Source organism: Phyllostomus hastatus, unplaced genomic scaffold, assembly GCF_019186645.2.
Source record: "Phyllostomus hastatus isolate PE091 unplaced genomic scaffold, TTU_PhHast_1.1 phas_contig_64, whole genome shotgun sequence".
Classification (NCBI taxonomy): domain Eukaryota; kingdom Metazoa; phylum Chordata; class Mammalia; order Chiroptera; family Phyllostomidae; genus Phyllostomus; species Phyllostomus hastatus.
In genome coordinates this window covers 9379776-9513843 of record NW_025333928.1, presented here as the reverse complement: position 1 = coordinate 9513843, position 134068 = coordinate 9379776, and the positions used below count along the sequence as shown (strand labels likewise).

General features: G+C 50.3%; 14 protein-coding genes across 36 annotated transcripts in view; 7 read left to right on the top strand and 7 right to left on the bottom strand.

Annotated features, from left to right (window-relative positions):
* MAPK3 (mitogen-activated protein kinase 3) overlaps positions 1–3686 on the top strand; it is a 7091-nt gene extending 3405 nt beyond the window's left edge. Inside the window, exons 3-9 of one of the 2 annotated variants that reach the window (XM_045848992.1) lie at positions 318–507; positions 692–808; positions 1095–1209; positions 1593–1724; positions 1882–1991; positions 2083–2237; positions 3096–3686. In XM_045848992.1, coding sequence (XP_045704948.1) covers positions 318–507; positions 692–808; positions 1095–1209; positions 1593–1724; positions 1882–1991; positions 2083–2205 — 787 coding nt within the window. In that variant the 3' untranslated portion in view covers positions 2206–2237; positions 3096–3686. Of the gene's footprint in view, positions 1–317; positions 508–691; positions 809–1094; positions 1210–1592; positions 1725–1881; positions 1992–2082 lie in introns of both variants that reach the window. The other variant, XM_045848991.1, reaches the window with a different exon arrangement.
* A 125-nt stretch (positions 3687–3811) lies between these two features.
* On the top strand, positions 3812–9498 carry GDPD3 (glycerophosphodiester phosphodiesterase domain containing 3). Its single transcript, XM_045848993.1, has 10 exons — positions 3812–4480; positions 4767–4809; positions 4966–5101; positions 5184–5229; positions 5354–5472; positions 5557–5646; positions 5929–6062; positions 7392–7451; positions 7555–7606; positions 9322–9498. Exons 1-10 carry the CDS (start codon positions 4342–4344, stop codon positions 9445–9447), a joined length of 945 nt encoding a protein of 314 aa, XP_045704949.1. The 5' UTR covers positions 3812–4341; the 3' UTR covers positions 9448–9498.
* An 8-nt stretch (positions 9499–9506) lies between these two features.
* Positions 9507–28264, bottom strand: PPP4C (protein phosphatase 4 catalytic subunit). 2 transcript variants are annotated; one of them, XR_006786922.1, is made up of 11 exons: positions 28125–28264; positions 27740–27906; positions 23349–23400; positions 22788–22838; positions 22470–22571; positions 21690–21863; positions 21466–21592; positions 20473–20662; positions 17941–20392; positions 17311–17510; positions 9507–10322 (listed from the first exon to the last, which is right to left on the bottom strand). XR_006786922.1 is itself a non-coding variant. In XM_045848994.1 (8 exons), the coding sequence occupies exons 1-8, from the start codon at positions 27835–27837 to the stop codon at positions 20263–20265; spliced, it is 924 nt and encodes a 307-aa protein (XP_045704950.1). In that variant the 5' UTR covers positions 27838–27923; the 3' UTR covers positions 20026–20262. The 2 variants fall into 2 exon arrangements, 1 of the variants encoding a protein (XP_045704950.1); XM_045848994.1 differs by lacking the exons at positions 9507–10322; positions 17311–17510; positions 28125–28264 and having other exon boundaries at positions 20026–20392; positions 27740–27923.
* On the top strand, positions 10712–14279 carry YPEL3 (yippee like 3). 4 transcript variants are annotated; one of them, XM_045848996.1, is made up of 6 exons: positions 10712–10871; positions 11011–11111; positions 11547–11729; positions 11833–11876; positions 12066–12174; positions 13785–14279. In XM_045848996.1, the coding sequence occupies exons 3-6, from the start codon at positions 11613–11615 to the stop codon at positions 13872–13874; spliced, it is 360 nt and encodes a 119-aa protein (XP_045704952.1). In that variant the 5' UTR covers positions 10712–10871; positions 11011–11111; positions 11547–11612; the 3' UTR covers positions 13875–14279. The 4 variants fall into 4 exon arrangements, with proteins under 4 accessions (XP_045704952.1, XP_045704954.1, XP_045704953.1 ...); XM_045848998.1 differs by lacking the exon at positions 11011–11111 and having other exon boundaries at positions 10712–10971; XM_045848997.1 differs by lacking the exon at positions 11011–11111 and having other exon boundaries at positions 10712–10990.
* Positions 15338–19127, top strand: TBX6 (T-box transcription factor 6). Its single transcript, XM_045848990.1, is given in 8 exon segments — positions 15338–15539; positions 15542–15833; positions 16715–16982; positions 17065–17211; positions 17449–17519; positions 18480–18553; positions 18634–18817; positions 18914–19127. Coding segments are annotated over 8 exon segments (1395 nt in total). The 5' UTR covers positions 15338–15394.
* A 2330-nt stretch (positions 28265–30594) lies between the features above and the next one.
* ALDOA (aldolase, fructose-bisphosphate A) lies at positions 30595–35876 on the bottom strand. Of its 2 annotated transcripts, none has more exons than XM_045849021.1 (9): positions 35738–35876; positions 33126–33252; positions 32829–33040; positions 32312–32366; positions 32024–32184; positions 31608–31691; positions 31338–31512; positions 30986–31185; positions 30595–30896 (listed from the first exon to the last, which is right to left on the bottom strand). In XM_045849021.1, the coding sequence occupies exons 2-9, from the start codon at positions 33235–33237 to the stop codon at positions 30801–30803; spliced, it is 1095 nt and encodes a 364-aa protein (XP_045704977.1). In that variant the 5' UTR covers positions 33238–33252; positions 35738–35876; the 3' UTR covers positions 30595–30800. The 2 variants fall into 2 exon arrangements, with proteins under 2 accessions (XP_045704977.1, XP_045704975.1); XM_045849019.1 differs by lacking the exon at positions 35738–35876 and adding an exon at positions 34577–34732.
* A 151-nt stretch (positions 35877–36027) lies between these two features.
* LOC123825620 (keratin-associated protein 10-10) lies at positions 36028–42274 on the bottom strand. 3 transcript variants are annotated; one of them, XR_006786927.1, is made up of 6 exons: positions 42195–42268; positions 41932–41967; positions 40959–41102; positions 40574–40729; positions 36611–37020; positions 36028–36105 (listed from the first exon to the last, which is right to left on the bottom strand). XR_006786927.1 is itself a non-coding variant. In XM_045849175.1 (5 exons), the coding sequence occupies exons 2-5, from the start codon at positions 41935–41937 to the stop codon at positions 36907–36909; spliced, it is 420 nt and encodes a 139-aa protein (XP_045705131.1). In that variant the 5' UTR covers positions 41938–41967; positions 42182–42274; the 3' UTR covers positions 36039–36906. The 3 variants fall into 3 exon arrangements, 2 of the variants coding, with proteins under 2 accessions (XP_045705131.1, XP_045705132.1); XM_045849175.1 differs by having other exon boundaries at positions 36039–37020; positions 42182–42274; XM_045849176.1 differs by having other exon boundaries at positions 36039–37020.
* Positions 42275–54422: 12148 nt separating this feature from the next.
* On the top strand, positions 54423–60545 carry TLCD3B (TLC domain containing 3B). Its single transcript, XM_045849105.1, has 5 exons — positions 54423–54865; positions 55731–55814; positions 58417–58651; positions 59052–59147; positions 59450–60545. The coding sequence occupies exons 1-5, from the start codon at positions 54741–54743 to the stop codon at positions 59735–59737; spliced, it is 828 nt and encodes a 275-aa protein (XP_045705061.1). The 5' UTR covers positions 54423–54740; the 3' UTR covers positions 59738–60545.
* Positions 60546–60770: 225 nt separating this feature from the next.
* CUNH16orf92 (chromosome unknown C16orf92 homolog) lies at positions 60771–61617 on the bottom strand. The gene is made up of 4 exons (XM_045849106.1): positions 61554–61617; positions 61075–61233; positions 60906–60993; positions 60771–60792 (listed from the first exon to the last, which is right to left on the bottom strand). The coding sequence occupies exons 1-4, from the start codon at positions 61615–61617 to the stop codon at positions 60771–60773; spliced, it is 333 nt and encodes a 110-aa protein (XP_045705062.1).
* A 5396-nt stretch (positions 61618–67013) lies between these two features.
* DOC2A (double C2 domain alpha) lies at positions 67014–72438 on the top strand. Of its 4 annotated transcripts, none has more exons than XM_045848909.1 (12): positions 67014–67074; positions 67382–67485; positions 68198–68471; positions 68865–68944; positions 69165–69239; positions 69359–69468; positions 71028–71154; positions 71236–71295; positions 71383–71537; positions 71669–71750; positions 71837–71933; positions 72022–72438. In XM_045848909.1, the coding sequence occupies exons 1-12, from the start codon at positions 67059–67061 to the stop codon at positions 72165–72167; spliced, it is 1326 nt and encodes a 441-aa protein (XP_045704865.1). In that variant the 5' UTR covers positions 67014–67058; the 3' UTR covers positions 72168–72438. The 4 variants fall into 4 exon arrangements, with proteins under 4 accessions (XP_045704865.1, XP_045704868.1, XP_045704866.1 ...); XM_045848910.1 differs by having other exon boundaries at positions 67058–67074; positions 68194–68471; XM_045848911.1 differs by lacking the exon at positions 67014–67074 and having other exon boundaries at positions 67346–67485; positions 68194–68471.
* A 141-nt stretch (positions 72439–72579) lies between these two features.
* INO80E (INO80 complex subunit E) lies at positions 72580–81021 on the bottom strand. Of its 3 annotated transcripts, none has more exons than XM_045848913.1 (7): positions 80799–81021; positions 80627–80697; positions 80349–80401; positions 77654–77732; positions 77448–77559; positions 76947–77063; positions 72580–73193 (listed from the first exon to the last, which is right to left on the bottom strand). In XM_045848913.1, exons 1-7 carry the CDS (start codon positions 80877–80879, stop codon positions 72972–72974), a joined length of 735 nt encoding a protein of 244 aa, XP_045704869.1. In that variant the 5' UTR covers positions 80880–81021; the 3' UTR covers positions 72580–72971. The 3 variants fall into 3 exon arrangements, with proteins under 3 accessions (XP_045704869.1, XP_045704870.1, XP_045704872.1); XM_045848914.1 differs by having other exon boundaries at positions 76947–77012; XM_045848916.1 differs by lacking the exon at positions 76947–77063.
* A 282-nt stretch (positions 81022–81303) lies between these two features.
* On the top strand, positions 81304–84683 carry HIRIP3 (HIRA interacting protein 3). The gene is made up of 7 exons (XM_045848908.1): positions 81304–81646; positions 81724–81844; positions 81966–82077; positions 82480–83771; positions 83871–84033; positions 84117–84215; positions 84294–84683. Exons 1-7 carry the CDS (start codon positions 81492–81494, stop codon positions 84452–84454), a joined length of 2103 nt encoding a protein of 700 aa, XP_045704864.1. The 5' UTR covers positions 81304–81491; the 3' UTR covers positions 84455–84683.
* Positions 84684–85441: 758 nt separating this feature from the next.
* On the bottom strand, positions 85442–102211 carry TAOK2 (TAO kinase 2). 3 transcript variants are annotated; one of them, XM_045848906.1, is made up of 19 exons: positions 101444–102211; positions 98139–98305; positions 97880–97951; positions 97685–97786; positions 97186–97231; positions 96959–97055; positions 96687–96800; positions 96484–96575; positions 95935–96028; positions 95755–95836; positions 94783–94950; positions 94348–94608; positions 94012–94173; positions 92122–92487; positions 91832–92035; positions 91254–91493; positions 87914–88126; positions 86773–86955; positions 85442–86686 (listed from the first exon to the last, which is right to left on the bottom strand). In XM_045848906.1, the coding sequence occupies exons 2-19, from the start codon at positions 98268–98270 to the stop codon at positions 86165–86167; spliced, it is 3150 nt and encodes a 1049-aa protein (XP_045704862.1). In that variant the 5' UTR covers positions 98271–98305; positions 101444–102211; the 3' UTR covers positions 85442–86164. The 3 variants fall into 3 exon arrangements, with proteins under 3 accessions (XP_045704862.1, XP_045704863.1, XP_045704861.1); XM_045848907.1 differs by lacking the exon at positions 85442–86686 and adding an exon at positions 87093–87200 and having other exon boundaries at positions 86814–86955; XM_045848905.1 differs by lacking the exons at positions 85442–86686; positions 86773–86955; positions 87914–88126 and having other exon boundaries at positions 89391–91493.
* Positions 102212–103001: 790 nt separating this feature from the next.
* On the bottom strand, positions 103002–133864 carry TMEM219 (transmembrane protein 219). Of its 8 annotated transcripts, none has more exons than XM_045849060.1 (7): positions 113455–113557; positions 112992–113204; positions 112272–112473; positions 111995–112184; positions 105782–106011; positions 104446–104615; positions 103025–103124 (listed from the first exon to the last, which is right to left on the bottom strand). In XM_045849060.1, exons 2-6 carry the CDS (start codon positions 112997–112999, stop codon positions 104478–104480), a joined length of 768 nt encoding a protein of 255 aa, XP_045705016.1. In that variant the 5' UTR covers positions 113000–113204; positions 113455–113557; the 3' UTR covers positions 103025–103124; positions 104446–104477. The 8 variants fall into 8 exon arrangements, with proteins under 8 accessions (XP_045705018.1, XP_045705016.1, XP_045705017.1 ...); XM_045849061.1 differs by having other exon boundaries at positions 112272–112470; XM_045849062.1 differs by lacking the exon at positions 104446–104615 and having other exon boundaries at positions 103002–103124; positions 113455–113594.
* Positions 133865–134068: the final 204 nt, after the last annotated feature.

Genomic DNA, 134068 nt, shown 5'->3' with positions numbered 1-134068 from the left:
TTAATGCCAGAGCTTCCGCTCTTAGCTATGAAGTTTTCCTGCCTTCTGCAGTTCACTGTCCCCATTTTACCCAGTAGGGAAACCGAGGCCCCAGAACTGAAATGCTTTTGCTCAGGGTCACCAGCTGAGATGCAGCAGAGGCCCTGAGCCCAACTGCTGAGTATGGGCCTTGCCCAGCTCACAGTATGGGTTGGCAGATCTGTTGAGTCCTAGGGGTGCCAGCTGGAGGAGCTGGGAAGCCTAGTCATCAGAGCCGTTCTTCTTAACCAAGTACCTCCTGCTGCCCCCACCTGCGGGGTCTCCGATACCATCCTCAGCTACATTGTGCAGGACCTGATGGAGACAGACCTGTACAAGTTGCTCAAAAGCCAGCAGCTGAGCAACGACCACGTCTGCTACTTCCTCTACCAGATCCTGCGGGGCCTCAAGTATATCCACTCAGCCAACGTGCTCCACCGGGATTTAAAGCCCTCCAACCTGCTCATCAATACCACCTGCGACCTTAAGGTCAGAGGACTGGGTGCCTGTTGCTTCCTCCCCGTGGGTCTAGGGCTTCCATTTGACTAATAGTCCCCTGGAGTAGGAGGGCATCACAAGCAAGGGGAACAGCATGGGCAGAGGCATGGTGATATGATTGTTTGGGCTGTGGAGACCTTGAGCACCAAGCTTAGCAATCTGGGTTGGATTCTAGATCTGTGATTTTGGCCTGGCCCGGATCGCTGATCCTGAACATGACCACACTGGCTTCCTGACAGAATACGTGGCCACACGCTGGTACCGGGCCCCAGAGATCATGCTTAACTCCAAGGTAGGGGGGTCACCCACCCTCAAAGGGAAGGGGTCAGGTCCCAGAAAGCCCTGGAGCCACCTCTGAGCCAGGCGGTGACCTCCATGATGCTGCAAGTCTGCCCGCTGGGCGGTGTCACGTAGCTCTGGTCCTTGGAATCTGGAAAGAAGCTAAGCATTAGCTCCGCCAGGCCTCTGCTCTGTACCTCCCTGAAGTACTGAGTCCAGGTTGGGGTGGTGGCTTGGCCCAGACACTAGGCACCTGTTGAGGCTGGCCCAGGAGCCCACCACTTTCTCCTCCTCCCCAGGGCTATACCAAGTCCATCGACATCTGGTCTGTGGGCTGCATTCTGGCTGAGATGCTCTCCAACCGGCCCATCTTCCCTGGCAAGCACTACCTGGACCAGCTCAACCACATTCTGGGTGAGGGGGGCCTGGCCAGCTGAGTGGAAGGGAGATTAACATATTGGAGGTGAGATTTCTTTAGGATCAGGGTCGGTGAGTCTGCAGGAGTCGGATTCACACTTGGAGCCCCTATAGCATTTCACAGTATTTCAGCGAGATATAGATTCTATCCCATTTGGTACATGGGAAAAACAAGGCTACACCCCACATTTAGGAAGTGCTGGTTTTGAGATTTGAACCTAGGGCTGCCTGAATCCAGACCCCTTGCTTCACCACCATAGTATTGGCTGGGAGATAACTGTCAGGGCCTACAATGGGTTGGTGGGAGCTCTTGTTCTTGGTTCCTTCAGTTCCCAGAAGGGAGAGAAGCTCTCTCACCAAGTCCTCTGCCCTACCCACAGGTATCCTGGGCTCCCCGTCCCAGGAGGACCTGAATTGTATCATCAACATGAAGGCCCGAAACTACCTACAGTCCCTGCCTTCCAAGACCAAGGTGGCCTGGGCCAAGCTTTTTCCCAAATCAGACTCCAAAGGTGAGAGAGACACGGGGGCTGATGCGGGATAACAGCTGGGGGCCTGAGCCCAGCAGCTACCTGACTACACAGGCCCCCTGAGTACAGAGGAGCAAAACAGTGCTTCTGGGAACTTCCTTAGCCTTCCTTTTGACCCCTGACTCTTGCACTTCCCTAGCCCTTGACCTGCTGGACCGGATGTTGACCTTTAACCCCAATAAGCGGATCACAGTGGAAGAAGCCTTGGCTCACCCCTACCTGGAGCAGTACTACGACCCAACAGATGAGGTGGGCCAGCCACCAGTAACAGGGTCTGGTGGTAAGTGGGGGTAGGCATACCTCAGTATCTGGCCTAAGCCTCACTTTTTTGCCACTCCAGCCGGTGGCTGAGGAACCTTTCACCTTTGACATGGAGCTGGATGATCTACCCAAGGAGCGGCTGAAGGAGCTCATATTCCAGGAGACAGCCCGCTTCCAGCCTGGGGTGCTGGAGGCCACCTAACCTGAACAGATGCCTCTGCTCCCTGGGGCCTAGTGAGTGCTCCCCACCGCCCACACACAAATTCACCCTGAGACCAGGGTACCCAGTGCACCATACAGTCAGAAGCTTGCTCGTGCTCATGATCCCTGTCTTTGGTGGCAACAGAAGGACCAGAGCCTGCTCAAGCCACAGATCTGTGGTCTACCAGTCTTCATGTCCCTCCACCTTTCCTGCAGCCCCAAATGTCTCCCACCTGTCAACACCCTGCATTCTCCAGCCCCAGTACCCATTCTGGGTCCTCAGAGGTCACGGAGGGCCCCTCTCCCCCATCCGAGGAATGGAGCCAGCTTTTGCCTCTTTCTGTGGGCAGAGAGGCAGGTGGGGCAGTAATTGCTTTGGGAGGAGCTAGCAGCACTCAGTCTGACCCAGATGCCAAGCTTTCTCACACCTGCTCCCCAAGTCAGCAGTTCACACACCTTTGGAGGACTCTCCAAGGCCTGGCCAGACCCACAGAGCAAGGGAAGACCCTGCTCTTCCTCCCTTCTCCAGGCTTCTTTCTGACTTCCTGCCAGCTGTAGACTGATAGAAGGAAGGCAGACACACCTGTAAGAGCTGCATGGTATTGTGCAAGACACCTCACCTCTGCACCTCGGTTTCCTGGGGCCAGTCCTGATAATGAGAGCAAACACGCAGCACTAAGTATAGTTCTAAGAGGTTTATGTTGCATGAACTCGTTTAATCCTGTGGCAGCGCCATGAGATGGGGGCTAATGTTATCCCCACGTACAGATAAGGACACCAAGACACATCCCGCTCAACTGTGAGGATAAAATGAGAGAAGTTGAGGCCAGGGCTCTGGCAGGTGCTCTCATGCGTGCTAATGGTCCCTCTCCTGCCTGCCTTTTTGTTTAGGCCCAGCCTCCTGCCTGCCCTCCCCTGCTGGACTGTTAGAGAACGGATACCGCCCAGCCCAGACCCGGCAGCCCAGCTCGGGCCAGAGGGTGGGCCTGGTCACCTTCCCTCCCTTTGCTCTAGCCTCCTGCTTTAAGGCAGGCCAAGGCTCCCTCTGTCCTACCCGCCGCCCCAGGACCTGCAGGGCACAGGTGACCCCAAAGCAAATCCCCCTAAACTGCTCTGCCTTCCTCTACCCCAGCTCTCCTAGTCTCTGATAGTTTTGGAATCAAAGGGCTCTGGCTGCCCTGTGACCTACTGAGGGGCAGTGGCGGATAGGGGTCACTGAGTAGGGACCCAGGGCATCCCTGCCACACTGGCCTCATTAAAACCTCACCCATTTTCCCTGAAGGAACATTCCTAAGGCTCAAGGGCTAGTATACCTGAGGAGCAGGGCCCTGCCTAAACTCCCTCCCCTAAGCTGCCACATGTAATGCACCTGCTGCTTCTGTGTGGGGGTGAACAGAAGGGGTGGGGGCACGTGGGGAGCCCGGTGCCCCTGCCCACCCCTGTGCCTGTGTCTAATATATAAATACAGAGATGTGTACATGACGGCCCTGGCTCTGTCTACGTTTACTGATGCTGTGTCCCTCGCCGTTGCTGTTTTGAAGACTGACACTCCAGCCCAGCTGCTTCCAGCTGTGGCTTTACCCTGGTGACCTTTGGCTCCCCAGCTGGCCGGGGTTGTGGGTGGGAGTGTAAGAAGCTCCAGATTCCTGGACAAGGTGGAATCACTTATCTCCTTAGTCACTGTCCTCTCCCCTCTCTAATGTCTTCCTAACTGGCAGGGGTGATTCAGGGGTGACTCGGGCATCCTTCACACCCCGGATTTTCTGGAAACAGCAAGGGGCAATGTGTTGCATCCCCTGGGCACACACACAAGTGGTAAGGGAGGGAGAAGGTTACAGGGGACCTGGCCGCGGAGGGACTTCACTCCCCCAGTCCAGCCAAGGAGAGAGAGGCCCTGGGGTCTGTGAAGGGTCTGGGAGTGTGAGGGCCGGAGCTGCCTGGCTCCTCCTCCTGCCTCTACTCCATCTCCAGCTGAGCTCTGCAGCCTGGCCCTGGGCCAGCAGCAGGCTCAGCAGGTCCCAGGGGCGTGGTGGTGACCAGTGGTGGAACCAGCGTACATCAGCCAGGCAATCAGGAAGGCAGCACAGTTCATGAGGACGGCTGAGCTTGCGGCAGTCAGAGCGCAGTCGGTGCGGCCATGAGCCCTCTGTTGTACTATGCCCTGCCCGCCCTGGGCAGCTATGTCATGGTCTCCATCTTCTTCCTGCGACGGCCTCGCCTGCTGCACACACCTTGGGCTCCTACCTTCTGCCCCCGCCTGGCGGCCCACCGCGGAGGTGAGCTAGGTGGGGGGAGGGGGAGTGTCAGCTACTGAGGGTGGAATAAGAATAGCAAGCCATGTGCCACAGTGGACAGCAGAGAGGAGTAGGTCTGAGGTGCCCAATGTTAGAAAGAAGGCGAAGACCGAGGTAGGAGGAGAGCAGGGTGGCTGTGTGTGGTGTGGAATTAGGAAGAAGAGGCTGTTCAACCTGGGCCTGGGCCGACTGTGGGTGATGAGGCAAAGAGTAAGGGGAGAAGGAGGGAGGCCAGGCCCCAGGGACCCACCGCTGCTGCCCCTCACAGGATCTGGAGAGAAGCTGGAGAACACCATGGAGGCCATGGAAAAGTACGTGCCCCTGCCCAGCCAAGCTGCCCAATGCCAAGGGGTGGCTGGAGCCCCCCCCCCGGAGGCATCGCACAGCCTGCACATCCCCCTGCCCTGACCCTCTCACTGCGGCCCACCTGTCCCGGGGCCCCCACCCTGCTGGCTTTGTTCCCGCAGCTCCATGGCCCAGCGGGCAGACCTCCTGGAGCTCGACTGCCAGCTGACTCGGGACGGCGTGGTGGTGGTGTCGCACGACGACAACCTGTACCTCCAGTCAGGAGTGAACAAGGATGTGCACAGCCTGGCCTTTGAGGTGGGCCTTGCCCCAGCCCCCTCTACAAAGCCAGAGAGCCTCCCCATGAGCCTCCTGCTCACATGCTCCTTGCTCTCTCCAGGAGCTGCCCCTCTACAAGGAGGAGCTGGAGGTGTACTTCTCACCAGGTAAGAGCGCGTCAGGGCCTCAACCTCTGCCCTCTCTCTTCCCCTAGGACTTGCCCCTGTTCCCCTGGGTTCTTACCCCCACCCAACCCATCCTTCTCTGGTCTCTCTTCCCACAACCTCCCAGGCCACTTTGCACATGGGTCAGACAGGCGCATGGTGAGTCTGGAGGACGTGTTCCGGAGGTTCCCTCGGACGCCCATGAGTGTGGAGGTCAAAGGGGAAAACGAGAAGCTCATTCACAAGGTGGTGCTGCAGGCAGGGTGGGCTTGGGGGGCCCCGGGCCTCAAAGGAGGCCTAACTCCCCTTCATCTCTTCTCCTCCTTCCAGATAGCCAGCCTGGTGAGGCACTTTGACCGCAATGAAATCACCATCTGGGCCTCAGAGAAGAGCTCAGTCATGAAGAAGTGCAAGGCTGCCGTGAGTCCCTTTTCCCTCCCTGCGCCGATGGCCCATCCTCCCAGGCTAGAAGGGTTTGAGGGGTTCTGCAGGGTTTGGAGAGGTGAGGTGGTAGAGAAATCGTGTGAGTAAAGTCATGCTGGAGGGCACGGGGAGGGTGCATCTAGGTCTGAGCCAAGATGTGGCTTTGACCCCGCAGGGAAGTGGGGCTTCCTGAACATCCAAAAGCTGTTCCCCTGCAGCCCAAGCCTCTCTGCTTCCCCGGGAGGAGACTGATGCCCTCTCCCCTCCCCTCCCTCCCAGAACCCCGAGATGCCATTCTCCTTCACAATAAGACGAGGATTCTGGTTGTTACTGCTGTATTACCTGGGGCTACTGCCCTTCATCCCTATCCCTGAGAAGTTCTTCATCTGCTTCCTGCCCACCATCATCAACAGGTACCCACAGGGTCCCCATCTCCCTTCATCCTCCCCAGGCTTCCCGCTGCTTCTGTCCTCAAAAAAACACCTCTCTACCTCAAACTCCATTTTGTAGGGTCCTCAGCTCTCAGGCTCCCCTCCGGATAACCCCAGGGTGCTTGGAAGACAGTGGTTCTCATCTAGCATTCATGAATACTAAGGGGACCATAAACTCCCTGGAATTCAGCGCAAATGTGTGTTGATGTGGATGGAGTTTTAGGACAAAGGGTTCATCTATTCATCCATTCATCCAACAAACATGTATTGAATGCCTACACTTCCAGGTGCAGTTACACTAGTGAAGACTAGCGTGGGTGGGGTAAGGCCTTCAGCTTATAGCCTGGCCAGGTGTGTACAGGTGCTAATGAATTACAGTATCACTCTCTGATTCTCAAAAGGAAAAGCAAGTGTTTTCCTGTTGGGAGATAAGGATTAACAAAGTAACATCTGGGTAAAGAGTCAGGAATTTGGATACTTCACCAGCTCTCAGGCCACGCCCCTCCCTTTGCTTTCAGAGAACTCTGTGGTGGCCTCAGTGCTTTCTGCTCCCTTATGTGGTCATGAGGGAAGCTCCCAGACAGGCCCCACAACCCTTTGCTACAAAGACATCATTATACTACAGAACGCTGTATACATAACTTTTTATACGAGATTTGCAAACTGTTTCCACTTCCTTTAGCGTAGTTGAGCTTTACTTCACAGCACCCCCAGAAGGTACAGGAATCCTGGCCCCACGGTGCCCATAGAGAGTCTGAGTCTCTGAGATATTCTGTAACTCGCTTGAGGTCATACAGCTAGATGACCTCGCTTGAGGTCATACAGCTCTGTACTCAGAGCCTGGTCTGCCCTGGCTCTGACTCCAAAGCCTTCCCTGGAACATTGTGAAGAGCCTCTAAAGTCACTCCTAAAGTGGAACAATTAGGGGCAAGTAGCCGACCCATTAAACACTGTCTGGTCTCAGGAAGCTGGTCAGACCCAACCAGGAGGATGTCCAGATTGCATGTCCAGCTTGGGAATCAAGCTGGGTTTCAGTCCTGGCCCCATCACAGACTTGCTATGTGACCTCGGGCAAGTTAAAATAGCACTCCAAGATTCAGTTTCCTCTTCCGTAAAACGGTGAGGCATGGGCACACCCTCAAAGCATGGAGTCAAGGATATAGGAGTAGGATCTCGGTGAACAATGGGTGAATTGTTCATCTGGGCAACTGGAAAGATTTTTCTAGAGGGAGTAGGTTTCACTAGTCAGGGATCACTACCCACCCCTGTGACAGAGACCCATGGAATGACCACGATATCACCTCTCCGCAGGACCTACTTCCCTTTCTCCAGCCCTGTGCTGAACCAGCTGGCAGCTGTGGTTTCTAAATGGTGAGGTGGGCGAGAAGGCTGGGTGGAGTGTCCTCACAGAGACCTGCCTCTGCCCTTCTCCTTAGTCCCTCATACTGGCCTTTGCTGTCTTCCTCCCCACCAGGCTCATCATGAGGAAAAGTCTGATCCAACACTTGGAGCAACGAGGAGTGCAGGTGAGGCTTGACCACCACCTCAGTTCAGAGTGTGCGCCCAGCACAGCATTCCAGTCACAGCTCTGCTACTGTGTAGCTGGGCACCTCGAGTCTTGGTTTCTTCATCTGTAAACGAGCATAATAATATATTTAACTCTTCTGGATATGTAACTGGTACTAAGTAAGGGCTTGATAAGAGCTCGCCATTCTGATGACACACTGACCTGTCCTGATCCCTGTTGAGGGGGACTGGGCAAAGAGCGGAGGGAGAAACCAGCCCAGCCCGCCTCCTTCTGCTCCCCTGAGCATCAGCTTTGACCAGGTCATTTAATTAGTAAAACTTTGTTGAGAATATATTCTAGGCACTATGGTACTGAGGACGGATGAGGGAGTTACCACAGGGGCAGAGGAAGGGAATGAAGCAGGCCATCACAGGGGCTAGTGGACAGAAAGGAAATAGGGCAGTGGTCTGTGGGGTCAGAAGCGGCCTTCTGGAAGAAATAAGAGGCTGGCCCAGGAGGAGGGACAAGGGAGAGCATCTCAGGCAGAAGGCTCAGCATGTGGGAAGGCCCAGAGGAGCAAGAGGCCTTGGCAGTCTGAGAAATGGGGAGGGTTTCCACCAGGCTGCAGTCTGGAGGAAGCAGCACAAGGCGAGCTAGAGGAGGTGGCAGAGGCTGAAGCAGGCACCCAAGGACCTCGGCAAGGAGCCTGCATTTCAGCCCAAAGGGAAAAGAAGCTTTTGAGGAAAAAGACCTGACCCAGTTGAGATCTGTTGAGTGAGAATCACCCTGGCCACCATGTGGAGAAGTGATTGTAGGGGCCATTGTGGAAGCAGTCTCATAATGAGACTGAGGTGGTAACAGTGGCGGTGGATAGAAGAGTTAATTCACAGACAAGCCGCTGATTAGATGTGGGGGTAAGTGAGGATGATGGGGCTCTTCCAGATCAGCCCTCTCAGTCCTCTGGGCTTCCCCACAACTCCAGGAGGCTGGACCATAACTCAGTTGTCACGTGAAAAAACTGAGAGGTCCAGTGACCTCTGGCACACAGTCCATGACTGGGACCATTCTCCAGGAGGGAAAAAGCACCCTGATTTGAACACTAGATCATTTCCCTGGAGCATACACTTCTGCCTCAGCCGATTTCAGGCCACCAACATGAAGTCACTGAACAGAGCGGGAAAGAGATGTGAGGTAGCACACGGTCATAGAGCATTTTCACCGTACACACTCAAGAGGCCTAACCTCCAGAGCACAGGGAATAGTAAATGTAGTGAAATTTTAGGCTGTGATGAGTTTTCAGTTTTTACCTTTGCTTTTAATATAGTTTATTGAATTGCAAGTTTATATACTTTTTTAAAAATATTTATTTATTTATTTTTAGAGAAGGAAGGGAGGGAGAGAGAGAGAGAGAAACATCAATATGTGGTTGGCTGCTGGGGGCCATGGCCTGCAACCCAGGCATGTGCCCTGGCTGGGAATTGAACCGGCAATGCTTTGGTTCGCAGCCCACGCTCAATCCACTGAGCTACACCAGCCAGGGCTGCAAGTTTATATAATTTAATGTTTAACAATGGCTGTATTCAAAACAATCTGCAAAATTTCTGAAAATTTAACAATCAGCTCCTCTGCATACCACTGCTGAGTGGTATCCACAGAGGAGAGAGCTGACCATCTGGATGCCAGGGGGAGTTCCAGGTGAAGCTGGAAACTAAAAGCCCCTCCCTCCCCACTCAGGTGATATTTTGGTGCCTTAATGAAGAGTCTGATTTTGAAGTGGCCTACAATCTGGGAGCCACTGGCGTCATGACCGATTATCCCACAGCCCTGAGGCGCTACCTGGACAACCGTGGGGCCCAGTGAGACCCTCGCCCTCCCTTCTGTTTCTCTTCCCCAATAAATGTTTTCTTTTCAGTCCTGCCTTTTTGGAGGGTGGGGATGGGAGATCCTATTGAACTGCAATCATGGCAACCTAGGACAGTCTAAGGCCAGAGTCTGGGGCCCTAACCAGCCTGACTCACTGGTTCCACTGCATTCCAGACCCAGAGTGATACTGCACCCCATGCCAGCCTGGCTTCCACTCTCATCAGGAATGTCCCTTCAGAGCCACAGATAATCATTCCATTTTGAGGCCATTAGAGTGCAGAGCACACAGCAAGGGGCTTAACTTGCCCTTGTGGACCTCCTCACTTGGCTGCAGAGGGTGGGCATGGCTGGGACAGCTGAATTCCCAGCAACACCCATCTGCTGCCTCAGCCTTCCAACCTGCCACTCCTGTTTCCTACTCCAGAAGCTCCCCAAATTCCTCAGCCCTCTGCGGCCCTAGTATGTCACTTAATAAAGCACGAATTTCACAAACTTGTATTGACTGAACTAGGCCAGGCTGGATCCCCGGGGCACTGCAAGAAACAAAACAAGTTTAGTGTGACAGACATGTTTAAGCACACTCAGAGATGAGAAAGGGAAAGGGGGAGCCCACAGCAGACACCAACTCGGCCTGGAGGGACAGGGGCATCAGAGGAGCCTAGCAGTGGGAGAAGGTGAGGCTCAACGGTAGGAACTGGCTTGTCCCCAGGCTCTGGCGCCCAGGGTCTAACACCGGTGGCCAGCTTTAGCTCATCCATTCCAAGAGTCTGTCCCTGGTATCATGGCCAAAGCGGTGGTGAGAATCCCAACTTCGCCTCTTATCATCTGGATAATCTCGAGCAAGCTGCTACACTTCCTTGGACCTCAGTTTCCTTGTAAAATGAGAACAATAAAGCGGAAGCTGCCTCAGGATTTGCTGCGGAGACTGAGGCACGAACGGTAGGTAACGCAGATAATTTTTATTACTGTGTCCCCCGGGGGAGTGCATCCGGACACGTCCCCCTCCTAACCCCACTCCGGTCAGGTACCTCAGATACGTGCCCCTTCCAGAACCGCCGGAGGCCAGAGGGGTAACCGGACTCCGGCCCTGCGGGCTGACCCGCCGGACTGCTGGCCACAGCCGCCGCATTTCCGGGCCGGCCGGAGCGGGGAGCAGGGGGAAGGGCAGCCCAGGCCTGCGCCGGCCGTGGTGTGACGCGCCCCCTCATTTGCATGCTGTGCGCTGATTGGCCACGGCGACCGCCGGGACCAGGGGCCGACCCCCTCCCCCTCCCGCCGCAGCGACGGCAGCAGCTGGTCTCGGTGTAAACAAGTCGCGGCGACTGGGAACCAGGGCCTGGGGGGGGACGGCGCCCACCAGGAGCGCCCCCTACTCCCAGGCCAGCCACCCCGGAGGACCGGCTCCCGCGCGCCCAGGCAAGGTGAGGCCCGCATCGTCAGGGCTGTGCGTCGCCCCGCGCCCCCGCCCGCCAGTGAGGACTGCCCCCTCCCCGGCGCCCGCTCCCCACACCCGCGCCCCAGGTGAGACCCGCGGTCTCAGGTAAGTTTCCGCGCATGCAGTTACGAGTCCCTCGGCATAGAAGGCCTCGGCGTCCCTAGGCAAGAGACCTTTCCCTCTTCGGTGACCCTCCAACTTCAGTGAGGCCTCCAGCCTTCTCCAGGTGAGGGACCATCTCTCCTGGTGAACTCCCTGTACCTTAAGTGAAGTCGCCCCCTAGCTCTGCACTCCACAGTTCAGATGAGGTCCTAAAAACCACCCAATTCCCAACCCTTCCAAGCTTCCTTAAACAGAGAACTGACAGCTCATCCACTCTAAAGCCCCTTCCTCCAGTTTCAATTGCCAGGTCACCAGGGGCGAGGCTGAAAGCAGGTGGGTGACTCATCATGGGCTCCTCCTAGCCTCAGTTTCCCCACTGATGCAACTTGAGGCCTCTTCAGTGAGTCAAAACTGAGCCAGCTCTGGCCCCTGGAGAGGCTGCTGGCTCTGGGGAGAGGAGACAGCAGCCAAGTGTGACAGAGAGAGTCCCCATGGCCCTGGGCGGGGCTTCATGTGTGTGGCTGGGGTCCTGACAGTTCACTTGCTCCCTCCTTGACAGGCACTGGGCTCTCTTTGCTCCCCGTGGGCTGCTCCCCGAGTGGGGCCATTGCCTGCAGCCCCCGCCATGGTGCGGATTTCAAAGCCCAAGACATTTCAGGCTTACTTGGATGATTGTCACCGGAGGTATAGCTGTGCCCACTGCCGTGCTCACCTGGCCAACCACGACGACCTCATCTCCAAGGTAACCAGGTCACAGCTGAGGCTGGAATGGGAGGCTAGAGGGTGTGCTTGGTAGTTCTCCACCAATAACCCTGACCCCCTCCTCTCTCCCTTCCATCCTTTAGTCCTTCCAAGGCAGTCAGGGGCGTGCCTACCTCTTCAATTCTGTGTGAGTATGCGGCCTCCCTTCTTTTCTTTCCCTGACCTCTGCTGTGACCTGTGACCCATGGCATCATGCTGAGATTCCCAAAATCCCCTGGTTCAAGCAAGAAGCTAAGGACAGACACTGTTGGAGACAAGCTAGAGAGGTGGGCTTTGTGATGGGACCCTCCCTGGGACTGCCCCCATATCCCCACAGGGTGAACGTGGGCTGCGGGCCAGCCGAGGAGCGGGTGCTGCTGACAGGCCTTCATGCTGTTGCTGACATCCACTGCGAGAACTGCAAGACCACTTTGGGCTGGAAATATGTGAGTCAGTGACCTCTGACCTGAGGCTAGCCTTTGACATGACCTCACATCACAAGCAGATCATCTGATCATCTTCAAGAGTGTATAGGCCCAGCTCACACAAGTCAAACAGTCTTTCATCCCCTGACCATATTTTCTTCTCTCACATCCTGCAAAGGCTTTTAGAATTTCTCTCTGAACCCATCCCTCTCCTTACAGGCACAAGCACCCCCATTTTAGAGATGATGATACAATCAGAGTTACCATTTAATGAAGGCTTATTGCTATACACTACTATGTGCTCAGCATATACCATTATCTCATTCAGTCTTTACAACAATCCTGTAGGTAGAGTCTGTTATTATCTTCACTTTACAGAAGAAAGGCCCAGAGATGTTAGGTAACTTGCCCAAGGTCACACATCCAGCAAGAAACAGAATAGGGACCAGAATTCTACCTAGTTTTGTTTTTAACTCTAAATCCTTGACCCTGACTTCTGTTACCATTCAGAGGATCAGAAACATGCCCAAGACCCCACAGCAACACAGAACTTGGGCCTCCTTTTCCACTGCCCTCATTGCCACTACTGCTGTCCAGGATCTGATTTCACTACTCTGAGTCTCATTTCCTTATCTGGCAGTGGAGGATAAAGCCACTACCTGGCACCCAAGATTGTTATGGGGATCAGATTAGATGCAACAAAAGAAGATGCTCTTGGGAAACTGCAGTTGCTTGGAGCTATGGTGCCTTGGTGATGTGGATGTCCCAGGCAGAGACAGGCAGACGGCCCTGACCTGAGTTCACCCCTGGTTTTGCCACAGATTTGCCTTGTGTCCCTGCACAGGTGACTTGGCTTCTCTGTACCTCTGTAAAATAAAGAGGTGGCCAGTTTAGAAGTCAGAAACCTAAATGCTTGCAGGGCCAGCACTTTTTTGCACTGTGGATCTGTAAAAGGGGTAACATAGATTGGGGAGGGGAGGGGCAGTCTGTGCCATGCTGGAGTGAGCATGGCCTGCCTATAGGCTAGTATTTCAAAGTTTTGGGGGGTTTTTTAAAAGATCTTATTTACTTCTAGATAGAGGGAAAGAAGGAAGGGAGAAAGAGAGGAAGAGAAACATTGATGTGCAAGAGAAATATCCACCAGTTGTCTCCCACATGCCCCCAACTGGGGACTTGGCCCATAACCCAGGCATGTGTCCTGACTGGGAATTGAACCAGTGACCTTTCACTTCACAGGCCTGCACTCAATCCACTGAGCCACATCAGCCAGGGCTCAAAGTTATTTTTATTAAACTCTCTGCTGGGCAAGCAAAACACACATGTAGGCCAATATTGGCCCTCAGGCTACCAGTTTGTAATCCTTGGATTTTGTAGAAATTTCTATGTCATCATTGTTGGAGCCAACATTAGTACTTAAAAAGTACCCATGATTCAAAGAGTTCTATCTGTCCTGTTAGTGAGAAACTCTGCCCTGGCACTTACCAGCTCTATGTCTGTGGGCAGGTGGTTTGGCTTCTCTGGGTGACAGTTTTCTCATATATGAATAGGGCTAGTCATTATCTATGCCCCAACCCCTATCCCTGTGGGTAAGGCCCTTCCTCTAGGGATGACAGCCTCTCCCCTCCTTTCAGGAACAGGCCTTCGAGAGCAGCCAGAAGTACAAAGAGGGGAAGTACATCATTGAACTCAACCACATGATCAAAGACAATGGCTGGGACTGACCCCTACTCTTTCCGCATGTGGCTCCAGCCCGGCTTGGCCGCCAGGGGGCGCCACTGGCTTCCCTTTGCTGCCAGAAGGGAGCTTTGGACCCTCAGAGCCCCTGCGGAGGACGGATCCAGCTCCTGTACTTATATTTTACTGCATGCACTGTGACCTTGGGGGGAGATCAGAAGGTGGAAGACCACCCCCGCCCCCTACCTCCCTGCGATCTGGCTGGCTTGGATCTCATTTTTTAACCTCTTCCTGCCCTGCCTATCCTATAGATACGGCCTGTGTACTGTTTTCAGAGCCCAGTGCACCATCTGCCCTGTGAACTCCTCCCACTGGGCCCCTCTTACCGCACGCGTGTCTGCTCCCCTTGTTCTGTAGCATTTGTATATAATAAAACAATGGAGTGGAGACAGCCCCAGGCTCCTGTGGAATCGAAAAGGGGGATCTCAAGTGCAGATTCCTGCCTCTATAGACCCGTTCCGTTCTGAGCCCCAGTGAGGCAGCCGGTAGGCACCTCGGGCAAAGGTGGCTGGCTGCGCTCCAGGGGCCTGGCTGCAGTCATCTGTAGGACACAGGAGAGGTCGTGATTCACACGCCTACTCTGGCTCAATAGACCTTGACCTCAGCTGATCTGCGTCTTAGCTTGAGCGTTTTGCTACCACCCAGGGGCAACTCTCCGACTACAACTTCCAGTGGCCCCAGCAGCATTTCTCGATCTTCTCCGCACCCGAATGGGCACTGGGCCTTCTGGGAAGTGTAGTTCCCAGGGTTCCCCAGCACAGGACCTTCTGTGAAGCTCAGGCGCCAGCCAGTCAGACTGTAGAGCTGTGGGCACATCTAAACTTTTGAGACTTGGATGAGGGTGAAGAATGAGAACCAAGAAGGACGTCAGCGTTCCGCTTTTGGCTGCGGACTCCAGTGTCCTGTGTACTAATATGCTCAGGCTGCGTGCCTCCAGCCCTGCTCTTGCCTTCTAGTCATGCTTGTCCCTCCACTCCCCCGTCCTCCAAGTGAATGAGAGGTGGGGAGAAGGAGGTGGGTCACCTGCCAGAAAAGTCTAAGGCGCCACGGTCTGCCCCAGGAACTCCAGGCTCCAACTCAGGATCCAGTAGCTTCCAGGCTCCAGGAACTCCAGGGAGTTCCAGGGAACTCCCGCCCCTTCAGTAGCTTGTTCCTAGCTGGGGCTCCCCCCGTGGGAACGGGGACCAGCTGGCCGGAAGCGCCAAACTGCGTCCCTGTCCAAGCCCCAGGGATCAATCAGGCCGAGGAGTTAATTATGTAATGAGGGGGCAGGGGGTCGAGGCTAATGTAGCCTTGGGGGGAGGGGTGAAAAGGAGCGTACCCAGGTATCCGGCCCCCTCTGGGACCCCTTCCAGGCCCCAGGGGTCTCCACCCCAGCCCAATTCCAGGGCCTCAAAGAGGGAGGGGCTGTGATGCTGGGTCTGGAGGGGGCTGAGCTGCAAGCTATAAAGCAGAGTATCTCTCAGCACCAGGGAACTCTAGGCAGTGTGTCCTGAGGCCAGACTCCATGTATCATCCAAGAGAGTTGTACCCCTCACTGGGGACCAGCTACCGTCTTGGGCCCCCCCAGCCAGTGGCCGATTCCAGCTTCCCGCCTGCCCTGGCTGAGGGCTACCGCTATCCTGGTGAGCTTTGGGGTTAGCTCCTTTGTAGGGATTTGGGGGAGGTGCTGTGACCCTGGGCTGGCTCCTCATTCTCTCCCCATCTTCAGATTTGGACACTCCCAAACTGGATTGCTTCCTCTCGGGTATTGAGGCTGCTTCCCGCACCCTGGCTGCTCCTCCACCGTTGCCCCCACTGCCCCCAGCCCTGGGCACTGAGCCATCTCCCCCAGCCACAGAGGCCCTTCATTCACTCCCTGGAGTCAGCCTGAGCCTGGAGAACCAGGAGCTGTGGAAAGAGTTTAATTCCGTGGGAACAGAGATGATCATCACCAAAGCTGGGAGGTGAGGTCAAACGACCCAGCACATTTCTGGTGGGGGCCTCTAGGGAAATGCAATTTCTGGTGATGGGGCTAGGTTTAAGGATTTCTAGGGGGGCTAGAGCTCTGCCTAAGTTCAGAATGTGACTGTGGCCTGGGTTACTGAGTGACTGGATCAGACGTCATGTTATGGGGAGTCTGTTTAGTCTGTGGCTGGTTTAGAGACCAACCTATAGCAAGGGTCATAGGTCAGTCTGGGCCATGGTCAGAAAGTCTGGCTGGGTTATAACTTAGATGGTCAGTCTGTGGCTAGAGTTGGGGTTCAGACTATGACTAAGGTCAAGGGCCAGCCATTAACCAGCATCAGGGAAATCTGGCTAGGATCAGGGTTTGTCTGTATGTGACTAGGTCCAGGGTCACCCTGGTGGCAAGAATATGCTCAGTGTGTGGCCTTGGTTGGAGTGGAGGGGTCTTTATCTAGGCCAGGAGCTCAGGCCTAGCATGGTATCTTCTACCCAATGAAAGCAGGGCTTCCCCCACCCCACCCCACCCCCGCCCCCAAGCAAGTTTGTCCAGCAGCTATAGATTCTGGTGCTGGTTATCAGGCGAGGAGGCTCCTAGCAAGATTTCCAGGGAAAAAGAGTGTCACCCCTGCTTCTGTGAATGGATTTTGAGGAGTCAGGAGTCCGAGCTCTGACCCCGGTCAGATCATCTAACCTGTCTTTTGTGTTTCCTGTCTATAAAAGTGGGATGAAATAAGCTTCCAGACCCTGCCCTCAGGTCTAACTCCAGCTTGAATGTTCTCTGACAAAACTCGGAGCTGGTGGCCCTGTTCCCTTGCTGGTGTTGTACCTGCCTCTGGCTGGTGGGTTGCTCCAGCCCTCTCCTATCTTCTCCCCTATCCAGACGTATGTTCCCTGCTTGCCGAGTATCAGTCACTGGCCTGGACCCTGAGGCCCGCTACCTGTTCCTTCTGGATGTGGTACCAGTGGATGGAGCTCGCTACCGCTGGCAGGGTCGGCGCTGGGAGCCCAGTGGCAAGGCAGAGCCCCGCCTGCCTGACCGTGTCTACATTCACCCTGACTCTCCTGCCACGGGTGCTCACTGGATGCGGCAGCCTGTGTCATTTCATCGTGTCAAGCTCACCAACAGCACACTGGACCCTCATGGCCACGTGAGGCCCATGCTGGAACCCCAGGGTGGGGGGTGGGCGTGGGGCCCAGGGCAAGGGGTCACTCCTGTTTCTTCCCTCCCAGCTGATTTTGCACTCCATGCACAAGTATCAGCCCCGCATACACCTAGTGCGGGCCGCCCAGCTTTGCAGCCAACACTGGGGGGGTGTTGCCTCCTTCCGCTTCCCTGAGACCATGTTCATCTCTGTGACAGCTTACCAGAACCCACGGGTGAGTGACCCTGCCTGAGGGGGAGTGTTTCTTGTCTTGTGTTGGTGGTGGCCTATATATATATATATATATATATAGCATGCCCTTAAAGAGACTTACTCAAAATCAAGGTCACACTGTAGTCACTGGCAGAGCAGGTACAGCCCGGAAAATAAGGACCCCGACGTCAGCAGGGGTGGTGGGTGGTGGCACTCTGCCCAGGCTGCAGGAGCTTTGACTCTGAATGTATGCCCCCAGATCACACAGCTGAAGATTGCAGCCAACCCCTTTGCCAAGGGTTTCCGGGAGAATGGCAGAAACTGTAAGAGGTGGGCACCATTCATTCATTCACTCATTCATTCGACAAATGTTTATTAATTGTCCACTATGTGCCAGACACTTTATTCATTCATTGATTCAACAAATACTTATTTAGCACCTACTATGTGCCAGGCACAGTTCTAGGCACAATAGCTCCTTCAGTAAATAGGACAAACCAAAGCCCTGTCCTTATGGAATACTCCAATGGGCATATATTAGGGATAAGTTCTAAAGATAAAAGAAATAAAACAAGGAAGACAGGAAGAACTGGAATAAGATATTAGCTAAGACGCCTGGAAAGGCCTCACTGAGAAGAGACATTTGAGAAAACACCTGAGGGAAGTATGGAAGGGAGCCGTGTGGACATTTAGGAACAGCATGCCAGGGAGTGGAACCAACATGTGCAAGGGCCCTGCAGTGGGAACATACCTGTGCTGTGGCTGGAGTGAAGTGAAGTGACAGAAGTGAGGTTTAGTTAGGACCTTGGCTTTTATTCTGAGTACAGCCCGAGCTGGCCCTCGCCCTCAAAGCAGAAGAGACAGACATTAATCAAAAGATTACCCTAACAAATTTAACAGTGTAACTTGACAAATGTTATCAGGGAGGGTATGGTATGTGGGAGGTCAGAGGACTTCTTGGGGGGAAGTTATACATGAACTGAGACAAGGATGAGTTAAGCAGGTGAAGAGGGGCCAGAAAAGGGGCCTGAAAGGCAGTTGAGATGGCCAGAGAGAGAAAGGTGGGATGAGCCTAGCTGCTTTGGAAGGTTTCCACTGATTCTAAATACAATAGGAAACCATCAGGAAGTTCTAAGTGTGGAATAAGTCCCACCTCTGCTACTTTCTAGTCATTGAATTCTGTGGCCTTCAGTTCCTTCCTCTGTAAAATGGGTATAATAAAAAAACTTAATAGGGTCCCTGAGAGGGTGAATGCCTGGCACCTGGTGCTATTATCATTGTACTTCCCAGGGAGCGAGACGCTCGTGTTAAGAGGAAACTTCGAGGCCCAGAGCCAGTAGCTACAGAGGCCTGTGGGAGTGGAGGTGAGTAGTCCCAATAGCGATGGGGCCAAGCCTCAGATGCTGATCCTCCTTAGCCGAACCTGTTTCTTCCACCCCCCTAGATGCACCAGGTGGCCCCTGCGATTCCACACTGGGTGGAGATATTCGTGAGTCAGATCCAGAGCAGGCCCCAGCTCTCAGGGAAGCTGCCCCTGCCCCAGCTCCTCCATGTGGTAGCTCCAGTGCTGAGGCCTACCTTCTGCACCCTGCAGCTTTCCATGGGGCTCCCAGTCACCTCCCAACCAGGTGAGTGGGACAAAGGCACAGGACTGGGTTGTTCTAGCTTGGGGGTGGGTGGGTGGATGGGTCCCTCACCTGTCCTGATACCTTTCTCCACTTCAGGAACCCCAGCTATCCTCAGGCTCCAGACTCTGGGTGCCCTGCGCCCTACTCAGCTGCATCCCTAGAGCTGCAGCCTGGGCCAGGAGGCTCAGGATACCTAGCAGCTGCACACCCAGCATCCTTTGCCTCCCATTTCCTCCAAGGGGGTCCCTTGCCCTTACCCTACCCTGAGCCCGGGGCCTACCTCAATATGGGCTCCAAACCTATGTACTGAGCCATTGCTAGCCCCTCTGCCTCCCTCCCTCAGTTGTCCACCACAAACTTTCAGTTCCCTTCCCCCAGACCTATAGCTCCCTCACTTCCACTGGCCCCACCCCCCACACCAAATGGCTGCCTTGGGCCTCTTCCACCCCACTTCACACTTTGACTTCATTCCCACCCCCTCTGGCTTCAAAGCTCTGGCTAAGCTGCTGGGAGTCCAGCTGGGGCCAGCTTCCCCTTCCCGACTTTCACCTCTGTGTGAATAGAGGGAGGCTCTGCCTGGCCAAATGGGGCCCTGGGCCAGCACTACCCACGCCCCGGCTTCACCCTGGGGCTCAGCTAGCCATATCTCCTGGCCCCGGTGTGAGCCACACCAATCTGTTCTCAGGAACAGAGTATTTTTGCTAATAAAACTGAAAAGACATCAGTGCTCTGGAAACATTGGGCTAATGGTGTTTGGCCCTGGGAGGGACTGGGTAAGCAAAGGTTTTTGTGGGGAGACCCCCACCCCAATCTAGACTTGCCATTTTTCCAGATGCTTGATCTTGTGCACATGAGCAAGTCCACCTGCTCTGGGCCTGGCTCCTCTTCAAGAAAATGGCAGAATCAATGTCCTGAGACACTCATTGTTTTCAGAATAGGACTGTCTCGCAGAACACGGCCCTCTACCTAGAACTGTCAGTGGATGGGGACCAGGAGGCTCCACGCAAGTAAAGTGGCCTGAGCCTCACCTTCCTGTGGAAACCAAGGCTCTAGGGCAGTCAAGGTCCAGGTGTGCATCCTGGTCCCAGGCTGGCATCTCTACCACCCCCAATCAAGTCTGACACAAACCCAAAGACCATATTTCTTCTATTAGAATTTTTTCTTTTTCTCAAAATTTTTATCTAAAAACAAACAAACAAACAAAAAAAAAGAAAAAACAAAAATTATTGGAAACTTCATGGTTCAGGTGGGGAGAAAGGAGAGGAGGAGCATGGAGCGGCGGCTCCGAGCCTCTCCAGAGAAAGTCCTCACCATCGAAGTGCCCTCTGCGGGGAGAGCAGAGCTGGGGGCAGCCCTCCATGCCCAGCCTCCATCTGAAGAAGAGGGTAGCGTCACAGTGGTCCAAGGGCCAGAGGGGCTGGAGGGGGAGGGCAGGGACCAAAGGGTCACAGGAAGTAGTCGGCCACAGGCTTCTTGGAGGGGATGCCCCGTGTCTCTTGGGGAGCGGCCTCAAAGATGATGAAATCTTTCTGGAGATGCTCATCCAGCTCCAGGATGGCTGCCACGTTCCCACAGCTATGGTCAGAGAGCAGCAGTTAGTGTGTGTCGGCTGAGGTCCCCACCCCCACTGTGACCTCCTGACCCACGCAGCTCACCGGTAGCAGTAGTTGGGTGCCGACCACACAGTGAGCACAGTCTCATTGAAGTGCCACTTGTAACCTTCCATCACCAGCTGGTGGGCACGGCAGATCATGTCAATGTCGTTGGCTGCATTGAACTGAGCCACCACGTCACTGCCAAATAGGTAGCCAGCCCCACGGGGGCTCACACCCCAGCCTGTTGTGTCTGAGGTAAATGAAGGGAGAGATGTCCCTCAAGGCTTCTCTGATGGCCCTCTGCCCTTCGAAGAATATCCTGTCCTCCCTCCCCCAATCAGCCCTGTGGGGCAAGAGGACACGGCCTAAATCTGTTCAGGGGGCAGGGGGTGTCCTGAGGGACAGGAAGCAAATGTTGAAGCAGGTAAGTTCCAATGAAGAAAGACTTTCCTGGTAGTTGGAGCCACCTCATAGTCACAGTGACTGTGCAACTTACTGTCCAACTAGACACAGGAGAGCGAAAGGAGGTGCTCCTGAGAACCACACCGGCACAGCAGGTGTGCACAAGGGCTGTCTAGGAGTAGTAAGAGGGTGGTCGGGCACGGCCGTGAGGTGGAGGCTGTCTGCGGTACAGCACAAGGAGCTCTGGACTGGGACCTAGGATACCTGACTTTTAATCTCAGCTTTGCTCTATACCAGCTGGGGAACCCCACAAAATGAGGAGTTCTCAGGGGTCTACCATTCCAGGTATCTGATCTCTACAGAAACCCCTGTACAAACAGAGCGCCAACAGTTTTTTCAAATAAGTCTCTAATATACAGGCCTAATTCCATCAGAGCTCAAAATGCCCAGCCTCCCACATTCCTGCTCTGAGGGTGTCAGCCAGTCCCCAAGTCAAGCACGGACACCAGTGAAGACCAGCCTGTTCTACTCTTCTTACAACTTACCTGGCCTCACCGTCCCTTCAAGGTACTTGTTTTAACCAAAGGGCTCCCTTAGTCTCTTGCCAAACTAAGGGTAAAGCTCGGCTGTCCCTGCCCCACCTGCCCTCACCTTCAGGATCAGACCAGAGCAGGTCACACATGGGACCATCGTGAGGCACCTCTTGCTTTCGGTCAATTGTCCGGATCTGGTCAAGGGTCTGGATGGAGGGGGAGAGGCCCCCGTGCACACAGAAGATCTACAGGGGAGAGCAAAGCGGGAGAGTGGGGAGGCTGAGGCCCAGCGCCCTTCTCACCCCTCCTACCAACCTCCATGGAGCACTGTGGCCAGCCTACCTTGCCATCGATGATGGCCGACAGGCTGAGGTAGTCAAAGATCTCAGTGCAGTAGCGCCACACGGTCACCGAGCCATATTTGCGCAGGCACTCGTCATAAAAGCCGTAGACCTGGGTGATCTGACGGCTCTCATGGTTGCCCCGGATCAGGGTGATTCGGTCAGGATAGCGAACCTGGACGTAACCACCAAGCCAGGGCTGGGGTCACGGCTCTGTCCTTTCCTCCTAATCTCCTCCCATCTGCAAGCCCCACTCCATCCTCATCACCACCACCCTGCCCCAGACTGATGTCATCTCTTGTATGAATGGTGTTGCACCCACCTCACAGGCTCCCAGTCCCTCCTCCAGAGAATACAAAGCTGACCCCCCGCCCCCCACCCCGTCAACTACAGACCTAATGACTCCTCCTTTACCTACAAGATAAGAGACCAAGTCCTAAGCAAGACATTCAAGGCGCTTTGTCATCTGGCCCCTTACAACCACTCCCACCAGTGGATGCTGTATCCTGGTGAACTCAACCCCTTGTCACTTGCTGAACACAGAGCCTTTATTCCCTCCCCCTACAATGCCGCTCCTCTGACCTCATCCTCTAGGGGCCCAATCACATGGCCCCAAGTCAAGGAAAGCTTCTGTGACCACCCTGCCAAGCAGAATCTGTCATCACCAGCAGCACAGCTCAGAGTTGGGGGTGGATGAAGCAGGAGAGGAGGGCGAAAAGGATGCAGACTGGTCAGGCCTGAGGTGGCCCAGGTTTGGGCTCCAGAAGACAGCAGTTCCCACCTTAAGTGCCAGCAGCAGGAGGAACGTTTCAACACTGTAGAAACCACGATCCACAAAATCCCCCATGAAGAGGTAGTTGGTCTCAGGGACGTCGCCACCCACCTGGGGGGAGGGAGAAGGTTCTGCTTGGTCCTAAACTGTCCCCTACTCCCCACTGTGGCCCGTTTTCAGTCAAGTTGAAGCCCTTCTCCCACAAAGGGCCCACCTAACTAGAGGCCTCTTGCCCCCATTCCACTCACCAAATTCAAACTCTCCCTCTCAAAGGGCCCTTCCAGTCAACCCTCCAGGTCATCCTCCCCAGTCTTTACCCACACTCACTCTGAACAGCTCCTTGAGGTCATAGAATTGTCCATGAATGTCACCGCATACCTGGGAAGTGAGAAGGTAGATGGGACCTCAGTCTGAAAGCTTCTGCTCCTGGGCACTATCTTCAAATTACCACTCTTGGCTAAACCTCTATTCTCAGGGCCCAAAATCTACTCTCCCACTCCAGGTAGCCTGGTCTGGATCAACCTCCACCCCACATTGAGTGCCAAGTATTCCCTGGGCAAGAGCTAGAGCCAGGTCTTTCCAGCTGGACCTCCACTCCTGGAGGACCTGGCCCTTTCCCTGCTCCCCTTAAGGTACCCAGAATGAAGTTACTAATAACAACACATAGGAACACATGGCATAGAATCACTCGCCAAATTAAAAGCCGTTCTGCCCTGACCAAGCATATCCCTCCAACAAATCAAAAGACCCTTCCCAAAACATGCATTTCTTATAGTGAGGGTCCCTTGAACATGGGGCTCCCGAGGATGAGAGAGCCCAAAAGACTACTGGGAGTGCATTTGTGCCTAAAAGACCTAGCCAGGCTCTGGAGGGACAGAGAGTACTCACTGTGACAGGCGAATCCACCCTCTGCACGTTGCTCTCCTCTACCAAGATCTCTCTGGAGACAGAAGACCAGGGTCACCACAGCCAGGCCAGGCCAGGCCAATCCCTGACCTTCTTTTATGGGGGGATGGGAGGGTATGCGCCAGTCCCTGAACCTCTATAAGGCAGGAGTGAGGTGTGCAATTTCTCCAGGACAGGCTGACCATGGCCCCCACTGCTCTCAACACCCATGGTTCCCCTACTGTCAACAGGCCAAAGCCCAAACACTTGTTCCAGGTTTCAAAGCCCTCCCGAGTGGGCTGGGATTTTCCCAGCCTTGACCACCCCCCAACCTCTCTGCTCCCTTTCATGCATCCAGTACTCCCAAAAAACAGATCTCCTCTCCCACAGAGCCCTCTGCTCCCGCTGCTCCCTCAGCCTGGAGTGCCATGAGGCTGTGCCCCTGGCTGAGCACTTACAGTCCCTCTCTGCCCATCACAGGGGGCTGCCCCAAGTCTGTCGGAAGGCATACAGGCACCTGTCCTGGGCAGGCCAGTCATCAAAGTAATCTTCAATGTGAAACAGTGTTGCTACTTTTTCACTACTTATTTAGAGAAGTGAGGACTTCGTCCTTTCACCTCTCCTTGCAGTACAGTCTACTTCTATCTCAGTGAGCATGACACAAAACCACTGTCAGGTTCAGACATCCAATTTAAGAAGTACCGTTATTCCCAGATTTTATCCTCAATGATAACAGCAGCAGTGAACATTCTAGTTCACACCACGTGCCAAGCTGCAGTAAGAGCTTTGCATGGATGATGCATGCAATCGAACCACGCCCTCAAAGGCAGGTACTGTGATCATTCCCACTTCTCAGATGAAGAAAATGGTTAAAGTCATATAGGTGGGACTTGTACCAAGGCAGCCTGGCTCCAGAGTATGGAGCTCTTTCATCAGGCCACTCTGATGTGGTCCAGGCACTTGCTCAGCCCTCACTCTTTCTGCGTCTCCTCCCACTAGAGGAGGCCCCTCTCAACTCAGGGTTTCCTCCCCTGTCCCTCAGGGTGCTCTTCATAACAAAGGCAGCTTCAGGGAGGTGTGCTTTGGCTTTCTGGGAATGGAAGAAGGCACTGGCTGTAGTCTCAGGGGTCACGGAGAACCAGGCGCTCCCACCTGCACTACAACTTGTGCTGAACATCCTTTATACTGCTTATTATAACCTTTCCAACTGACTTGGGAGGCTTCTTTTCACCCTCATCTAACAAATGAAGAAACTGAGGCTTAGAGAAAAAAGGGGCAGGATCAAGGTCCCAAGGCTGAAGGAGTGTCTGAATTGAAATCCAGGAGCCCAACTGCCTGAGAATTTATGCCAGCCCCTTCCACACTACAGGTCAAAACCCCACCCTAGTGCTAGTAAGGCCCCAGCGTGGTCTGGAGGAACCAGACCCAGGCCCAGCCTCCGACCCCATGCCCGTCACTTGCAGCAAGCACATCACCAGCCCCCTCAAGGCTCACACCTGCTCACCTTTACTTCCACAACTAACATGACTTTCGTAACTGCTTACCAAAGTGCCAGGGCCTGTCCCTGGATATGAAGAATGTCACTGAGTTTCACAATGGTGTCAAAGACTTGGAGAGGTAAAATGACTTGACCAGGGTCATACTGTTCATAGAGATGGAATTTATATTGAGGACCACCTGATTCAAAACACTCTACTCTTCAGCCCCGGCTGGGTCACTCAGTTGGTTGGAGCATCATCCAATACACCAAAAAGGCTGTGAGTCTGATCCCCAGTCAGGACACGTACGGGAGGCAACCCATGTTGCTCCACCACATCAATGTTTCTCTTTCCCTTCCTCTCTCTCAAAACCAATAAATATATCTTTGGGTAAATATTAAAAAAAAAAAAAGTCCCACCCTTCAAATATGCTGACTTTTTAGGCTCACACACTTCAGGCCACCGTAATTCCCAGGGTTTGAGTCTGCATGCCCACTGAGCAAGCTGAAGTTCTTGACACTACCGGCCTTGGTCTGGGTCCTGGGTGGGTCCCCAGGAGGCACCATGGCCAGGTGCTAGAACTGGCCCTTCTTCCGACTGGGCCTGGGATGACAGTGGCTAACTCAGGCCTCAGTCTAGTACCTCCTAGCTCCATCTCAGTTTCAGCTGGGCAGAACCTTCCCACACCAGCTCTCTGTAACTGCCCACTAGTTCTCACACAGCCCAAATGTCTCTGCCTGGCTGTCCATGAGCATGGAGTACGGTAAAAGACCTGGATCCAAAACCAACCTCCCCTCCAACCAGCTATGAGACTGGGGGCAAGACATTATCCTTTCTGAGGCTTGGTTTTCTCTTCTGTGAAATACTTAACCCTGCCCCGCCTATTCACTGGGCTGCAGCAAAGAACAATGGGGAATATATATATATATATATATATATATATATATATAAAATCACTTCTCTGTTAGTCTGAAAACTCCACCATGCTACACAAACATTAGCTAACATCACCGCCAAACTGACCAAGGTCCTGTAGGGGGAGATAAGACTTTTGGGAAAAAGAATGGTGCCAGGTAGCAATTGGTTTAAGTTCCTAAAAATGCCCATCGAGACAGAGGAAGCAAGCAAAACATGGAAAAGCCACAGACAAGCATTTAAAAAGACTTTGCCTGTTCACCAAACCCATGCAGGGAGCTACAGGTCTGGGGTGTGATGGGGGTGGGGGTGAAGCCAAGCAAAGAGCCTGACGGCCACAAGTTCAGAGCACAGCTGTGTCACTTTCTCTCTGGGTGACCTCCGTCAAGTCACTAGGATTCTAGGAGTCACGGCCTCCCGTTCTGTAAAACGGAGCAAGCAATTCTAGCCTCACAAGATTGCTGCAGGGAGAAAATGGGTAGAAAATCTTTGCCAGGACAAAGCCACACTAACAGCTGTTTGGGCCTGTTGTTCAATAAATATAGGGTAGTTCTGCTGGCTCTTTTCTCACAATTCTCCAGCCTGTGGAAGCCAGACAGACAGTGCCTCAGAGGAGGCAGATAACTGGTCTCCTCACTGATGCCCACATATCTTGGGGTCTCTACTCCTACTGTCATTCTGCTTGGAATGCCTTCCTCACTGGCCCTGCTCCCATTAGCTTTCCAAATTATTTTCATCTTTCAAGGCCACCTTCTCCTAGAAGCCTCCCCTGGCGTCTTCAGTCCATATCAGCATACCAGTATTACACTCTTTCTACACAGTACTGTAATGATAACAACTTCTAACGATTGTTGTGCACTTACACTGAACAAAAGCACTATGCTAACCTCATCCCAAGCCCTAACTTAGTTGACTATAATCATCTTATTAAGTACTATTACTCCCACTTTGCAGATGAAAAAACTGAGTTTCAGAGACCTCAAGATCACCAATACAGCTTCTAAGTTGCAGAGCTCAGATTCTGACCTATAGCCATGAGATTCCAAAGCCTGGGATTTTTTTTTTTTAACTTTTACCCAAGGATATGTTCATTGATTTTTTTAGAGAGGTAGGGAGAGAGTGAAAGGGCGGGCGGGGGTGGTGGTGGCATAGATAGATAGATAGATAGATAGGGAGTAAAAAGTGTGGATGGGTTGTCTCCTATACATACCCTGACTGGGGACTGAAACTGCAACCTACCCTATGTATGTGCCCTGATCAGGGATCAAACCCACAGTGTTTTGGTGTTCCGGACAATACTCCAAATAACTGAGCCACTCAGCCAGGGCCAAAGCCTGAGATCTTAATCACTACATCATCCTACTTCCCACAGAACTCTTGAGTTGGGCCTCCCTCTTTATGATGCTTAATTCCACTCTGGCTTACTTTCTACCACGTCTTAGGCGCGCACATTGATCCAACCCCACCGTGCATTACAGCTTGAAAAGGACAGAACACGGAGTAATTGGCTTCGGACTCCATCCCCTATTTGCTGGTTGACTCTTAACATGAGTCCTCATCTGTAAAATGGGAACAATACTACCCAACTTTAAGGGTTGTTGCTGAAATTAAAAGTACTTTATAAACCACAGTCTTTAGCTTTTCTGCCTTGAACTTCTGTTCTTGCTGTCACCCCCTTTTTTCATCTTATTCCTCAAGGCCTACCCCCGAAGTTCAGATCCTCCAAAAATCCTTTGCCTGTTACCCCAACCGATAGGGTTGTTTCCCTGAGTTTAACTACTTTCCCTAACTTCGCCGAAAACACATTACCTAAAACTTTAAGTGTCTTTACCCAGGGCCGTCTTCCCCCTACAGGCTGGTTGCTCTTCGAGGGAAGTGGCCCTAGTCTGCTCTTTTCTGGGAATGTTTCCAGGATGAGCCAGGCCCAAGGTTCTCGGCTGGATAGGCCCTAGCCAGAACCCCTGGGCAGCGGAACCCCTTCCCCACGGCCGGGGGACTCACCGGGCCTTGGCGCACAGGGCCTTGACTTCGCTCTCCTTGATGAGCTCGCAGCGCCGCAGCTGCTCGATCTGCCGGTCCAGGTCGCTGATCTCCGCCATGGCCCAACCCCTCCCCCGGCGCGGGTCAGAGCCGGGGCCACCGCCCCCTCCGCACCGCACAGGGGTCTCCTGGGAAAGGTGACGACGAGCCGGGATAAGAATGTCCCTACGGGGTCCCAGGGTTTAGAGCGGGCTGGGGGAGGGGGCAACTATTTTGAGCTGGGCCGCCCCCCTCCCCCAGCCTCTCCTCACAGCGTCCCACCGCCCTTCCTGCCGCCTGCTAACTCCCATCGAACCCCGCGGTCCCGCGCTAGGGACGGTGGCCTACAGGGGTCTCCGACTATTACCGCCGCTGTGACTTCGGCTCCGGCTCGCCGGCTCCCTGCCTTCCTACTTCCCTCAGCTTTGCGCCGCCGCCACAGCCGCTTCTACTTCCGGCCCCGCCGCGGCAGCAAAGGGAGTGCAGTTCCGCCGCGCGTCGGATGTGGCGTCATACACACCCTCCCCGTCCCACGCCGCGCCCTTAACCCCACCGCTCGAGCCTAAGAACGGTACGGAGCCGGAGGAACCGGATGTCAGCCCCTTGCGGACGCAAGTTATTGTGGGCCAGGCGGATTGTCGCTCTGAGGTCTGAGACACCCTAGCCGAGTCACCTCCAGGCTCTAGGAAACTCAAGCTTAGCCGGGGCTCTCTGCCTTGTAACTTTCTGCCACACGTTTACCTGTTTTAGGCGGCCTCCCCCATTACAGTCTCTGAGGAATGGAACTTTGGTTCACCCTTGCAGTCCCACTGCTTAGAACAAAGCCTGGCACAATAGGCATATATAAGTAGTTATTTAATGAATGAAGGGGTATCAGCCTAATTCTCTCTCCATTGCCACAAAAAAAATCTCCGCCAGGACCTCTGAAGTTAGAGGCAGAAAGGAGTGCACCAAGCTTATGCCTCAGTCAACATGGCCTACCAGATTACAGAATGGTCCCCTTGATAACCATAAATTGCTTTCTGTTGTCTACAAATTTTATTCCTTTTTTTTTTAAGGAGGGAACTGGCTCAGAGAGGTTAAGTAACTTGTTCACGTTTGCATAGCTAAGAATTTTGGGTTTGAATTAAGGTTGAAATATCAACCCAGGAAAGCTGTTAAATTAAGACTTTCTGGAACTCACTTTGTCCTAAGAAGTTCAAGACTGCCTAAAGTGTTATTTGAGTTTCTCTGTTCCCCTAGTCCCTTTAAGCAAACTTCATGGTGTCTTGCAGAGGCTGCTCCCTTTTGGAATGTCCTTTTCACTATCTTCTATTGCCCTTAGATTTTCATGTGCCTAATTTCAGATGTTTCAGTTAACAGTAGGCACAGAAGTGAGGGCTGAAGTTTTGAGGGGTACCAGGAGAGGCTGGTTTTGTATGTAGGAAACAAATGCAAATGTGCAAAGAAATAATCAAGTTCTTAAACTCCTAGAAGGTCCTAGGTAAATTGGTTCCGTGCCTATCACTACATGGATTTGGTAGGTTCAGAGAGATCAGAAAGGTCAGAATTTCTTTTCTCCCCTGCAGGGAGCTCAGACAGAAAAAGGTCCATATCAGAAAATTTGGGAAGTGACAGGAATACTGGGTCCCTGGTTATGACTAGTATGTTTTATCAACTGAGACTCTGGTGTATACTGCTGCACCCCACCCTGGGTTAGGGAAGGGTTCAAGGCACGGCATAGGGATAAGTGCATGGCCCCCATTCTGGCTTCAGGGAATGCAGCAGCTACAGGCTCAGTTCTTAACCTGGAACCTGAGTTCTGTGTTTGTGTCTGCACTGTTGAGGTGTTGGAGAAGATTCCAGGTTCTTCAAGAGGTTCCACAGCTCAAGACGACTAAGAAGCCAGCTCTAATCCCACTTCCTATTTGGATGGGAAGATGGACAAGCTCAACAGGGTAGATGAAGGTGTGCATTAAAAATCTTATTTCCCCTGGCTGGCGTAGCTCAGTGGATTGAACGCGGGCTGCGAACCAAAGTGTCACAGGTTCGAGTCCCAGTCAGGGTACATACCTGGGTTGCAGGCCATGACCCCCAGCAACCGCACATTGATGTCTCTCTCTCCCTCCCTTCCCTCTCTAAAAATAAATAAATAAATAAAATCTTTTAAAAAAATCTTATTTCCACCAAGAAACAGTGCCATCTCCAGCAATGATAACGGCACCTACTCATATAGAACACTCAATTGCCTGCTCACAGACTCTGGAAATCTTGACTTGCGTCAGTGGCTGTTTTGTCACAAGGACCACCTGGCACCTGTGAGTTCTTGGCCTGGAAGTGAGACTGACCCTGCAGCTCACACAGCAGGCAGTTTATACACACACTCTCCCATTATGAGTCTTATCTGATGCTGCTGGTAGAGGGGATAAGAGATCTTGGTGGTTTGAAGAAAATTTCACAAGCTCTCTTCTTGAAGCCCTGGGCAATTATAAAACAAAGAAGGAAATGCCTACCCCACCCTTTACCTTTTTCCTGCCTAAGAAGGAAGAACATAGAACAAGGGTTCTTTCTGCCCTGGCTGGTGTGGCTCAGTGGATTAAATGCCCACCCACGAACCAAAGGGTTTGATTCCCAGTCAAGGCATGTGCCTGGGCCATGGGCCAGGTCTCCAGTAGGAGGGTGCATGAGAGGCAACCACACACTGATGTTTCTCTCCCTCTTTTTTCCCTCCCTTCCCCTCTCTAAAAATAAATAAATAAAATCTTTTTTTTTTTTTTTTAAAAGGTCTCTTTCTTCTGGACTCTGCCACCTGGCAGAGCCCTCCCCTGACCCAGACACTATAGACAGGAACAAGAAACTCCCCCTTAAATAGTTGTTTATTGGCAGTGGGCTGGAAAGAGCACTGGAGTTAGCATACACAGACAACACCACGCACCAATGTCACAAGGAAGGCAAGAGTGGGAAACAGCAGCCTGGAGCCCCTGATGAGGCCCCCTCTTCAAGTTTGCGTGTGGGAGGGGGCTGGGCCTGGAGTGTTGAGGGGGCAGCCTTAGAACACTTCTGTTTAGTAGGCGTGGTTAGAGATGAAGAGGGACTGGCTGGCTGCAGCCCCAGCCTGACCGCTTGGGGTGTACTTTCCTTGGCAGGCGAGGCTGTTGGCCTAAGAGAGGAGAGGAGCCAGAGTAAGAAGATCTGTTCTCAGAATCCCATCCACCCCAGCACTCGCCCCACCTCCTGCTTGATCCTCACCAGTGCTCGCTTGACATATTCCTCCTGGGCAGCCTTCAGGTTCTCCTTCTTCCCTCCCCAGGCCTTCAGGGCAGAGGCCTGCAGGGCTCGGCCATAGGAGAAGGTCAGGGCCCATGGCTTCAGCAGGGGGCACTTGTTGATTGCGTTGAGGTTGATGGATGCCTCCTCCTCACTCTGACCTCCAGACAGGAAGGTGATCCCTGTAAAACAGGGTGAAATGGCAGGAGGGACTGTAGTCAGAGACTCAGGGCACTGGCAGGAGTTCCTAGAAGCTGACCTGGAAATCACACCAATGGGCATAAGGTTTGTGGGTACAATCTCCCAGAGGGCAATATGAGAGTATGGGACTCACCAGGGACAGCAGGGGGCACTGTGCGGCGCAATGCAGTGACAGTTGCCATGGCAATCTCCTCGTTAGAAAATTTCTGGGTACAAGCATGGCCTGGGGTGACCATATTGGGCTTCAGCAAGGTGCCTTCCAGGTAGATGTGGTGGTCACTCAGAGCCTTGTAGACAGCAGCCAGCACCTAGGGCAAGACCAAAGTGAGGACCAGAGTCAGCCCCAGAGCCCACGGTCCAGCTACCTAACCCACCACACTGCCCAGGCAGGCAGGCAACCTACCTTTTCAGTTACATACTGACAGCGCTTCAAGTCGTGGTCCCCATCGGGGAGGATCTCAGGCTCCACAATGGGCACGATGCCATTCTGTGGATGAGGGAAGAGAGTAGCCATGAGACCTCCTAAACTGGAGCCCAACCTATAGCTCTCCAGAGCCACTGGCCAAGGTCTTATCTCCATGAAGGCAGAGACTCAGCTTTGCAGGGCTGTAGGAGACAGGATCTCCTCAGATCCACCCACACGAGCCCTGTCCTGTCCCCATGCTCCGAGTCCCCAGCACCAAACCTGATGACTAGTAAGGATGTGGAACAGTTGCTGCTTTGGGGGATGTAGATATCCTGGCGGATGGGTGGCAGGCTGGCTGACACTCTGAAACCAAACAAGGTGGGAGCTGGCCTGCAGGGAACATGCAAGCCCACCTGCTGGCAGATGCTGGCATAACGGGCCAGAACGTTGGCATTTTCCATGATGGCAAGGGATGAAGGGGTGTGTTCCCCAATCTTCAGCACACAGCGCCACTTGGCAAAGTCAGCTCCGTCCTTCTTGTACTGGGCGCAGCGCTCAGACAGCCCATCCAGCCCTGGAGAGGGGATGTAGAAGTCAGAGTGGCAGAGGAGGGGGCAGGTGGCTCCCACTTACCCTGGGCACCCAGAGGGGCGCTGACTGCATGGGATAGTTGGTAGGGCAAGATGCCAAACAATTCTCACCTTGGGTAGTAGTCTCGCCATTTGTTCCTGCCAGAGGTACCACACCCTTATCTACCTGTTGGGATAGGACAATGTAAGACAGGTGAGCGGTCTCTGCTACCCTTTTCTGCTCTAGAGCCCTACTCTGCCCCCACCTTCATCTCTCAAGTGGCATCTCCGGGTCTGTAAATGTTTTCATGTAGTTATAGTATCTGATCCTATGAGCAGGACACATGGGGTTGTTATTTGACAAGAGCCTGGCTCCTACTACTTCCTAATTCTATGATCAAAACACTTCCCTGCCTTGAGCTTCTGGTTTTCATCTGTACCGTGAGGGTAATGCCTTGCTCTTACAACTTCAAAGGTTAAAAATACGAAGCAGGGCGCACAGTTTCTAGCTTTCCTTACATGGATCTGGTGCAGATTCCACCCAAGTCACCAGGCTCCCAGCCCAATGTTTGCCCCCTAGCCTATTACTCTGGATTTCTCTTTCCCAGATTCATCTCAGATCTCACACCCCAAGGCCCAGCCTCCTCACCTTGATGCCCACAACACCACCTTTAGATTTGATAACTTGGGGGAAGGGACGCCCATCATCTGTCTTCTGATAGAGTGTCTCGTGGAAGAGGATGACACCCCCAATGCAGGGATTCACACGGTCATCAGCAGTGAGCAGCAGCTGGCGGTAGAAGCGCCGGTTCTCCTCGGTGTTCTCGGTGCCAATGGACTGCAACCGCTTGGCAATGCTCCCTGGAAGGGAGCAGCACACAGTCTTAAGGGGATCAGCCAGTTACCCCCAACCCTGGGCCCTCCCCTCACTGTGTCCTGCCCGTACCAGTGGACTCATCTGCAGCCAGGATGCCCTTGCCCGGAGCCACAATGCGCTGAGCGATGTCAGACAGCTCCTTCTTTTGCTCCGGAGTCAGTGCTGGGTATTGGTAGGGCATGGTGCCAGTCAGTTTCTGGGCAGAGAAGACAGGGGGAGCACTAGTTAGCTGGGTCTTTCCGTGGTCTCCCAATGAGCAGGGTCCCTTGCCTGGAGGTCAGGGCAAAGACTCCCTACCTCCCCTGCCCCATTCCCAGCAGGTTTTGGGGCACCTCCTGCCCCCAGCTCTCCCCTGCACCCAACTTCCCTATATTAGGCCTGCCTCCTGTACCTTTCCTAACTCTGTGTGTCGCTGGGTGTGGCCCAGCTGAGGGTGGGGTTGCACACTGGCATCTGGGCTAAAGGAATAGGCCAGAGCCATGGACAGATGGCTCATGCAGAAGCTGGACCCTTCTGGCTTGCGCTTTGCCATGGGGTCACCTTGCCTAGAAGCAAAATCGAACTGAAGTCTTTCAGAATATGGAGGTCCTGCATAAGGCAGGGGGCCCAACCCCCTTGTCTGGAAGGACCCGGAGCAGAGAAAGGTCTGTATACTTCAAGTCACACAGCAATCCAAGGGACAGATCTGAGACTAGAACCCAGATCTCTCGACTGCTATAGGACTGTTCCTTCCAATCCACCCAAGATCCCACAGCTGGAACAGGCACCAAGGCCTCAAGGACATTCCAAGGTCAGGCTTCCCCACCCCAGGGTGGGGGAGGGCCTTAGGAAAAGGGTGTTGAGAAAACGGTAGGAGGAAATCAGAGCCTAGGAAAGGGCAGCAGAGGAAGCCCAGCCCGAGGAGGAGGAAAGGGGTAAGGTTTGCCGATCTCACTGCTCATGCAGGGTGAGAGTGTGGAGGAGAGGCAAGCGCCCCACCCCTTCCCCCTGAAACACGCTCCCGTCTGCTCGAAGGGCTGCGGCTGTCCAGGCTCAGAATCAAGGTCACCCGATAAGAAAAGACAGGGAAAGTGTTAATGGGGCAACAGGCGTTGCCAAGGGTTGTCCCCTCCTCGCCAGGGGCGCCTGTCTCCCAGGACCGGAGCCAACCACCCACTTTCGGAACCCTGAAGCAGTATTTGAGCTGGCCCCCACCCCTCTCAGCCTCTTAAAATCCCTGCAGAGGCAAAGGGGCCATAACCCTTTGCACCAGGGGTCCCGGCAAGAAAAGGGGATGGTCTTTCATCTCGTCCTGCTTCCTCCCCCGCCATGACTCAGCGCGCAGAGCCTCCGCATTGCGCAGTAAACCGAGTGAGCTCCTGCTAGAGAGGGTTGGGGGTCTGGGCTGGAAGCTTGTGTGTATGGCGGGGGGGGGGGGGCGGTGATGCTAGGATCGGGTTCAGGGGGCTCTCCCGACCCGCCACGGTCCCAGGATCCTTCTCCATGGTCCTTGACCCTCGCACATGGCGAAAAGCGCTCACCTGGCACAGGGAAGGGGCGGGTTTGCGCGGTGCAGCGGTGGAGAGCGGCGGGATGGCGACTTGGACGGGGGGAGCGAACGCAGCAGTCGTCACTACTTCCCTGGTTCTGCGGCGCGTTCCAAGAGGAACGCAGCCTATTAAGCTCCCTTGTGGGCGGCGCAAGGGGCGGGGAGAAAGGAGGAAGGAGGTGGTGCGGCACCTTCGGAGAGCACCGCTCCACCCTCCGCCGGGCTTTTTTTTTTTTCCCCCCTTTTCTTTTGCTGGGGCTGGAGGCGCCCGGTCGTCCAATTGCAGGCGAGGAACTGTGCGAGCCACCGCCCCCAAAGGCGAAACCCGGAGGCGGAGAGAACAAGATCCCTCCCCCAACCCTCTACGGACGTGACTCGGGCCACATCCCGAGCGGGTACAGACCCTCCCCTCTCCTTTTCCTCCCAGCCTGACGCACTTTGGGGCACCGTGACTCAGCCGTTTTTTGGCACCGGAGGGTATGGGGATTGGTGGGGTGGTGGGGCGGGTGCGCCGGTAGAGGAGCCCGAGATGACCGAAGCTCAGCTTCCCCTCCCAGGCCCGGCCCAGCCCCAGCTTCCGACGGTACGCTGCTGCAGAGTGCAGCGTGTCACGTGGTCGCTGAATCCAGAGTTAGGACTTCTGACGACCTCGCCAGCAGGCTGGACTTGGCGGGCTATGGAACACTGGGCCGCCCCTCCCTGTGTCACTGGCCCAGGAGTAAGAGGCCGAGGAAAAGGCGAGTGGACGCACAGTGAACGCAAGGAGGTGGCCAGGCTGGCTGGAAGCCAGGCGACAGCGGTTCTGGGTGACCCGCCCCAACCGCGCCCCATCGGTGCCTGTCAGGTTCCAGGGGCCGCCTGCCTGGGCCAGCCTGTCCGTGCTCTGTCAGGGGCCGACCTGCCTGAAGCCCCGGCGTCACGCAAAGCCAGACCGTGAGGCAAGTGGCCGGCTGTGCTCAGCTCAAGCAAGTCAGAGCCCCTGCGAAACTCCTCCCTTGGCCCTGACATCTATCTCCCTACCAATAAAATTGGTCTGGCGCTGGTCAGCCTCCCAGATACATTCTCAGCCCCTGTCCCCTCATTCTAGGTCTCCCCTGCTAATCTGGACACCTTCAGCCCTACCCCACCCCAGCTGTGTCCACCTGGGGCCCACCTGGATGGAGGAGACCGAAGAAGCGGGCACAGCCTGGTCAGCAGCGAGTGAGCCAGGCCGAACCGGGCTGGGTTATAAAGGCAGCTCCTGCCCTCCCCCAAACTATGTCCCCAACCTTCTCCAGTGACCCCTGCCCTTTCCGGCCACGGATTCCCTGGCAGGGACCTATATTTAGGGAAACCTGAAGCTCCTGACATTCAGGCCAGCATGGGGCCCAGAGTGAGAAAAGGGGGAGGGAGCTGTGGGCCGGCCCTATTTTGAGGGTGGGGGAGGGCCCCCTGCCCACTCACCAGTACTTCTGAGGAAATTTCTTCCTTGGAAATCCAGACTGAGGCCCTCAAAAAGGAAATAAATCTTTGGACAGGGATCTGTGAGGAAAGAAGGGGAAAGGGGACTCATCATGTGGCCCTCCCTGCCTCTTCCTCTGATTTCCTGCCCTTCCTACTGGGCTCTGATGGGGGCTGTTACAATTCTCTAGAGCCCACTTCTTTTTCTTTTTTTTTTTTTAAGATCTGATTTATTTTTAGAGAGATGGGAAGGTGGGGAGAAAGAGGTAGAAACATTGATGCACAAGAGAAACATCGATGAGTTGCCTTCCACACCAAACCTGCAACCCAGGCATTGTGCCCTGAACAGGAATCAAACCTGGGTGATCTTCTACTTTGTGGGAGGAGGCCCAACCCACTGAGCCACACCGGTCAGGGCTGGAGCCCACTTCTTTCCAGGGAGAGCAGATGCCGGCATTACACTCACACCTCAAAATAACCAAGAGCCCATGGACCGTGTATGCTAGGGTACCCTTATATCCTGATACTTAAGGCCCAAATTCCTCCCATAATGTTGTCTATGGTTAGCAGTGCCCCCCACCCTTACCTTCAAACTTGAGCTTGCTTGGGGAGGGGAAAAGGAGAGCAGGGGAATCTGCCAGACAGAACACTAGCCCCTCTCTCTGTGGGCCCTATGAAAGGGTTGCAGTCTAGCCAGCCAAGGGCTCTGAGTCTTACTCTGCCGAGAACCAAGTTCTCCACTGCTGGTTCCCAGGCCAGGGAGCCAGGCAGCTCATTTGTGGTCTCAGCGGCCTGGAGAAAGGAGTCCTGAGGCCCCTCAGGGAAGAGGGCACATGGGCCCTGGGGGCTGGCCACTCCCCAGAGGGCAGGGGCTTTGGGTCTTCATCGGAGCTTGATCTCAAAGCAGAGGCAGTTGAGGCTCTGGCAGTCGGGAAGTTGGCACGCACAGGCACAATCGCAGAGTGGGCAGCAAGGAGGGCAACGAGGGGCCCAACCCTGAGGGAAAGGAGAAAGGAGTGAGGGAACTGGGCAGGAAGAAGGGGGACCAGAGCCTGAAACTTTCCCTCTTAGGAGAGAAGTCCCATTGGCCCAGTGGAACAGAGAGTACCATCCACTAATCCTAGGAACAAGTCAATTCCCTGTGCTGTTGAGAAATCAGCAAGAAGGCAAAGGTCCAAACAACTAAGCTTAGGAGCTGGAAGAAATTATTTGGAGTGCTCTTTCTTTCTCCCCATTTTATAAGTGAAGAGACCAAGGACCAGAGAGTGACTGGCCCTGGTTCCTGCTAGAATTTGGGTGTCCCAATCTTTAGCTCCAAGATGGTTCTACACTTTTGTGGCTACGTGCAGTGGAAAATCAGTAGCCGGGAAAGCACACACACATTTCCTGTCTGTGATGAAGGTAACTTGTTGGTTTTGTGGATTTCTTCCTTGGTAAGAGACCCAACTGCACGATCTCATTGATCATTTCTGAGCAACTGTTCTGCGCCAGGCATACACTGCGTTCATGAAAGAATTTTTTAAATCTTTCTAGTGTTTTTTAAAAATGGTAATTTGCATATTTAAAAAACTTAACGTCTTAAAATGTTGTATCTCTCTTCATTATCAGAACCTTGAGTAGGGGTCTCTTTACAAAAGAGGGAAGGGAGGCTCAGAGGGGGAATGACCGCCTGAAGGAACACAACTAGGGCATGCGGCTGGGATGGACTGGCCTGCCTGCTCCCGGTCCTTAGAGCCCCCTAGGCCCCACTGCCTCCCAAGGCCAGGAACATCAGCTTCTTTCTGGGCCTCCAAGGGCAGGGACAGTTCATCTCATGTCTCCACTGAGCTAGCACAGGAACTCATGCTGACCAATGAAGTAGAAGGAATGGATAAACTAAAGCACATCATTTTTCCCTCTGTAGGCAAAGAAAGAAGTTTCAGTTCCCAGGGGAAACAGGTCTGTCCCTCGAGAAATAAGAACGGCATGTCCTTAAAGACAGGCAGGGAGAAGAGCCTGCTCCAACCCACTGCTCTCCCGTCCTGGGGCAGAAATGATCTGACACTGCTTCAGGCATGACTGGAGTCAGGCCACGTGGCTGGGTGGGACATGCCCAGGATGTGTGACAGAAGATTGGCTCCTTGAGTTCTGAGGCAGAGCTAGTGACAGTCACAGTTGCACAGCTTAGACACAGGGCCAAGCCAGGAATAGGGGAATGACCTTTTGAACAGCTGAGGTTTCGGGGTGCGGTGTCAGGTGACTGGTGAGATCAGATATCACTAGGGGCTCCAGTGAGGGAAGGGGACCTACAGTCTGCAGGGAGAAGGGTCTGAACTGGGCTGGAACTGCTGCCCATAGAAATGGCTCTCAGGGAGGAGGCTAGAAGTGCCACAGTGGAAGGGAGAGAGAAGCAAGTGGTTTTCTTGTGTTTGATGAGGGTGAGGTTGGGGGTGTCTTTGGGGAGTCCCAGTTTGCAGGTGAAGCTGGCTCTGTGGGGTTTTGGAGGGCCACACTGTCATTCTGTGCACAAAATTGGTGGCTGACAGGGGTTTCCCTGCCCTCAACTCAGAGAAGAGGGAATTGAAAGCATTTCCTGGCTCTGCCCGTTGGATCTAGTCATTAATAACCGGCTAATGGATTTCTCAACTCTCTTGGGCAGCCAGGTGGCTTCGGGAAGGAATCTGCTGTTTAAGTACATTAAACAAGGACTCCACAAGACTGTTAACCCTTGTGTTTCTCTAGGCTCTGCAGTTTTTCACTTGGTTTCTTTTGCTTTGATTTGGTGAAGGCCAGCCATCTTTACCGGTTAGAGCTCAGGCCCCGCTCTGAACCCAGTTCAGGCCCAGGTTTGGCTAATTCAAGTTTGGAGCCTCAGTTTCCTCATCTCTGAACCCACTTCCTAAGGTCACTGTGAAGAATCAGTGGAAAGAACTAAGCACGATGCCTAGTACATAGTGAGCACTCAATAACGGGAGCTACATTGTCCTCCCCGCAGCAGTTCCTTACCCTGGTGTAGGGTGGGGTCACGTGAGAACTTGTTAAAAACTCACCGACTCCAACCAGCCCCAGAACTACTGTGTGGCGGACCTGATTGCCTGGCTTTCTGTTTAAGCCTCATACCTGCTTCTGATCACACACAGGGCTGGGACCCAGCCACTGCGCTACATCACATCATTCTCACACACTGTCACCGCTCACCGGCATTCTCCCTGTTCTCTACCGGAGTGCAAGCCCTGTGCGGGCTGGGACCACGTCCACCCTGTTTCCACTGAGCCCCCAGGACCCACCGTGGGGCCTCAACAATGACTCCATAAATCTTTGGTTAAGTGAATAAGCAATGAATGAATTAGAAACTTGGGACATTCTGTGAAAGAAGCAGATCAGGCAGGTTCCGCCCCCCAGAGAGGAAGAGGAACCTAGGTTTCTGTCCTGGCCCAAGCTTCCAGCAAGTCACTCAAGCCTCTGTGAGCTTCAGTTTCTATAGCTGTGAGGTAGGAGAGGGTTTTGTAATATTTGTGTTTGTTATCATTATTAAGGGAACTGAGGAACAGAGACCTTAATGCACCAACCACGGTCAGTGCAAGTCACGGATCTGCTTGGTCTTCCAGCCTCACTCTTCCCTCCCAGGGAAGGTTGCCACTTCAAGGGCAGGGGCTATACTGTCTAACCCTATGAGCCCCAAATAATTATTGCCTAGGAAGGCAGTGGGTTACACTGAACACCTTTTAACCCACAAATGCAAAAGTGGCCTATCCTCTGAAAGCCAGGCTTCTCCCTGAGGACTCTGTTCCAACACACTATGGAACAATTTTCTCTGTAAGACTCTACTGTGGAATATTGCAGAAGTGACAGATTTCCCTAAGCCAATTTATCCCCCTGCCAAAGGGTAGCAGTACTGACCTACGTACCTGCACAGGCATAGAGACGTGACCAAGGTATGATGTCAAGTTAAAAAAAGCAAGTAGCATTTGTAATGACATAGTATATGTGGTGTGATCCATTTTTACCAAATAATAGCAAAATTCAGCAGTGATGGTATTGAATGTTAGTATGTGAGGGTCCTAGACAAAACACAGCAACCTTGGTTAGAAAGCTGGCTTATAAATTGCCTTGTGTTTTCTGTATATTTCTACATGCACACTTTGTAATCAATATTTTCTGTGATCAGAAAAAATATATACCAGTTTTTAAAAATATCCAGCTCCCAGGGTTGTTGAGAAAATAATAATGGAACATAGTATTCACTCAAAGAGCAGAAAAAGCTCTGTGAGAGGTTCTGTGTTTTCCTTTTAACTTCCATTTTCAGAAGTGATTATGTGCCCTGCACGTTACACACATCGCCTTTCTCCAGCCGATACCCTGTTTTCCTTTTTCCAGGTAGCTTTCATCACTACACACTATATGTTGTTGATGTTGTTTTTGGCTGTCTCCACCTGACCCAGTACCTGGAACTGCGCCTGGCCTAGCATCAGTGCTGAATAATAAATGTTGAACAACAACGACAAAAATGAATGCACAGGTAGTGCCTAGACTGGGGCACAGGGAGTCAGAGGGCAGTGTGAGAACTCACAGCTTCAGTGGGCTGGGGGCAGCAGGCATCCAGGTAGTGAGCTGGGCTGGGCAGAGGGAAGTCGCAGGCTTCTGCACAGGTCCAGCAACAGTCCTGGGGCCTGGAGGCAGCTTGCTTCCTGCAGGGGTAGCTGCAGTCGGTGCAGCAGCCCTGGGCCTAGGAAACAGCAGACTCAGGGTCTGGGCCAGGTGGAGGGAAGGATAACCAAGACGTAGTTTTGGAGAGAGGGGCAGGAGAAGGGAGGAACTCTCTGGTGCCATGAAAAGAACAGATGAGGGGACTAAATGGCAAAGGAGTCTCAGATTAAGGGCCTGCAGATGAGGGCACAGGTTAACCCAGTTCCTCTTCCCCAGAGCCCCCCTTCGGTCCCCACCAGGCTCCTCACCAGCAGGCAGTGCCTAGTCAGCAGCACTAGGCCTAGCAGCAACAAATAGATGCCCACAGCGATGAAGACGATGGCAGGGATGGGGAGTAGCAGGGAACGACTGCTGACAGGAGCCGGGGTGGGATTCCAAGGGCTAGAGGAGGCCTGAATGAGCACAGGAGGAAGGGGTGACAAGGAGGTAGGAGGGACTGCAGGAACACAGAAACACCAGGAGGGACATTGAGGTGGCTGGGAAGGGAGGAACAGCCACCAGGCGGTGGGGAGAGAGTCAGAAGGACTACTCTCTCTTTCCGTCCAGACCTGCCTATTCTCCGGTCATCCCTGTTTCAGCACCATAAAGGGCTTGGTGCTCATTCTAGGCTTTACCAACACTTAACGAACTTCCTTTCAGAGTGTCTCTCCAAATGGACCCATTGTCTCTCTGATTCTTTGCCATTCCTCAGCCAATATTACTGCCCCTTAACTGTCTTCCAGTCTACAGTTTTGCCCCTTTCTATCCACACTAGCTGTCCTTGTGTACACCTCCCTTACTTCCGTATCCATCAATGGCTCTCAGTGACTTGGTCCAAACTCACCTCAGTGACAAAAGCCCGGATCTAGTCCCACCCACCTCTCCCTCCCTCCCCGTTATCCGGCCATACTTATGTCCTAGCAGTCCCCCAAATGCCCTATCCTCTCTCTCTCCCTCCCTTTCTCTCCGCCCCCAAGGTCTCTGCCCATGCTGTTCCCTCTGGAATGCCTTTTCTCATTGATTACTTGGCAAACTTCATCTCGTAGGGAAGAGTAGGAAAGTGCCCTCCCCTGGAGAGCCCCCATCCCTGGCATTCTTTCTCAAAACGCTTATCCTGAGCTGAGGGGCTTCTGTTGAGTAAACATTGTCTTCTCCAGTGCTGCCGGAGGGCAGGCAAAGTCGGTGTGAGTTTAGGGCGCTGAGGGGGCTGCTCCAGAGGGGGTTTGGGGGCCTAGGACTCACGTCCATGGGGCAGGACGGCGCCAGTCTGTTCAGGAGCTGCAAAGGAGAGAAAGTCCGGGCCTCAGAGATTGCGAGGGGCCATTGGACTGGGGTGCCCACTCCCTTCCACCCACTTCCTTTGGGGAAACTGAGGCCCAGCGTTGGCCCCTCATCCAGAGAGTGGGAATGAGGATCCAGGGATTCAAGGGCTACACCTCTCTCGCGGGCCCCGGCCCTCTGCCGAGGCCACACCCCATGTCCCTCCACTCACCCAGCCGCATCACCTGCACTCTCGGGACGGCTCTGCGTTAGGTCCAATTGGCCGTAGTGGCTGCACAGTCCATAAACCTCCCGCGGCTTCCTGCTATTGCCATGGAGACAGAGCGCTGCTACTACGGCGGCCGCCGGAACCCAAAATTCCTTCTCCCCACCTCGCTTTCACCGCTGATTCTTTGTGGCTACTAGGTCCTTTTAGTTGCGGTCTGCTGGCTTTCCCGCAGTTTATTGCACCGAAATGGTAAATTTCTGCCGCCACTCTCCTGGGTCGGATCCTCTTCATATACTGGGTCCTGGGACCCCACAAAGGGAAGACTGAACCCCTGGGCTACAGCACCAACTTGCTGTGGGATTTAGGCCAAGTCCCTGAACCTCCCTCCGTCCATTTCCACCTCTGTAAAAGCGGAACCACCTTTCTCACAGGGACGTTGTAAAAATTAAAGCTACTTGTCAGTTGTTTGTCATTATTCTCAATATCTTTTCAACCTGACACCACTCATTTTTATTGACGGTGTCCTAATTTAAGGCTTCATAATCTGGCTCGTCCAGGTAGCTCAGTTGGTTAGGGCGTTCAGCCCCATACACCAACGTCGCAGGTTAATGCTCTGGTCAGGGTACATACAAGAATCAACCAATGAATGTCTCTTTCTCCCTTCCTCTCTCTAAAATCAATAAATAAAAATTAAAAAAAAAACTGGAGAATACTGTGCTAAGTGAAATAAGCCAGTCAGTGAAAGACAAATCATACCATATGATCTTACCTGTAAGAGGAATCCCCATTCTGTAGAACAAAATTAACTAATTAACACAATAGAACCACAGGCATGGAAACATGGAACAGACTGACAGTTACCAGAAGGGAGGGGGAAGGGGGATAATGGTGGAAAGAAGGAGAAGGGACTAGTCAAAAACCATGTATGAATGACCCATGGACATGGACAACGGTGTGGGAATTGACTGTGGGAGCGGGGCGAGGGGGGGATGGGCAGAGAAGGGCAAAGGGGGGAAATTGGGACAACTGTAATAGAATAGCAATAAAAATTATAAAAAACTTGAAAAGTCTTCATAATCTGATTTTTTTCAATCATCGCATCATTGTCAAAGCGATTTCCTCCCACCCACAGCAGATCTTGTTCCTTTTCTATTTTTAAACCTCCGGAAGGCTCACCACTGACTCCAGGATAAATCCCAAATGCTTTAGCTGACTGTCAACACCTTCCAGTTGGGTCCCACCTGTCTTCAGTTGATTAGTTCCCAGCATACCCCACCAGGGGCCAAGCACCGCTCTAGGCTCTGGATCTCTAGCAGAGGATGGGGCAGACAAATTCCCTCCCCTTGTTTGCTTACATTACACTGGGGAAGGGGGGTCAGATGATACATAAACAAATGATTGTTTCGTGCCTCATCAGTTCTTTCAAGCCTCCACCATAGGATCTTTTCGAGGCTCCAGAACCGGTGCACAGGGTTTCTCAGCTCCACACCTTTGCAGATGCTGTTCCCTCTGTGTAGAACAACACCCTTCCTCTGTTTCCTTTCTGAAACTCCCTCATCCTTCAAGCCTCTGCTCAATTTTGCCTCAGGGAGTTCTTTCTGCCAACCTTAGGCAGAGGTGGCCACTTTGGGCACCATATACATACTGCTGTTCTCTTTACCACAAGGTATTTGAGTCTCTACTTCAATGCCTGGCTCCCCAGTTAGACTGTGAGCACTTGGGTCTGATTCATCTCCATATCCCAAGCCCTAGTACTTGGCCTGGCCTTGGGAGCATCCAGTGAGTAACCACTGACTTTATGAATGAACTAAATCCAACTGCATCTACTGATGAGGTGTTGTTATCCAGATGCCCTAGTTCTAGCAGCTCTCAGGGAGCCAAGGCACTCAGCCCTCCTGCTTTTCTTCCTGGCCTTTTGGTTCTACACACAAACTTGCATTTTCAACTGATAGCTCTGCCGCTGCATACCTACTTGTTCTCCACCCAGATGTACCTCGCCACAACTGCTGCCCCTGGGGATTGCCTGCACCATGAGGCAGTCACAGAAATTGCCAGGGTCTGGGTCTCTGGGTTCCAAATCTCCTCTCTCACCTTCAGCTACCCTGAGAGGTCCCAGACACCTCTAATGCCACCCCACCCTCTTAAGGGTGTTTCGAGCTCTGAAAACAGGAGTCTAGCTCTCCCTGATCTTAGCATCGTTGATTCTAAGGTAGGGTCAGATTGTCTTATTGAGGCTGCCTTCTTGTCTGCCCTTATCTTCTTTGCAGAATCCAAGGTCCAAGTTGAAACCAGCCCCAGGAAAGGCCTCAGGTGACACATCGCCCTCCCTCTTTTCAGCTCCTGCCAACACAGAGACATGCGCCTTGGCAAGGCCTCTGATCGAGTCTGTGGCCTGCAGTGGTCAGACGCACTAGTGACGGTATTCTGTTCCTACGGTGCGCTCATACATAATGCAGGAGGGCGGACAGTGCCAAGCCAATAGGAGGGGTGATATATGCACCCCAGTTTGCCAGGGCTCCACATTTTCCCACATCACACCATTTGTCAGAGGCTGGGAGAAACTGACCGCAATAGCTAGATAACCATCAGGCCTCCCTCTACCTACAGTTCAAAGCTGGAGATGTCAGATTTCATCACATGTCGTTTGGCACTGCCCCTGGGAAAGAGAGAAAAGGGTATGTACTGCCAGTCTCCATGGGGCGGGTGGGAGACCTGAGGCAAAGAGGAAGCCCAGAAGATGAAAGAAGCCTTAGCAGGCCTGGGCCTGGCTGTGAGAAGGGAACCTGGTGGCTCTGATTTGATCTCACACTTTCAGCCCCTCCTATGGACATCAGACGACATTGCCTCCCAGAGTCTAAGAGGTTCAGCAGGCTCCTCATTATGAAAATGAAAGTCCTGTGCTCAGATAATTACCCTGGGGGAATCAGAAGCTAAAGCAAGCATCCGGAGAGGCCTCTCCACAGACTTTGTTTTATTTAATCCTAACAGCAGACCTGCAAGACAGAAACCTTTTTTTTTTTCCATTTTATAGATGAAAAAGAATTATGAACCAGTTGAAAAGGAATTTTAGAACCAGGCAAGATCTAGATTTGAATTCTAGTTCTGCCTCTGTGTGTCTGTGTGACCCTGGGCAAATTAACTGAGGTCACTAAGCCTCGGTCTTACTCATCTGGAAAGTAGGGCTCATAAGAGGGCTTATTGTGAAGGTTAAAGAAAATATAGGCAGGTATCTGGCATAGAACAAGGGCTCATTAAAAAATATAACAACAACTCAATGAATATCACACTGAGCATTCACACCTATCTTATTCTATCGCCCCAGCGGCTCTATGTAGAGGTGCCGCCCTTGTCCCCATTCTATAGATAAGAGGGGCCCAGAGGTGTTAATTCACTAGCACAAGTTCTCCTGCTAGTGAGTGACAGAACTAAGATTTGAGCCTGGGCAGTGGGACTCTGTGTGTGTACAACTGAGGCTCAGAGAGCTCGGACACTCGACCACAGTCACATACCAGGAAGAGAAAAAAGGCCCAGATCCTTAGTTTTCTGACTCCAGCTGGCCTGCTGTGCCCTCAGCTTCTTCTGCTGTCCCACTAAAGGGTGGGACCGGACTTGTTTGGAGCTGTACCTAACCTGGGACCAGTACAATTAAAGCACTAAATAATAAATGTCCTGGCCTGCTGGCCAGGACTGTCCCCAGAGCACCGTAGGGGGAATTGGACCCTTCCCTGGGTATCATGTGGGAAACAGGCCACTTCTGGCTACTTATTGTTTACTTATTCACAGCTTTTGATGATATCACACCTGCACTCCTCTGCAGGGCTGGGGCTGTGCTACATCCAGGTTCTAAGAGGATGAACAAGACAGCATTTGGCCTGAGAAGCCTGAAGTAGCAGGAAATGGTGAACTTCAGGCCCAGGGTGAACTGGGTGACAGGTATGTGAGGGCAGCCTATGGATGAGAGGCCCACCTGGGGAGCCAGGCTGAGGGAGGAGGGAGTGGGTCTATGCCATTTGCCGGGCAAGCCTGGGCCAGCTCTTGCACAGTGAGTGCCACCTCACGCCGCCCCCTGCAGGTGCTGCCTTCAGCAGGTGGGGGGGAGGTGCTGTACCCCTATGCCAGAACTAGCTGGCCTTGTCTCCCTTCCTCCAGGGATGTTTGGACACTCCTAAAATGCCCAGACACGGGACCATGGTGTGTGGACCGCACACCATCTCGGGTTTATTTTAGGTGGTGTGCAGACCAGCAAGGGAGCATGCATGCGTGCACGAAAGCTGTGTTTTCCAGTGCTCTTTCAGCACTCCTGATTATTCCAGGAGAAAGTCTCATTTTGCTGCCAGAAGCCCTTTCACACTTCTCTATCTGTACTCATCTTGTCTTTTATTTAACAAAGAAAGGCAGGCCTTCAGCTCAAAATTTGGAGGAGGCGATGGATAGTATCTAGCCAGAATGTTAGAACAAGTTGTTTCATCTTGTTAATTTTTTGTTACCCTCTATTTACAAGTGATAATGGCTTTCTAGTTTCTGTAGTGATAAAAAGTTTCCTTTTAAAGTACATGGGCCCTGGCTGATGTGGCTCAGTGGACTGAGTGCTGGCCTACAAACTAAAGGGTCACTGATTCAATTCCCAGTCAGGGCACATGCCTGGGTTGCAGGCCAAGTCTCCAGTGCAGGGTGCATGAGAGGCAACTACACATTGATGTTTCTCTCCCTCCCTTCCCCTCTCTCTAAAAATAAATAAATAAATAAATATTTTTTTAAGTACATGGTTAAAAAAAGCAAGTACTCTGGAAACCAGACTACTAGGTTCAAATCCCAGCTCTGCCACTTACTACCTGTGTGACTTTGGGCAAGTCACACAACCTCTCTGTGCCTCAATTCCTTCATTGTAAAGGGAAAGTAAAACAGCATTTCTCTCTTACGTTTTTGTGAGGATTACATTAGCTGACATACGTAAAGGGCATCAATTTGCGACTGACATCTAGTAAATGCTATTACAAATGTTTGCTATTATTAGGTCAAATGGGGGAAATCTACAGCACACAGAGAGCACTTCTTTGGACCAATCCCACCATTTTCCACGTGAGGAAGCGAAACTTCGGAAAAGATAATTAAGCAACTGAGCTAGGATCTCGGTAGGTTTCTGGATTCCCAATCCACTTACCAGCCATTTCTATCCTCGATAATTAATGTTAACCCTTCAGCCTTGGTTTATTCGTCTGTAGAATGAGTTTAAAACAATCCCATTGGATGCTGGGATGGTGTGAAAAGGCTCAGAAAATGAGTTGGTATGTCTCTAATGCATTCTCAGCAGGGGTAATATCACTCCCAAGGGGGCAAAAATTGGTTCTTAGAAGGCAAAAAAATCTTACTTTTTGATATATAAAGCATAGATATACAGTCTGTCTGTCATCAAAATTTGGAGTGGCCATTAGGAAACAAAATGTCTTTTAAAAAATGCTCCTTAGGAGAGCAGCAACGAAAAAAAGAAATGTCGAGAAACCATGTTTTTCCAACTTGGGCCATTACTCACAGTGGGTTGGGGAATGGATTTAGTGGGTCATGACCAGCGTTTTGAGGGATTAAGCTGATATAGAACATGCCACAGTATACTGTGCATCAGGATCGATGAGTATTGTAAGAAAGTTTGGGTTCAGTTCGGGCATGTGTGTGCATGTGCTGAGTTAGGAATTAAAATGCATCTCTTGTGGATTACTGTAAAAAAATGTTAAAAGCCATTGCTCTAAACAACTATTTTTATTTTTCTCCCCTGATCCTTTATCTCCCAGACAAGACCATGAAGCCTTAGCCTATTAGAAGAAATTAATAACGAAGGAAGGAAACATAGGAGAGAGTGCAGATTCCAACAAAACTGGGGCCTGGCCTTTACCAGGTCACAGCCCAGGGTTCTTCCCTTCCTTATTCTGTATTCCAGGGGAAGCCACAGATACAGAGGAGAATGACTGTCCTTTAGCATCAGAGAGGAAAATATCTCCCACTCTGCTTCTCCCTTTCTTCCTCTCCTCTCTTCTTCCAACTTAGAAGGCAATAGTATGTTGACCCTAACCCTGAGTCCTAACCCTGCCAATAGTATGTTGACCCTAACATCTGAGTCCTAACCCTGCCATTTACTATGCAACTTGGGGCAAGTCATTTCAAATCCCTGACCCTCAGTTTTCTCAGCTATAAAATGGAGAAATTATTTGTGAGAATGTATGTCAAGTATTTTAGTATTTCAGTGCCTCATATACTGTAGGTGCTCATAATAACAGTAGCTAACAGGCCCAGAACCCTGTGCAACGTAGTTTATACATAGTATTTTTTCCCCACAGTATTTCTATTTAACCCTCTCAGTGAGCCTGCACAGGAGCTGGGGAGACAACAAAGCAGACTCCAGCAGCATGCCTGGTTTCAAGCCTCCGCTCAGTATCGTTTCCTATTAAGTGCCATTTCTAGTTCTTTGCAACTACATTGATTCCCCTTCAAAAAGCCTTCAGCATAATCCTACATAATGACTTCTGCTTACATCATATTGGCCAGACCTCTAACTGCAAGGGAGGCTGGGAAATATCGTTTCCTAAATTAGGCACATTTTAGTCCCCAAGAAACTTGAAGAAACTAAGTTTTCAAGTTTCTTCAAGAAACTTAGTCCCAAGACAGTAACTATGTTTTCTGGCCTTACATAGTAAATGGTATGTAAGTAGCATTTAGTGAGCGGGTATTATTTTCCTAACTTCACAGATGAAGAATTGAGGCTCACAGAAATTGGCCCACCAGCATTCAGGGAATGGAAGAACCTACATGTGTTAACCATTTTTAAAATTCCAGCTTAATTTAAATAAAGTGCACAAATATTAAGAGCATTCCTTGAGAACGTTTAACATATGTATAGAACAGTGATCAATAATAAGGACATTCCTTATTTTGGGCTCAGTAGGCTCCCTGGAGTCTCTTCTCAGTCAACACCTTCCCCCACCTTAAACACTGTTCTGATTTTTCACGGAAGATATTTTGCCTGTTTTGAACTTCATCCAAATGGAGTCATACAGAATGTATCTTTTATTATGTACATAGTCTGAATTTGAAGCCTGGGCGGTCCCTCGCTAGAAACTGCAGTCTAAACTATTACCCTACACTATCTTTTCAAGTAATAACTACTTACACTGATCTTTTGCCCTCCCTTCTCCTCCTTTCTCCTCTTTCAGCTCCGCCCCTTGAAACGCAGTTGTCAATCAAGCCATCAACAAATTATAATTGGCCAATTCTGCAAGAGAAGGCCCCACCCCCACCCCCACCAGAGCAGGCATCTCCTCCGGGAAGCATAGGATAGGGTACATGTGTCAAGAGGTGGGCCAATGGGAGGATGGCATATTCCAAACCCTCCACCAGTCCACCAGTGGGAGAGTGATGTTCCTGCCCTCTCCAACTGCCTCAGCAGAGCTGTCTCGTCCTCGTGCCTTTGCAGTTTGACACTTTCCGTCTCTCCTGTCTCCCCTCAAAGACGCATAAGGGGTGCAGGATGGCAGGCTCCCTACATCCCTCGTGGGACTTCCCCTCTCCTCCCTTCCCTGGAGTGGACAGGAGAGGCGTCTTTTCAAGAAGAAAATAACATATATGTAAATATGTTTTCAGGGTTCATTTTTTTAAATGAGATAATGTTTTGTATTTTTTTTCTTTTTAAAGAAATATTACTTTTAAATTTCAAATCTTTACAATTTGAACATTCCTCATCCTATTTTTTGAGTTCTGGGTGTCAGTCTCCTTCTCTAGCCTCCACCTTGCCCCTCAGAGGTGAGGACCTAGGAGAAGGGAGAGGTGCCACGAAGAGCTTGGGGTGGGGGGCAGAGGATGGAATGACCCGGGTAGAGTTAAGGGAAAACTAGGCACATCATCACGGTTGAAGGAGAAAGAGAAGGATTTTTTTTAATTTCTTTTTTTTAAAGATTTTATTTATTTATTTTCAGAGAGGGAAGGGAGGGAGAAAGAGAGAGAGAAACATCAATGTGCGGTTGCTGGGGGTCGTGGCCTGCAACCCAGGCATGTGCCCTGACTGGGAATCGAACCTGCGACACTTTGGTTTGCAGCCCACGCTCAATCCACTGAGCCACACCAGCCAGGGCTGAGAAGGCATTTTTTTTTTTAAGATTTTATTTATTTATTTTTAGAAAGAGGGAAAGGGAGGGAGAAAGAGAGGGAGAGATATATCAATGTGTGGTTGCCTCTCATGTGCCCCCTACTGGGGACCTGGCCTGCAACACAGGCATGTGCCTGACTGGGAACCAAACCAGCTACCCTTTGGTTCACAGGCCGGCGCTCAATCCACTGAGTCACACCAGCCAGGGCAAAGAAAGAGAAGGAATTTTAAGGTGTGATATGGACTAGGAGGTGTAGACCAGCTTCAGGGGTTACAGGAAATGAAATTATTGTACTTGGGTTGATAAAGAAGAAAAAAAAAGATGTCCAGTTGCCTTCGACAAGGGTTATTTAAAGTACAACAAGGATCCCAGAGAGATTGGGAAAGAGCTATGGCTTTTAATGGTTACAGATGGATGGATCACACCGAGCTATTGGGATGAGTGGGGTACCTGAGTCTGAGGACACTGTGCTAAGGTGTTCTCATGGCCATCTTTTCTCACTTCCTCTACCCCAGCAGGCATGACCCTGCTCTTTGTAGTGGGCTGCATCTTCTTCCCATTGATCTTTGTTCTCCTCTGCTGGGGCCTACAGAACCACTCCAACCTGAAGATGGAGAGACCGGAGGCTGTCTTGGTGGCATCCAAGTAAGAGGACAGGGTGAGGGCATTCTTCCTGGGGCCAAGGCTGGTGGAGCTGGTCTCCTACTTTCAGGAGGAGTTAGTGGTGAGAGCAGCAGCGCGTGTGTGCATGCATGCGTGTATGTGGTGGTGGCGGATGGCAGGAGATTCAATAGTCAAAAGACACTGGCTGCAGAATATTTTGCAAGTCATATAGCATCTCTGAACTTTGGAGCCCTCATCTGTAAATTAATTTTAATAAGAATGTCCCCTTCCATTCTTTATGGAGATGTGTGAAGGTCAGGCGAATTCATGTTTATAAAGTAGGTGTTGCAACCTCCTGCAAATAACACAAGGGACTTCGTTGGGACTTCGTGAGTTGGAGGACTTGTGCTCATCCCACAAAATGTGGGCAGAAGCTGCTCAGACCTGGTGAAATATTTTGGAGTTAGAATGTGGGCCCAATGTTGTCTGATCTGATTCTCTTTTCTTCTTCTTTTCTTCCTTTTTTTAAAAAGATTTTATTTATTTATCCCCAGAGAGGGAAGGGAGGGAGAAAGAGAGAGAGAGAGAAACATCAACGTGCGGTTGCTGGGGGTCATGACCTGCAACCCAGGTATGTACCCTGACTGGGAATCAAACCTGCGACATTTTGGTTCACAGCCCACGTTCAGTCCACTGAGCTACACCAGCCAGGGCTATGATTCTCTCTTCTTTAAAAAAAAAAGATTTTATTTATTTATTTTTAGAGAGAAGGGAAGAGGAGGAAAATGAGAGGGAGAGAAACATCGATGTGTGAGAGAAAGAAACATCCATCTGTTGCCTCTCACACACCCCCAAAGGGAACCTGGTCTGCAACCCAGGCATGTGCCCTGACTGGGAATTGAACCATTTGCACTCAATCCACTGAGCCACACCAGCCAGGGCTCGATTCTTTTTTGAAAGAAGTTGAACTTTTAGGTGAAATCTCTTACTTTTCAAACACTGACAAATAATTTAGAATCTAAGAAATTACCATATTGCATCAGCATTCTGTCCAAACAAAACATGTTTGTAGGCTGAATTGGGCCCTTGTGCTGCAAATTTATGACCTATTTTACAAAGCTTAATGTACATGTGAGCTATCATCAAACAGTAGGTGAGAGAGGAAGAGGGCAGCAGGGTGGAGTTTACCTGAGTGATTGGGTGAGTTCCTGGAAGACAAAAGCTGTCTCTGCCTACTTCGGCCCATGTCACCCACAGTGAAGCCACAGCTCCTTGACCAGGTCTTTGGTCTTCAATCCAGCAGTCACAGATGCCCGCCCTTGCCAGCCGCCCCTCACCCTGTACCTTTCTGTAGTTTTGCTTTTCATTATCTTTGGAATTATGAAACATGGGTTTGAAGTCCAGCTTTCCCAGTTCTCAGAGCTGTTGTATCTTGGGCAAGATTTTTGTCTTTTGTCTTTTTGAAATCTTTAAGTCTCAGTTTCTTTTTTTTTTAAGATTTTATTTATTTATTTATTTTTAGAGAGGGAAGGGAGGGAGAAAGAGAGAGAGAGAGAGAGAGAGAGAAACATCAATGTGCGGTTGCTGGGGACCGTGGCCTGCAACCCAGGCATGTGCCCTGACTGGGAATTGAACCAGTGACCCCTTGGTTCGCAGCCCGAGCTCAATCCACTGAGCTACGCCAGCCAGGGCAAGTCTCAGTTTCTTACGTGTAAAACAAGGATACTACCATCTGGGAAGATGAAATAAGAATGAACATAAATCACCTTGTCCTGTGCTGAGCACAGAGTTAACAGTTAAAGAAGTTGGGTCCCCTTAAGTGAAGCCCTGAAGGCAGGAAGCTAGGTCCACTATTCTTTCTATAATTGTCCCTAACTCCCGCCCAAGGCCTCTTAGGGTCTGTCCCCACAGATTGTCACTAGAGGGCAGTGTGCAATTGCAAATCTCAGCTCTTTGACCCCGGGAGGGGATGGAGTGGGCTTTGGACAGGCAAAGGCCAATTGTGGAGTTGCTTATTGAGGCATATCTTAGGGCAGGCCTGGAAACCAGAGGTTTGGGTAGCAGGTCCCACGTCATGCAGAAGTCCACAGGACCGTTGAGTTCAGGATGCGAAGGCTGCACAAAAGAGTGAGAAGCAGCACCGAGGCAGAGGCCAGTCTGCTTGTGGCTGGGTTTCTGACCTGCATCGTGACCCCAGCCAAGTCACTAGGCCTTGGTTTCCTTATGGTTGAATGTGGGGCTCAAACCAGACAATCCCAGGTCCTTTCCCACTCAGAAACTTGGCTGTTCTGTGAAGTCATAATAAACGCGGATAAAAGGAGAGTGACCGATGCGCAGGGGAGGTCAGGAGAGACCAGGAAGCTGAAGGACGAGCATCCTAGGCTTTGAGGTGCGTTTGCTGAGAGCCGGCATTCCCACCCTCTTTGAACCCTGCAGCCATTCCAACACATAGTATGGAAGGGTTCCTGCCTCTTATTAACCATGTGTCATTGGGGAGGATCACTGAAAGCCTGGGGACAATTTCTTGACCTGTGAAAAAGGGGCAAGTGCCCTTGCCTCAGTGATGTTACAATAGTTAGACAAAAGTCATGGGACAGTTTGAAGCAGAGTCAGGACCTGAGGCACATATGTACATCTAGGGTTTCCCTCCCTTCCACTGGGCTGCAGTCCATGGGGCTCCCTGAGCCTGAAGGACACTGTGTTGAAGAGTTTTCATCCCCATCCATTCCTTAAATTCATCCTTCGGAAACCAAAAGATGCACCACTTTCTCCTGTTCCCTCCCCCAGGGAATCTTCTATCCCCTGCTGTGCCCCTAAGCTACAGTGAGACCCCCCAACAGGCCACTGAGGGACAAGTGTTGGGAAGCACTGACAGAGGGAGGAATGGCAGGCATTTGCAAAATGCTGGTGGGAAACAGGGTCAGGCCCATCTGGGGGCTCAGAGTCCCCTCTCGCTGGTTAAGGAGTCTTGGGCCACCTTCCCCCACAAGAGGAGAGCCTCCTCTCCCCTAGCCCTCGTCCCCAGCAGCCCCCAGTGCAGCAGCCGCTGTCTCTTTAAGGGCCTCCCCCTCCCTCTTTCTCTGCTCCCCTCATCTCTGTCGCAGCCGCTGCTGTGGCTCAGAGCTGCATGGGGAGCCGCCACTGCAGGTCCGGTTTCTTGGTGTCTGGTCGGTGCCATCATTTCCCCACCCCTCCCCCGCCCTACCCAAGCTGGTGACTTATCCTCCCCATCCCCTCCCCACCGAGGGGGCAGGGAGCTGGGCATGAACTCTCTATAACGCCCCATGCAGCGTCAGTGCCGGGCAGCGGGGACTGTGGCAGCAGCGAGAGGCGGGAGAGCAGTGCTGACCGCTGACCAGTTTCCCGGCTGCTCCTCTGTCTCTCTTCCCCCCTTGCCTTTCAGGGCTGGCACCACAGTCCCACCCCCCACCCCACCCCGCCTCCTCTGGCCCTCCCGCCTCTCCACGTAAGCCCCCCCCACCTGCCTTGTCTCTCCCTCCCCTCCCCCATTCGCATCTTCCTCCTCCTCCAGTACCCTCTCCTTCTCTGTCCTCTTACCATGTCCTCCCCTCCTCATCTGCCTCCCTCCCTCTGGCTGGCTTTCTCTTGCTCCCTTCCTCAGATCCACCCTGTGCCTGGCCTCTCCCCTTTCTTCATCTAATCTGACTCCCTTTCCCCTTCCTCTGGCCTGACTGCCCTGACCCATCCCTTCCTGCCCTGCCCCCTTTGTGCCCCTTTCTCTTTTTCTCTCTCCTTCTCCGGCTTTGCATTTTTCCTCCACCTCTAATTCCCTTCAGCTCAGCCTCCCCGCCCAGGTCTGAGCCAACATGCTGACCCCAATGGTGGCTGGGGGGGTGGTGTTCCCCGGACTCTTCCTCCTCTCCAAGAACACACTCCAGCGGTTGCCCCAGCTGCGCTGGGAGGAGGCCGACGCGGTCATTGTTTCAGCCAGGTAAACTGCATCCCTTCCCTTCAGCCCTTCTCCCCTTCTCCGGCTTTATGGGGAAGAATAGGACCAGGCTTTCCTCGGACCCCTGACCTGGTGGGATCTGGGGCTTCTGAAGTGGTCAGTGGGCTTTACCTCCAAGGTCCCTTCCCTCTCCACTGCCCTACTCTCTGTCCCAAGAGACCGCATCCAAACCTAGCCATCTGGTCTACTCGCATTCAGACTGCTTTTCTCTGCCTTCCTCATTCACCCTCCCACCCTCCAAAACAAGATCAGCATGTGACTAAAACATTCCTACAAGATATTAAAGAACAAGGCAAGGGGCAGAGAGCTGTATATTATTTAGTGCATGTGTTTGGGGCTGTGGGGCGGAGGGGTGAAAGGTAGAACTCCTTACTGCCCTGGAATGAGGGCCAGAGTTGGGGAGGGGAGTGTGGTGGCAGTTAAGAAGACAGTGCAAAAGTGGTCAGAGGAAACTTGGGGTCACTGAGGGGCTAGTTGATGATTGATATGATGACCGGGCAGCTGAGCAGTGCAAGGATAGGCCCAGAGCTTCCCCTTGCCATCCTGTGCTGTCCCCACCCTGCCCCCTCAGGAAGGGGCTTGTGATCAGCCACACATTTCCAGGATCACTTCACTTCAGGATGACCTCCCTGGTGTCCTCCTGGGAGGAAGACACCTCCATGTCCACAACTGAGGGAAGGAAGCTGGCAGCGAGGAATGGGGCGGCAGCTAGGCTAGTCCAGGAGCAAAGATGGGTGAGGAGTGGCCTGAGAGGTGACCAAGTCCAAAGCATGGTGACTGCACAGTAAAGAGGAGAAACCAAGGGGTGTGTCTACTCTGTCTGCCATTGTTCCCTCTTCCTCCCTAGGCTAGTGTCCTCTGTCCAAGCTGTCATGGCCTCCACAGCTGGCTACATCGTCTCCACCTCCTGCAAGCACATCATTGATGACCAGTAAGTGCCACGAGACCCTTTGCTATAGTTGTCGCAGCTTGTGTGTGTGAGCCCTGAGATTTCTAGGGGACTCCTTCAGTGGTCCCCAAGCCTCACTTGGGCCTGAGCATGTTAACTGCAATAGCTGCAACTCCACACCCAGAGATAAGTGGGTCTGTGTCCTGCCCTTGTAGGTCAGAACCAGCAGGAGAAGGAGTAGGGATCAAACAGGGTTCTCAAAGCAGTTCCTGGGCTTCCCAGCCTTTTGCATCCCAAGTCCTGAATGCCATTTCTCCTCTACACCCTTTACACCCTTCAGACCCCATTTGCAACCAGTAGCCAACTAGGTTGCCTTCTTCCTCACGCTGGGCTCAGCCCTCCCCACTCCCCCAATCCAGCGCCAGTCCCATGAACAAGGGAGATGAGAGAAGAAAGATGACACAAACAAGGCCACTAGTGGTGTGTGTGTGTGTGTGTGTGTGTGTGTGTAGAGGTCAAAATTTGGCACTGGCAGCTGCTGCAGTGCCTGGTGCTTGCCAAAAAAGCCAGGAGAAAGGAGAGGGGCCCTGTCCGTGGTGCTGACGGACCATCTCTAGGTGACCCACGGGCTACACTAGAGTTGCCTGTGAGGATGCTGATGACTCCTCAAGCTTCTCTTCTGGCCCCACTCCCCTTCTGTTGTGGCTGTTCAGCCCCAGGGACACTGTCTGGATGAGCCTGGCCTAGAGGCGCCCCTCTTTCCTTGAAGAGGAGCTCCCGCATCTGTGGACTGAGTAGTTGAGTTGTGTCTGTTTAATGCCTAGAGCAGTGCTGGCTCACAGAAAGTGGGTACTTAACTGTTCAGACTCCTGCTTGTGACTTGGCTTCCTCCTGCCCTCTCCCCCTCTTCTCCATCTCTGGGTCCAAAATGAGCCTGGATCCCCACACATTTCCTCCTCTCGCCTCCTTACAGAGGTCACCTTCCAACTCTTACTTCTCCCTCCCCACCCCAGCTCTGTCTGTTCTTTTCCCTCCCCCTTTTAATCTTCAGGTGGGTGAGGAGGATCAAGGTTAATCTAGGAGCAACAGCTGTTCCTGCTTCTGAGCACCTAATTGCTCAGAGAGTGTGTTTGACTTTAAATCTTCACATTGCTGCCCAGGGGCTGGTGTGTGGTCCTGGCCCCCCTATGGTCAGTGGTCCCACTTCCTACAATGTCTGCTACAGCTGGTTCTCCTGGCAATTCCCTGCTCTCACCTCTCTCCAGCTTTTGGACCCCTTTCCACTGTCCTGCCCTCTGTCTCTAAGCTGCTCCTTCTCTCTGTCCCTCCTGGTCACACTTTCCAACATGGGTCTCAGCTTCTCTTTTCCCGAAATCACCCCTCTTAGTGTGGGCTGCCTGTTCCCTCCCAGGCCAGCCTCCCCCCGGGCTTTCATTCTGCTCCCAGCTCAGCGCCCCCATGTGCGCCCGTCTGCTTCCCAGTTGCACTCACTTCTCCTCCAGCAGCTCCTCACATTTGAGCTCAGCTCTTTTTCTGTGTCACATCCTGGCTGACTTTGCTTTTGTCCCTCCACCTAGCTGAGCCAGTTCCCCTGGTCCTGCCTCTTTGACCCCCACCCCCACCCCGCACTGACCTGTCACAGCACTATAGGACTTAAGAGAAAGTGCTCAATGTACTGACTCAAGCAGAAAAATGCAATGTTGCATATTCGTGCACTTTTCATTTTTGTTTACTCTCAAAGTACATATAGAACTTTCTCTGCTCTTGGCTCCTTTTGCTCAGCATTTTCTCCATAGTTCTTGGCTGCACCTGAAAAAACAAGAGATTGGACCACATTCAGGAAGAACAAGAAGCACACGCAGCACCAACTCCCCAACAGGGCCTGACTCTGACACTCGTCTCGAATCTTCCAGGGGACATCGGGGCTGAGAGTGAGGGCTATGGAGCTAGATTTCTCATGTTTATTCATTGGCCAGGGTACCTAGCCTCTCAGTTTCCTCCTCTGTAAAATGGAGGTGATGACCATACCTACTTTTTAAAAGATCTTGGTGGGGGAGTAAATAAGTTTACCCATGTAAAAGATGTAGATTGCTAGAATAGTGCTTGCATGTAATAACTAATCAATGTTAGCCAGTGCGGTCCCTTTCCATCACTCTCAGCCCTTCTGTTATTCGTCCTGACCCCAGCTGTCTTTCCTATCTTGCTGGGCTTGTTTTCTCACTCTATCTCTGCTCTTTGGTCTGTGCTGTCTTTTTATCTCTTTTCCCTTTTTCTCCCACCATACTTGAGTGAGAGAGAGACAGAAAGAGACAGAGAGGAAGAAGGAGGAGGAGGAGGAGGAAGAGGAAGAATATGAATATGAAAAGTGGGTGGGTTTTGAAGCCAGACATTCGGGATTTGACTCTCATCACTACTACACGCCAACTGTGTGGCTGCGTGACTTTGAGCAAGTTTCTCACCTGCTCACCTGGGGTTTCGTCATGTAACTTGAGGGTCCACTTACAGCTCAGGGTTTCTGTGAACAGCACTTGCGATCTGACTCACACGATGCATCCAGCATCAGCCCCAGCACCCGGCAGCCGCTCTATCCGCCTCCTTTCTTTCTGACCACCTCTTTCTCTCCCTGCCCCTCTCTGCCCAATAGACACTGGCTTTCCTCTGCCTACACACAGTTTGCAGTGCCCTACTTCATCTATGATATCTACGCCATGTTTCTCTGTCACTGGCACAAGCACCAGGTCAAGGGGCACGGAGGGGATGAAGGAGGGGCCAGGGCCCCAGACAGCACCTGGGCTGTGGCGCGCGGCTACCTGCACAAGGAGTTCCTCATGGTGCTCCACCACGCAGTCATGGTGCTGGTGTGCTTCCCGCTGTCGGTGGTGAGTCGGGGTGCTGACAGCTGGGGCCCCCATGTCCTGCACATGCCAGCACTCTAAGGGGTTGGGGAGCCGTGGATCCAGGTCCTAGCAGCAGAGCAGGCCTCGGGTGGAGGGTCCCCACGGAGGGTTTACTGAGCACCAGACAGCAAGAGGGTCTGGAGTCAGCCTGGCCTGCTGGGCCATACGCAGCTGTGGAGCTTTGGAGCTGCTGTTGCATGTTTCTGAGCCTCAGTTTTCTCATATGTCTTACCTACAAGGTTGTTAGATACAGCGAGGTCGTGTTCAGACTGTCAGAGTTAAGCATCTCCAAAAGTGACGAGCAGGAGAGTGGGGAGCAAGGGAGTAGGTGCTGCCCTGGAATCCAGGGTGAGGCCAGGGTGCCTCCTTCCTCTCCTCTCAGGTGTGGCGGCAGGGCAAGGGAGATTTCTTTCTCGGCTGCTTGCTGATGGCAGAGGTCAGCACACCCTTCGTCTGCCTTGGCAAGATCCTTATCCAGGTGAGAGGGTACCTGAGGGTATGGGAGCCTGACGGGAGGGCCCAGGAAGACCAGGCAATTTCAGGAACTTTTAGGGAGTTTTTTTAAAGGACAGGCGAAGGGTCAGATCTAGGAAGACTATAGGACGGGGTAGAGGGGAGGCGGGTTCCGGGACCTTTAGCCCAGCGCTGTCAGATAAGGGGAAGGCAAGGAAGTGGGCAGAGGAGGCGGGGCCCAGAGCTGGTCGGGGCGTGGTCAGCGGCGGAGGCACGCCTCCCGCCGCCCCTCACTGGTCTTTGCTTTCTGCCGCGCCCCCTCCGCAGTACAAGCAGCAGCACACACTGCTGCACAAGGTGAACGGGGCCCTGATGCTGCTCAGCTTCCTCTGCTGCCGGGTGCTGCTCTTCCCCTACCTGTACTGGGCCTACGGGCGGCACGCGGGCCTGCCACTGCTCGCCGTGCCCCTCGCCATTCCGGCCCACGTCAACCTGGGCGCCGCGCTGCTGCTTGCCCCCCAGCTCTACTGGTTCTTCCTCATCTGCCGCGGGGCCTGCCGCCTCTTTCGGCCCCGGAGCTCCCCGCCGCCCTCTCCCAGTCAGACCCAGGACTGAGGGTGGAGCCAGGAGATCCTCCCCCACCACACACGCACACCCCGACGGGGACAGGGCTCTGGGACTGCTGTACGGGGGTGGGGAACCAGGGGCCTGAAAACCCCTTGACTGACGAATGGACTCCGAAGAAGTGGGCACAGATTCCCTCAAGGGGCTAAGGGGCAGGGACCAGGTGAAGTGCAAGGCAGGGAGAGAAGGCCTGTTCTCCCCAGGGTGTCTGAGCTGAGGTCAGTGAACCCCTTCCTACACACCCCCTTCTCTGATCCAACCCTGGGGCCGTGGAGTGCGAAGGGCCGAGGAAGGGCCACCACTGCCCACCCACTGAAGGCTCGAGGACTGTGGGGAGATGATGGAGACTCAAGGGAACCGGGCGTCAAAGAATGTGGGGGAGGCCCTGTGGCCAAGGCCTTCCCATACCCCCTGCTGCAAACTCCTCTTAGCTCTCTGACGTCTGGGAGGGAAGGGACACCCTAACTAACCCCCATGGCCTTGCTCAGGGCTGGCTGCCCCCATAGCTCCTCTCCAGGGGAGGCCAGCCTGAGGAATCTTACTTATTTTATTTATTCGCCCAAATTCAGACTAGTCTGTTGGGGTGGGGGGAGGGAGATGGCTGCTATCCCCGGCCTTCCCAGTGCTGAGCAATCCCCGGGCAGGTGAGGGGCACCCAGTTCCTTCCCCCTCAGGCTGCACATCTTGCCCTCAGGCCGTGGCATGTCCCTGGTGCTACAGACCTCTTAAGGCTTCCTCCGGTCTGGGGTCGGGGGACCCTGGGAGGTGCTTTACAGGCCGCTAATAAAGACGATCTGCGTGAACGCCACCATGGCCCTCCTAGCCCAGTTCTTTGGGGCTGGGTGTGGGGTGAGGGGCTGAAGATAGAAATCAAGAGTGACCACGGGGGTAGGGCAGGACTCCCTGGCTGGTCACTGAGCAGTCAGGGAAGAAAAAAGCAAAGACTTTTATTCATCAGCAGGGGAGGAGGGTGAGTCTGGGCACTCAGGGTGGCGTCCAGGGTCCTTGGCTGGCTGGGTCCTCTTTAGGCCCCTTTCTGGAAGCTCCTATAGGACACGGAGGTCAGAGGTGGGAGGCCAACTCTGGGTCCTTTAGCCTCTCCCAAGGCAGGCTGAGGTGGGTGCGGCTGGGGCCTGGAGTGGGGAGGGGCAGGCCTTACATGTGTGTGCAGAACTGGAAAAGGAGGAAGAAGAAGGCCACCACCAGAGAGCCCACCAGAATATGATGGAAGAACCTGGAGTTGGAATCTGCTGGACAAGGAAGGGGGTAAAATGGAGACTCCTCCAGGCACCGGTGGGGAGGAGATCCCTTCTCAAGCTGTTTCATACCTGAGTTAACAAAGATGACAGGTTTCTCTCCAATAAGCTGGGCCAGAGCCAGGAGCCTGGCTTGGTCTGAGTCTGGATAATCAAAGAAGTCAGGTCTGTCTATGAAGAGCGGAGACTCTGCTCCCAGGGTCGGTGTCTTGGCACTCTCCGGGCTGGGCGCTGGGGACCCAGAGCAAAGTCTGTGACAAGAGCCAAGCAGACCTGGGCCCCCCACCCCAAAGGCAGAGGCAGACCCAGGGGCCTGCCAGGTCACTCAGCCTCAGTGTGGCTATGGAGGGGCTTGATTTTGTTTCCGGAACGTCTCAAAGATCAGTTGAGCTCCCCACAAGAAGGACCATGCCAGACAAGGTGGATGGGAGAGGAGTGTGGAGAGCAAAGAGAGAGGCTGAAGCTTGGTGTCCTGGCTGTGAAGGGGGCATTGACCCTTCCTCCCCCCCCAAGCTTTCCCCCTTCCTACCCGTCTCAGGACCACTTCCCACCTGTTTCTGTGGCCCCAAGCCCAAACAGCCACACCCACACCCTCGCCCACTGCCACAGATTCATGACCCCTCCACTCTTGTGACAGGGGTGGTGGCTCTATGATGTCACAGCCTGGAGCCATTGTGATCACACACTCCGGGGTGAGGGGGAAAAGTGCTGGAGCTTGGAACACTTCCACCAACCACCCCAGCATCGGAAGGGAAGAGGTTGGGACCCACGGACCCTCCCATCCTTTGGAATGAACAGTGTGGCAGCACCAGAATTAAGAAACAGGAGGGATTTGGTGGAACTAAGGAATGCTGCATTTGTATAGAAGGCACAGATTTTATTTTTTTTTTGTATAGAAGTTGCGGGGGGGGGGGGACAAGGCTAAACACCTTCAGTTTCCCCTCGACCAATCACAGGAGCATTTACTACTTATGCCAAGTTACTTATTACTATGCCAAGTACTTTGCATAGATCGACTCGCCTAACAGTCCTAACCCTTTGAAGTAGGTACTACTGCCCTCACCATACAGAAGAAGGAACCAAGACACAGATGGGCAAAGTAATGTGGGCAGTGCACACTTCCCAGGGAGTTTATTTTCCTCCATGAGGCTCCTCTGGCCTTGTGACCCCAAATTCAGGGACACAGGTATCTCCCCCATCCCCAAGCCCTTTCTCTGGTGCTCAGCCAAGGATGATCCTGGGGTTAGAAAACAGGGGAAATAACAGGCTTTTCCCACTAGGTGGCAGCAGTGTCCATGCCTGCCTGCTTACCTGTTTTCCCTCTTCTCCCAGGAAGACACAGCTCCCCAACTCCAGGCCCTTCACCACCCTCTTCCTACAAGTTGCATCAGGTGCTTCAGGAGAAGGTGTTGCCAGGGGAATGGCAGGCACCGGGCTTGTCAGAGGAAGCCCCCTGGTCCATCTCTCAAGGCTGCTCGCTCAGTCCTGTACAGAACTTTTACAGGCTCTCCTCTCTGGGTGGTCTTCCCCAAGGGCCATTCTAATTCTCCTTTCTGGTACCCAGTTTTCTCTTATTTGTTACTTCCCAACAGCCACTTTCACCCCTGCAGGCCTGTGTATGCTTCAAAAAGTTAGTTCCCCTCTGATTGGCAGGTAGGAATGTCTGTCACAGGTGTGTCCCGCCTATCCAAGCCCAAGGACACTTCAGGGTCTCCTTGGTTTTATTACATAGATGCCGGTTCATGTGTGAGGTCCCCTGCCCTATGGATGGAGGCTCCCTCATCCACTGGATCCCCATGCCTCATCTCCCCTGCCCGTGTGGACTGCCCACCCATTCTCACAGCAACACTGGGAGTCACTTGCTTTGTTCCGCTTCCTTAACAAGAAAAAAGCCCCGGGGAGAAAAGGGGGAGAGAGGAGGGAAAGTAACACCTTGGGGGCCTCTTGTGGGACTGGCTCATGTGGGCTTCTTCTCCCTACATTTATCTCTTCTAAGAAAGAGGAAACGAGTTACCCAAAGTCACAGGCATGTAAGGGGCAGCAGGGACTCAACCCGGTCCCTGGCTCTGGGCCAGGGCCCTGGCCCCATGTGCAGCTGCTCCTGAGGGCTAGCTGAGAGAAAAGGGGTTCAGAGCCTTTGGCCTTTGGAGCAGATTTTGCAGTTTCCTCAATTGCCTCAAAAGAATACAGCTGCCCTCTCCACGGGAAAAGGCCCTTTTGACTCAAGCAGTGAATTATCCAATCATTTACTCATCCAACTATTAAATAAATGTATTGTGCTCCTACTATACGCTGGGTTCCGCATGTGACTTGGATAGAAATCTCCAGGGCCTGCTGTCTGCTCTTGGGGTGCACAGGGGAGAGAACTTGTGGGTGCACCTCATTACGGTACAGACAGACAACCCCTAAGGGGCTGGCTACACCTGCTGTCTTTGCTTCTTCATGTTGAATGGATTTTTCAACTCCTTTAGACCTGGCTTTGTCCCCACCACTCCACTGAAGCCATTTTTGCCAGGTCCACCGATGACCTCACAGCTTGCCAAACCTAATGGTTACTTGTCTGTTCATTCTGTCTGTCTCTCAGCACCCTGAACCCGCCTCCAGGCTCGGGAGCACACTCACTGATTCTCGGGACTCCTCCTTCCGGAACCAGCTCAGCCTTGGACCTTCTCCTTTCTATCTATACTCTCTCCCTAGGTGATTTCATCCAGTCTCATGGCTTTAAATACCATCTATATGCCGATGACTCACAAATGTATATTTCCAGCCCAGCCCCCTCCTCTGAGCTCCAGACTCCAACTTCCAGCTTCATGCTTCTGTGTGTCCACACACATCTCAGATTCGATAGACCCCAAACGGAGCTCTTGATTCTCCTATCCCAAACCTCCTTTCCATCACAGCAAATGATCTCATGCTTCCTCTAGATACTCTGCTCAACACAAAAGCTCAGGAATCAGGAGATCCTGCCTCATCTCTCTTCTGACAAACCCATTATCAAGACATGCTGGCTCAATTTCCAACATAAATATCAAATCTGTTCACTTCCTCCACCCCCTCCAGTGCTGCCCGCCTTGTCTGAGCCACCCCCACGTCTCACCCAGCTTATTGTAACAGCCTATGGACTGGGTGATCTCCCTGTTCACTCTTCCCCCAGTGAGAACAAACCAGAAAACGCACATCTGCTATTTAAAATCCTCCGGTGGCTTCCTGTGGCTGCTGGTGAATTCTGAACTTCTTACCCTGACCTGGAAGACTTGCCTAGCTCTGTCCACACACTCTCTTTGGCTCTTCCCAGGCTTTCCCTTCCCTGGCACACACCTCTGCCTAGGACACTCTTGCTCCATACTTGACTTACTAAATCCTCCTCATTTTTCAGGTCTCAGCTGAGACAACACTTCCCCTGGGAAGTGCACCTGAGACCCCACACCTTGTGACTGTCGCCCATCACCACATCAATCTCACCGCATGGGACTTGCCTGTGTATTGTCTCTCTCCCTACAAGGCTGTGAAGCCAGAGTTCATTGATCTCAGTCATAGTCTTACCACCACAATATATAGTAAGTGTTTGATAAATATTTATTGACTTAATGGATAGATGAAAAGCCTTTCCACCTCTTGAGAAATCAGGGCTCCGCATTGTCTATTTTCCTCTGCCACACTGCTCTTTGGAAGGTGCTGCTGGGCCTGAGCTAAGTCCCTTAAGAGGACTAAAGTGGAGGATGCAGGACTCTAAGGCTCTTGCCCAGCTGACCCTTTCCTCTCACTGCAGGCCCAGATCTGTTTCTGGTCGAACCCACCAGCTCAGGTCCTGGATGGCATCTCCCTTGTCCCTGTCTCCTTTCTTTTCCTGGAGAGCTCTAAAGCAGGGTTGTCAAACTCATTTTCCCCAGGGGCCACATCCGCCTTGGGGTTGCCTTCAAAGGGCCGAATGCAGAGCTCCTTGCCCCTAGTTAAGGAGTGGTTACATTTATACAGTCCTAAAATTACATTCGGCCCTTTGAAGGCAACCCAGAGGCGGATGTGGCTCCTGGGGAAAATGAGTTTGACACCCCTGCTCTAAAGGAAACCTAATGGTTGCTCTTACTTAAAAAATATGGTCTTTTAATGTTTTTGAATAGGTAGCACATGCCCATGGTACAAAGTTTGAAAGGTGTGAAGTCATATGCATTGAAAAAGAACTCTCTCCTATTCCTGCCTTACCCTGCCTCGCAGCCATGTCCTCAGAGGTCACCATCACTACCACTTTCTTGTGCAGCCTTCCAGAAATAATTTATGCACAAATAAACCTATATATAAACTTTTCCCCCTAACTCAAATGGAAGCGTTCTATACATGCTACTCTGTACCTTACTTTTTTCAGTTGACATGAGATTGTGAAGGTGATTCAGAACAAGTACATAAAGCACCTCTCTTTCTTCGCCATGGCTGCATACTATTTCAGTGCAGGAAGTTGTGTCATTACTGATTTAACCAAACACTTGTGGACATCTAGGTTGTTTCCAATCTTTTGCCATTGCAATAGACCTTGAATTTCTATTATTTTGCTTATGGGCCAGCATATCTATTGGATAAAATCCTAGAAGTGGCATTTCTGCGTCAAACAGTCTACATGTTTGTCATCTTAGTATCTGCTGTCGGACTGGCCTTTGCTCAGGTGCTGCCCACTTACCCACAGCCTCACCAATGTCGTGTGTTACCAGATGCTTTGAGTTTCACCATTTGATAGATGACAAAGGTAATCTCAGTGAAATTTGAGTTTGTATTTCTTTCTTTTTAAAAATGTACATTTGAAGAAACACATCAGAGTATATGGTAACCATTTTCAAGCACACAGCTCACATTGCTGTGCCACCGCATTTCTCTTTTGCATCATGATGTTTCACGGTGCCAGCTTAGTGCCAGGCCCAGCATGAGGCAGCCTCTGCTCCCTGGTGGGGGGGACAGAAAAGTAAGCAGGCATGACAAACCAGTGTCACCAGAGTCACCAGAGCTGAGTCTGAGATAGCACTGGAAGCTGGGGGCAGAAGGGGAATGTTCCAGTAAGGCTCCCAGGAGGAGGTGACTTGGGGCGACCCCTGAAGTAAGAGGAAGTTCCTCCAGGCAAAGCAGATTGTGTGAGCAAAGGTTCAATGGCCTGGGAGATCCAGGTGTGATTAAGGACTGCAAGCAACATTTCTGAGAGCCAGTGTGAGGAGCAGGGTGATGAACTCAGACAAGTCAGGGTCTTGGACTGAGGGGCCTTGGAGACCACTGTGAGGACTTGGGGGATGGCAAGTTAGGGGCAAAGGAGAGCAGAGATCATAGGCTGGGGTTAGACGGCAGGTGTCAGGGTCCAGGAGAGAAAAGGCAGACTGCTGAAGAAAGACTGCAGCGCTCCGGGGCACTCAGTGCGAAGCTGACGCTCCTCTGCACCTGAGGGACAGAACTGGAGGCGGTGGGGGGTGGGGTAAGGGAAGGTAGATTTCCAAAGGGGAAGCCCTCCCTGAGAAAGGGATGCACGCCCTTCGGGGAGGACTGGGTCGCAAGGAGAGACACCTGAACAACCGAAGGGAGGAGGCGTGGGACAGCCACAGCATCGGACCTCTTTCTCCTCCCTCAGGCTGTGAAATTTCCCAGCTGGGCTTGAGGACCCTGAGATCCCAGGACAGCGACCACAGGCGTATCAGAACTCCTTGCCCTGCGGAATCCGGGGTCGCCGCGGAACTCCAGGCCCCGTCTCTAAAGATAAGGGGCTTGGAGGGCCAGAAGCCCTCCTCCCTCAGCTGCAACTCTCTGCTGGGGAGGGGCGTGGGTTGCATAGAGGAAGAGGGGGGTAAAAGGTGGGGGAGAGGGAGAGAGAGAGCGCTAGAGCGCTGGTGTCGCCATGGCAACTAAGCGAGTGGACTGGTCCTGGAGACTGGAGGGAAGCAAGGAGAAAGCGAGGGAGTGGGCACCGTGGGCTCCGCGCGGGGCCAGGGACTGGAGCTGGGTCTCCGGGGAGGAGTTAGGCAACACCGGGCAATTCTCACTGTTGGTTCCTGGTGACGCAGTGAGCTCGCGTGTTTGCAAGTGTGTGTATGCGAGTTTTCCGAGGTGAGTGTGTCAGTGCGTGTCTGGGTTTGTGCATGTGTGTGAGTGCGCACGTGGGCACAGGCGTGTGGGCGGGAGTGCCCGTGCAAGATGCGGGTGCTAGCCTGCGTGCTCGTGATTTGTTTGCGTGCACTCGTGTGCTTCTCTAAGTGTGCCCGGGCGGGCGCCGGCGGGAGAGTCCGTCCCCTCCCCAGCCCTGTCCGTCCCTCCCTGCCCCCAGCCGCCGGCGCCGGCTGCCTCCGCATCTCCACCTCGCTCACCCCCTCCTCCCGCACTTTCTCCGGCTCTCTCTCCCTCTCCGCGCGCACAGCCGGACTCCGCGCTCTTCTCGCTGGCCACCTTAGGAATCACCACCGCCCAGCTTGCACCCGTCGTCCCCCAGTGCTTGGGCACCTGTTGGAAACACTGAGACAGGTGCAAGGGGCTGGGTCGCCGGGGGCGAGGGTGAGGGTGTGTGCGTTAGCCTGCGTGTGCCTATGGGGTTTTTTAGCTCGATTGAAGCTGCAATTTCTGGCTCCCCTGGAGAGCCAATCTCAGGAAGAGGCATCTTAGGAGGGGGATCTCAGCTTGGGCTGTAGGGGGTGGGGGACTAGGCAGACAGGCAGATCCTGGGACTGAATGGAGAGTGGAAAGTGAATGTCTAGAGGGGTGGGTGACACCCGGACCAGACAAGCGCCTGCTGCAGAAGGATGATGGATAGAGCTTCAGAGAGACAGAGGAGACCTGTGGGGCGGCTTCTGGGAGTAGGCAGGGCCCAGGGTCGGACAGAAGCCCAGAATGAGGGGCAGGAGCTGGGAAGATGACAAAGGGACAATCTGGAGGTAAGTGGGCAAGGCTGAGGTGGAGCCAGGACCTGTGTGTGTGTGTGTGTGTGTGTGTGTGTGTGTGTGTGTGTGTGTGGTGGGGAGGGAGGGTGAGTTTGCAGCCCAGCCCCTGTGGAGCACAGCTGGGGGTCTGGAGGACCCAGGCCTCCTGCCTGCCCATCAGCTGGCACAGGTTGACCTCTCCCTCCACACCTAGAAAGAGGGGCCAGCGACGGGGTTTCCAACTGGCCCTTAGCCAGCAGACTGTGGGCATAAGGAGTCGGCAGTGGGCTCAGGCACTCGAACCCCCTCCTCCCAGACAGGGGTGCTGCATGAGGGGCCGCAGGGGTGATCGCATGGCCATCAGCATCCAGGAGCACATGGCCATCAACGTGTGCCCCGGGCCCATCCGGCCTATCCGCCAAATCTCTGACTACTTCCCCCGCCGGGGACCAGGACCTGAAGGGGGCTGCGGGGGCTTTGGGGAGGCCCCTGCTCGGCTGGCCCCCCTGGCCCTCGCTCCCCCTGCAGCCCTCCTTGGAGCCACCACGCCTGAGGATGGAGCTGAGGTGGACAGCTATGACTCGGATGATGCCAGTGAGTCTAGGGGCTTGAAGGGCCAGGGTGCTAATGGGGGCCTCCAGGCTTGTGGGAAGGGGAGGGAGCCCTGCCGTGTGTGTGTGTGTGTGTGTGTGTGTGTGTGTGTGTGTGTGTGTGTAGAGGCCACAGGGGCTGCAGTCAGTGTGGGGATTACAGCTTCAGCAAGGCTCAGTATCCAATATTTCTGCTGAGACAACCACCCACACAGCCCCAGTTGCGGCCCAGCCGGGAATCCAGACCACACACACTTGCAGCCTGGCAGACAGACATACACCTTCACAGCCAGCACACACAGCCGGCCTGCCCACTGGTCTCTCACACACCTGTCTTTACACACTGACTCACACGACCTCACACGATGTCTCACACTGACTCTTCTCTCTTCTCCAGCTGCCCTGGGCACGCTGGAGTTCGACCTTCTCTACGACCAGGCCTCCTGCACTTTGCACTGTAGTATCCTCAGGGCCAAGGTGGGTGCTCGCTACCTCCCAAACCCCAGCTCTGTTTGCCCCCCACGTGGCAGGGATGGGTTTCCATCCTCCCTTCCTTTCCCCAGGCTGGACCCCTGCTCCCCTCCTCACGCCCTGCTCCCTCTAAGTACCCTTCTTCTCAGCTCTCCACCCCTCAAGGATCCACTCTGCAGAGGGATGGCCGAGAGCTCACAGCCCTCTCCCCTCCCCACCTCTCCAGGGCCTCAAGCCCATGGATTTCAATGGCCTGGCTGACCCCTATGTCAAACTGCACCTACTGCCTGGAGCCTGCAAGGTAATAGCTTCCTCCCACCCCAGCCAGACCCAGCTTGTGGGTCTGACCCTAACCTTCCCCGCTTTCAGCCTCTGTGGGTCTAGGGGCATACATTGAGAACCTTCATCCCCACGCCTCAGGCCAATAAACTAAAAACTAAGACTCAGAGGAACACTCTGAATCCCGTGTGGAACGAGGACCTGACATATAGTGGAATCACAGATGATGACATCAGCCACAAGGTGCTCAGGTGAGGGACCCAGCCTCCCTGCTACCACAGGTTCCAGTGCAGCACCTCCTCTGGGGCAGCTGTCACTGGAACCTTCTTTGGTTGATCTACTTCCCGTTAAGCCCCTCTCAGACGCTCAAGTACAGTCAGCGGATCCTGTCCCCTTTGGCAGCAGGCTGAAATGTTTCTGTCGCGTTCCTACCCCCAAAATGTCTTCTCCTGCTCCTCCTACTGGGACTGCGCTCTTCTGACTGTCAGGTTCATCACTCCTAACCTTTGCCTGTTATCTCTTCTACTTGAAAAGCGCTCCCTGCTTCCTGCTTCTTTTCTGCCACCCTAAATTTCACTCATCATTTGAGGTTCTGCCACTTCCAGAAAGCTTCCCCTGGTCACCAACAGCCCTTTTCAAAGCTCCTGACTAAGTCAGACCTATGCAGTGGAGGTCTGCCCATTCTGCAGTCTGTGTCCTCCTGGCATCTCTAAGGAGTGAAGTCTTAAGGGACAAGAAACTTGCTCAGTCATTCTGGGAGGTGGAGCTGTGGGGGGAGTAGTCCCTGGCGGGGAACGAAGGGCAGCAAAACCTACGCTTCTGAGAGAACTTTTTTTTTTTTTTTGGCAATAGGGAGCTATGGAAGAGTTTGCATCAGGGTAGGTTATAGTTAGCATTGTGTTTTAGAGAGATCACCTTGGTGTTGGGTGTGAAGTGGACTGGAGGGGAGGAGAGAGGCAGAAACCAGAAAGACTGGCCCCATATTTCAGATGCTAGAGAATGAGGATTCAATCATTTTGTGAGTGCTTAGTAGTACCCAGCCCTGGGCTATGCACTTTGACATTTCTACATTTCACTTGACCCTCATAATAGCTTTAGGAGGTTGGTAATCACTATCTCCATTTTATAGATAGGACCTGAGGCTTCAGGAGGCTGACTTGCCCAAGGTCACACAGTTGCTAGTAAGTGGAAGAGCTGGGAATTGAACACTCCTACACAACACAGCTACTCAAGAGTGTCACAGCAGAAGGAAGCGTGGGGGCTACGGAAGGGGACGATGGAAGTAAAAGCAACCATTTCTTGTCTCTGGATTCATGGGCTTCTCCTAGGCCAGCTCCCTGCTCCATGCAGAAAAGGACAGGAGCTCCAGAGCTGCTTGTCTGACTGCCCAAGTTTCCTCAAGGCCCTTCTAGCTCTTACATCCTGAATCTGTGACCCGCATCCGCCAATGCACACCCTACGCACATTCAGTAGGATCCTGTCCACAGGCCCTGAATGGAGGAAGGATGGGGAGGGTCCCCAAGATCTGTGAGGGCTTCCTGAAGCAGCTGAGCAGATCCCGATGGACCAGACACAAGCTGGGCAGCTGTCAACTGAGGGGCAGAGAAACAGGTTGAATCAAAGCATCCTCGGGTGCCAGGCCTGGTGCTCACCGCACAGCCTGTGAGACAGTCCATTTTACAGGCGAGGTGTGGAGTATTTAAGGCAGAGCAAGACCAGCCTCAAGTGCTCAGGGTTCTATCAGAGGTCCGTTCTCACTGGAGTGGGGCTCAGGCACCCCAGGGGCCCTGACCTTGCAGTTCCCTGCCAGGATCTCCGTGTGTGATGAGGACAAGCTGAGCCACAATGAGTTCATCGGGGAGATCCGTGTACCCCTCCGCCGCCTCAAGCCTTCACAGAAGAAGCATTTTAATATCTGCCTCGAGCGCCAGGTCCCGGTCCGTGTGGGGCTATAGGGTGCCAAGGGGAGGGGGCCCTGGGGAGGCCAGGTTTCCAGAACCTATTCTTTGCCCTCTCAGCTGGCTTCACCCTCTTCCATGTCGGCGGCGCTGAGGGGCATCTCCTGTTACCTGAAGGAGGTAAGGCACCTCACAGGGACCACCAGTCTGGGTGAGAGGTGGCAAAGGTGCAGGCTGACCTCTATGTCTGCCCTGAAGCTGGAGCAGGTGGAACAGGGACCTGGGCTGCTGGAAGAGCGAGGACGCATCCTGCTGAGCCTCAGCTATAGCTCGCCTCGCCGGGGGCTGCTGGTGGGCATCGTGCGCTGTGCCCACTTGGCTGCCATGGATGTCAACGGCTACTCTGACCCCTATGTCAAGACGTGAGCCCTCCCCCTGCCCTGAGGCCAGCCCTCCCCTCCCCAGAGAGCCTGACCCCTGCCTTGTCCACCCCTGGGGACTGGCTTACCCCTGACCACCCAGCTCCTTCACCCCTGCCCCACCTCCTTGGCAGGTACCTGAGGCCGGATGTGGATAAGAAATCCAAGCATAAAACAGGTGTGAAGAAGAAGACTCTCAACCCAGAATTTAATGAGGTAAATAGGGCAGGGACAGAATCACGGTGTGGGGTATGATGGGGTAGGGCAACGCCTCATGGAAGGGGTGGTTTGCCCTGTCCCAGGAGTTTTTCTATGAGATGGAGCTCTCAGCTCTGGCCACCAAGACTCTGGAAGTCACAGTCTGGGACTATGACATTGGCAAATCCAACGACTTCATTGGTAAGGAAGGAGCCCGCTGGGTGGTGGTGGTAGTGGAGGGCTGGCTGGCATGAAATGAAGCCCTGATTTTGCCTCTACTGCTCCACAGGTGGCGTGTCCCTGGGGCCAGGCACCCGGGGAGAGGCCCGGAAGCATTGGAGTGACTGTCTGCAGCAGCCAGACACAGCCCTGGAGCGCTGGCACACCTTGACCAGTGAACTGCCCCCTGCAGCTGGGGCCCTGCCCTCAGCCTGAGCGATGGGCGCAGCTGCCCAGCATTGGCCCCTTGGGGCCGGGTCCCATACCCAACCTTCGCACGAGTGTGTTGCACGTTTACACAGGGTGGATGCCCTACCCCATACTACCTGTCTTATTTTGTGAGAGTCTCTGTGACTGTGGGTCTGTCTTCTTGTGAGGGACCATGAAGATCTGTATTCACATATGCAAACTTTCTCCTGCCTGACTCGCTACTACATGCAAATATGCAAACCACCCAGCCTGTGCACACCTGCAGCTGGAGTCCTGCCCGGCCCCAGCCCCGGCCCAGCTGCTGCTCCTCTCTCCGGCCTCTCCATGCTGCCCGTCCCCTCCACCCACAGGGAGGAGGTCGGATTAGGGGGGGTTTGAAGGAGGACAAAGTTTCCAAAAAGAAAAGGACAAAAACCAAAACAGAGCCACTCCTTTAATAAAGAATCTTTGTTTAAAAAACAAAACAAAACATAACACAACACCTAGCCCTGTACAGCTGCCCTTTTAAAAAGGTGGGGGGAGCATGGGGGCGCACCACAGGGTCTCCACCCCTCCCGGAGGTGGCAGGTATTCCCAGCCACTCATTTAAAATACCCGCCCCCACGATGGGGCCAGGATGTGAGGGCAGACCCCTGCCCTCCCCGGTGAGGTCCCCCTTCCAGGGGACTTTTGTGCATGTTTACACCTTTTCTGATTGTGTCAGTGGCCGCAGCATGGCAACTGGGCGTCAATAAATGTCTCTGTGGAAGCTCGGGGCTCATGTGTGTTGGCACAGGGGGCGATGGACAGGGGCTCGGGCAGGGGTGGGGGTCACTCCGGGATGTCAATCACCAGGTCATCATCACCATCCAGGGCGTCATCCCCGCTGCCTGCGTCGCTGAACATCTGCCGAGGGACTGCACTCAGGATTGTGGGAGGGGGCATCTTAGGGGGTGGCAGTGAGGCCAGGGCTGCCCCCACTCCAGCCGCAGAACCGCGGCTGGGGAAGGTCAGCGGCCCTCCCACAGGGCAGTCGGGGGGTCCCACCGTCATCTGCAGCAAGGAGGGAAGAAACACAGGGAAGGGCTGTCAGGGAGGAATGGGATGTCCAGGAGGCTGGCACTGCCCCTTTAAGGCAATGCTGGGGGGTGGGGGAGGGGAAAAAGCTCACTTAAGGGGTACTGGACACAGCTGGGCCAGCCATGCTGGAATCAGGAGGCCTGCCCACCTTAGCCCCTGCGGAGTCCCAAACCAGCAAGTGCCTGGGGGTATGGGTAGCAATGGAGGCGGTGATGAGGGTGGTGGTGGGGCTCATAGGAAGCCATGAGGGAAATGCTGGGCCCCGCCCTCACCAGGGGGTCACCTCAGCAGCCCCTGTGATGGCAGTTGGCCCTGAGAGCCAGAGTCAGAACAAGCCTGGAGTGCCTGCCTGTCTGCCTGCCTCTAGGCACCTCCAACACAACTTGCCACCACCGGCCCCCCGCCTTCCTCCTACTGTGGGCCCCACTGGTTTGCTGGAAGGTGTCCTAGGATCTTTACTCCCTGCTGCTAGGTGAGGCTTCTTAGATCTGGGTTGGGCCCCTCCTGGGGATCCCCACAGTCACTGGCCTAGGTCAGGCCCTCCTCTGAGCTCACCTGGGCTATGGTACCAGCCTCCTAACGGGATTCCCTGCCTTCAGCCTGTCCCAGATCTGGCTCCTCCTTCACACTGCAGCCAGAGTGAGCTCTCTAAAACACAAACCTGAGCTCGTCATTCCTCCACTTGAGGGCCACAGGCTCCTTACTGCCCCTGGGACAGGCAGTGCTGTGTGCTTGACAGTGGGCTGGTCCCTCCACCTGGAATGTTCTTTTCTATCTGTCAGAAGTCCTGCTTTTTTCCTTTGAAGCTGGAAAGTGGCTTCTGTCCTGACCAACCCCCCAGCCCCACCTCTGCCAGGTTAGCAGGAAATGCTTAAGTGTGGCCTTCACAGTGGCCCTTGTGATTGCTTTAACGCCTTCAGCCCTCACGGCCTACTGTCTGCTTCTCAAGGAGCCCCCACCCTTACTGCTGTTCCTGGGGGGTCATGGACGGCCGGAGTAGGTTTTTAATCAGGGCCAACACCGCAGGGTACAGTGTCTGCCAGGACTAATGATACAGGAGACTCAGCTCTGAACAGCACCCTTGCGCCCAGTACCAGGCATGCATGTGTACGTATGGGAGCAGACACACGTGCACAGCTGGAAAAAAAAAAAAAACAGTGACATGAGGACTGTCCCCTCTGTTGGCTCCTACTCTTGATCCCTACTCTAGTTCCCACATCCTAACAGGCTTCGGCTCACTCCAGGGCTCCTCAGGTGACCCACAGCAGCTAATGTTTATCTATGGCTTACTAGGGAGTAGGCGCTGGGTTAAATTTTCCCTCCCTTTAACTGCTTTTAGCATGACAATGACCCCATGACCCCATGAAAAGAAAGCTTAACTTAAATAACATACCCAAGTCACACTAAGGAGCTGGAATTCAAACCCAGCCAAGTCTGACTAAGGCCCAGGCTCTTAACTGACCTGCTTCAGTCTTCACAGCTTTCCCCTCTCCTCAGACTTGCTCCCGCCAGTCTCCTCACACCAAGTCACCCAGAAACTTCAATGATCCCCATTCCCTTAGGGTCTGTAACCCTCCAGGTTCTGGGCATCAAAGCTTCTCTGATCCCACCCTATCTTACTTTTCTTTCCAAAGCTGTTCTCTCTTACCGCTCCTGCTTCAGCCCAAACAACTTTGTCTTCCACCACTGCCTCAGCCTGTGATATCCAAATTTCACTTACCCTGTGCTCAAACGCTACCTCTTCCTTGAGGCCTTCCCCAATTTATCCCCTTCCCCAAGCACAGCAATTGACTGGGACTCTCTTCTTACCAACATTTTCTCTCCTGTATGTCCAGAACTTAGCTCCCCACCACTCCTCTACTGCAGGACCCAACACCTCAGAAAACCTCAAACCACCATGCCCATGCCACACCACACCTCTACCCATCAGCTCTAGGCTTTGCTGACATGTGCCATCTCCACCATCCTGCTCTATAGGTCAGAAGCAAAAACCCTGCCTGCCAAGTAGAGCAAAGGATCAGGGTATCACCCATTACCTACCCATTTCTCAGGCTTAAGGGCCAAGGTCACACAGGGAGCAGGTGGCAGAGCTGGGATACAAACTCTAGAACCCACACACGGCACCACCATAAACACTGCATCCCACTTCACTTCTGGCTCCAGAATCTTAAGTCAGCGGTCCACCCAACTTGAAAGCTGGCCATCCTGGTACCTACTCCACTTTGACTCAGAGCTGGCAGGGCGCTGTGCCTTCTGGGTCCTCCTGTCTTCTGGTGCTGACTGCGCACACCTCTTCTCTTCTCCAACCATACTCTCACCTGCTGATCGCATCCACGCCGATGACTTCCAAGTATACACCCCACGGGCCCCAGGCTCACGTTCCTCAGTCGTCTTGTTGGCATTTCCAGACAGCATCTCAGCATGTCTGAAACCATACTCCTCATCCTCTCTCCCAAACCTGCTCCTCCCAGTCCTTACTTCTCCAGTTGCTCAGGCTAGAAACCTGGCGTCATCCTTGACTTCCATCTCATAGCCCACACTGGTGTTCCTGAAGCTCATTTTTCAAATAGACCCATGATCCACTTTTCACCCTCTCTACTGCTGTTTGATTTACTGCAGCAGCCTCCTCACTGGTCTCCCAATTTCTGTCCTGACCCAGTCCCCTCCTTCTCCCATCTATTCTCCACACGGCAATGTCAGCACTTTTGTTAACGCGTAAATCAGACCAGAGTCTCTCTCTGCCCAGTCTCTCCAAAGGCTCCATATTCATCGGTAGTGCAAGCCAAAGTCTTCACACACCCGCAAGGCCCTCCACAATCGTGCCCCTCAGTTATTTCCCAGACCTGCTCTCTGATCCTTCTCCCCTTCTAACTTTCATCCAACCACACTGGGCTCCTTCCTGGTCCTTGAACAAGCCATATATGCACCGGCCCATCCCCTGCCCCAGGACCTTTGCACTGGTGATTCTTCCTGACTGAAACATTTTCCCAGAAAGCCATCTGGCTTGTTCTAATTGTTTAAGTCTCTGACCAAATAACATCCCAGACCACCCAACCATAAGTATCAGCCTGCTTCTACTCTTGTGTGTCCCATCCTCTTTACCTGACTTCATTTTTCTGCATTAATACTTATTTATCTTGCTATTTTCTGCCTATCTTGCTAAAACGCCAGCCCCACGAAGGCAGAGATCTGTCTGCTTTGTTCACTACTGCATCTGCTGCACCCAGAGCACAGCCTAGCACATAGCAGACACTCCGTAAACACTGATTGACGACATGTAGTTTGATCCCTCACTTTACAGACACAGAATCTGAGACCTACAGGGTGAAAGAGCCCTGCTCAAGGTCCCATAGTTTTAATTTGTGCAGTCTTGACTTGAATCTGGGTCCCATAACTCCACCCTCCCTCTGGGGCTGCCAGGCACCACAGAACACCTGTGACAATAAGCCCAGCCCCCAGTCCCACTGCAGCAGTGTAAGGGCAGGACTCCAGGCATCTTCACCGAGTCCCCCAGGCTGGCTCTGCCTCTGGCTCGTCTCTACATCAAGCCCGTGAGCCAGGGCTTCTCTAACCCACCCCTCAGTGCCTAGCCCTGGGTTGGGCCCCCAGCAGCCCCAAATCAGTCCTTCAGAACTCTTGGACAGGCCCCAGCCCATCTTGAGCCTCCCTCAGAGGGCTATCCTCCTGCCGTCCTGACCCCTCCCTAACATCCCCAAATCAGGGTACCTTCAGTTTCCGGGGCAGGCGGGGCCGTTTCTCCCGCTTGGGCCTCAGGGGGCTGGGCTCGGGCAGCTGCAGGGCCAGGTAGTCAGAAGGGAATGGGGGGTAGGGGGGGGAAGCCAGCTGCAGGTGGGAGTGGGGGGATGGAGATGGGAAATGGAATGGATGGGTGGGGAGTGAAGGGAAAAAATGCAAATAGGAAGAAGAATGGAAAAACAAGAGATGGTGATGAGTGTGGCTTCTGAGAACAGAAGGGGATGGGACAGCAGCAGGACTTTGTCCTGGGGGCTGCTCTCCTCAGTCATATGTCCCCCATTCCTACACCAGAGAGACCTGGGCAGCCCTGATTTACACCCCTCTAAGGGATGCTTGCTGGCCACCGATGTACCCGCGATGTCCCCGGAGCTGTACTGGCTTCACCCTGAGACCTGGCCCCTCTGCCCAGATGACGCCCACCTTCTTCCCAGGTATCGTAGTTACCATTTCCAATCCTTGACCCCAACTCACCGAGCTCAGGTATGGGGAGGGGGCTCCGGGGACCTGAAGGGGAAACCCTGTTGAAGGAGGCAGAGAGAGGCTGGAGGGAGAGGGGGCTCCCCCCATCGGAGGGCTTCTCTTCCTGGAGAAAGGACAGGAGAGGGGGTCAGAGGCAGCTAGGAGGCCTAGGTGCCCCCCCACCCCACCCCCAGAGACAAAGGATGGCTTCTTCTCACCTCTTGGGGGCTGGTGTGTCTGACAACTTGGGTGTTCCCTCTGTCTCGCTGTTATCTGAAGATGCAGTAGCATCTGAGTCTGTCAGGCAGGAGGGCAGGTCAGTGGGGGTGGTTTCTGTCTACCTCAGAGGAGTATATAATTTTAACTCTATGGAAGGGCTCCAGGGAATCTGATTCTCCAGTCGGTGTGCACGGCTATTCTGGGGAGCCTACACATTTCCCAGCTCCTTAAAATGTGCTTTACAACTGACGTCTACAAACACTTCCTGCCCAAGCTCCTCCATGACAGCACACAGGTCAAGCACTACGTGCCAGACTCACCAGGCATTTTACGTTCACTGCCCTTCCTTGTCTCTGTAACCACCCAGGAAGGAAGGTGAGCACCTCACTTCCACTTTCCACATGAGGTCACTGAGGCTGAGAGTAAGTCGTAGGGCGGGACTTGAACCCAGGTATTCAAATCCTTGAACATTTCACGTCACTCTCCTTATTTGTCTCTAAACTTCCTTCGTCTCCTGCCTCTGCTCCACTCCCTATACGCAGGGTCCTGTTAATCTACCTCTCAAATCTCTCCTACCTTTATCCACTGCCTCCCATTCCAACTGCCACAAGGTCAAGCCATCACCTTGTGGTGTCAACATCAAGTAAGCAATCTCAGTGCTCCTATAGCGCACTATCCACTCCAACTCCAAAATGACCTAAAACCAACCTGATTACAACAGAAATGTTTTAACGTGGCCTCAGCCTACCTTTCTGACTTCCCAACCAAACTGTACACGTCACATCATGCCAATTGATCTCCTCAAAAAGAATTTTATTTCCCAGTTCTGTGCCTCCACTTAGAAGGTCCATCATTCATTTGACAACTGCTAGATGTGATGTATGCCTTTATTAATCTCCTGGCTCAGATATACCCTTTAAAAAGCAAATTAATATACATGTCTAATCACTACTGTACACCTTGACCTTTCATGACCTTGCTCACCTGAAACTAATAATGTTGTATGTAAGCTGTAACTGAAAAAGGAAAAAAAGCACAATATAATGCCACCTCTCTAAGAAGTCTCCTGAAATCCTTCAGGCCATTAATTGTTGGCTCTTTTAGAACTCTGCTCCCACTTGTCAGGATTCTCCTCACACTGTGCTAAAATGTTTCACGTGTAGGTACTTCCCGTGGCAGACTGTGAGCTTCTCCAGGATGTAAGTGGTGGCTTACACGCGTAGCTCTTGCTCCTTAGATTTATCACACTGACCACAAACATGCTGGTTCCCTCATGCTTCCTATCCTGAAATCCCCCTAGAGCAGGAAGCTAACTGGAATACCTCAGGGAAGGAACAAGAAGGCAATGAGAAATAACAGCCAAACATTTTTCCATGACCTACATGTGCTGGCTTCTACCTACTTCTCTGACCTCATTTATCATCTACTATCGTCCCATATGTAAGTAAATGGTGTTATGTGTTCCAATAAAACCTTATTTACAAAAGCAAGCAGCTTGGCTGAATGTTGTTTCCTGATGCTGCTCTAGACCAGTGTTTAAGGGTACCACAGAGAGGGGTGACTGTCAGAAGGCTTCTGACAGACCCACCCTGGAACAGGGACACAAATGCCAAATGCAGGGCTTTTTCAAACTGTGTGTCTTAACTCATTAGTAGGTCAAGAAGTTAATTTACTGGTTTGCAACCAACACTCAATGAAATAAAGAAAAAGCAGCCTAAAAAATATCAGAAAAACTTGTGTACAGTGATCTTAACCTTGTTTCATTAATTCTTGCTTTGTGAGTAAGTTTGTACTTAGGGACTTGGTTGTGATGGAAAATATATTAGATTGTAAACAGTGTCTCAAAAAAAGTTTGAAAGCACTGTTTTATGTATTTTAGCCCTTCTGCTCTTCAGACAACCTGCTCTTCTGTTACCTCAGAGTATTTGCGTTTTATTACTCCCTCTGCATGGACATTTCTCACTTATATCTTCTAAGATTGGCCTCTTCTTCTTATGTAGGGCCCAGCTCAAACACTACTTCCTGTAACAGACCTTTCTTGAGCACTCTATCGAGATATTGCCTGCCATCGGTTTTTATATGGTCTGCAAATTAATAGCTTTTACATTTTCAAATAGTTGAGGAAAAGAACCTTAAAATACCTTATGACATAAAAATGGTGTGAAATTCGTATTTCAGTGTCCATAAGTACAGTTTTCCTGAAATATAGCCATGCTCATTTATTTACATCAGCACCTTTGGCTGCTTTTTGCGCTACAACAGCAGAACTGAGTAGTTGTGATGAAGGCTGTATGTTCGGCAAAGCCTAAAATATTTGTTATCTGGCCCTTTACAGAAAACGTTTATCAATCCCTGGTATACCCCAATCACTACCACATAACCCTGATTTTATTCCTTTCAAATCTAAAATCCTAATTTCTTTCTTATTTATTACCCTCAACTAGAATACAAATTCCAAGAGACTTCGTCTACCTTGATCACCACAGTATCTCCTGGGAAAAGGGCAGTGATTAAAACATAGTAGATATTCATTAAATAATTGACTGAAAGAATGGTAGAGGTGGAGAGCAAGCAACTAGGCTTAAGAACCACTGGAAACTGTTATCAGTTTCCACAGCCTCAAAGGAGGGGCCACGAAGCTTGCTGAAGTGTCAGGAATCAAGTACTCCACCAATTTTTCATGACTTTGCTCACCAGAAGAATCTTCATCCACATTCTCGTACTGCAAGAGTCGGTCTAGGAGGAAACTGAGGAAAGAGGCAGGCAGAAAAAGAGTATTTATTCAAATCTCAACAATGTTCTTCTGGGCCCTTGTCCCTTCTAGCTGGCCCGTTGGATCCTAGCAACAGCCCCAGGGCAGGCATCATGCATTTTGTGACCCCATTCCCGGATGGGGTCCGAAAGTTGAGCCACAGGAACCTCATTACCCGCAGCCTTCCTTCTACCCCTCGCCCCTCCACCCCGCGTCTCACCTCTTGTCTCGGGACACCTTCAGCAATTTCCTCTGCGCCTTCCTCAGTTCCTCCTGAAAGCACTCGTGTTCCTGTATCACAGTCGACGAGCGCACAGAGTGGGCGGTGGTCCGTAAAGGGGCCGGGAACCCCGCGACAGCTCACCCCTTCCCACCCCACCCCCAACACTCACGTAGATGAGGAACTTGAGCTTCCGTTTCAGGTTCCTGTATTTCTTCTTGTAGTCCACCTCGCTGTCCGCCGGCCCGTTCATGATCGCCCCGGGAGCAGTGCCTCAGCACTAAGTCCCGCTACCCCGAGACGGTTTAGCTCAGCCTCTCACGCCTTCACTTCCGGAGATTAGATAAAACTGTGTCAGCTGGAACTACAACTCCCGGCGTACCCCACGCCCAGGGATCGTAATCACACTGGCCGCCCTTCCAGGCAATACCGGAAGAGAAATCTTGCTACGAGGTGCTACGCTAAGGATGGTATCGCGGGACGCAATGATGTCACAAGGATGGCGGACGCTGGAAGGCGTCCTCACTGATTCTAAATGTGCTTAGCGATTGGAAGCCACAAGACTTGTCCCCCGGGGATTCCTAGTTTTCAGTAGAGATGTCCTTTTTCTGTTTTTCGAAGTCGCAGTAGCCTAGCTGTCACGCCACCACGGATGGAGGCAGCGTCACAGATTGATTACGTTACAGCAAAGGTTGAGGCGCAAGATCAGTTTCTAACGAGAATTAAGAAAAAAAACTGATTGGTTCTAAGAAAAGGGCGGGGCCACGAGACCCTCCAACTGCCGGAAAAGCAAGTTTTGTCTGGCAAAGGCCTGGGTCCCAGCGGCCCTTGAGTGAAACCCAACGGTCCCTTACGTCTCGGCGCTATGACACTGCGCGTGCGCAAGCACCTGTCAAACGCGCAGACGGAGGCCGAGAAGAAAAACGCGGGAACCACCTATCTCAGTTGGAGCAAAATGGCGCGGGAGAACGAGATGCAGGAGTTCACTCGTAGCTTCTTCGGAGGCCGCCCGGACCTTAGGTGCCCTGGTGGTTGGGTTTGGGGTTGGAAAGGGCAGGGGCGGGACGAGGACTCCGGCTTGACTCGTGTCTCCGCAGCACGCTCACGCACTCCATCGTGAGGCAGAAGTTCTTGTCTCACACCGGCCGCGACCACCTGGATCCTGAGGAGAAACAGGCACTGAAGCGGCTAGTGGAGGAGGAACTGTTAAAGATGCAGGTGTGGGCGCCGAGCCCCCGTCACGGGAGACAGGGTTTGTTCCTAAGGAGTAGTGACCTGAGGCGGGGGGGTATGGCAGAACACCGCCTCGATATTTTTTGCTCTTTTGATGCACAAACAGGTGGATGAAGCAGGTGCCAGAGAAGGGCTAGACCATGCCAAGGAGGCTAGGAGGCCTCCCACCCCCTGCAAAGAACCAGAGAGAAAAAGGTTCCGTTTGAATTCGGAGTCAGGTTAGTGCCTTCTTGCATAGTTGGTTCATTCAAAGAGTGTTTACTGTACCAAGCAGGAGCGTCCAATCTGTGGCCCACGTGTAGCCCAGGAAGGCGGTGAATGCGGCCCAACACAAAATTGTAAATTTACTTAAAACATGAGATTTTTTTTTTTATGTGTTGCAGTGTATTTAATGTGTGACCCAAGATAACTCTTCTTCCAGTGTGGCCCAGAGGTGCCAGCAGGTTGGACACCCCTGTCCTAAGGCACTGGATAAGGGCGAGGCCAGTGAGTCAGGAACCAGGAAGGGTGGACTGATAGCTGTTCCCTGCATCTGTTAGAGTTTGAGGCAACCTATTCCAAGTGAAGGGAAAAGGGACAGGAGGAACCTGTCCCAACCTTCTCTTCTCTCCACATTCTAGAGCCCAGCATTGCAACCTCCAGTCCAGACCTCGTGAGCCCCCCAGCAAAGAATGGGATGGCAGCAATAGTCAGTCCAAAGCAATATTCAAAAACAGTAGAGAGCAGCGATGGGGAAGAACAGCAGAGGGACCTTACTGCAAAGATTGGATTAGAGAAGGAGGTGATGAAGGAGAGCTGTAAGGAGGAGGAAGAGAGCTCTGCTAGAACAAATAAGGTTTGGAAAGAAGAGAGCAGTGAGGAAGAGGATGGGGAAAAGAAGTCCAAGGGTAGGACTAGGAAGAAACCTGGGATAAGAGACAGGACTCAGGGGAAGGGTGGCAAAAGGCAGAGTGGAAGCAGTGAGGAGGATGGAAAAGACAAATGGAGGAAGTTGAGACCAGCTACTAAACACACTGGAAAGTCAGGCAAAGTGGCAAGTGGAAAGACAGCCAATGGTGAGGCAAGTGACTTGGAGACAGAGGTGAGTGACATTGAGGCAGAGGGGATCCCCAAGGGCAAGAGGAAGAACTGCTCTTATAGGAAGAGCTCCAAGAGAAGCAGGTCACGGAGTTCTTCCTCTTCTTCAGCTGGCAGTCCAGAACCCAAAGGTGGGAGGGTGAGGGTGGAGTGGAAAACTACAATTAAGAACAAGCAGGCACCAGGTGAGATTTCAGCCAGTAGGAAGCAGGCCATGGAGGAGAATGAGAACAGTGAGGAGGAACCTGCCCAGAGGACAGGAAACAAAGGTGCTAAAAGCCACCAGGAAAGTGAAAAGGAGAGTGAGGAGGAGGAGACCCTCGCCAAGAAACAGAAGAGAGAGGAAGAGGAGGAATGGAAACCCAGAGCTTCGAGCAACAGAGGGGAAAAGTCAGCTTTGAGCAGTGAGCAGAAAAGCAGGGCAGCGAGAGTGCTGGGAAACACGGGGGACAGAAAGGAAGAAAAGGTAAAAGCAGATAGTGGGGATGACAGTGGAGGAAATGAAGAGCTCCTAGTGCAAAGGAAGAGCAAGGACAGGACTCAGGGGAAGGGTGGCAAAAGGCAGAGTGGAAGCAGTGAGGAAGATGAGGAAGACAGATGGAGGAAGTTGAGACCAGCTTCTAAAAGCACTGGAAAGTCAGCCAAAGTGGAAAGTGGAAAGACAGCCAATGGTGAGGCAAGTGACTCAGAGAGAGAGGCGAGTGACAGTGAGGCAGGGGTGACTCTCAAGGGGGAAAGGAAGAACCGCACTTACAGGAAGAGCTCCAAGAAATGCAGGACACGAAGCTCTTCCTCTTCTTCTTCAAATGGCAGTCCTGAACCCAAAGGCAGGAAGGTGAGGGTGAAGATGGAGTGGGAGGCCACAATTAAGGGAAGAGGGAGACCCAGCTTCGAGCCCAGAAAGCCTGGCCTTCAGCAGTTCTTCCCTTGCCAGGCTGGTCATCATGGTGAGGACCACCCTGCTGTGATGAGACTAAAGCGCTATATTCGGGCCTGCGGAGCCCATCGCAACTACAAGAAACTCCTGGGCTCCTGCCACTCACGCAAGGAGCGCCTGTGTGTCCTCCGGGCAGAGCTGGAAGCTCTGGGCATGAAGGGTGAGGCTGGGTATGCTGTAGGGGCTGCAGGACAGGGCCTTGGCTGCTGGGGAGGAGAGTATCATGAGCCTCTTCTGCCCCAGGTAACCCTTCTTTAGAGAAGTGTCGGGCTCTGAAGGAGCAGCGTGAGGAGGCAGCTGAGGTGGCTTCCTTGGACATTACTAACATTATCAGCTGTTCAGGTGAGGGGCTTTTTCCTACTTCCCAGGAACAGATGGCACTTGGGCTTTCTCAGACAACAAACCTACTTCTTCCCCCAGGTCGGCCACGCAGGCGCACGGCCTGGAACCCTTCAGAAGCAGCCACTCCTGGGGAACTATACCGCCGGGCCCTGGACTCAGAGGAAGAGAGGCACTGTCCCCCACGCCCAGATTGGTCACATATGCGAGGCATTATCAGCAGTGATGGCGAGAGCAACTGAGCTCCCTCATCTACCAGGGACTTAAGACATTTGTAGAAAGCACATATACATATAGCACCCCCCTCAACCAACCCCTCAAATATGTGCTTGCACTGAACAGAAGCACTTTCTTCTAAGACTCATAACCCCTAGGGACACAGTTGGGATCCTACTTCTCAGCTTCACATTCTCAGTTTAAAGTGTTTATTAGGGGGGTTATTTAAGACTCAATAAAGGTGTGTTTAAATCACCTCATCAACACTAGCCTTCTACTCTTACCCCGCTGTACTTTAAGCCAAGGAGGCTGGGAAGTGGCCTCTGTCCTGCCCACCCCTAGTCTGTTTCCCTTTTAATTTCCCTCAGGTTCTCCAAAGTCCGTTTTTAGATCCTGGCACCTAGTCTGCCTTCAGGCTCTATCAGAAGAGTGTAGCTCCTATCATTGTTCCTCCAGCCTGACCAGCATGCCTCTCTGACCCTCCTGCCTAGTTGGAAGGAGCATCTGAAAAACTGGCCTTAAGAATGTGAAGCAAAAAAGAAATAACTTGGGGACAGCTGGTATTTATGTCTTCCTCTTATGAAAATAGCCACTTCTTATTGAGTGCCACTTCTTATTAAGAGTCCACAGGCCAACTCTTTCAGCATTGCAGGGGTGGGTACAGGACCTATACCTGACCCATCAGAGTACCACCTAGGCCTCTGGCCACAAATGGACCCTATGAAGTCACTTCAGGACTTTGCCAAGATTCTTGTTGTTGAGGTTTCTGGTAAGATGTAAGCCTGGAGCTACCAGGAGTCTGAGCATGAAGTGAACCTTTTAAAAATCTTTGAAGCCAAGGCCAAAAGGCTGATGATCCCCTTTGAAGCTCTGAATCCAGTCATGCCTAAAGTCATTAAAATCACTGAAATTTTTAGTTACACAATGCAATACTTTTTAAATACAAGTAACACTATCACCTGCCACTGGATAGTCCTTAATACACAGCTTAGACAGAAAGGGTGAGTCCTGGGTCTGTTAGAATAATCAACAGTTTATTAAAAGCTCGCCATGGGGCTCTGTGCTAGCCCTGTAGCTGGGAGGGGCTCCCATGACTGTCCCCAGACCTGGGAGCAGTCCCTTCCAAGGTCCTTCCCTTGTTCCCCTGCCCCAGCTGAGTGATCTCAATTAAAAAAAAAAAAAAAAGACAAGACGGCACAGGACGTCAGACGGCAACAGGGGAATGGAAAGACCCAGGCATCCTGACCCCAAGACCCCATCCTGATTCTTCTTCCTAGGAAGGACTTCTCTCCTGTTCTTCCCACCCCAGATCCCAGACTTGCTCTGCCACATCGCAGGTCTGGAGGGCCTGGTGTCCCCAGTCCATGGCCCCATTGCAGGGGTAGTATAGTTCTCTGAATATAATTATGTCTAAACCCACCCTTCCCCTCCCCCAGGGGACTAGATGAATATTTGACACACACACATCTCCCTCCTTTTCCGAGGCTGTGATGGAGAGAGACCCTGGCACCATGGTGGGGAGGCAGGGACTCCTGGTCAGCCTTGAGGCATCTATGCCCAAGCTGACACTGGGCCACTGGCCAGCCCAAGAAGCTCATGAGATGAGGAGATTTGAGGAGAGCTGGAACCAACATCCTGTTCCCCACCCTTGGGTGGGCCTCAAGTTTACAGCCCTCCGGGATCAGGCTCCACCCACCCCTGCCCTTGCCCCTTCATCTGCTCATCCACCTTGCACTTCAAGAATAGAAGTGGGAGGAACCATTGAGTATATGGGAAGCAACACTGGTGCTGCGGCTTAGAGGCCCAGGCACTGCAGCAGCAGGTGGGCCCACATTGTCACTGCCACTGCCCCCCGAGGCTGCGCGTCGCAGGGGCTGGGGGCTGTTTCTTAGCAGCAGCAGGGCTCCACCACGGGGTGTCCCACTCTGTGCTGGGGGCCCCATCCAGTTTGGGGGACCTGGGGGAGCCAGCAAAGAGGGCTGACGCCAGGCTGGTGGGGGCATGCCTGGTGGAGGAGGACCATGGCTCCAGTGTGCCCCGGAACGGGGAACAGGGCGGGAAGGCCAGGCAGGGGCAGGGGGTGGAGCGGGATAGCCCTGAGCAGCAGCCTCAGCTGGGATGCCCCCAAGAGCCATGCTGGAGAAACCCAGCCTCATGCTTTCAGCATCAAAAGCCTCGATCTCACGGGCCTGCCGCTCAAGCAAACTCCGGATTCTCTCGGAGCGCCCTGTCTGCAGAGCGAGCAGCTCCTCTTCCACCTGGGGTACCAAGAAGAGATATCAGAGTCCAGTGAAGGTGAGAGGACTGCCCTCCCCACCCTCCTGTCCTGGTCAAGCCCTCTCACCCGCTGCTCCAGCAGGGCCCGCCTCAGTGCTACTCTCTGCTCCAGCTCTCGCAACTCCCTCTCGTGTTGACTCTCCGTTCGGATCTTGATCTTGCTCTGATAAGCATTGAGCAACTCCAGTTCCTGTTGCAGCTGCTGCCGAAGAGCCTGGAACTCTGCTTCTTGGGTCTCATCAAGCCGCAGCTGGAGGATAGGAAGAACTAGTTTTAGGGGCCTCCTTCCCCACCCCCACAATCCTCCCCTGCCCCAGGTAGGCCTGGGCCCTAAGGTTTCAAGAAGCAGCCAGTGTCAACATCTACCAAAATAAAAGGTCGTCATACCCTGTGACACAGCAATTACACTTCCAGGAATTTATCCCCAAGGTATACTTGCACATGTGCTCGAAGGTGTTCACTGAAGCGTTGTAATAGCAAAATACTGGAAACAACCTAAATGTCCACCAATAAGGGATGGGTTAAATAAATTATGGTACATCCATACCATGGAAAATTCTATGCTGTTAAAAAAAATGAGGTATGTGTACTGACATGGGAAGATGTCCAAGAAATATTAGGTGGGGAAAAAATTAAAGAACAGTATTTAAATTATGATTTCATTTTTGTTAAAAAATTTTATGTAACTTTTAAAATATGCATAGGAAAAAATCTAGTACAATGAATTATTAACAAGTTACCTCTGAGAGGTAGAGCACTGGGTGGAAAAATGGCAACAAATAGCGTTACTTTTTACACCATGTGTATATTTTAAGTGGCCCATTCAAGTGTTACGTGTAATCACTTTTAGAACGGCAACCTTCAAAATCCTCCAGAAGTCTGAGAAAATTGTCCTGAGGGCTACAAGCATTTTGATTTGCTCCCTCTTCGCACATTAAACTAACTCAGGCTCAAGAAAAATTATAGCCACTCTTTCCTTGGTGGTTCTTGGTAGAGTAGGCAGGCTGGCTTTGTCAAGACCTTAAGAAAATGCTCAAGAGAGATAATAAAACCATTCTGCAGAATACTAACAGTGGGAAAGTTCTGAGTTTCCCAGGAACAAAAAGCCCCTTTTATGTCCACCTGCCCTCCCACTTTCACTGCCCATAACTAAGTGAGAAATAGAGGCCAACCTCCACCATGCTCACTCCCTGGACCCCAGGCCTCACCGCCTGTGAGCTGAGCATCTCCGAGATGGACTGGTCGTATTGCTCGGCTAGGATTGCCAGCTTTCGGGTCTGTTCTTCTTTGAGCCGCTTAAGGAGGCTCTTGTGCTGAGCTTTGGGCGTGGTTTCCAGCAAGTGTGCCCGCAGAGCCTTGTACTGCCGAGTCTGGATCTTACACGTCTCCTGGAACTGCTTCTTGATCTGCAGCTCCTTAGACTATGCAGTGGATGGACCGAGGGGAAACGGGGGCAGGGGAGAGGAGGAAGAGGAGGAGGAGGAGGAGGAGGAGGAAAGGAGGAGGAGAGGAGGAACAATCAGGAGAGAAAGGGAGAAGAGAGAGGAGGAAAGGAGACAGAAACAGAGACAGGGAGAGGGAGAGAAACAGAAAACATGTTAGACAGAGGGGGTGGGGGGAACTGTATACAGACAGACATGGAGAAGTGGGATTGTGTTGAGAGAGATCAGGAAGATTCTCAAAGGGCAAAAGATGTAAAGAAAATAAGACAGGTTCCAAGAGCATCTTCAGAATTAGGCGGAAAATTCACGAGAAACAGCAGGAGAGTTCGTGGACAGAAAACTGAGGATTTTTAGAGTACTGAGGGCATACGAAAAGTTTTGACCGTGCAAAGAGAAAACACACCTAGAGATAGAAGCATGTGAACAGATACAGAATGTGCACAAAAGGAGAAAACCAAGTCACACAACACACCCATGGAAGACAGTAACACAGCTAAAGACAAAGAAGGCCCAGGTTTAGTACATCTGGGTGGGAAGGAGGGAAGGAGGATAAGCACCGGGCTGAGAAGTGGATAAGAAGGGGTGGTGGCCCCATACAGGGCAAAGGTGGTGGCCAGAAAGGGCCTGACAAGTTCAATGGACCAGCAGCTGTCACTCTGGCCAGATCTCCACATTGCAGCCAGTCCCTTATGCACTCAGCTCCCACTCCAAGCCCACAACCAATTCCATTTCCATGGCCCCCATACTCTCTGCCTGGCCCCCCAAACTCACCACCCCACTACTGTATAGCATTTCCAATCCCATCCCCCAGCCTTCTAGGATTATGATTGATGCCAGGAGAGAAATTCAGCTCCCAGAAAGAAGGGAATCACATTGGGAACAGGTTGGGAGATAAAGCAGGGGATGAGCACAAAAGGACCTGGAAACTAAGGACTCTCTTAAGGAATCCACAAATGGGAACTGTGGGACCGAGAAGTTATGTCAAAGCTCAGAGGTCCAGACCCCCATGCTGGTGGTGGTCATGATGCAACAAAGCTATGACGGCAGAGAGGATGAGGCTGAGGAGTGAAGGGTTGAGATAACGTAGATGGAGGTGAAGAGGTCATGGAACTGGGGGCCAAGGGTCTGGATCAGGGGCATACCAGGGAGGCTAGGCGGCAGGACAAAGCAGACAGAGGCAGCCTGGGCCAAAGGTACAGTTCCGCTCAGTATTTTATTTGTGTTTGTCTTTTTCTTTTTTTGGTGGGGAAAGGGGGACAGGTTGGAAGGGAGACAGAAAAACAAAATCAAAGAGAGAAAAAAAAAAAACATGACTTCCCACCCACCACCACCCCTGGCCCCAGGCCTGAGTCAATGAGGGTGAGGATGAGCACACACACAGCGGGAGAACAGCAATAACTTAGGGTGGGGGAGGAGCTTCAGGAGAACACAAAGTGTAACTTGCGGGCTCCATAGGGGAGGAGGCTGCCTGTCTAGAGGTCTAAAGGGCTAAGGAGTGGGTGAGGAGGTGGGGAAGTGTACTGAGGAAGGATGGGTGAGAGGGAGGATTGGGACTGCGGAATCTTCACTGAGTAGTGGGACATAAAGTGCTCAATGCTCTAGATTTGGGCTGGTGAAGAGCTAGAGTTGGTCACCTCCAGGGAGGCAGGGCCCGGGACTGACGGATTCGAAATCTCCGTCCAGCTAGAGTCCCTGGTGGTGGCTGGTGGGAGGCAGGGGGCCCTAGCCTGCGTTGACTGCGTGGTAGCAGTCGGGGGATACGGCTGGGCCGTTCACCCCGAAGCAGACCCCAGCTGGCCAGTGTGTGGATAGCCCAGGGAGGCAAGTGGGAGGCCAAACCCTGGCTGGCCCGTGCCAGACGCCCATTCCAGCCCTTGCACAGGGCCCAAAACCTTGCCAATAGAGCTAGTGGGTGTCGAGCAGCGTGGGAATTACTCCGCCGAGGCCCAGGGACAGGCAGTCGGCTGCGGAAGCCATCTTTGTTGGTCTTGGGGTAGAGTGCAAACAGACCCCGATCCCCTATAGCCCCACAGCCCTGCAGGGCTCTGAAGGCCATAGGTGATAGGCGCAGGAGAGCCCGCAACCAGAGCCTAGAGATGCTCCGGCGGATCCGAGGGCCCTGCTGCCGCACCCATTTACCCCCAGCTGCCATAGCTGCCAGAGGTAGAGCCAGGCCTACCCAGGCTAAGAGCCAGGCTGCCCCAAGCCCCAGAGGGACACCCATAAGGCCTCGGCGCCAGCTAAGACCCAGGACAGCTGCCAGTGCAGTGCCCTGGGCCAGGAGTAAGAACAGACTAGGGGGCAGATGCAGTGCTGTACAAAGTAGTAGGTAGGAGGCCCCCAGGCCTACCAGCCCCACTTCAAGGGCCAGCAGTGAGGCTTGCAAGCCACCCCCACCCTGGGCCGCCAGCAGTGGGAGCAACAGCAGAAGTAGTAGGGGCAGGAGGCCAGAGGAGGACCCCACTGCGAAGGAGAGACCGGCCAGGAGGCCATGGGACAGGAGTCCAGGTAACTGGCTAGCAGAGCTGGGCCTCAGATATGTTGGAGGGGGTTCAGGGGGGATGTCTGGTGAGGGACAACCATCTCCAGGATCCCTCGGGGTCCTAACTGGAGTCCCCTCTTCCTCTTCCTCCTCCTCCTCAGGGACTGGGGTCAGTGCTACACCCTGGACCCAACCAAGCTCAAATTCCTCATCCAGGAGGCTCCCATCCTCCTTTGCCCACAACCTCCATGCCCCAGTCACCTCCTGGTCCACAATGTTTTTCTCCTGAGGTGCCAGGGATGGGACTCTAAGCTCCTCTATTTCCACCTCAGAAAGACCCCAAACTTCCTCATCAAAACTCCTATGTATTTGTGGACTGGGATTGGGGGTTCCTGATTCTTCTCCCAATATCCTCTGCTCCTCTGGTTCCAAGGTGGCCCCTTCCTTTCCCAGAATCCTTCTCTCCGGAACTGCTTCCTCCTCCTCTCCCAGAATTCTTTGGTCCAGGACTATCTCCTGGCCAGATAAGCAGGACTGCTCTTCTCTAGGGGTGCCTGTGCTGGGTGGTCCCAGAGCCCCAGGAATGGGGAGCGGGAGGCCCGGGGTACGCTGGCCTGCACGTACTTTGAGGCTCTTGGGCTGCTGGCGAACCTGGGCCGCATGCTTCTGCCGCAACTCTTGCTCACGCCGCTTGTTGTACTCCAGCTGGTTGCCCAGCTCTGTCTGATGCTGCAGGCGGGTGAGCTCTGCCCTTGTGCGCTGTACAGCCTGGAGCTGTCGTAGCTCCAGCTCCCGTGTGGCCTCATGCTGCCGCAGCAGCAATGCACACTCCAAGTCCTTCTGTGTCTGTTTCTTGTTCAAGTCCTAAAGCAAGAGAAAGGCAGGGCCCAGAGTGTGGTTAGGAAGCCTTATTGGTGTCAGAGAAGTAAGAGCCCCAGAATTCCTTGGCAGAGGGAGCTGAGGGTTAGGAAATGAGGTGTGTAGATGAGGGGCATAAAGAAGCCAAACTCCTGACTGGCCCAGGAACAGACTCCTAAAGGAACTCTAGCGGGGTCTGTCTGATGGGCACAAGACACAAAAGTGGTGTTCAAGAGAAGTGGAGCCATAACCCAAACAAACGCAGTGGGAAGACGACCACACGTGAGTCAAACAGAAAGGGGTTTCTGAGATCCTGGAGGGGAATGGGGGATGGGGTGACCTACCTCTCGCAGCAGATCCTGGTCTAGGCTGTGACGAGCCAGCAGCATCTTGCGCTTGTACTGGCGACATTGCAGCTCAAAGTACTGACGCTGCCGCCGTAGCAGCCCTGCCTCCTCCTCCGCCTGGCACTGCTGTAGCTGCTCCTTCTGCCGCAAAAGCCACTCAGCCTTCTCCCGCTTGGGTGTGCTGGGGTTCTCCTGGAGCTCCTAGATAAGGGCAGTGGGGAAAGCAGGGTGGTCAGGTCCTGCCTTACCCTCCAGTGAGCCCTACCCACTGCTGTAGCCTACTCCACCTCCTTCAGCTGCTCCTTCCGAAGTTTATAGGTCCGTTTCTGTGCTTCCAGCAGGGCAGCCAGCTCCTTCTTCTGCTGCCCAAGGATGTGCTGCTGGAACTTACGCTCCTCAGCCTGGGCAGCTCGTGCCTCCTTCTCGCCAATAGCCTGGTGCCGCCGTGCCAGCTTTTCTGCCTCAGCCCCAAAGCCAGCCCGCTGCGCCTCAAGCTCCCGCTGTAGCCGTGCACTGTGCTCCTCACGTTCACCCCTCAGCCGAGACTCCAGGGCTAGCAGCTGTTTCTGGTGCTGTCGTCGCATCCGCTTATAGCCACTTAGCTGCTCCCTCAGAGCTGAGTCCTGCTCATGCTCTTGGATTTGACGGCTGACCTGGGGCGGGAGAGAGGATGAGAAGAAGGGCTCAGCCCTGGTCTTCATTTTATTAACACATATAGTCTTCATTCTCTATGGAGAAAGAATATGGGTTTTAGACTCCTAGGTTTAATTTTTGTTTGATATATTCCTCACACATAATCTCTTAAACCTGCCACCTCAACTGGATAATGGGAATATAATCAACTTCACAGGTTGATGTGACTGAATGAAACGATAAAAGGTGCTGAGCTCAGGGACTGGAGTAAAGGTAGGAACGATTCAGATTGGTTCAAAAGAGTGATCAGAGACTCAGGCCCAAGTCCCAGCTCTGCCACTTACTAACCATGTGACCTGAAGCAAGTTAAGGTTGCTAAGCCTTGGTTTCCTCATATATTAAATGGAGCCATGATACCTCTTCATAGGAGCTGTGGAGATTAACTTTGATACGTATGTACTAGTATCTAGGACACTCTGAACCAGTAAGTGTTGGCTTCCTTCTCCTTCAGCAAACACTGAGGACCATTATAGCCCAAGTATAGAGCCAGGATCTGGGCCATGAGATGTTGGAATAACAAGAACACAAGGCCTGGATGTCTTCATCGAGGTTTGAGCTCAGTTCCATTGTCAAAGGGCTATGTCGGTGGACCCCAAAGTAGTCCAGCTGGCCAATACCCTGGATGTCAGAGTTCTCTGCACAGTGACACAAAGAACCAAGCGTAACAGGATCTGAACAGTCTTCCTACCGAAATAACCAACTACATGCAGAGACCACAAGAACATACTAAACCAGCCAGTAGCCTCTAAGGAATGTAACCTAGGTGTTTATTTAAAAGTATGGATAAAAGACTACGTTTTATAAAAAATCTACCCATTTTTCCCTGTCAAGTGAGAAAAACACTGCTATGACTTAATTTTAGGAAAGGACCAAGGTCCTGCTTACAGAATTGAGAACCATTAAAGGTACCTGGGCAAGTGACTTGGGCAAGCAGGCCCTCTAAGTCATGGCTGCCTCATCTCTCAAATGGGATCTTATCCTCTCCCTCCCAGATGAGCTTGAAGGATTAAATACAGTCATATGTGTGGGCCTGAGAACCAGTCAGTGGTATGAGGCAGACACCTGAACACCACTCCTGCCCTCCACAAGCACAGAAGCCAGCACACCTGTCATAATGCTGTTCAGGAGCAGCACAGTACAGGGATATAAAGCACTGGTTGGCCAGGAGTCTGGGGAGGCACCACAGCAGATACTACCTAAGCCCAGCCATGAAAGTGGAATAAGAGTTTGCCAAACTAGGAACACCCAATGTTGGAGATCTGTGATTTCCAGGACATTGGCCACACTAAGTAGCGTGACCAAAACAGTCTGCTGGAAGAAGACAGGGTCAAAGTGAGGAGAAAAAACCATATGAGAAGAAGGTGAGAGATAGCAACCAAAAGGGAGGGTGGGACATGGACTTACTTGTGTGCCACAAGCAGAAAATGATTTCTGGACTTAAGGTAATTGGGGCCTCCAGGCCGAGGGAAGATGGCTACACTTACCAGGGAGGCAGTACGGATGGTGGCAAAGTGGTCCCGGTTGCGGCAGTAGGCTCGGCGGCGGGCGGAAGAGGTGGTAGAGGTGGGAGCTGGGGCTGCAGGTGGCTGGAGAGGGCCCGGGGTCAGCTCTGGCTGGTAGGGGTCATCATACAGGTTGTCAGAGCCCTAGAGGGAAAAGTGGAAAGGATGCCCCAGGCTCAGAGGCCAATGGGCCAAAGGGAGTTCCCTGGAGACTCAGTCAGATTCAGAGAGGCAGTCATGCTTGGGAGGGAGAACCTGGGCAGGAAGGCTGGGGCTGGGCCTTGCCATTGTCAGGTCTATTCAGGGCGAGCTGCATACCGGCAACCGGTGGATAATGGAACTATGTGAAGTGACTGTGTGCTCCCCCTCCTGCATCATGGCCATCTCCCGGGCTTCAGGGCCTTCCTCCTCCTCTTCCTCTTCCTCTTCTTCCTCCTCCTCCTCCTCATTGTCCGAGGCATCTGCTAGGCTGTTGACTGAGCTGCTCTGACTGGAGGCGCTGATGGACATACTGGGTACTGAGTGGCTACTCTCTAGACTAGTCAGCGTCCCAGCCCGGTGCATGTAGGGATCCGTCTCCTGTAGATAGGGCACAGGCTGTTGGGCAGGGAAAGGGAAGTACAAAGGGTATATACATGGAGGTAGCACAAGGAGACAGTGGGTATGAGGAAGAGTGGAGAAGGGAGGGGTCAGACAGCTGCTAGGAGTCAAGTACAACATGGTAGTAAAGGGTGGTAGGACAAGCTGGGTCACCTCCTCCTCCTCTGGGGCCTCGGCACCAGGGCCATTGGGTGCCTCTTGGAACAGTATCTTCTTCATCTTGCGGTACTGCAGGTTGTCTAGCTCCCGCACAGCATCCTTGGTCCTCTGAATTAGGTCCATAATGACTGTGGGTGGCCGCTCCCGGAGCACAAATCGGTGCTGGGGAAAGAGAACACTGAAGTCTGCTGCCAAGCACCCCCCGACCTTCAGTATCCTATGGATGTTGGCATTTCTCTAGCCTGAGGCAACTCCCCTGAGGCCCATGCCCAGCATGAGCTGATGCTGGCCTTGTCCCAACCTCTCCTCCCACATTAATTTTCACCACCCAATCTCTACTGCCCAGTCTGTTGTTCCTGAAGCAACAGTCAGCTATGGCTGACAGACAAGAACAGTTAGATCTGGATTCTAGTCCAGGGCTTCTATCAAAGTGCTGCATGGCCTGGGCATGGCACGGGGCCTCCCTGGACCTCATAAGGTATCCCACAATTATAAACCCCCTGTCAAACTAGACAATCTACATCTGTTCCCAACTAGAGTTCTTAAGGCCCCCATGGATCTGTGAAGGGAATGGGGGCTCCTTTACTTTTGATAACTCAAAAAACATCTAAGGGAAATCAGACATTTACCCATGACAAGGCTACACAGGCTTTTGGCTCGATTTATATCAGATCAGTGTGGTAACCCTGGTAATTGCATGCTGACCAGAATCTCTGGCTGGCAATTATATACATCTTTGGTTAATAAAAGATGGGAAAACAAATGATTACTTAGTGAATAAACAGGCAGACTGGCAGACAAAATCTAGTAAAACACAGAATCCATGGGGTGTAGGGATAGGAATGGGAATTCATAAATTAAGTTCTTGGTGGAGAAAGAATTGGAAATCACTATTTTCATTGAGGGGTTCATTGTGGCTCTGACATGTCACAGTTCTAGCAGAATGCTAGGCCAGTGAGTCCTCACCTTCAGAAGAACCTCTGAGGTTGGTCTGTCTTGAGGGATTTTCTGAAGACAGGAGTCGACAAAATTCCGGAAGTACTCAGACCTAGTAGTCACAGGAAGGAGAGGGAAGGCTTAGGAAGGCATAGCCAGGCAGACTTAACCTGTGGCCTAACCCCTGGGCCCAGGAATCCAATTCTTTACCAGTGTCCTGACTGGAGCACAGGGGACTCGTTCTGTGCAATGTGGTATAAGGCACTCATCGCATTCATGTTAAACAGCGGTGGTTTCCGTTCCGCTATAGAGAAAGGTCAGGTGGGAGAAAGAGAGAGGAGGTAGGTAGTTAAAGGAGACTGGAATGGAAATCAGAAGACCTGGGTTCACACTCTAGCTCCCTGATTCAGTTTTTATCACACTGAAAGAAAACATGCTTGTTTCTCCAACTTGAATGCAAGTTCCACGAAGGCAAGAGCCTCATTCACTGCTATATCCCTAGAATATACTAGCACGGCACACACAGGACACAGTGAGTACTCAAAAAAGGTGTAGGACTATAATATTAGACAGGAAGGGATGAATGCTATGAAATCTTTACGTTTGAGAACTGGCGGGATTTGACAGCTGTCTGTATTGGGGATCAAGGGTAGAGTCAAAATGGACAAAAGCTCAGGGACCTCGAAGGATGGTATGGTATAGAGATAGGAAGAGAAAGAGAATGTAAAGAGGATGAGGAAACAGACGGGATGTCTTTACCCAGCTCAATGCAGGTTATCCCCAAGGACCAGACATCCACCTTTCCATCATACTGCCCTTCATCCATTGCCAGGATCACCTCTGGAGCCATCCTGAGAGAATGGTCAGGAGAAAGAGGATAACTTAACTACTTGTCCAGACCCTGCCAACTCCTGCTCCCAACATCATGGGAGCTCTCCCCACTCACCACCACTCCCACTCACCAGTACGGGGTGCCCACAAAGGAGTTGGCAGGTGCCATGATGGATGCAGAGCCGAAGTCCCCCAGCTTCACCAAGCCTGGCTCTGATAGCAGGATGTTTCCAGCCTTCACATCCCTGCCAGAGAAGCAAAGCACAGGAATCAGATATGCATCTCAGAAAGGCTGGGCAGGGGCTTTAGTACCAAGTTTCAAAGAAGGCTGTAGCCTAGCTGAATGAAGAGTGGTGTAGAGAACACCCTCCTCCCTCCCAGCCATCATCAGTGCTGCTTGTACCTATGGATCATGTTGTGGGAATGCAGATAAGCCAGGCCCTGGAGGGCCCCGTGGGTCACAGCTGCAATCTCCACCTCCTGAAGGGGCTTCTTATGCACTGGGGAGTGAGGGAAAAACATCAAACTGAGGGAGCTCAAAGGTGTGCCTGGAACAAGCTCCCCTTAACCTTTCCCCTACAGCTTCTCTCTTCTTCTCCCTTCTCCCACTTGCTGGACAAAGTTACTTACCTTCTAGAAGGTCAGAAGCTGAGCCCAGGCAATACTCCATCACCAACTAAGAAAGGGTCAAGGGTCAGAGATCAGTAGAGTTGGTCACCCCGGCCCATCTCCCTTGGGCAGAGATGCAAAACAGAGAGCTGCCTTGCTATCCTTCACTGAGACAATGCCCGGAGGGTAACAACAGGGAAGAAGGGCAACTGAGAAAATGGGGGGTGGAGAGTCCCTAGAGTCAGCGTCTCTCCCACCTGAATCCCTTCAAAGCCCCATCCAATCTCTGTCTCCTCCAACCCTTTCCAACAGCTAATAGTCTGTGTCACTCTTCACACCAGTCTAGACAGACACTGCTGCCCATGGCTTTGTGAGAACTAAAGAGGATGGGAGAGACTTCCTTTTCCCCAAGTTCCCAACACCAGCACTCTGAATGGAGACCACCTGAGAGACTAGACCAGGATAAGGATGGGCCTGAGTTGGGGTACAAACATCAGGCCAGAGTCAGGGGCTAGCTCACCCAAGCCGTGTGTTCCCTCAGGTAACAGCCCCGGTACTGAATGGTATTGGGATGCCGGAGCTTCTGTAGGAACCGAACCTCCTTGATAATGTCTTGCCACTTCTGGGAGGCGGTCAAGGGGAGAAGAGGCTTACTCAGCTACATCTTGAGATTGGGGTTTCCTGCCCCCACCCAGTCTTATTAAGTCTAACCCACCTCATTTGACTGCTTCCCACTGTAGGACATCTTCTTGATGGCCACCACTTCATTATTCCGGACATCCCGGGCCTAGAGGACCAGACCAGAAGGTGGGTGAAGGCACCAGTGAGAACTGGGCAGTGGGAAGACTTGCTGGCACAGTAGGAGAAAGCAGGAAAGGCTGGTGTAGTGGAATATTATAGAGGACTGTTTGGAAGTCCACAGGAAGAAGAATGCAGTCCCCATCCCTACCCCACCCTCCCAAGCTTCAACTCACAAAGTACACAGCTCCAAAGCTGCCATGGCCAATTTCCCGAAGGTCGGAGAAGAGCTTTTCGGGGTCATCCTTGAAAAAAAGCTCAGCCACATCAGGGTCCTTCAGGCTCCCGGCCCGGCCCCCAGCTGGCATGGTGGCCCCTGAGGGCCCTGAGAGTGGGGCCTGACCTGGAGAATGAAAATGGGACCCTTAGTGCAAGGATGGGGCTCTCAGAGAGAGGAAGGGGCCCCTCAAGTTTATCTTTTCCTTCCCTAATTCCCTGATGAGGGGGAGGCACTGCTGAGGAAGGGGGGGGGGGATTAGGAACAATATCAAAGCTCCAAAAAATGAATTTGCCCTGGCAACCAGAGCATGGGGCCGGGCCAGAGTTCCTGGAGTCCCTAAAACTGCTAAGATGACTGGGAACTAGGCATCCTCACCAACCCCCTCAGCCCTTAACAAGTTCCATTTCCCTACAACCCTTACTTCTTTCCTCAAGAATAAAAGATTTTTCCTCCCAGCCAGAAGCCCAAATCCCAAAGGGTCCTGTCTCACAAGTCCCATACTCCAAATGTTTCCAGGCACCTTCCGATTCCCCTTGGCGTTGCAGCCCCCCTCCTCCCTCAACCTCTCACACCCTGGAAGAGAGCAGGAAATAGCCAGGCCGGAGGTAGTGGAAATCCGGCCATTGTTAGAAGTGGGTACTGGCCCAGAAGGGCCAGAAGGCTCATTCTCAAAAAGGGGCTAGGGACACTGGCAGAGAAGAGATCTAGAATGGGAAGGGCAGGGCTAGAAATGGCATCTGGCTTTGGGGGCCTCCCTGTGACCTGAGCTGTCTTATTTGTCCATTCCAATTGCCTAGGTATCACACACAGGTATAGGACATTTGCGGTATACCAATAACATTTATTAAGCACATGTAGCAACACCTTAGATGTATCACCTCTCATTCAGTCCTCACCACAATCTTATGAGGTTATTACTATTACCCCTATTTTGCAGACGAGTAAACAGGCTCAGAAAGGGTGACTTTCCCAAAACTGTCCTCTACCACTGTGCGTTTAAAACAGCCCTGTGAAGTAAGCAGGGCAGGATCATGACACCATTTCATAGACAAGATCACCGAGGCAGAGAAAGGAAAGAGGACTTCTCCAAGGTCAGAGAAGAGGACTTTCTCCTCTCCAGTAAGGCATGTGTGCTCATTACTCTCTCAGCAACTCACTACAAGCTCAGCTCCCTCCTGCTGGGAGCTTCCCCTGACCACTCCAGTGCTTAGAGAGAGCTCCAAGAGCACCCACCCAAACACCCAGAGAGAGCTCCTTCATCAAAGTCAAGACCCCCAAGGGGATCCTAGGTGACTCCTGACTAAGCACTTGTTGGAATTCAGGCATAAAGAAGCCTTCAGAAGAGCTGGACTCCCAGGGCAGAGTTCTAGCCCTCTAAGAGAGCCTAACAATTTAGCATGTAATTATATTTTGTCATGCATTGTTTCCTATTGTGTTGTTAATTTTGCCTCCTCAGCCCAACTGGAAGCTGGAGGACAAGGAGCAAGCCCAGCTTTCTTCAGTGGGCCCCCAGGGTGCACAGGGCTCTCAGAATAGCCTGGGAGATTGATTGATTGCCCTCAGCAGCTCCAAGGCTGCTCAAAGCAGGCCCCTTTCTCCATTCTCCTGTCAGCAACCCTGCCAAGCACCCCTCATCCCCACCACATACCCACACACAAAAGCAGGTGCTCAAAACTTGCCAAAGTAATCTTCTTGACCTCTTTACCAGCTCCCAACCAAGAATGCCAACACAGAACCCTAGGCCACATCACATGAGGCCTCTTCCTCAAATAACACTGAACATTTGAGCAACTACCAAGGTCTGTCCTAAATCATAACCACCTTCTAAAATGGACAATGTTATCTCCATTCTGCAAATGAGGAAATCCAAGTGTGTCTGTCTCTATACTACCAGTAGTACATTTCATCCACAATGTACAGCAACAGGGCTTTGAGTAATATCCTTATACTTCGCCCTTTCTTCAGTGAAAAGAATTACAGCATAGGTCTGTTGTGAAATTCTTTTCCAGAAGATTTTCTTTATTTTTTAGAGAGACAGGAAAAGATGGAGAAAGAGAGGGACAGAGACATTAATGTGTGGCTGCCTCCCACATGCCTCCCCACTGGGGATGGGGCCTGCAACACAGGCATGTGCCCTGAATGGGAATCGAACTGGCAACCTTTTAGTTTGCAAGCCGGTGCTCAATCCACTAAACCACACCAGCCAGGACTCTGTTGTGAAATTTTTAATGAGATCTCATATTTAGGAACACTGTACACTCAGCATATGGTTTTTTCCCTACCTGCCTCTAGGATCACCACAACAAGGCTTTAATACTTTGGGGATCACCCTACCCCAGCAGCTTGGCTTTAACATCACTGTGGCTATAATCTGTCAGAAGAGAGAGCCCTCTCAAGGAACCCAGGCCAAAGACTGGGATCACAATAAAGATGAAGGTCATGGTGAAGAGAAAAATCCATGAGGCAGAAGGTAGGAGCCAGAGCTCCTGAGTACAGCTCTCCTAAAAAGGAAGCTCTTCTTCCTCCCATCCTTAAATCTTACCCCAACTCAAATCCTGATTCTGTCCCTGAGTGACCTTGGGCAACCTCTCTGGGCCTTAATATTTTCAACTGTAAAATGGGAAGATAGCAATAAAAGGGTGAAGGGAGGGTCACATGAGAAAATAGATGGAAAGCACTTTGTAAATGATAGATTGCTTGACAAAGAGATTATTTATATGAGCACAGACAAGAAGCTGGAAGGTAACTAATGTAACCGGGGGAAAATACTGCCAGGCACCCCCAAACACAAATGCACACACACATTTCCCTGAAAGGACAAGAAACCCAACCAGACCATGCCTAAAAAACACATAAACAGACCCACGATAGAGGTCAGAGGCACGGAAATCAACACTCCAGAACAATCAGTTAAAAGGGTTATAATCATGAGAAAGAGGTAGTAGCTGTGAGGGGCAAAGTGAACAGGGGAGATCAGAAGGTGCAAACCCACCTGATTAGCTCAGGCACCTAGGGCGTGACGCTCGGTGACATCAGAAACCCTGCCACCTGAGGTGCCCCATCAAACAGACATAATGAAGGGAAGAGGAAGGGGAAGAGGGTGGCAGCTGAAGGCAAGGCTAGCCAGAGGCTGACCACTGGCCCAGCTGGGCTTCCCCATCCTGAGGTAAGGGCCTACCTAGGCCCAGCTTCTGAGAAATGAGCACCCTTTCTTATCAATGCTAGACACAGGGACCCTCGTCCCTGCTCCCCGTGTCTCACCTGGTAGGGGTCACTATGGTGCCCCAGCGCTTCCGACTCCTCCTGAGGTCCTCCAGCGGCTCTGCCAAGCTGGGAGAGGGGCAAGGAGGCCTTTCCCCTTGCCACCTCTTCCTCGTCTTTCTCCCTTCCTGAGGGGCGGGCCCGGGAAGCCTCCCCTGGAGGGGAGGGGGTGACAACCTGATCTGACCTCGCGGTCCAGTCCTCCCCCTCGAGGGCGACAGTTGCTGAGTCCCGGGTTTCTGATTGTGGGATCTGAACCCCAGATATTTCAACGGGGGGAGGCTCAATCTGGTATTTGAACGCGTGGGGAATGAACCCCGGATACTGGTGCACGCGGGGCCCTGAACCCCAGATATTTGAAAGCCTATAAAACAAGAGCCCCAGGTTTACAGAGATTGGGACCCGAGTCCAGAATATCTCAATCTTTGGCGCTGACACCCGGATATTTGAGAAGCGAGGGGTCAAGCCCAGAAATTCGGGACCGAAGGGCCAGAGCCCCAGGTGTCCGGCCACCGACAGGGCGCCCACCCCCTAGGACGTCCGGCCAAACGGTTCCTCTCACGTCAGGGTCTGAGGGTGACAGCCCCCAATCCCTCCCCGGCCTCCTCCCCTTCTCTTTCTCTCTCCTAAAAGTGGCTGAAAGATTGCAGGTAAGGGCAGTCCCGGCGCCCTCTCCCTCTCCTCTTCAGCCTCAGCTTCTCGCCGCACCACAACCCGGGTCTCGTCCGGGTCTCCCTCTCCCTCTTCCTCCCAATTCCAAGATGGAGACCGGGCGGGAGCGCGCAGGCGCTGTAGGGACGCCTGGCCAAAGTGGGTGGGGCTCCAGAAGAGACAGCCCCGCCCCTCTCTCCTTACTGCCGCGGCGGCGAAGACAGGCAGCCACGGGGCCAGAGTGCGCACGCGCTCCGCCACGCGGACCCTGGGTGGGAGGCGGGGTAGAGGGCTAAGCTTGGAGGGGGAGGAGCCCAGCGCGCTTTCGGACAACTGGCGTTGGACGGACTGCGGAGCATGCGTTCGCCCCGCCTTAGCGGTGAGCCCGAGCTTGTTGCTAGGGGAAGCTTTGAGGGGGCTCGGGTGGAAGGTAAAAAGCAGCCGTGATCTGCGCTTGCGTGCAGGATAGATGCTGGGAGGGGCAAGGGAAGGCTGGTGCTGGGCACCAAAAAGGCGGGAAAATGGGCTGCTCAGGTTAGCAACCAGGGAGCCTGGCAATGCATCTAAATCGAGGAATCTTGGAGGGGTAATCTGTCAAATCCTTATAGCAAACTGAAGCCTTTTAGGGTTTCATGACCTGTCCAAGGTCATACTGCATTATGCATTCCCTTGACCAAACCCACCTAACTCTCTCAACTGGCTGAAATTATCAACTTTATTTCATAGGTATATGGTGGCAGAGCGGGGATCAAAACCAGGCATTTACCAAAGCCGTGGTACAACCGTGGGAACAGCTGCATTAACCCATGCCCTGTGACAACCTGTATCCCACACCAAGAATCAACAAGGAAAAAAGTTCCCTCAACCTCCTGAACCAGTCTACTCTAAAATTCCCACCTCAATCCAATTCCCAGTAAACACACTAGGCAGTATTGGGCAAAAAATCTTTTAATTTCCCCCCACATTCTAGCTCCACTTTCTGTAACATCTCTTCAAACTCAGAACCAAGGTCAGAGAAGTTGATCCACACCTGGAGAAAAATAAAAAAAAAAAAACAAGGCAGATGAGAAAGTCCTTGGGGGAAACCCTGGAATAGCTGCAGAAATTGAGGGAAGAGCAGAGCAAATGACAAGAGAGATAGGTACAAGCACTCAGTCCAACTGGGATGGCCTCAGGACCCCAGGATCTGCCTGACACCAGAAAATATTCCTTTTCCAGTCTGTTCAGATCTAAGAAAGGCCTTGTCTCTCCCCTGCACCTTGCCAGTCTCTTCCACTCAGCACCAGTGGCCCCCACAGCCTGCAGTGTCAAGTCATAGCATCTTAACCTGGCATCATGGTGCCTCATTTCCTGTCTCAAATAGGTGGTTGCAGCAGTTAGGCCTAGCCCTAAGCAAAATAAGCTAAGTTGATCTTGAATGTCTGGTTCCACTGGCCTTTCCCTGAGCCGGAGCTGTTTCTACTTCTTCCACAGTTATGTCCTAGGGCACAGCAGCTGCTGAAGCTGAGAACAATTTAAGAGCTAGAAGCACAATATATGACTCTCGTATTGTATGAGACCCACCTAAGAGAGTAAGACTATTTTACACAAATATTTCATTTTCCTTAATGAGCTGACACACAAACTAGTTAGCCAATATGTTTCCTACACACCGCTACCTTTGTGAGGCTGTGTTCATCCAAAGATTCTGTTGGCAGAGTCAACTTTGTCTAAAGGCAGTGATAGCTAATCGTAAAGAGAAAATGCATGTAAAGTGCTTGGGCATCATCAATTAATTCTTCTGAGCAGTTCAAGATGAATTTTACAAAATTTGCATCATAAAACTGGGTATCAGAATTTCATGAAAAAGCAAGGCAAACAGGATTCATATCCCAGGACACATCATCCAATTTGAGCCCTCTTAATCTACCAGTTACCAAAAAGCTTGGACGTGAACGAGAGCTACAGGTAAAACTTTTTTTTAAAAGATTTTATTTATTTAATTTTAGAGAGGGAAGGGAGACAGAGAGGAAGAGAAACATAAATGTGTAGTTGCCTCATGTGTGTTCCCTACTAGGGACCTGGCCCGCAACCCAGGAACGTGCCCTGACTGAGAATCAAACCCCTTTGGTTGGCAGGCCAGTATGCAATTCACTGAGCCACACCAGCCAGGGCAAGCTATGGGTAAATCTGAAGATCCAAATGTTAACTGAAAGAAGTCAGTCACTAAAAAATATGTATGATTCCATCTATATAAAGTTTGAAAATAAGTAAAACCAAACCATATCATTTAGAAATAACTCTATCTCAGTTACAATTCCCATCCCCACCCCATCCCCTACTCTCACAGGACTGGGGCAAAAATACCTTACCTGAGAACAAGACAGGAACTAGGCCAGTGCCCTCAGAGCCGGGTTCTAGACCAGGAGGACTCCCGGCGTGGATGAAAGCACACAGTAGTTAAAAAGCAGAGAAGGCCACCAAGGAGAAGCAGGAAAAAGCCTAAAACCAGCAGCCTGGAGCCACACAGAGCCAGCTCCTCCTAGGGATGGGCACAGGGAGGGAAGGAAATAAGAATGAGACAGAGGGAGGATAGAGAATCTTGCCTTAGGAAGACATCTTACTCCCAGCCCGAGGCTATGTAGAGAAGCCTCCATGGGAGGTAAGGCCTCTCCACATCCAAGGAGCAACTAAAGGGGAAATGTTATTTCTATACAAGCTGTCTAGCCAGTGTCTTCCACCCAGCACCAGCGGCCCCATGGCCTGCAGTACCAAGTCATAGCATCCTAGCCTGGCATAGCAGTGCCTCATGCTCAGGCCCCTGCATCTCTCCTGCCTCTTACCCTAAGTCATTCCTAAGCCCCTCATCACGAAGTGTCCTCAAAGGCTAAACACTTCTCATTCTCTAGGCCTGTGCTCATGCTGGTCCTTTATGCCTGAAATGTATTTCCTCTTTCCTGAACCCCCTCTAGTGCATTCTCTGCCCAAATCTTCCTCATTTCCAGGGATCATCCTAACAGAGCAGAACAAGGCTGGGACTCAGAGTCGGAGGGCCTAGGGTGATATCCTAGGTCTGCCGCTTAAGTAAGTGTGTGGCCATGGGCAATTTACTTCCTCTTTCTGAACCTGTTTCCTCATCTGTAAAATGGGATAATAACAGCTACCTCAAAAGGCTGTTTTAAATCAAATGAGATAATCTGAAAGCACTCTGTACACTACTGTACATGATTCCCTTTTTTAAATGCCACCGTGTCTGTGAAACTCTCCATAAACGTTCATGTTAGAGTTAATTGCTCCTTACACTGTGATTGAATAACACTTTGCTCACATCTCTGTGCTAGCAATTAAGTTATTATGCCTCCTAGTCCAGCTTCTGAATTCCTTTGAGGTAGAGGTCATGTTTAATTGTATTTAAAGACAATAGTTAATAGTAATAACTGTCATTTATCAAGTCTCTATTATGTACCAGGCATTGTACTGGGTACTTTACACTCACCCTCATTTATTTTTCAAATTAGGAGATAGTATCATGTTTTCTGTTTTACAGATGAGGAAGTGAGGCTCATAGAGACTCAGGTGCTTGTTCAAGATCACACAGGCTCCCAGTCAGGATTACAAATCCTATGTTTTATCCACTAGGTAGAATTGCCTTCAAGACACAACCTGTAGCAAAGAAGTCTATGAAGCCTGATAACCTGAAGCTCTTACCAACGTGAGTAGCTTGGTGAGCACAAGGCCTTCCTGGCTCCATACCCTGACACAATCTTCACCCATCCTAGGGCTCAGGGTGACATTTCCTACTCCCTCCTCCGAGCAGGATATGGGTGGCTGGCTGGAGGGCAGAAGTCCTGGAGCAGCACTAAAATACAGGCAGATTCCTGGGGTCCTTTCCGTGGTGACCCTGGCTGTAACAAGGACCCACTCTCCTGCAGAAGATCCTATGGGAGGCACCGGAGAGGAGATGGAAGAAAATGAAGGGTCAGGTGGGAACCACCCATTTTCAGACCTCTATTCATTTCTAAGGCTTCCTACAGTACCAAGTGTTCTGGCACTGATTCTATTCAATAAAGTACTCTATACACCATCATTTACATCATGGAAAAATTAAAAATAACTATGTACCCATATAAACAAAAATTAAATTAGCTTAAAAACAACAAAATACACCAATAATCACAAAGTTGCAATAGATAGATACACACTGTCAATGTTAATTTGTATACATTAGTTTGTTCTTTTTAAATAAAACAGTTTTCCACTAAGTACCAAAATACATGAAAAGGTTCACATCCCATTTCAAATTAGTGGGACAATAGTGGCCTATTCAGTCAACGGCCTTGGGACAATTTCCATTTGGGAAAAAAAATTAGACTGTTATCTCACTATAAAATAAGGTCCAGATGTATTAAAGGCCTATACAAAAAAACTGAAAACAAAACAAAAGCCTAGGCAAATATTATAAGAAAATACAGAAGAATATTTTCTAATTTTAAAGTTGGGAAGCCCCTCCTAAAAAAAGACACATCTAAAAGCCTGAGTAAAGAATAACAGAAATAAACTTAACCTCATAACAAATTAAAGACTTCTACACAATGAAAGGTAAGTTAAAAACAAGTCACAGTTTTTTGGACTTCCGCTCAAGATGGAGGGAGATGTAGGTAAACATGGCTCACCTCCCCGCACAACCGCAGCAAAAATGGCAACTAAACTGCAAAACAACTATCACCTAGAGTTGTCAGAAAATTGAGCTGTATGGAAATCTGACAACTGAGGAATTAGAGAAGTCACCTTCATCCAGCTGGGTAGGATGAGCGGAGATGCAGAGATGCAGAATGGGCAATCCCACACCTACATGTGGTGGATAAGCATCGGGGGGATACTTTGAGAGTGAGGGATCCCAGCTCCACACCGGACCACCCAGCTCAGGATTCCAGTGCCAGGAAGCTAAGTCCCCATAACTTCTGGCTGAGAAAACCAGTGTGGGTGGGGGCAGCAGAAGAAACTGCAGGATTCTCAGGCATTTCCTCTTAAGAGGGCCAAAGTGGACTTAGGACTTAACACAGACTCACTCTCTTTGGGCTCCAGCATCAGGGCAGCAGCTGGAAGGGCACCACTGGCATATGGGGAGAAACTGAAGTGTCTGGCATCAGGGCAAGTGCCAGGGAACAGCTTCCTCCCAGACAAAACTCCAGAGGACAGGTAGCAGCCACTGTCCCTTTTCTGAGTCCTCTCTCACACACAGCCACAGAGAGGCAACACCATATCTGTGACTCCATCAACCTGGTTCACATGGGTTGCCCCACCCTGGTGATTACCTAAGGCCCTACCCCATCCAAATTACAGTGTGCTTTGCTAAAATAGGCCATGCTACTAAGACAGGGAGTCAAAACAGCTCTACCTAACACAAGGAAACAAACACAGGGAGGCTGCCAAAATGAGGAGACAAAGAAAGATGGCCCAAATGAAAGAACATGTCAAACTGAAGAAAAAGAACTAAACAGCCCTGGCTGGTGTGGCTCAGTGGATTGAGCCCCAGCCTGCGAACCGAAAGGTTGCCAATTTGATTCCCAGTCAGGGCCCATGCCTGGGTTGTGGGTCAGCTCCCCAGTTGGCAGCATATGAGAGGCAACCAATCAATTTCTTTCCCTTTCTCCCTCCATTCCCCTCTTTCTAAAACAAAAAATAAATAAAATCTTTAAAAATTAAAAAAAAAATAACTAAACAAAATGGAAATAAAGCCAAAGAACTTACATGCACAATGCATGGACATGAACTAAGGGGAGGGAGTATTGCTGGAGGGAATGTGGGTACCAGGCAGAGGGGGGCAAAAGGGAAAAATTGGGACAACTGTAATAGCATAATCAATAAAATATATTTTTTAAAAAACAAGTAACTGATTGAAAATACCTATAATAGATTTAATTGGCAAAATGTTTACTGTCCATAATGTATAAAGACCTAAAAATCAAGAAAATAAAGACAAAGAAAAATAAGCAGAGAATATGAATAGGAAATTCAGAGAACATATGAAAATAGCCAATAAACTTACTAGAGGATGCTAAACCTCACTAGCAATCAGGACAAAGTAAATTAAAACTATTAGGTAATTCCTTTGCCCATTATAGTGTTAAAAATTAAAAAGAATGATATTAACAAGAGTTGTTGAAGATATGGGGAAATGGGGACTCTCAGTTGGTGACATCTTTTGGAAGAACTTTTGGCTATTATCTGTTGTCATCTGGGTGCAGAGAGGGACTAAGAAGATGCCCACCAAACTGTCAACTCTGCAGGGGAGGTAGGAGGGTTTTTACATCTGTTTTGGATACTTCCATGTGGTCTGAATCCACAACATAAAGAATCTGTCTATATAAAGAAAAGAGTATTTAGGGTAAAAAAAGGGGTGCCATATCCTTTGACTCAGTAATACTATTTGTAGAAACTAATCCTAAAGAAAAAATTCAAAATAAAAATGCAAAATATACCAAGATATTTATTCTGATTCCGTTTTTTTAAAGTAGGAAACAACAGATATTTAACAACAGGGAAAGCATTAACCGATGATGGCCTAACCACTTAATGAATCACTTTACCTCCTTTAAAATAATGCTTTTGTTTTTTGCACTAATACAAAAAACATGATGTCCTAAGTAAAAAAAGAGAGATACAATCAGTATATCCATCAGAATTACAATGGAGAAATGTACATGTGAAACTCTATAAGAGAACTCCGCTTTTTTTTATGTACCCACATTGAATCAATCACAAAATCCTGTCAATCTCACACTTCTAACGTCTCCCTCAAATCAGTCACCTTCTTTCAAGACACTATCTTAGCTCAGTTTTTTCTCATCATCTTTTTATTGCAGCCACCTCCCAACTGGTGTTCCTGCATCTGGACACATTCCTTCCAGGTATTCAGCCAACAAGTGTTATCTTTTTAAAAGAACAACACATAAACAAAACTTTACCATTTTCCTGATTAAAATATTTGTATTTTCCCAATGCATTAGATAAAGACCAACTACCTTGACTTGGCACATGAGACCGTCCATGGGATTCTTTCTGCCTTTTTTGGGTCCATTACCTGCCATGCTCTCAACAATCCTTTCACTGCACCCCCTGGAAGCTCCTAAACACGCTAGCATAGTCCCTCCATCTGCATGCCCTTGCATATGCTCCTCCCTCTGGCGGGAAGGGTACCCTCATAGGCCTACCTCATGCTTCAGCTCAGGCACTGTATCCTTGGAAAAGCCTGTCTTCACCATCCCTGCTTGGCAGACTTCTGAGTACTCCCACTGTACCTTGTGTTCTATTTCACATGTTGCAAGGTACTTATTTCTGTTCCCCTCTGTACCCTTGCTAGGCCATGAGCAATCTGAAATGAGGGTCCACATCTTACAGATCTCTATACTCCCCATGCTTGGTACATAGTAGATACTCATTTCTAATTTTATCCGAAATAATTTTTGATGTTACTACTTTGTTTCTAGCCATTATTTTAAAAACAGCGCTTCTTTGCAGAGGCAAAAACTGAGAAGCTGATCCTAAAATTCATATGGAAATTCAAAGGATCCAGAATAGCCAAAAATTAACTCAAAATGGATCACAGACCTATGTGTAAGAGGTAAAATTATAAAATTCTTAGAAGAAAATATAGAAGTCATAGAGAACTTGGGTGAGGCAAAGTTTTCTTATATATAATACCAAAATCACAAGCAACAATAGAAAAATAGGTAAGTTGGAATCCATCTATATCAAAAACATCTGTGCTTCAAAGCATACCATCAACAAAGTGAAAAGAACCCAGAGAATGTGACAGACTATCTGCAAATGATACACCAGATAAGAGACTTGTATCTAGAAAATAGAAAGAACTCCTACAACTGAATAATTAAAAGACACATTACCCAATTTTATTATTTTTTAAATATTTTATTTATTTATTTTTAATAAGGGGAAGGGAGAAAGAAAGAGAGGGAGAGAAGCATCAATGTGTGGTTGCTTCTCTCAAGGCTCCTACTGGGGACCTGGCCCACAACCCAGGTGTGTGCCCTGACTGGGTAATCGAACTGGTGACCCCTTGCTTCACAGGCCCGCACTCAACCCACTGAACCACACCAGCCAGGGCCACATTACCCAATTTTAAAAATGGGCAAAGACTGCATATACATTTGTCCAAAAATATGCAAATGGCTAATAAACACATGAAAAAATTCTCAATATCATTAGTCACCAGGAACATGCAAATCAGAACCACAGTGAGACACCACTGCACAATGACGATGAGGGCTATAATCAAAAAGACATATAATAACAAGTGTTGGGCAAGGCGTGGTGAAATGGACCTTTCATACACTTCTGGTGGGGATATAAAATGGTACAGCCACTTTGAAAACAGGCTGGCAGTTCCTCAAAAGATTAAATAGAGTTGACCCTGGCTGGGCTAGTGTGGCCCAGTGGACTGAGCACTGGCCTGCAAACCAAAAGGTCACTGGTTTAATTCCCAGTCAGGGCACATGCCTGGGTTGTGGACCAGGTCCCCGGCTGGGAGCATGTGAGGGGCAACCAATCAATGTAACTCTTGTGCATCGATGTTTCTCTCTCTCCCTCTCTCTCTCTCCCCTTTCCCCTCTCCCCCAAAATAAATAAATATAAATGGAGTTACCATATGATCCAGCAATTCCATTCCTGGTTGTATGCCCAAAAGAAATAAAAATATATGATCACACCCTGACCGGTGTGACTCCCAGTTGCTAGGAACATCCCACAAGGAGTTCGATTCCCAGTCAGGGCATCTTCCTGGGTTGCAGTTGTTTGGTCCCCAGTTGGGGCGCATAAAAGAGGCAAATGATAGATGTTTCTCTCTCACATCAATGTTCCTTTCCTCTGTCTCTCTCCCTTCCCATCTTTAAGAAAAATATGATCACTCAGAAACTTGTATATCATTCATAATAGCCAAAAGGTGAAAACAATTCAAAGGGCAATTAAATGATGAGTGGACAAATAAAATGTGGAGTTGTCATACAGTGAATACTACTGAGCGAAAAAGAAGTAGTAGTAGTACTGCTATGCGTTACGACATAGATGAATCCTAAAAACATTATGCTAGGTGATAGAAGCCAGTCCCAAATAAACATATGTTATGTGCAATGTCCAGAATAAGCAAATCTACAGAGGCAGGAAGTAGATTAGTTAGTGGTTGCCAAAAGCTGGGAAGTTGGAAGAAAAAGGACTGCTATATATCAGACATATTCTTTATTCTTGCTCTTTGATCACACATATACACCTACACATACAAAGACCTACCCACCCCCCACAAACACATATGTGATTCATAGGAGAATCTTAGAATGATAGTATTGAAAAGGACCTCAGAAGTCAGAGAATTCCACCATTCTCTCCTCCCTCTTCATTTCCCATTTTTTTAGATAACGAACCTGAGGCCAAATCTCACACAGGAATTAATGGAACCCACTGACTCTCACTCATCATCTTCCCAGAAGACTTTAAGTGCTTTGAAAATGGATGATGTTTAATTTCTTCTGTATCCTCCTTTGCATATAGAGCTGTGCTAAGCACATAGCAAGTAGTAAAGACACATTTAACTGAACAGAACATGCTTGTTGGGTACCCCTGAGGAAAGAGGTGCTTCGATGAGAAGGCCATAGGAATGAAGAGGGATAGCAAAGAACTTTAGGTCAAATCTAGTCCATCTCATCACACCTCCAAGGGCAGAATCAAAGAACCCCACAGCTGGAAGGGGAGAGAGAAAACATTCATAGAGAACCTACACAGTGGGCATCGCTTTCACTGTAAGTACCTAGTCCTTATTATAGAAGTGACTAAGGCCGAGGGATGTGCTTAAGGTCACCAGGTTGGTGAGTGTTCTGATATTCAACCCCACAGTCCTCCTTGTCTCACCTTTCCATCCCATCTGACTACCCAGAACCTTGGCTTGGAATATCTGGGTCTTGTTCCTGTCTGGACCATCTCCGAAGTTCAAAGTGGTCAGCAAGCCCACAATGTGGGATTCATGCCACTCCCCTGTGACTTTCCTAGTCACAGGGCAGAGGGTCAGCTGGCCAAAAGATCTCAAGAAGGAGACCCAGTCCTGTGTGCAAAAGAAAGGTGGTAGAGAGGTGAGAGATTATCAGCAAGAGCAGACCTACATGGGACAAATGAGCAGGAGGGTACTCACCTGAGGGATGTCAGGGCTGCGCAGGCCAGTCTTGTGCGTGAGGAGGAAGCCGCCAAGGCCCAGGCCAGAAAGGCCAAGAAGCAGAACCATTAAAGTGGCACAGACCAGAGGTGGGTGGTGGGCCAGACAGAGATGCAGGTTGTGCCCTGCCTGGCAGCTGCCCATGGGTAGTAGAGGGGTCTGGGCATCCACGGAAAGCCTGCTGGAGGACAGGAAGGGAGAACTGGACAAGAGCCTGCCAGTCAGAAGGCACTTACCCATTTTACTCAAAAGGAAGCTAAAGCACCATGATAAGGGACTTGTCCAAGGCCACACAGACAATAGCAGAGCCAGGGCAAGAATCCAAGGCTCTTGACTCCAATTGTTCACCTCCCTGCACCACTCAATAAATTTTGCTGCTTTTTATTCCTGAAGTAATCAAGGCAGAAGTAGAGCAGAGCACACTGTGCTGGAAAAAGGAACCTAAAAAGGAAAATTCTTAAAGGCAGAAACTCAGGAAACAGCTGTTCTGGTTTGGCTGCAGAAGAGTCCTAGCCAATAGCCCAAAGAAAGTGTCTGACAAAACCCACTTTGGAGTTAAACTGCTTAGTTTGAATCCTTCTCTGCCATTCATTGGCTCTATGAGAAAAATCAAACTTTGGAAGTTTAAGGACCTGTGAAATGGGAGTTCTAAACCAGGCAATGAGGACTAAATGCGGCAGATAAAAGTTTGCATAATACTTGGCCATGCAGGTACTCAACAAGTGACCATTTCTTTTCTATTTTTCTGTGTCATATTTATCTTCACAACCAGGTGAGGCAAGGCAAAAATACTGTGGGAAAAACCGAGGCTCATGGACATTAACACAGGAATGGTAGGGCCAAGGTGTCTCCTGCTTCCAACTGAAGTGCTCTTTCCCAGGAGAGATGCAACAGCCTGATGAAAAGGAACATCTGGAAAGAGGATGGGGATAGAAGAGCTCCAGGAAAATGCAGGTGTCAAAAAGGCTCAGCCCCCTGCCCTGCCTCCCGCCCCGGCACATTTGGAGAGGGGCAAAAGGCAGGAAGGGAGAGGGCAGAGGCCAGGAGTCAGCGACTGAGGGTGGCCCTGGGTCTCCCCTGCCCCTAGCCGCCCGGCAGGAACTCTACACACGCATCCCCTCCCAGTCTATCAGCTTGGAGTGTGCCCGCCGCTCGCTCTCACCCCTGGGAGCCGGTCGAAGCCGGGCCCCGGCGACGTCACGCGTGGAGCCGCGAAGGGGCGGAGTCCGTGATTCCGACCCTCCTCCTCACTCCTGTGGCGGGGATTCGCATGCGTAGTGCCCAGGCTTGGGGCCGCCTCTCCACAAATCAGTGTGCGGATGTACCAAGAGGATATCCAGTGAAGGGGTAAAGGGAAAGATATACCTCTGCAGAAGGTGCGCACAGGGGAAAGAGGCAAGGGGACTTACCCTAGAGACGTTGTTAGAACTGTAAGCTCTCCCTCTGCGGACCATGAGGATAGTTAAAGGTGATTTTTGTCGCAGGGATTCTCCTGTCACTAGGCTCCCACCCTCGCCAATAGCACAGCCCAGGCGCGCCCAGGTTCCGGCCAAGGACTTGGGTCCGCCTCGGGGTGGGGCTCCAGTCCCTGGACTTTAGTTTTCCGGGAGGATAAGCTCCGTTTTCCTCTGAAGCTAGATAATCATTTTAAACGTATTCGCATCAGTTGTGGCCCCTGACTTTTAGTCACTTGTTTTTCCTTTCTTTGTTTTTTTAAATCCTCCCTGTAGGATATGTTTATTGATTTTAGAGAGTGGAAGGGGGGAGAGTGAGAGGCAAAAAAACAAAAACAACAGTTACAGAAACATCCATCAGCTGCCTCCCGTCAACGCCCCCACGGGGATCCAATGTATATGGAGCCATCTGGTCAGACTGGTAACTCGTTAATGAATAGGGTCATACAAGCTGCAAAGTTGCTCAATAGACACCATCTCATTTCATTTTGTCCACATTTTAGAGATGAGAATGCTGAGGTCCATCTTACCTGAAATAACAGGACAAACACAGCCAAGAACCTGGATTCAAATCCTGTCTCTCTGTGCCCTTCCATAAACTATAACCACGCTTTTCTAGGGATCGAGTTTATTCCTCTGTTAAAGAGGATCACCGTGCATCCCTCACTGGGTTGGCTGGGAAGCTGAGACAAAGTACGGGAAAACATGTGCCCAAATGTCCACGGAGCACACAACCAGCACTGGACAACTAATGTAGAAACAGAATTTGAGTACTAAACTCTACTGGGGCCTCCTTAAGACAGAGATCATGTCATTTCTGTACCACCTCCAGAACTTACAGCACAAAATCATCTCTTATAAGGCCAACGATACTTGACAAGGGTGCCAAAACCATTTAATGGGGGAAAAAATTGTCTTATTCAAGAAATGATGTTGGGAAAACTGGATATCTACATACAAAAGAAGGAAGTTAACTCCTTATTGTTATACCATGTACAAAAGTTAATTAAAATGCATGGAAGAACTAAATGAAACAGCTGAAACCATAAAACTTTTAAAGAGTTTATTTATTTGTATTTATTTATTTTATTTAAAGGTGTATTTATTTTTAGAGGGGAAGGGAGGGAGAAAGAGGAGAGAAACATCAATGTGTGGTTGCCTCTCGTATGCTCCACCCCCCAACACTGGGGACTCGGCCCACAACCCAGGCATGTGCCCTGACTGGGAATCAAACTGACGACCCTTTGGTTTGTAGGCCGGCACTCAGTCTACTGAGCCATGTCAGCCAGGGTGAAACTATAAAACTTTTAGAAGAAAACATAGCGGGAAAGCTTTACATTGGATTTGGCAATGATTTCCTCGATGATACCAAAAGCATAGGCAGCAAAAGAAAAAATAGATAAGTCAGACTGCATCAAAATTTAAAACTTCTGTGCATTAAAGGACACCACAGAATGAAAAGGCAACCCATGACATGGGAGGAAATATTTGCAAATCATATATCTGTGAAGGAATTCGTATCCAGAAGATGTAAAGACCTACATCTTCAACAACAGCAACACATAAAACCAACCCAATTAAAAAGTGCACAAAGGATGTGAGTAGACATTTCTCCAAAGAAGACATACAAATGACCAACAACGCATGAACGTTGTTCCATAGCACTAACATTAGGGAAATAAAAATCAAAACCACAATCAGGATCTAGCTTACATGTATTAGAATGGCTTTAAAAAAAAAAAAAAAGGAGAATAACAAGTGTTGGCAAGCCTGTGGAGAGATTGGAACCCTTGTGCGCCATTGGTAGGAATGTAAAATGGTACAGCCACTATGGAAAACAGACTGGTATATCTTCAAAAAATTAAAAATAGAATTACCATGTTATCCAGCAATCCCACTTTTCAGGACATACCCCTGTGAGTAAGAAGTAGGGTTTCAAAAAGGTATTTGTACACCCAAGATCATAGCAGCATTATTCACAAGAACTAAAAGGTAGAAGCAACCCAAGTGTCCATCAACAGAGGAATGGATAAACAAAATATGGTATTTACATACAATGGAACATTATTGAGCCTTAAAAAGGAAGGACAGCCCTGGCTAAGGCAGGGCAGCCCTGGCTGGGTGGCTCAACTGGTTGGAATGTCTTGTACACCAAAAGGTTATGGGTTTGATTCCTGGTCAGGGCACATACCTAGGTTGCTGGTTTGATCCCTGATCAGGGAGTGCACAGGCAATGATCAATGTTTCTCTCTCACATTGATGTCTGCCTGCCTGTCTGTCTGTCTCTCTTTCCCTCTTCCTCTCTCTTTTAAGTCAATAAACATATCCTTGGGCAAGGATTAAAAAAAGAGGAATGGCAATCTGGCACATGCTACAACATGGATGAACCTTTTACAAAGTGAAATAAGCCAGTCACAAAAAGACAAATATTGTATGATTCCACTTATATGAGGTACTCAGAGTAGTCAAATTCATTAGGACAGTAGAATGATGGGAATGAGGAGTTATAGGTTAATGTGTTTAGAGATTGAGTTTTGCAAGGTGAAAACAGCTCTGGAGATGGAAGGTGGTGATGGTTGGGAAACAAGATGGATATACTTAACACTACTAAACTATACACTTAAAATGGTAAAGATGGTAAATTTTGTTATGTGTATTTTGCTACAATTAAAAATAATTTTTAAGAAACTAGAGGGAGCCCTGGCCAGTGTGGCTCAATGGTTGGAGCATTGTCCAGTAACTGAAAGATTGAGGGTTTGACTCCCAGTCAGAACACATGCCTGGGTTTCAGGTTCATCCTTGTTCTGGGTGTCAGAGCATGCGATCCCCGCCCCCACCTGGTCCAGACACATACGATCCCCAGTCCTGGTTCCCATGTGATCCCTGGTTTGGGTGCATACAAGGAAACCAATCGATACTTCTCTCACAGGAATCTTTCTCTCCTTTCTTCTCTCTCTAAAAAAGCAAATGAAAATGTCCTAGGGTGAGGATGGAGAGGGGGGGGGGAGGGAGGGAGGGAGAGAGGGAGGGAAGGAGGAAGGAAGGAAGGAAGGAACTGGAGGAAAGGTGGAATTTATGTCAGTCCCCTAGACTATAGTGAGTGTTTTATAAATGCCACTGATTGACTTAAATGAAATTCCAAGCATAGGAAGTATTTTCTTCTCAAAAGAAAAATAAAAGTGTGACTGATAGAGAATTTTAGAATCTAGGAATTGTAAGGCACTTAATAAATGAACAAGTTCAACAACCTTCCCCCGCTTGGTTTTCCAAATGCTAAACTGATGTCTGGAGAGGTTAAGGGACTTGCCCCAAGTCTCCCAACCAGTAGGCCTCAGTGTCTCAATACCAAACCCAGTCCTTTCCCACTAAACCCTCCTTCTTCAGCCCTGCCAAGATATCTCTCCTGAAAACCTTCAAAGGTCTCTGCCCATTTAGTCACACCCTGCCCACTCTGGGCCAACTAAGTAGGCTTTCCCTAGTTTTGGTCTGATCTCTCAGGCCAACACCTAAGTTTCTGAAGTAGTACGTTCTTGCAAGCCCCAGGTCTTTCATAGTTTGAGCACATAGTATTCACTCTATAAATATTTGTTGATTGATTTATTCAAAACAGCTTCATACAGACCTGTTTCTGGAGAACTCACCAATTTTCAGTCTCATTTTATGGTTGGGAACACATCTGCCCATGCTTGGATATTTGTGAAATTTAAGTTAAAACACAAAAGAAAGTGTATTTGGTCAACAACTGTTTTTTAGTATCTGTTATGGTCCAGGTACAAAGTTAATATCCATGCGGTAAAAACATCGTCAAGCTTCTAAAAATGACAAGCCTAATTTGCAGGGTCAGATAAGGCATGAAAGTGCTGGTGCACAATAGGAAGTCAACAAATGTGATTCCCCCCCCCCAATATTCTTGCACTGGAGAGTAATTGGGCATATTTGGACAGAAGTTCCTTTAAATGACCATAATTAATATTTACTCACATAGTCAAACCAAGCAATTCTATGGACCAATAGAGGCAAGCAGTTTAGAGAAAAGAACTGCCTTGAGGCCTGAGCATCAGGGTAAATGGATATGAACAAATGTCTTATACAGAAAAAAAGGAAAGGTGGTGGTGGGGGTACAAGAGGACACAGAATTGGGTGTGCATTGTAATGCTCCAGCGTTATGCCAACATTCTGACTTTATCCACTCATTATGCTCTTAAGGTAGATGTTATGATGACAACCTGCTCCTAGACAGCTTACATAATTTAACTTAGGACACACAGCTAATAGGCAGCAGAAGCTGGCTTATAACTTAAGCCTGACTAGGGCCTACAGGTGAGAATCAGAAAGTTGAGGAGAGAATCACCCAGTCCCTTAAAAAGAATAGAGAGAGGGGTTCCTTGATCACTCCATGGTGATAAATTTCTCTCAGAGCTCTGGGCCAGACAGCGTTTCTTCCAGGATCTGTTTGATTTTTTCCCCCTTCAAGATTATTATCTTAAAACTTTTTAGGAATAAAGATCCCTCTGAAAATCTGATGAAAGCTTTTTATTCAGTCAGTCACTCAGTTATTCATTCAATAAATACCTCTGAGCTACCAGGCTCTATTCTGCAGGCTGGAATACAATGGCAGAAAAAGTATTCAGGATCCCCAGCCTTCCGGAACTACAGTCCACCTATAGACCCTGTCCCTGGAAAAATGCACTTTCACCTAAATGTTTGCATGTAGTTTCAGTTAGTGGAAGCTCAGTCCTCTTGAAGCCCATCCTTGGACAAGAGCCCCTGTTTATTTAATAAGGGTCCTTCTCCCCTAGCTGGACCTCAGTTTTGTGTTTAGTTTTATATCGGAGCTGCTTAATAAAATTAGTCCTTCTCTCCCCTTTAGTATTAATACTTGGTTTTATCCTGTGCCTATTCATTCATTCAATCAACTGATCCATTGATTCAGCAAACATTTGAACACTCGTTAAATGCCAGGTGCTTGATTAGACATTGAGGGAAGTGAAATGAAAATCCTTAATGAAAGAAGCAGATACACAAAGAATTATGATAAAATGTCAAGTTCCATAATAGATAGATGATGTACTATATAAGAATAATAGGTATCTCATACAGAATAACTACTAAATGGGTCAAGCATTTAACAGCCTTCAAATGTTCTTTTGTTCAATCTCCCCAATCACAAAACAAAATGGGTATTACTTCTCTTTTATAGATGAGGAAACCAAGGCTTAGCAATGTTAGGAAACTTGCCTGTGGTTTCCAGCTAGTCAAAAGCTACATGTTTATAAACCTAGAATAAGAGATACTTTCTTTTATTTATTTCTTTTTAGAGAGAGGAAAGGAGGGAGAAAGAGAGGGAGAGAAACAATATGTGGTTGTGTCTCACGCGCCCCCACTGGGGACCTGGCCCACAATGCAGGCATGTGCCCTAAACTGGGAATTGAACCGTCTACCTTTTGATTCATAGGCCGGCGCTCAGTCCACTGTGCCACACCAGCCAGGGGAAGAGATATTTTCTAAAGCAAGACATAAATACAGAAAGCATAAATGAAAAATGGATCAACTTAATTATTTAAAATTAAAAGCCTCTATTGATAAAAGACCCCATACAAGCGAGAAGTAAGAGAAAATAACCAAAATATATATTAATAATCAAGGGATTAGTAGTAGCTAATAATGTCCCCTTCCCAAGGTAAAACTTATATTGAGTAAAATGCACAGATTTCATTGTAAAATTGTATAAGTTTTGACAAATGTAATGTCCATCTAAACAACCCAATCAAAATGTAAAGTTCTGTCATGATCAGTGTGGCTCAGTTGGTTGGGCATCATCCCACAAAGTGAAAGGTTGCTGGTTTGATTTCCAGTCAGGACACATGCCTGTGTTGTAGGTTTGGTACCAGTTGGGCGCCTGCAAGAGGCAACCGATCAATGTCTCTCATATCAATGTTTTTCTCCCTCTCTAAAAATAAGTAAATAAAATCTTTTTAAAAAACAAAATAGATTGTTATTAGTTTAAGATGCTAATTGTAATTCTGAAGGTAACCACCCCCAAAATAATTATGAAATATAAGGGAAAGTGAAAAGGAAATCAAAATGGAACATTACTAAAAAAAAAGGAAATATAAAGTAGTAATGGAGGAATGAGGATATCCCATACAGAAAACAAATAAGTAGCAAAAGTCCTTCCTTATCAGTTATTACTTTAAGTGTAAATGAACTAAACTCTCCAGTTAAAAGACAGAGTTTTGTGAAATGGATTTTAAAAAGAAAACCTCTACTCTCACTGGTGTGGCTTAGTGGATTGAGTGCCAGCCTAAGAACCAATAGGTCACCAGTTCGATTCCCAGTCAAGGACATGCCTGGGTTGCAGCCCAGGTCCCCAGTTAGGGGTATGGGGGAGGCAACGGATGGATGTTTCTCTTCCTCTTTCTCTTTCCCTTCCCTTCTCTCTGAAAATAACTAAAAATCTTTAAAAAGAAAACATCTACATGCTATTTACAAGAGATTCATTTGAGATCCAAAGACAGGTTGAAAGTGAAAAGACAGAAAAAAGATAATCTATAGAAATAGTAACCAAAAGAGAACAGGAGTGGTTATGTTAATATCAGACAAAATAAATTTAAAGTCAAAAATTGTTTCAAGAGACAAAAAAGGACATTACATATTGATGAAAGGGTTAATTTATAATGAAGAAATAACAATTATGAACATTATACACACCTAACAACAGAGCCCCAAAATATATGAAACAAAAATTGAAAAAAATCGAAGGGAGAAAAAAACAGTTCTTTAATAATAGTTGGAAATTAGGTATATAAATGTTCAATCACTATGTTGTAGACCTGAAACTAATATAATATTGTATATCAACTATAACTGAACAATAAAACTTTAAAAACTGTTGGAAATTTATATACCCCACTTTCAACAATGGTTAGAACAAATAGGATATCATGAAGGAAACAGAAAATTTGAACTATGCTATAAATCAGTTAAACCAGTTAGACATATAGACAATGCTCCACCCAACAACAGCAGAATACACATACTTCTGAAGTGCACATGGAAGATTTTTCAGGATAGACCATATATTAGGTCACAAAACAAATCTCAATAAATTTCAAAGATTAGCATCATACAAACTATCTTCTCCAACCCCAGTAGAATAAAACTAGAAATCAATAACATGAAGAAACTGGAAAATTCACAAATACATGGAAATTAAACAACACATCCTTAAACAACTAGTGATTCAAAGAAGAAACCACAAGGAAATTAGAAGATACTTTGAGATGAATGCAAATGAAAAAACATATATATACCAAAACAGATGTTTTGCATCCTCCATAATGGATGCAAAGAAAGCAATGTATAGAAGAAAATTTATAGCTGTGGACACCTACATTAAAAAAAGAGAAAAGATGCCCTGACTAGTGTGGCTCAGTTGGTTGGGCATCATCCCACAAAGAAAAAAGTCACTGGCTTGATTCCTTGTCAGGGCATGTGCCTTGGTTGTGGGTTCAGTCCCTGGTCGGGGCATGTATGAGAGGCAACTGATCAATGTATCTCTCTCACATCAATGTTTCTCTCCCTCTTTTTCTCCCTTCCTTCCCATCTCTCTAAAAATAAATACATAAAATCTTTTTTAAAAAAGAATATTATCCAGTGAAAAGCAAACCCACAGAATAGGAGAAAATATCTGCAAATCATATATCTGATAAGGGGTTAATATCTACAATATATAAAGAACTCCTACAACTGAACAACAACAACAAAATCAACCCAATTTTTTAAATAGACAAAGGACTCAAATAGACACTGCTCCAGATGGGGTTATAAAAATGGCCAATAAGCATATGAAGAGATGTTCAATATCATTAGTAACTAGGGAAATGCCAACCAAAACCACAATGAGATAATACTTCACTAGACTTCTGGTCAGGATGGCAACATAGGCAAACATGGCTCACCTCCTTGCACAACCACATCAAAACTACAACTAAAATATAGAACAACCATCACTCACAATGGTCAGAAATTGAGTTGAATGAAAGTTTGACAACTACAGAATTAAAGAAAACACATGCATCCAGAATGGTAGGAGGAGTAGAAACATGGAATGGGCTGGTCCCACACCCATGTGTAATGGATACAAATTAGGGAGGAATATCTTGGGAAGGAGGAATCCCAGCCCCACACCAGAACTCCCAGCCCAGGGTTCCAGTGCCAGGATCATAAGCCTCCATAACTTCTGGCTGCAAAAACCTGTGGGGATTGAGTTGGTGGAAGAAACTTCTGGATTCCCAAGCAGTGCCTCTTAAGGAATCCCATGATGGACTTAATCAGACTCGCTCCTGAGCTCCAGCACCAGGGTAGCAGCTTGAAAGGCATCAGTGACATACAGGGAGAAAGTGAAGAGTTTGGCATCAAGGAGAGAGCTGGGGGACAGCCTCCACCCAGATAGAAAGGCAAGCCATTGTCCCTTTTCCGAACTCTCCCCTCAGAGAGCCATGGCTAGTGCCATGTCTGAGACTCCATCAACCTGGCTAACACTGTTTGCCACCCCCAGGAGATCTCAGATCCACCCAACCTACAGGCCCACCCAAGCTGCTTTTCCATATGAATGGCTGGTGTTGGATCATGTTTCACAACTTCCTAAATCCTCTCAATCAAGCAACAGTTGGCCTCAGTGAGCCCCCACACCCAATGCCTCTTACTAAGGGGACACAGGCCTGGCATTAGCAGCTACCAGCCTAGATTCACACCTTGGCTTCTCCTGGGAATCTTCAAACCCAGCAAAATAGCATCCATCTCAGAATGTTTTATACTTCAGGTAGAGTGGCTCTAGGCAAAACACAGATGGGAGCTGACCTTGGCCCGCATCACCCAGGAAACCCGAGAGCCTGCACACCCAGTGGACAACTACAGACCACATCATAGCACCACGCCCCTGCTCCTGTACAGCTGATTCTCTATGGGGAGCAGAGGTTGGTCCGCAGTGGCTATAGGCAGCCCTTGCAGCTGACAGGCCTGATTAAATCCTTCCCATTGACCTGCCAACCATAATTAAGGCTCAACTACAAGAGGAGGGTGTATTCAGCCCACCCGAAGGGCACACATCGAGTACCCAGCTTGGGTGATAGGGGAGGCTGTGATTGGACCTTACAGCACACCTACTACATTAGGCCATGCTACCAAGACATGGAGTCATAGTAGCTCTGTCAAATACATAGAAACAAGCACAGGGAGGCTGCCAAAATGAGGAGACAAAGAAACATGGCCCAAAATGAAAGAACAGATCAAAACTCCAGAAAAAGAACTAAACAAAATGGAAATAAGCAATCTATCAGATGCAGAGTTCAAAACACTGGTTATAAGTTTGCTCAAGGAACTTAGTGAGGACCTCAACAGCATAAAAAAGATCCAGGAAGGAACAAGGGATACACTAATTAAAATAAAGAGCAATTTACAGGAAGCAACAGTACAGTGGATGAAGCCAAGAATCAAATCAATGATTTGGAACATAAGGAACAAAAACCCAGCCAACTAGAACAAGAAGAAAAAAGAATCCAAAAAAATGAGGATAATGTAAGCAGCCCCTGGGACAACTTCAAGTGATCCAACGTTTGCATTATAGGGGTGCCAGAAAGAGAAGAGAAAGAGCAAGAAATTGGAAATCTATTTAAAAAAATAATGAAAGAAAACTTTCCTAATCTGGTGAAGGAAATAGACATAGAGTCCAGGAAGCACAGAGAATCCCAAACCAGAGGAATACAAAGAGGCCCACTCCAAGACACATTAAAATTAAAATGCTAAAAGTTAAAGAGAAAGAGAAAATCTTAAAAGCAGTAACAGAAAAGCAGTTAGTTGCCTACAGGGGTGTTCCCATAAGACTGTCAGCTGATTTCTCAAAAGAAACTTTGCAGGCTAGAAGGGATTGGCAAGAAATATTTAAAGTCATGAAAAACAGGGACCTACAGCCAAGACTGTTCTACCCAGCAAACATATCATTTAAAATTGAAAGGCAGATAAAGACCTTCCCAAATGAGAAAAAACTCAAGGAGTTCATCATCACCAAACCATTATTATATGAAATGTTAAAGAGACTTATTTAAGCCCTGGCTGGTGTAGCTCAGTGGATTGAGCGCGGGCTGCGAACGAAAGGGTCGCTGGTTCAATTCCCAGTCAGGGCACATGCCTGGGTTGCAGGCCAGGTCCCTAGTGGGGGCCATGTGAGAGGCAATCACACATGATGTTTCTCTTCCTCTCTTTCTCCTTCCCTTCCTCTCTCTCTAAAAATAATAAATAAAATTAAAAAAAAAGAGAGACTTATTTAAGAAAAAGAAGATCAAACTATGAACAAGAAAATGGCAAAAAATACAAATCTATCAACAACTGAATCTAAAAAACAAGCAAACCAGAAGAACAGAGACAGAATTATGGATATGGAGAGCATTTTGATGGTTGCCAGATGGGAGAGTGGTATGAAGGAATGGGTGAAGAGGACAGGGGATTAAGAAGTACAAATAGTTCATGGCCATATTGCCCTGAGTACACCCGATGTCATCTGATCTTGGAAGCTAAGAAGTACAAATAGATAATTACAAATAGCCATGGGGATGTAAAATACAGTATAGGAAAGAGAGTAGCCAAAGAACCTATACATGACCCGTGTACAAGAACAGTGGTGTGGGGATTGCCTGAAAGAGTGAGGAATGCTGGGTAGAGGGAGGCAAAGGGGGAAAAATGGGGACAACTGTAATAGCAAAGCCAATGACATGTAATTAAAATTATTTTAAATACCTCACATCCACTAATTGGCAACAACAACGACAACAACAATGACAACAACAATAACAACAACATATCGGTGTGGGTGTGAAGACATTGTACATGGCAGGTAGGGTGATCACTGTGGCAGTTCCTCAATAAACTAACCATAGAATTACCATACAACCTAGCAATTCCACTCCTAAGCACATACCCTCCAAAACTGAAGAGAGGTGTTCAAACAAAAACCTGTATACTTGCCCCGGCTGGTGTGGCTCAGTGGATTGAGTGCCAGCCTGTGAACCAAAGTACCACCAGTTCGATTCCCAGTCAGGGCATGTGCCTGAGTTGCAGGCCAGGTCCCCAGTGGGGGCCACATGAGAGGCAACCACATATTGATGTTTTCTCCCTCTCTTTCTCCTTCCCCTCTCCTATATCTAAAATAAATAGGTAAAATATATTGTAAAACCCTGTATACTAATGTTTATAGTATCTCTACTTATACTAGCCAAAAATTGACATAATCTAAATGTCTATCAGCAAATAAATGGATAAACAAAATGTGGTGTATACATACAATGAAATATTATTCAGCATTAAAAAGGAAGGACATTCTGATACGTACCACAAAATGGATAAACCTTGAGGACATTATGCTAAGTGAAATAAGTCAATCACAAAAACAAGTACTGTATGACTCCACTTATATGAGGTACCTGGAGTAGTCAGATTCATAGAGACAAAAAGTAAAATCATGGCTGCCTGGGAATGCAGGGAGAAGGCAGTAGGAGTAGTCTTTAATGGGTAGAGTTTCATCTTTGCATGGGTGGTTCAGTTAGTTGGAGTTCTGTCCCATAGACAAAAAGGTTACGGGTTCCATACCCTATTAGTGCACATACCTAGGTTGCAGGTTTGATCCCTGGTCAGGGTGTGTATGGGAGGCAACCAGTTGATGTTTCTCTCTCACACTGATGTTTTTCTGTCTGTCTGTCTCTCTCACCCCCTTCTTCTCTCTCTAAAAATCAATAAATATATCTCATGTAAGGTTAAAAAATGGTAGTGGGAATCAAAATCTCAGGAGCAAACCTTTTGAATCCAACATCCACCGGCTGGTGGATAGCTTTATAGTCACCTACAGTTCAGCATATCCAAACAGGACTCATAATGAACTCATGTTCTTTCTGCACTCTCCTCTCCACTGTAACCTGTCTTAGTTGACACCACCATCTGTACTCTCGCCCTAGCCCCAGACCACAGAATCCTTTTTGCATCTTGCTGATTCATGATCTCTCATATCCAATCACTCATTGAAGGTTTTTAATTTTTTTTAAATTATAAGCTATTGGTTATGCTATTATAGTTGTCCTGATTTCCCCCCTTTGCCCCTCTCTACCCAGCAACCCCCACTCCTTCAGGCAATCCCCCCACCATTGTTCACGTCCATGGGTCATGCTTATAAGTTCTGTGGCTACTCCTTTTCCTATACTGTTCTTTACATCCCCATGGCTATTCTGTAGCTACCTATTTGTATTTCCTAACCCCTCACCTCTTCACCCATTCCCCCACACCTCTGCCATCTGGCAATCATCAAAATGCTCTCCATACCCATAATTCTGTCTCTGTTCTTGTTTGCTGAGTTCATTTTTTAGATTCAGTTGTTGATAGATTTGTATTTTTTGCCATTTTCTTGTTCATAGTTTGATCTTCTTTTTCTTAAATAAGTCCCTTTATATTTTATATAATAATGGTTTGGTGATGATGAACTCCTTGAGTTTTTTCTTATTTGGGAAGCTCTTTATCTGCTTTTCAATTCTAAATATCTTTGCTGGATAGAGCAATCTTGGCTGTAGGTCCCTGTTTTTCATGACTTTAAATATTTCTTGCCAATCCCTTCTAGCCTGTAAAGTTTCTATGTATTAGTGGAGCTGCTTTTATTCCATCTTGGTAGTGTGGCCTAATGCAGTAGGTGTCCTGTAGGGTCCAGTGGCACAGCCTCCCCTATCAGCCAAGCTAGGTACTTGAGGTGTGCCCTTCGTATGGGCTGAGTACACCCTCCTCTTGTAGTTGAGACTTTGTTGCTGTTGGCAGATCAATGAGAGGGATTTACCCAGGTCACTCAGATGTAAGGATTGGCTGTGACCACTGACCACCAACCTCCACCTTCCATGGAGGATCAGCTGTGCAGGGGCAGGGTGGTGGTGCTCCAGCATGGTCTATAGCTGTTCACTGGGTGTGCTGGCCCTGGGTTTTACTGGGTGGTGCAAGCCAAGGTCCACTCCAACCTGTGTTTTGCCTGATGCCATCCTGCCTGAGGCCATCCTGCCTGAGCTGTAAAGCAATTTGAGATGGCTGGTACTTGTGCTGGGCTTGGAAATCCCTGGGAGAAGCCAAGGTGTGAATCTAGGCTGGTTGCTGCTAGTGCCAGACCTGGGGCTCAGTGAAGCAGCTCTTGGTTGTTTGATAGGATTTAGGATGTTGTGAAGCTTGAGCCAAGACCAGCCATTCATGTGGAAGAGTAGCTTGGGTGGGCCTGTAAATTGGATGGAGTGGAATCTCTGGAGATCAAAGGCAGGTCAAATAGCCTTACCCTGGTTGATAGTTTCAGATATGGCACCAGCTTGCAGGCTCTGTGGGGGGAGGGTTTAGTAATGAGACAATGGTCTCTGCTCACCTTGATGCCAGACACTTCATTTTCTCCCTGTATGCCACTGGTGCCTTTCAAGTTGCTACCCCAGTTCTGGAGTCCAGAGGGAGTGAGTCTGAGTAGGTGAGTCTGTGTGTGGGTTTCCTAATAGGAACTGCTTGGGGAGCCAGAAGATTCTTCCACTGACTCAATCCACTGCTGGTTTTTGAAGCTAGAAGTTGTGGGGACTTAGCTTCCTTGTGCTGATACCCTGGGCTGAGGGCTTGGTGTGGGGCTGGGACTCCTTGCTCCCAAAATAACCCTCCCAAATTTTTATCCACCACACATGGTTGAGGCACCAGCCCATTCTGTGCTGTGACTCTCCCACTAGTCTGGATGAATGTGGTTTCTTTAATTCTGTAGTTGTCAAACTTCCATTCAACTCAATTTCTGATGGTTCTCAGTGATGGTTGTTCTATATTTTAGTTGTAATTTTGATGTGGTTGTGGGAAGAGTCGAGCTATGTCTGCCTATGCTGCCATCCTGACCAGAAATCCTAGTCACTGGAACTTTAATGCCTTATAGATGTTTCTTAAATCCCCTGTTTTAACAAGATTTTTATTGATTGATTTTAGATAGAGAAAGATAGAGAAACATCGATTTGTTGTTCCACTTATTTACGCATTCATTAGTTGATTCCTGTATGTGCCCTGACGAGGGATGGAACAGGCAACCTTGGTGTATTGGGAAGACACTCTAACCAACTCAGCTACCTCATCAGGGCTCCAGTTCTACTTTTTCCTCTCTTTTTCCACCATCATTGACTTTATGCAGATGCTCAACATCTCTATTGCCTGGTCTGTTGAAACCATCTCTAAACTGTTCCCCAGAATTCCTTTTCTCAGATGCAGAATAATTATACTAAAATACTATTTTGGTCATTTACCTTCCATTGTTTTCATTGTAAAGTTGAAGTTTCTTGGTTTGGTTCATAGGCCCTTGGCAGTAGTATTTCTGCTGACCTCTATAGCATTTTCCACCACTACTCACCCTCCTTCTTCTTTAAACTCCAGTGAAAGCTGAACATTTATAGTTTCCCAAACATAAGTTGCTGTTCCTTTCACCTGGATTGCTCCCTCATCCTCATCTGCCTGACAAACTCGTATTCATCATTTAGATACTGAATTTATATTCCTAGTCTAAACCTCTCTCTCAAATTCCAAGTTGATATATTTCACCACTTACTTGGCATCTTCACTTGAATATCTAGTAGGTCTCAGAAAGTTAACATACCCAAAACTGAATTCTTGATCTTCCTCTTGTAAGTTTCTTTACCTTTGGCCTTCTTATCTCAGTTAATGACAACTTATTTTTTTTTTTAGTAGCTTAAGCCAAACACCTCTAGGTCATGTTTAAGTCCTTTTTCTTTCATGCCACTTTCAGTTCTATGGCCCTACCTTAAAAACATATCCAGAATCCAATCCAAACACTTCTTACCACCTCCACTATTACCATGTTGTTCCAAGCTGTGATCATCTCACACCAGACTTACTGGTGTCTCTGCTTCTACCCTTGCCCCCATGACAGTCTGTTCTAAATACAGTAACCAGAGTGGCTTTAAAAAGAAAAGTAAGATGCCCTGGCTGGGTGGCTCAGTTGGTTGAAATGTTGTCCCATATGCCAAAATGTTGCAGGTTCTATTCCCAGTCAGGGCACATGCCTGTGGGTTCAATTCCTGGTCAGGGCGCATACGGGAGGCAACCAATTGATTTTTCTGTATCCCTTTCTCTCTCTTTCTAAAAATCATTACACATATCCATGGGTGAGGATTAAAAATCTTTTTCTATGATTTTATTTATTTATTTGTAGAGAGGGAGGGAAGATAGAGAGAGAGGGAGAGAGAGAAACAACAATGTGCGGCTGACAGGGGCCACGGCCTGCAACCCAGGCATGTACCCTGACTGGGAATCAAACCTGCGACACTTTGGTTCGCAGCCCACACTCAATCCACTGAGCTATGCCAGCCAGGGCTAAAAATATTTTTTAATAAAAAAAATAAAAGAATAAAAGTAAGATCATGTTACGCTTCTGCTTAAAACTGTGCAATGACTCCTCACTTTACCTAGAGTGAAAGCCGATATTGTCTCCAGGGTCTGTGAGGCCCTCCAAGCTCTGGCCCCTACCATCAGTCTGACCCATCTTCTACTCTCCTTCCCCTCCCTCAGTCTACTGGCCTCCCCGACGCCCTTCAAATAGGTTAGGCCCGCTCTTGCCCGTTAGCCTTTGTGCTGGCTATTCTCACTACCTAAAAAGCTTTTTCTTAGCTATCTGCTTGGTTAGCTCCCTTGCTTTGTTTAAGTCTTTCCTCAAAAGTCACCTCAATGAGGCCTACCTGACTACCCTGTGTAAAGCTCACATCCCTTTCCACCATGGGTACTCCTGATCCCCCTTTGCTACTCTGCTTTTTATTTTTCCATAGTGCTCCTTACCTTGTAACATACTATATTATTTATTTATTTATTTATTTATTTATTTATTTATTTATTTATTTATTTATTATATCTACTAGACTATAAGCTTCATGAGGGCAGGAATCTTTGTTTTGTCACCAATGTATCCTAAGGACCAAGAACAATGCCTGTCACTTAGCAGGCATTAAATACATATTTGTTAAAGAAATGAATTCTTGGAGACTTCCAGCAAGATGGAGGAATAGGTGGACACACCGTACCTCCTCGCACAACCAAGATTAGAACAACAATAATTTACAGATAGAATAACACCTAGAACTAATAGAGGATTTATCTGAATGGAAGTCAGACAGCCAAGAAGTTGAAGTAGACCCGTACATCCAGACTGGTAGGAGAGGACGAGCCCGGCGGGTGCAGGTCAGCAGCGCGTGGAGGTCGGGAAAAACTTGGCGCGAAATCGGCGGGAAAGCCATCTGGCGCGCAAGAATGCAGTGGTGGTCCCTGAGTACGCAAGCTGTGGCTGGCGGACCCAGTGAGGCGGCAATTGTGGACCAGGGCAGAGCTCGCAGCCCAGGATCCCAGAGAAGGGACTGAGATCCCAGGAGAACGGAACTACAGCCATTGTTCCCTCCCGTCCCGGCTCCCGCCCCCGCCCCTGCCCCCACATATAATGTCACAATCTAGTGACTGGGGTGCCCAGCCCCGGGGAACACCTAAGGTTCTACCCCCCACCGTAACAAGAGCGACCAGACCAGAAAAAAAAAAAAAGAGAGACAGGGAGAGACATTTTTCCAACAGAACAGATCAGTCCCCCAGGACTCATCCTTTTGAGCGACCAAGAAATAGCCAATCTATCAGATGCACAGTTCAAAACACTGGTGATCAGAAAGCTCATGGAATTGGTTGATTTTGGGCACAAATTAGATGAAAAGATGCAGGTTACCATAAAAGAGATGCAGGAAGATACACGGAGGAAAGCCAATAGTGAAGGGAAGGAAACTGGGTCTCAAAACGATACAGTGGACCAGAAGGAAGATAGAATCAACCAAGCAGGAAAGCATGATGAAATAAGAATTCAAAAAAACGAGGAGAAGCTTAAGAGCATCCAGGACATCTTTAAACATTCCAACATCCGAATTATAGGGGTACCAGAAGGGGAAGGGGAAAAGCAACAAATTGAGCATGTATTTGAACAAATAATAAAGGAGAACTTCCCCAATCTGGCAAAGGAAATAGTCTTCCAAGAAATCCAAGAAGCTCAGAGAGCCCCAAAGAAGTTGGACCCAAGAAGGAACACACCAAGGCACATCATAATTACATTAGCCAAGGTAAAAACGAAGGAGAGAATCCTAGAAGCAGCAAGAGATAAGGGGACAGTAACCTACAAAGGAGTTCCCATCAGACTGCCAGCTGATTTCTCAAAAGAGACCTTGTAGGCAAGAAGGGGCTGGAAAGAAGTATTCCAAGTCATGAAAGGCAAGGACCTACATCCCAGATTGCTCTATCCAGCAAAGCTCTCATTTAGAATGGAAGGGCAGATAAAGTGCTTCTCAGATAAGGTCAAGTTAAAAGAGTTCATCATCACCAAGCCCTTATTTTATGAAATGCTAAAGGGATTTATCTAAGAAAAGAAGATACAGAAAAAACATGCATAATAAAAGGACAGCAAACTCACAATTATTAACAACCACACCTAAAGCAAAACCAAAAGAAACTAAGTAAACAACTAGAACAGGAAAAGAACCACAGAAATGGAGGTCACATGGAGGGTTAGCAACAGGGGAGTGGGAGGAGGAGAGAGGGGGAAAAGGTATAGAGAATAAGTAGCACAGATGGTAGGTTGAAAATAGATAGGGGGAGGGCAAGAATAGTATGAGAAATGTAGAAGCTAAAGAACTCATAAGTATGACACATGGACATGAACTAAAGGGTAGGGAATGTGGGTGGGAGAGGAGGTACAGGGTGGAGGGGAGAGAAGGGGGAAAATGGGACAACTGTAATAGCATAATCAATAACATATATTTAAAAAAAAGAAATGAATTCTTCAAAACTAATTTTGGATATTCACAAAATTTTCCCCAGCTGTGAACAATCCCCACCCTCCCTCAAACAGATGAAATTAACTCCTCTCTTTTGTGTGTGCTACCTTTGTACCTTGTACCTTGCTTCATTTTCCAGATAATACTGTAATTTACCTGTCTAGATTTTGAGGGCAAGGGTTAGGACCTGACTGATTCATTTCTACGTTTCTTGTGCTCAGTTCAGGGCCTAGCACATAATATTTGTATGTTATTTTGATGAATAAACTCATAAAGCCACACCAAAATCAAAAGTCTGGAAATACTCTAATGGTGAGGCCATGGGAAAACAGGCCCACCCACAATGTTGATGGGAGTGTAAACTGATTTAAGCTTTCTGAAGGGCAAAGTAAGTATGTCTATCAAGTTGAACATAATCTTTGACCTAGAAATTTTGCTTTTAGAAATTTATCTGCCAAACTTACTCATTTATGTATTCCAAGAAGTATTAAGAAGATATTCATTGTTCATAATATCAAAAGATAAGAAGCAACCTAATTGTTCCATCAGTAGGGCCGTAAACAAATTATATATGGTATAACCATAATAGAACACTGTGCAGCTGCTAAATAGGGTGAGACATATCTACATGTACAAATGTGGAATAAGCTGCAAGATATATCAGGTGGAAACACTATAATATAGGAAAACATATAGTATGCTAATAATTGTGTCTCACGAAAAAGTGGAGATTAGATACTCACAAGCTAATTATATGCACAGAAAGATAAACCAGAAACTGAGCAGTAGCTGCCTCTAGAAAAGAGAACTGGCGTACTAGAGGTCAAGGGCGGGGAAAACTTATTTTACACTCTACATTACACCATTTATACTTATTTACATTATATATTATAAATGTTACTGTTTGGATTTTAAAATCATATGTATTATCTTTTCAATAATAATTAAAATTTTTAAATAATGAAAGAAGCCTCAAAGGTGCATATTGAGCAGGAATAGAGAAGAGATTTAGCCCTCCATTATAACTTAGGAGATTGACAGAAAAATGTCACATCTTTTTAAGCACCTCTGTCCTCTATCTCTCTTTCTCTCTCTCTCTCTCTTTCTCTCTGCCTCTGTTTCTGTCTTTGTTTCTTTATCTTTTATCTATCTTTCTTGGCTACTTCTCTCAAAATGAGTGGCTTGATCAGAGAGGCATCCTGAGATCTCAGGTATATGGTCTGGGGAGAAAGGGAACAAGGCTAGGGCCGGAAACCTGGAATGGGAACCTATCTTGTCGTAGAGCAATTCTTTGACTGCTGTGGCCATGGCCCACTGGGCTGTGTTCAAATAATCTTGATTCAGGCTATTAAGTAAGATCCATATATTACATGAGAGGTGGTCAGAGATTCCCTACAGTGGCTCGATTTAGAATGCTGGTTCTGGGTAATCAGTTTCTTCCATAGCAAGGCCCAGCCAGACATGAGCACAGAAAGACTATTTGGATCCCAAAGGCCAGCACTGCCAGGGGAGTCTGGGATGCCTAACGATCAGGGATAGCGCCAGTCCTAAGGAAACTGTTTCATCATGCAAGGAAACTGAGGAAGAAATCATGGCCCACAGAGTGGAGGAAAGGGGAAAGGCAGGGATTTGGTGGGCATGAGGGTTCCCAGGGATCATCTCAGGTCATGAAAGGAAAGCAAAGGTATCCGGGCTTTTCAGAAATAGAGTGAAGGCCACATTGTATAGGAAATAGCGGGAATGCAGAAAGAGAAGTGAATTGTTGAGGTATAAACTCCATCACTTAGTCTAAAGCTTTTCCTGTTCTCTCCCATCTTCACAGGACAAGAAAGCTGTCTTAGAATTGGGCACTTTGCCCCTATGATTCCAGGGTGAGAGTGTCCTGAAAGATATTCTAGTCAATATCCTGGGTAATGCTGGAATTCTTCTATACTCTAGACTCAGTCCACATACTCTCTAAACTCGTAAAGCTCTCAGAGACCGTGGGACCTGGTATACAAAGCCCTTATATTTTCTCCTCTGTAGGAGCAGGCCTGCAAGAACTTTCCCCATACCTTTCTCTGACCGGCCCAGGTCCCAGCTCCCAGTAAGAAACGCATACCTGAGCCAGCTCCACTTACCCCTCCAGAGCCAGCTTAAAGTCAAGGGGCAGCACGGGGCTGAGAAACCCAGGAAGTCTCCCAGATTCCTGTGTGGTCAGGCCAGCTTCATTAAAATAAACTTTGTTCCCTGAGGATCTGTTCCTGAAGGTGTTATTGTGTACTTATCACAGTTCCTATAGCTACAGGCTCGCAGTGAGAAGGAAATGAGCATACATCAGCATCTTCCTGTAAAATGGGAATTTGACCTCACAGACAAACATGCAGCAGGCAACCTTGCAAATGGCACAGCATGAATAGAGTTCAGGGAGTTCTGAATGACTTTACAT

Coding starts and splice junctions, on each gene's coding strand:
- CUNH16orf92 (XM_045849106.1), bottom strand. CDS start 61,617: ATGAATCTGTGGCAGTGGGCGAGGGTGTGGGTGTGGCTGTTTGGGCTT. Junction 60,994..61,074: donor TGTCATCTTTGTTAACTCAG/GTATGAAACAGC, acceptor CTTGTCCAGCAG/ATTCCAACTCCAGGTTCTTC. Junction 60,793..60,905: donor TTCCAGTTCTGCACACACAT/GTAAGGCCTGCC, acceptor CGTGTCCTATAG/GAGCTTCCAGAAAGGGGCCT.
- TMEM219 (XM_045849060.1), bottom strand. Junction 106,012..111,994: donor TAGTCAGATGGGATGGAAAG/GTGAGACAAGGA, acceptor TGCCTCCCATAG/GATCTTCTGCAGGAGAGTGG. Junction 104,616..105,781: donor TCACCAAGCTACTCACGTTG/GTAAGAGCTTCA, acceptor GCCCATCCCTAG/GAGGAGCTGGCTCTGTGTGG.
- LOC123825620 (XM_045849175.1), bottom strand. Junction 40,730..40,958: donor TGACTAGGCACTGCCTGCTG/GTGAGGAGCCTG, acceptor GCTGTTTCCTAG/GCCCAGGGCTGCTGCACCGA. Junction 37,021..40,573: donor GCCCCCAGCCCACTGAAGCT/GTGAGTTCTCAC, acceptor CCTTTCCCTCAG/GGTTGGGCCCCTCGTTGCCC.
- ALDOA (XM_045849021.1), bottom strand. CDS start 33,237: ATGCCCTACCAATACCCAGCACTGACTCCGGAGCAAAAGAAGGAGCTG. Junction 33,041..33,125: donor GGCTGCAGATGAGTCCACTG/GTACGGGCAGGA, acceptor GCTCCCTTCCAG/GGAGCATTGCCAAGCGGTTG. Junction 31,692..32,023: donor ATGCCAGCATCTGCCAGCAG/GTGGGCTTGCAT, acceptor CCTCATCCACAG/AATGGCATCGTGCCCATTGT.
- HIRIP3 (XM_045848908.1), top strand. CDS start 81,492: ATGACACTGCGCGTGCGCAAGCACCTGTCAAACGCGCAGACGGAGGCC. Junction 81,845..81,965: donor AGGAACTGTTAAAGATGCAG/GTGTGGGCGCCG, acceptor ATGCACAAACAG/GTGGATGAAGCAGGTGCCAG. Junction 84,034..84,116: donor GGAAGCTCTGGGCATGAAGG/GTGAGGCTGGGT, acceptor CTTCTGCCCCAG/GTAACCCTTCTTTAGAGAAG.
- YPEL3 (XM_045848996.1), top strand. CDS start 11,613: ATGGTGCGGATTTCAAAGCCCAAGACATTTCAGGCTTACTTGGATGAT. Junction 11,730..11,832: donor ACGACGACCTCATCTCCAAG/GTAACCAGGTCA, acceptor TCCATCCTTTAG/TCCTTCCAAGGCAGTCAGGG. Junction 12,175..13,784: donor CCACTTTGGGCTGGAAATAT/GTGAGTCAGTGA, acceptor CCCTCCTTTCAG/GAACAGGCCTTCGAGAGCAG.
- TAOK2 (XM_045848905.1), bottom strand. CDS start 98,270: ATGCCAGCTGGGGGCCGGGCCGGGAGCCTGAAGGACCCTGATGTGGCT. Junction 92,036..92,121: donor GGAAGGAGCAGCTGAAGGAG/GTGGAGTAGGCT, acceptor GCCCTTATCTAG/GAGCTCCAGGAGAACCCCAG. Junction 91,494..91,831: donor ACCAGGATCTGCTGCGAGAG/GTAGGTCACCCC, acceptor CTCTTGCTTTAG/GACTTGAACAAGAAACAGAC.
- GDPD3 (XM_045848993.1), top strand. CDS start 4,342: ATGAGCCCTCTGTTGTACTATGCCCTGCCCGCCCTGGGCAGCTATGTC. Junction 5,102..5,183: donor TGCACAGCCTGGCCTTTGAG/GTGGGCCTTGCC, acceptor TGCTCTCTCCAG/GAGCTGCCCCTCTACAAGGA. Junction 6,063..7,391: donor CTGCCCACCATCATCAACAG/GTACCCACAGGG, acceptor ACCTCTCCGCAG/GACCTACTTCCCTTTCTCCA.
- INO80E (XM_045848913.1), bottom strand. CDS start 80,879: ATGAACGGGCCGGCGGACAGCGAGGTGGACTACAAGAAGAAATACAGG. Junction 80,698..80,798: donor AGCTCAAGTTCCTCATCTAC/GTGAGTGTTGGG, acceptor ACTGTGATACAG/GAACACGAGTGCTTTCAGGA. Junction 77,733..80,348: donor TGTGGATGAAGATTCTTCTG/GTGAGCAAAGTC, acceptor CCTGCCTGACAG/ACTCAGATGCTACTGCATCT.
- DOC2A (XM_045848909.1), top strand. Junction 68,945..69,164: donor GTAGTATCCTCAGGGCCAAG/GTGGGTGCTCGC, acceptor CCACCTCTCCAG/GGCCTCAAGCCCATGGATTT. Junction 71,538..71,668: donor TCTGACCCCTATGTCAAGAC/GTGAGCCCTCCC, acceptor CCTCCTTGGCAG/GTACCTGAGGCCGGATGTGG.
- TLCD3B (XM_045849105.1), top strand. CDS start 54,741: ATGCTGACCCCAATGGTGGCTGGGGGGGTGGTGTTCCCCGGACTCTTC. Junction 54,866..55,730: donor GCGGTCATTGTTTCAGCCAG/GTAAACTGCATC, acceptor CTTCCTCCCTAG/GCTAGTGTCCTCTGTCCAAG. Junction 58,652..59,051: donor TGTGCTTCCCGCTGTCGGTG/GTGAGTCGGGGT, acceptor CTCTCCTCTCAG/GTGTGGCGGCAGGGCAAGGG.
- PPP4C (XM_045848994.1), bottom strand. CDS start 27,837: ATGGCGGAGATCAGCGACCTGGACCGGCAGATCGAGCAGCTGCGGCGC. Junction 22,839..23,348: donor GGGTGGATTCGCCTGTCACA/GTGAGTACTCTC, acceptor CTCACTTCCCAG/GTATGCGGTGACATTCATGG. Junction 21,864..22,469: donor TCCTGCTGCTGGCACTTAAG/GTGGGAACTGCT, acceptor GGTTACGTCCAG/GTTCGCTATCCTGACCGAAT.